Source organism: Mesoplodon mirus (assembly GCF_964341445.2).
Source record: "Mesoplodon mirus genome assembly, chromosome: 3".
NCBI classification, from domain to species: domain Eukaryota; kingdom Metazoa; phylum Chordata; class Mammalia; order Artiodactyla; family Ziphiidae; genus Mesoplodon; species Mesoplodon mirus.
In genome coordinates this window covers 138,801,351-138,945,529 of record NC_138978.1, presented here as the reverse complement: position 1 = coordinate 138,945,529, position 144,179 = coordinate 138,801,351, and the positions used below count along the sequence as shown (strand labels likewise).

The 144,179-nt window shown below is 40.6% G+C and overlaps 2 protein-coding genes and 1 long non-coding RNA gene across 5 annotated transcripts; 1 reads left to right on the top strand and 2 right to left on the bottom strand.

The window, feature by feature from the left end:
- Window positions 1–39,325: 39,325 nt before the first annotated feature.
- On the top strand, window positions 39,326–41,294 carry LOC309799554 (actin, cytoplasmic 2). The gene has a single exon (XM_082612865.1). It carries the CDS (start codon window positions 39,436–39,438, stop codon window positions 40,561–40,563), a length of 1,128 nt encoding a protein of 375 aa, XP_082468991.1. The 5' UTR covers window positions 39,326–39,435; the 3' UTR covers window positions 40,564–41,294.
- Window positions 40,818–55,452, bottom strand: LOC309799259 (spermatogenesis-associated protein 31A6-like; the record flags this gene model as incomplete). The annotated part of the gene is made up of 6 exons (XM_082612230.1): window positions 55,426–55,452; window positions 55,150–55,242; window positions 50,536–50,593; window positions 50,133–50,193; window positions 49,505–49,904; window positions 40,818–40,922 (listed from the first exon to the last, which is right to left on the bottom strand). Exons 2-6 carry the CDS (start codon window positions 55,174–55,176, stop codon window positions 40,818–40,820), a joined length of 651 nt encoding a protein of 216 aa, XP_082468356.1. The 5' UTR covers window positions 55,177–55,242; window positions 55,426–55,452.
- A 17,991-nt stretch (window positions 55,453–73,443) lies between these two features.
- On the bottom strand, window positions 73,444–122,936 carry LOC309799558. Of its 3 annotated transcripts, XR_014293303.1 has the most exons (4): window positions 122,636–122,936; window positions 89,950–90,077; window positions 87,396–87,522; window positions 73,444–73,529 (listed from the first exon to the last, which is right to left on the bottom strand). It is a non-coding gene; the product is annotated as an uncharacterized lncRNA (long non-coding RNA). The 3 variants fall into 3 exon arrangements; XR_014293304.1 differs by lacking the exon at window positions 89,950–90,077 and having other exon boundaries at window positions 122,625–122,782; XR_014293305.1 differs by lacking the exon at window positions 89,950–90,077 and having other exon boundaries at window positions 122,636–122,781.
- Between the last annotated feature and the right edge of the window lie 21,243 nt (window positions 122,937–144,179).

Here is a 144,179-nt window from a genome sequence, read left to right as displayed (position 1 = left end):
TATAGAGCATAATGGCTAAGAGAATTGGTGCTGATACCAGACCTGAGTCCAAATACTGCCTATGCCCCTAACTAGCTGTGTAACCTTGGAGAAGTAACTTAAGCCCCTTAAACGGATTAGATTTCTCACCCGGAAAATGGTATAATAAATGCATCTACCCCATATGGTTAGTGTGTAAATTAATGTAACTTGAGATAGTGCATGTTAAGCATTAGCACAGTGCCTGTCTCTTGTTAGTCATACCTGCTTTTATTATTAATTATTCTCTTTATATTCCCAGTTTCAGCTAGGTGCCTAACATATAATAGTTGTTCAGCGAATATTTACTGGATTGAACTAGCTCTGAAATTTAAGCATTGGGTCAACAGCAAAGTAGTCACCCCACCATCATTTCTCCCACAGAAAGGGAGAATAGATGGAAGCCAGCCATCATACTTTCTTTTCTTATTCTAAACTTCCCATCCAGGCCCAGCAATAAAATAATCTTCCTGAACCCCAACAATTTCGAGAATTTTTCAAATCACACTATTTGAAAATAGTTGGGTTTCCCTAATCTAATATGTCCCCAGACCCCAAGGTCACCAAGCTTATATTAATGAAGTCTAGTTAAGATAAATGATTACAGTTAGTAAACCAACTGCTTATGAGCTCATTGGGCTTTTTAAAATTTACTATCTGCACTTCATAGAGACACAAGTAGTTTGCTTTTGTAGGACACTCCACAGTCAAAGTAGTCTTTTAAAAAGCACAAATCAGATGCTATTATCGCACTGCTTCTAATCTCTAAAGGCTGTCTATTGTAAAGAGATGAAAATTTCAACTACTTAGCCAGGTTCACAGGGACCATGTGCTCTGGTCACTTACTACATGTTTCCCTGACCTTCATGGGGTTCGAGGCACAGTTGTCTTTTTCAGTCCCTCAGATGCAACAAGCTCTAGTTCTTGCTCTCCCAGCTTTAGATTGGCTAATCCTTCTACCCAGACCAATTTCCCTCTGATCACTAAGGTCTCGGTTCAAACGCCACCACTACTATCTTGACCAAAGAGACCTGCCTCCTCACTGCCTCTCCATCCCATTGTCCAGTCGTATTTCTGTCGCTGTACAAAATGTATTTACATGTTGACTCTGTCTTCCTCCACCACTGGACACTTGCTTAAGAGCAAGGACTTTGTAATTTTTTGCTCACCACTGAATCTTCCAAAGCTTGCAGGAGACACTGGCACATAGAAGGTGTGTAGGAAATATGTGTCTAATAAATGATTAAATATGTGAATAAAAAAATACTGTGAAACACTAACACAAGAATAATCTTCTTTCAAAAGAATAATGAAAAATAATTTCATTCAATAAGAGTCAATCTTAGTTACTGATACATGACTTAGTAGTTTCCATTCAATTTAAAATGTTCCATTTTTTTCTGATACTTCACAAGTCATTAATTAAATGTTGCTCACTTTTAAGGCTAATCTGTGAGACATTATTTAACTTGTCTACTCTAAATTTCCGGCATTAACTCAGGCGGGGCTTCACCAAGTACTGATCATGTGACCTTGGCCTCTCATTGCCTCAGTTTTCTCATTTGTAACATGGGTATAATAATAGGCTTATTTCATAGGCCTATGAGGAGGAAAACCTCATATATATATATGTATGTGTATATATATATGTATTTAAACAGTGTCTTAGAATAGTGTCTGGCACATGGTAAGCATTAAAGAGTATTGACTGCTGCTCTTAGTACTGTTATTATGAGAACTAACTGTTGAGAATAATCCTTCATATAGTGGTTTATTCCACTGAAGATAAAGGAAACTAACAGAATATTAGAAATCAGATTAAACACAGAAAGCCAGTAAAATATACCAAGACAGAAGATGATGAGAGTGTAAAAGCATAGAAGAAAAAAAACGGTTTTTGTTTTTCTTTTTCTTTTTCTTTTTTAAAGAAGGAAAGAGCCTAGAATTAGGACAAAAACTATTCATTGGCTATACTGACATGGAGATCGCTGGTGACCGTCATAAGTAAAATTTCAGGACAGTGGGCAAAGAGCTTACGGTGAGAGAAGTCAGATGGATGTAAATTATAGAGTAAATGCGACGTGAGGACATGGAAACAATACATGAAGATAACAATTTTGAAAAGTTCAGACATGAATTGGCTAAAGAAGATATGCAGGGATTAGGGGAGGAGGGAGGCTTTCATGTTACACGTATAGTTTTTAACATTTTAAGTTGGAGTTACTAGTCTAGAATGAGGTTGAATTTTGGCAAGAATCATTCCTAAGGAGTAGCTGGGTTGTAGAAAACGCAGTGCTGTGAAGTACTTGAGAAGATGAGAGAAAATGAAATGCTGTCTGTAGTGCACATGGCCTTTTGAGTCCTGTAGTAAAAGGGAATACAAAGAGCAACGCAAATGCTAATGAATTAATGGATTTGGCAGTGGACTATTTACTGACTTCTGTGTTCTTAATGAGTCATGAAGCACCTCACCGGCTCAGAGTGAAGGAAGTGGAGAGGATGGAGGAACATTTGAGGAGGGCAGGTGAAGCTTCTCAGAATATAGTCCTTAAGGAGAATTAGAAAGAACGTGCTGTAAGTCAGAGCAATATTTCCAGTCTTGAAAATCCATTTGAAGTTGGTGATTATTAATTTATTGGAATACCAATTTGCCCTGCCACATGATTTTTCTCCAGCTACCTGGATATAAGTTACACAGAGGCATTAAAGAGTGAGAGATAACAATCGAGGGAAAATACAATTAGTATTTTTTTTAGCTTTTTCCACTTTCCCGCTCCAACTCTGGGGAGCCTTCACGGACATGGCTGCCCTCCCAGCCTCCAGCCTCAAAGAATTCAAAGAAATGGAACATAGGTTTCCAACTTATTAATTTATTAGCAAAATCAAAAATTATATATAATGTCTTCTGTTGGCAAAGATTTTTGCAATATAATTTGGTTCCATCTTTTGACAAGTAATTTGGCAATGTCTAGCAAGATAAAAATGTTAATAGCTTTTTACACATTAATTCTAATTCTGGAAGCTTATGCCAATAAATAATTTATAATCCAGAAAATTATTATATAAAGATGCTCATTGTCATGTCATTTGTAATAACAAAAAATTGGAAACACCTTTAATTGTTAACAGTAGGAAAACAGTTAAGGAAATTATATCCACTTAGTAGAAAGCTACACAGTTACTATATTATAATTACAAGGTGATGGAGCAAAATAGAATAATGCTTAATAAAGAAAGAATGAAGAAAGCTGACCTAAAATTGTCTTCCTTATGACAGTAATTATGTAAACATATAAATATTTATTAACACTTAAAACCAAAATAAGGTTTTAAAAGCTCTGTACCAGTAATGGGGATTTTATGTTTGTTTCAAAATATTTTTTAACATAACTCTTATAATTTTGTTTTTTCTACTCCTTTGCTTAAGAATTTCTGATTATTACCTCATTTTTCATTTCATAGTTTCAAATAAAATCAGCAATTTTATCATCAGAGGAGATTAGACTTATTTGACAGTTCATAATTCCAAGTTTTTTGGTATAAAAAGACCATATACACTTGTAGGTGCTTTCAAAATAAAATTTCGAGAATTTTTTTTTTTTTTTTTTTTGCTTAGTCTTTCCTAGTATGGAGATTAAGCAAACTACCTAAAATTGCTAGCCATTCTTTTTTCATTTTTCTCATTTTATTCATTTATCTTGCCCTTCACAGGAATGATAACAAATGAGTCTGCAGTTGCATCTGCCAATTTCTTAAATCCTCTATTATCCACAATATGAAACCATACTAATATGAATGTTTCCAATATTTTCAGAGCTCTTTAGTTATTATACTTCAGCATTCTGTATGAAGTATCTTATGTAAGTGTAAACTTTAGACTCAACTTCTGGAAGCTTTTGATTTCTTAGTTCAAAAGTGAGAGATCCTTAGTTCAGCCATATGATTAACAATTACTTGTATAGTAGGAAGCTCCTAAATTATTGTTTTATGGATACCTGGTAGTTTTCTTGCCATTTCTCAGAAGTTCTCTATTAAACACATTCTCTCTCTCTCTCTCTCTCTCTCTCTCTCTCTCTCTCACACACACACACACACACACACACACATACTGTGATTAAAAGCACAGACTTTGGCATTATGAAGTCTAAGGTTCAATTTCCAGTTCTTTAGTTTCTGGGCCACCTCACTTTAGGCAAGTAACCTAATGTCTCTGAACCTTGTTATTTTCATCTGTAAAATGGAGATTACAATTATATCAGATAATCCTCAAAACATCCATAATGATTTTAGAGTTTCAGAGTCACGTACAAGCAGGCACTCAGTAAATGGCTAGTGCTTTTATTACTTTATTATTATTTAGGTTTTGGTTTTCCTTGAGTCTGTGAGTCCCCATAATGAAATGTAATTTCCAGTTGATTGAGTAACACCTGTTTTCACCAAAAATTTTAACTGAGTTCATTACTTTCTGTGAAACCCAGATTAGTTTTCTGCCTTCTTTTCTGTGCCATATGTAGGTGTTCAATAGGTTTATTTAATATATGTATGAATGCATGAGTGCGTAGATGAATTTTTAAATGCTTCTTTTTGAGAAGGTAGAACAGATGTGACACAGTAGAACAGATAAGAAAATAGTGCATGGAAAAAATGGCAAAGTCACGTATGTGCCCAGGGCCAGCCTAAGGAGAATTACTTTTTTTTTTTTTTAAGGGGAAATGTGTTGAATAGCTTATTTTAATTATTTTTAAAAGTTAAATACAGGGACTTCCCTGGCGGTCCAGTGGTTAAGACTTCGTCTTGAATGCAGGGGGTGTGGGTTCAATCTCTAATCGGGGAGCTATGGTCCCACATGCCTCACGGCCAAAAAACCAAAACATAAAACAGAAGCAGTATTGTAACAAATTCAACAAAGACTTTAAAAAGTGGTCCACATCAAAGAAAAAAAGTTAAGTACAAAAATTTGCTGACGATTTACATATTTAGCACCAATAATATAATGTGAGATTAGCTGTACTAAAACAGAATGTTGAGCTACATTCACATTAAGTGACATTATATAGTCTAAATTTGTGGAAAACTTCTGAGATGGCTGAGAAAAAGTAAGATGGTGAGTGACCTTTGAGCAGAAAAAGACAGAAAGAGAAATGGCCTTTTCTACATCCTATTGCGCCTCTAAGTAAAATGCTTGGTAATCTAGCTACAAAGCTATATGTCATTTGGCTTTAGGCACCTACTGTGATTTACCTTGTGAAGATCAGCTTTTGCCATGGAGAGGATTTGTAAAAGTGTCACACATTCCAGTACCATTGGCAACCACAGCTACCAAAAACTCCAATTTAAATTGATGAACCTAATATCAGATGATAGTATCATTTCCTTGTGGGTGTTTTGGGAAAAGGTGGGTAGGAAATGTATAAAAGTGAATACTTTATTAACTGAAAAAACAATTCATCATTTTGAAAACATAAAATACATTAAAGTTGTTATAGCATCAGGCATTAATATTTCACTGTACTTTAGTCATTGCCTACAATCAACATTTTCTGCCCTTGGAAACAGAATCATGCTTGTGGTATGCATTAATCCTATAAAAGATTAAGCACTGAAAAGAAATTCAGCTTTTAAAGATAATTTGCTTTGATTTATTCAGTGGGTTCTTCCAAAAAGTTAATACCAAGAATTATTGCTTGTTGAATTGGAGTTACAAATTCTTTCAGAGTTACTTAGTATTTTCTGTAATATCAGTATCAAGGAAGGTAAAGCAAATTTACATATTTATTAGGAAATACAGGCACATAATCATAAAACAAGAAAACACAGCGTTTTTATAGACTTTATTTTTTAGAAGTGTTTTAATTTTACAGAAAAATTGAAAAGATAGTATAAAGTGTTTCCATATACACTAGACCCATTTCCCTCTATGATGATCCACTTATATTAGTATGTTACATTGTTACAATCAATTAACAAATATTGATACATTTTCATTTACTATAGTTCATACATTAGTCCAGTTCCTTAGTTTTTACCTAATGTCCTTTTTCTATTCCAGGATTTCATCCAAAACATCACATTACGTTTAGTTGCCGTGTTTCCTTCGGCTCCTCTTGGGTTTGATAGCTTCTCAGATTTTCCGTGGATGACCTTGACAATTTTGAGTACTTAGGTTTTTGTAGGATGCCCACTACTAGAATTTGTTTGATGCATTTTTCATGATAATATTGGGATTATGTGTTTTGGGGAGGAAGACCACAGAGTAGAAGGGTTATTTTGTCAGATCACATCAAGTGTATAAAGTATCAATATGCATTATGAATGCTGAGGTGGACCTTGATCACCAGGCTGAGGTAGTGTTTTTCAGGATTCTCCATAGTAAGATTACTGTTTTCCCTTTTTCATACTGTACTTGTTTGGAAGGAAGTCAATATGCTGAGCCCACAACTAAGGAATAGGGAGTTATGCTTAAGATGGAGTACTACATAAACTATTTGGAATTCCCTTGCACTGGAGATTTATCTATTCTCCTGCATTTATGTATCCAATTATTTATTCATATCAGAAGAACTCATGGATTTTTATTTTATACTTTGGGTTATAATCTAATTCTACTTTAGTTACTTTGTTCCTCAAATTGCTCTAGTCCTGACCCTTGTGAACTCTTTTCAGTTGGCTCTTGTCCCACTCTGAGGTATCCCCATCCTATATATTTTTTTGGAACTTCCTTACTTTCTGACACTGTAGGATGGCCTTGTATATAAATCTTGTATATTTACTGCCCCAGTCCTAGAATCAGCTATTTCTTCAAGGATAACTAGGTCTTTTTAGTGGAGAACGGTATTAGACAGCAGGATCTGGGTGTGGGGTGTGCTAATTGCTGCTCAGATGTCATTGCTTCTAGATCTTCTCAGCTGACAGAGCAAAGAGATAATATGTGTGTACATTTCCCATGTATATGCACATATCTGTAAGTATCTCTCTACATGACCCTGTGTATTAAGGTAATATGAAGCAATATTAAGCTAAACATGAATGTATATTGATATTTCCAACTTTAATCTGTTACCACATAGATCATCTTAGCCTCATCTCTTGCTTATCTTTAAATTTCAACTCCAGCAAAACACATGGCTTCTAGAAGTATGAAAATCAAATTGTAGCAACTTTGGGAAGCCACATCATCTAGCAGAATAATTCTTAAAGGGCAAGGTGTGTATCATCAAATTTTAATTTACAGTCAGCAGTACTTTTTAACATCAAAAGACCTCCAGACCTCTGCTTCCAAGAAGATGAAGTAGCCCATTTCTCCCAGGTTCTCCCACTTAAAACTAAAACCCTGAACATAACAACAAACAAACATAGGAAGACGCTGAAAGGTGGAAATGAGAAGGCAGACTTAACTAAGGACTTTGGGACTTGAGGAATGACATGGTGATGAGTCCCCTGTGTTTCCTGTTGCTTCCCATACATCCTGGAGAGGGTATTACAGGAACCCCCAATCAATAACCACCAACAGAACAACAGACAAAAAAACTTCAAAAAAACCCCCATAAAACCCTGTTCCCCCTAGCCAAAGTATGAGGAAAGGGGTTGCTAAAGACAGAAGACCATTTGGGCAATAATATACACACTACTCGAGCCAAGTGCCAGTGGAATATTGCACCCATCCCCTATGTCCTGTCGTTTCACTTGGGCCAAGGTAGGATTTGATCTTCCACACCACCCCACTCCTGCCCTCCAGAAGAGCCAGCGCTCTGATTCCCCACCAGGGTTGTTTCAGTGAGGTCCAGTGGTGAGCTGAGGCTCCACCCCTTTCCATGAGCAAACAGACTTTAAAAGGTGGTGCCTGACAGGCTAGTTAACACTGGGCTGCCCTCACACAGTCGTGGGGTCCACTGGTGGGACTTAGCCTCCATCTCTCCCTGACATCAATAAGAATAGGATGTTACAGGTTGGAGGGAGTAGGCACCCCACTAACCCCCAACACATGATGTCAGTGAGACCCACTGGGGTGCTGAATCCCCATAACCATCCTGAGGCAGTAAGACGGAATGAGACGGCACAAGCAGGGCTAGTTGGCACTTCTCTTCCTCTTACCCTGGTGTCAGTGGGGCCAGCAGGTAGCTGACCCTCTACCCACACCCGGCATCAACAAGAAGGAATGAAGCGGGAGGAAGGACAGCAAACACTTCACTTCTCCCCTCCCCTGGTGTCAAGAAAACTACTGGGGAGATGAACTTCCACTCCTACTAAAAGGCAACACAATGATATTAATGTTCCCACTTTTGGGGGGAAGGTGTCAGAAGGGCCATAGGCTAGCTGAACTTCTCCTTGATCTGTCTGCAGTGAGACAATGTAAGTGCCCACTTTTGCTGGGGTATTGTCAGTAGGGCCCAATGGAAATCTGTACGTAACCCCCCAGTCCTCATACTATGCCTCAAATAGGATGACTTCCTTCTAAAAAGTAATAATAAAATTAAATGGGATACAGAGTCATATAATAACTCACAATGTTTAGAATACAATGGAAAAATACTCATGACACCAAGAACCAGGAAATCACAGAATAAATGAGAAAAGACAGTAAACACACACCAACACTGAGATAAACATCTATTGAAATGATCAGACAAGGATTTTAAATAAGCTGTCACATAAATGCTTCAATTAGCAATTATGTGTTCCTTGACAGAAATGGGAAAAATAGAAAATGTAAACAAAGAACTAGAAGTTATAACAATAAAAACAAATGAGAACAGTAGAACTGAAAAATACAACAATCAAAAAACTTAGCTCAAGAGTAGAGTGGAGATTACAAAGCATAGAATCATGAATTTAGAAGAGATCAATACAATCCACCAAATGTACAGAGAAAGTAGACTGAGGGGTAAAGATGGGAGAAAGAACAGGGACTCAAGAACGTGTAAACAGTAACAAAAGCACTAACATTCATATCATCAAAGTTCCAGAATGAAAAAAGAGAACAAGCAGGACTGACAAAGTATTCAAAGAAATCACGACTAAAAAGTTCCCAGTTTTTTAGAAGACATAAATACAAATTCAAGAATCTGAACAAACCCAAAGAGGAAAAACGCAAAGATATCCTTGGCAAGACGCGTCATAATTAAACTTCTGAAAAGTAGAGACAAAAAAATTCTCGCAAGTGGACAGGCCGAAACAATGCATCACTTATTGAGAAACACCAATTCCAATGACAGCATATTTCTTGTCTAAAACTCTGGAGTCAGAAGCATTGACATAACATTTTTCAAGTGCTAAGAGAAAAGAACGCTCAGCCACAAATTCACACTTTTTATCTCCACTTTCTTGTTTGACTTACATTAATGGACTACTAACTCATCTTTCTATATCCGGGACTGCCGTCACCCTTCTCCAAAAATCTAGTCACAGTATTTCCAGAGTGATCGTTCTGAAAATGAAACAAATTTTTCTTATAAAAATACCTGATTGTGTTATGAAACTTGTCTCTCTTCTAAGTTACCAGTTAAAATCCTTCAGTGGATTCCCATCTTTCTTGGAGTAAAATCTCACATCCAAACTCTCTTTGTCCTTTTGGGCTGCTGTAAGATTATATTGCAGGTTGGGTGGCTCATAAACAACAGGCATTTTTTTCTCACAGTTCTGGAGGCTGCAAGTGCAAGAATAGGGTGCCAGTATGGTCAGATGAGGGCCCTCTTTTGAGTTCCAGACTTCTCATTGTAACCTCACATGGCAGAAGAGCTTCAGGAGCTCTGTGGAGTCTCTTTTGTAAGAGCACTAATACCGTAATCATTTCCCAAAGGCCCAACCTACTAATACTATCACCTCCGGAAATTAAGATTTCAACGTATAAATTTGGAGGGGAACACAAAGACTAGACCATAGCACTTAGTATACATACATGGACCATTCATGGTCTGGCTTCTACCACCCTCTCCATTGTCTTCTTTTCTTACACTCCAGTGAGCATTTCTTTTTTTTTTTTTTTTTTGCGGTACGCAGGCCTCTCACTGTTGTGGCCTCTCCCGTTGCGGAGCACAGGCTCCGGACGCGCAGGCTCAGCAGCCATGGCTCACGGGCCCAGCCGCTCTGTGGCATGTGGGATCTTCCCAGACCGGGGCACAAACCCGTGTCCCCTGCATCGGCAGGCGGACTCTCAACCACTGCGCCACCAGGGAAGCCCCAGTGAGCATTTCTTATACTGATTATGAATGGAACTCCTTTCTGGACTGATCCTTAACCATTCATTTTCTGGCAAACATGAATTTATCTTCTTTTTCTCAAAAATTCACCCTTCCTTCATGTTACATATCCATTTCAATTGCCTTCTACAGGAAGCCCTACTGATATCCCCCATATACTACTCTCCACAGAATGCATTAAGGTCTTACCGTGTCTTCCTAGAGCATTCTGTAATAATTTTTATGGTAACTATGGATTTTCTTATTTGAGTGTCACAATATATTGACTTCTAGGTGGCACGATAATGATTTTAGTAACAGTAACACTGGTGCCTAGTTTAACCCATGGCTTACTTTAGGTGTTCAATAAATGTTTGTTGAAGGAGTGAATGAATGAATGAATGGTCAATTTGAAATCTTAATCATGTTACTTTACAAAAATCTGTTAAAAGATACCCACAGTTTTCCAGAAGATTAGGGACTTAGGATCATTTTTTTTTTTTTTTTTTTTTTTTTTGCGGTACGCGGGCCTCTCACTCTTGTGGCCTCTCCCGTTGTGGAGCACAGGCTCTGGACGCACAGGCTCAGCGGCCATGGCTCACGGGCCCAGCCGCTCCACGGCATGTGGGATCCTCCCGGACTGGGGCACGAACCCGTGTCCCCTGCATCGGCAGTTGGACTCCCAACCACCGCGCCACCAGGGAAGCCCTTCAGAAGATTTTATGAGCCCAGTTTCTTTTATCTTCTCATATCTAGAAAAGCACTAAAATCATTAATGGAGACATCTGCTCCTTGTGACTAGCAGGCACCATTTTGTGACTAGCAGCAAATTTCTGCCAAAATGTGTCCCTGATTACGTGTCCCCCTTCACCAAAATCATATACATACTGTGACCTTCCCCTTAACTCTTTCGAGCAGTTCCTCAGAGCTATCTGAGAGGCTGTTTCCTTGGCAATAGTCCTCATTTTGCCCCAAATAAAACTTAACTCACAACTCTCGGTTTGTGCTTTTTTTTTTTTCAGTTGACAGTTTAAAACTTTCCCAATTTGGCTGTTCAAGGAGACACTGTTTTGGGAAAATCCCTGGTGTTCTCCTTACTTGCTGCAAGTAATAAACCCTTCCTTCTCCTGCCCTTTGGCTTGGTTGTGTCTTTTGGCTCAACAAAAGAAGTGTTTCAGGTAACACTTTTAGCTGGTCTAAGAATTAAATTGACATGAGACTGATTAACAGGAGAAAATAAAACAAAAGTTTAGTAATATGTATATCTAGGAGTCATTTTTGGCCTAAGCCATTTTGCCATCTAAGCCTGGCCAGGATGCTTGCCGTTGAAAGGGTCTCAGTAATTAATGATCTTAAGGGAACAAAATAATGCCGAATCAAAGGACTGTTTTCAGGTAAAAGAAGTAACAATAACAAAGATAATTGTAAAGACTCCCAGTTCTCTTTCAATGGTAAAGATTAGCCTGATCAACTGGGAACATAAGGAATGATGATATTGACCTTTTCTGACCCTCATGACTTCAGTCCACTAAAGCTTGGACTCTGTGGACCACCCAAACCCCTTCATGAATATGCATATACCCTTAGCTTAAAAATTCCCCAATTTTGCTGTTCAGGAAGACACTGCTTTGGTAAAGGCCCCCGGTGTTCTCTTTACTTGCTGCAAGTAATAAATCCTTTCTTCTCCCAATCTTTGTTTTTGATGTGCCTTTCAGCTTGACACCCACCAAGAGGCAAACCCAGGTTTTTGGGTAACATTAGCTCTTTGGCTGGCAATGAAAATGACATAAGGCAGATTAACAAGAGAAAATTAAATTATTATGTGCACATGGGGAATTCACATAAGTATGAAGAATTCCAAAGACAGCAAGACAAGGTGACATATATATATTCTTGACTAAAGAGAAGTGAAACTGAGCAGGACATTGTGGGGCTCCTGGGCACTAAAGTCTTTCTGTGTCCCCCATTTCTTGTTTGCAGGGACTAGGCTTCAGCCTCCACAACCTTCCCTGAATTCCAAAGGGTAGGGTCAAGTAGTTGCTAATCAGGGAAGGGAGGGGCTGCAGAGACAAGGGAGGAACTGTCAAGAAACAATAGTGCAGCTTTGGGACAAGATCCTGGTTCTGCCTCAAGGGAAACATATAACAATAACTTTGAGCTCTTCTACAGAACTAAAACCCCCAACAAATGGAAGATGTTAACTACTTGATGAAGCATCCTTCATTCTAGAGAGAAGGTCACAGTTTGATAACCTTGAGAAGCATAGAAGCTCATCAGGAGACCACCTGAGGCCAGATTAAAGGATTGCAGGCCCTGAACACACCATAATCCTTATCAGCAACCCTGACCTTGAACCATTGCTATAAAACTCCTCACCAAATCCCCCCAGGTTGGGACACACAGTTTTGAGGGCATTAGCCTGCTGTGTCCCTCTTTGCCTGGCAATGCAATAAACCTATTCTTTTCTACTTCACCCAAACTCTGCCTCCGAATTCGATTCCATACCAGTGCACAGAGGCCAAATTTCCGCATCAGAAGGAGGTATGGGTCTGAAATTTCAAGGGGAAGTAAGGTAATTCACAGGAAGTTAAAAAGAGTTAATGTTTGGTAAACAAATGTTTGCTGAGCCATCCAAAGACAATGAGACACAGAGAGGATTTTTTATTTTTATTTTTTTATTTTTTTTTGCGGTACACGGGCCTCTCACTGTTGTGGCCTCTCCCATTGCGGAGCACAGGCTCCGGACGCGCAGGCCCAGCGGCCATGGCTCACGGGCCCAGCCGCTCCACGGCATGTGGGATCTTCCCAGACCGGGGCACGAACCCGTGTCCCCTGCATCGGCAGGCGGACTCTCAACCACTGCGCCACCAGGGAAGCCCCACAGAGAGGATTTTGATCAAATGGGCTTTTCAATGTTCCTCCTGTTCTACCACACCTAGTATTATACTACATTTATCTCTAGTGATAGCTTCTTCCTGGGACAGGCCTCCTGTCTTAAATTATTTTAGGGAATAGGGGGGAAGTTCAAAGGCTCTTCCTGAGTCTTTTGGGACTTGATTGTTTTCAGCTCAAAATAATCCACATGCCATAGTGGCACATCTTGTGGTGGCCTGCACTTAGACCCATTGGCTCCCACGTGCAAATGAGAACCATGCAATGACTCAGGGAGAGCCCTGAGCACATTATTCAGATAGACACCAACATGATGCAATTTTTCTTCGGTGTGTTCAGTGAGAGAAAGCAATACAAGAGGCACTGCCCTTTTACTTTGGGGGAGGTTGAAAGTCCCTTCTTGGAAAGGAAAAAGAAGTACTTTTAGAGCATTTAGAAAACCTAAAACCTGTGACTCAATTTTTTTAAGTGCAGAGTTAATTTTACCCAAATGTGTTTTCTTAAAAATTGCAACCAGTCAAGATCAGTCTCTTCACGGGGTGCACCAGCTGTGATATTTGCTGACTTTACACTGTTCTGAAGTTGAGGACACCTTCCCTCTACTCAGTTAATGTTTATTTTTATTAAGTTTTAAAACTGTTTTAAGTAGGAGATCTTTTACTGGAGCCTGAGGATTGATAATGTTAACCACTGTGACACTGCTCTGTTACCTCACATCAACCAATCAAAGAACGGTGCAGGAGCTGATCACATACCCTGTGATTCCCCTCTCTCACCTGGTATTTAAAAATGCTTTCATGAAACCCATCAGGAAAGGGAGTTCAGGGGTTTTGAGCACTAGCTGACCTGAACTCCCTGCCTGGCACCTGCAGTAAACGCCGCACTTTCCTTTGCCATAACCTGGTGTCAGTAGATTTGCTTTACTGCACATGGGAGAGCAGACCCACGTTTTTTTCATCAGCATATTTATATATATTATTATATATTGTAGGCAATGGAGATATTTTACTTCTTTCCTATTGTGCTGTTTTATTTTTTAATTGAGTTAACCATGAAAGTCAATTTTTGTTGATAGGAAAGAAAGGTACAAATTAATTCGCTATCGTTAAAAATTTAAAGCTTTCAAAATGCTTGTTATTTATAATGAGATTTATATAACAGAGAGTTAGGAAATAATTCTGTATTTAAATGGTTCGATTGTGATTGTGGAACATGAAATTGGTAGTCCACAGGACATATACTAAATTTTCACCCTTAGTGATACTATATTTGTACTGTCCATGTCAAGCTAAAATGTTGTTTTTCAACAATCTTTAACAAACATATCTTAGTTTTATTATTCAGAGGGAATATAGGAGCTCAATTTGTTATAGGGAACTTGAGCATTCCATCAACATGAATTTGAAGAATACACTAAGAATATCTTCTACATTACATTGGAGTAGTGAATTACTGATAATTATTTAGGGAATTCTTTTGAAAAATATAGTCATCAGGGGCCGATAATTGAATTCTATTGAAATATAGAGATAGATATTAATAAGAATGGAAAATCATATTTTCATTTTATATTGCCCATATCTTCATTTTATTTGTAGTTTTTGAAAGTTTGCAAGAGAAAGATATCAGAATTTATACTTCATTCAGCAGAATCCCTTGGACCAAATGATCACACACTCAGAATACATAAGTGGAGACATTACTGACTGTGGCCCAGGAGACAAGGACAAGACCTAGAAAAGACACAGTAAATAATGGGGGGAAAAAAGATTGGAATAGACAGGCATTTCTCTTAATGAAAAATGTTAACAGTAGAATCCTTGAGGGAGAATCTTTGAAAACATTGGATTTCTATAACAATAAAAAATTGAGTCCCAAAGTACAATGAGAAATAACAATAATGAATAAATAGGATAAAGAAATTATATGTTAACTGGCATATATTCCAGGAGATTATCAGACTCCTGCAGAAACCAGGGCTTTCTGGCCTTTAATTCCCCTTGGGCAGAACTGCAGCGCCCCTGTGCCCAGCCTTCAGCCATCAACTCCAGGACTACAGAGGCAGAGTCCTGGCCCTCAAGTCAGGCTGCCTCACTGACTTGAATGCCCATGGAAAAGGGAACTTTGATCCTGACCTGAGACACAGCCCTCAGATGTTTGTAAGCTGGAAAGTCTGCGTCAGACTTCCTCCTTGCATCTCTCTAGGGTGAACTAGGGAAAACAAGACATCACAAAACCCTTTCCCACAGAAGAAGTCTGGGAAAAAACACATGACGATCTTGGCCTTGGTGCCAGGTGAGGCTGATATAACTAGAGCACACCTTCTCCTGGGTTTGGTACCAGAATCCAGGGCCCTGGTGGGAGGACCTGGGCTCTGCCCTGGGTTCCATGGACACAGACAAGCAAGTATGATCTCAGCAACCTTCAAGGACCCAGATGTAAGAAAGAGGCAATGAAGACACAATGGCTTCTTCAGGGTGGCTTGGTGTCAGCCTAGAATAGCTGGACTTCATAAGGAGTAACACACTGTGGAGGGAAATAATAAAGAATTTATAATAGGAACAGAAAACAGTTTTATTTGAGCCAAGCTGAGGGCTATAATCTAGGAGGCAGCCCCTCAAAAGCCTCTAAGGAACTTCTCCGCTGAAGCATGGTAGTCTTATACTTTATCAGAACAAAGAACATATATCAAACATGACAGGGGTCTATTCCTTAAAGATTTCAAAAGAGACAGATTGAGGACATGTATAGTGAGACAGTAGGATCCTGGTACCTGGGAAAGGAAGCTCGTCTTCGAGAGGGTGTTAACATGGGCATCGTAAGAAGGGAGTCATTTCTCCTTATTTTTGAATCAGGCATTTCTTTTCCTTAATGGTTAAAGCAGATGTGCTGTGTGTGTTTGACAGGCTCTTTCAGTTCACACAAAGTTTAGACTGAACCATGTATAAGCCTAAATGACTTCCCCATACCTCACTACGTGAAAAATTTCTCCCTCAACACTATAATTTGGGGCTTGACTAATCTTGGCGATAAACCAGACACATAATACCCTCAGCTCTCTAGGCCTCTCCACCTGCAGATCCTGCTGTCTCCTCCCTCCAGGGCCCAGCACCACAAGAGGCTGTCAGGTGAGGGGTTTGAGACTCAGAGAATTGACTCCCGAAAGTGTTTCTGTTTTCCAAGATAAATAACAATACAGTTTGGATTCTAAAAATCATCCAAATAAGTGAAAAAAAAAAAATGCTAGACCAACAGTGAATCACAGCATTTTTCATAAGATAAATGAATGTTATATAATGAAAGAGTAAATAGAGCCCAGAGGCTTTAATACATAGAATTAAAATGGAGTTCAGTAGTGTTTAAAACACATCCAAAGGTCATATTTATGAGCTGCAAGTCCAACTGTATTCCACAAGAATTTAGGCAAATGCATGAAAGATGAGTTATGAGTAAAGCACTATCCCCAAACTGTGGGTGTGGGGAAACTCATCCTAGCACTTTGTGCAGAACTAATACATTGCAACCATATCTGGTTTCAAAATTGATATTTTCTGTAACTAAAAAGGCAGAAATAAGCTAAATAAGCTACCTATCCCCCCTCTGTCCTTCACTTATTAAGACTCCTATTTCTTCCTCTCATCTATTTTTTAAATTCCAATTTCAAATGCCAAAATATTCAACTATTATATATGTTATTGTTCTCTTAATTTAGTCTCTACACAGCCTGAAATTTCTTTTTAATTTCCCTATTATATAATTAGTGTTATATTCATCAATTATGTGATATTTCCAGCAGGTACTGAGCTTTTATACTCCAAATGTATGCCCTTCCATACTTTAATGCACATAAATATACTTTATACTTTTACATCAACTTAAAAAGTAATCTGTTGAGTGCAAATTCTGTCTTCAGCATTTTGTTGGGGTCAGCAGTGGGGAGAGAAAATGTAGAAGAAGGAAAAGACATGGCTTATTGTTCTCAAAAGAAGTTACAGAGAAACCTCTGGCTTCCTTATCAAAAGGAGGCCCATTTCTTTTTCAATGTCTTTTCTATTGACTTCAAATCTATCGGGCTTTAAAATTATTTGTGTGTGTGCTCATATTCTGACTGTCTCTCCCAGCAGATTGTGAGTTTTGTGAAAGTGAGGCAGGAGATAGATGGGCCCCAGGGTAAGCAGCAGGAGTTCATTCCCTCTGGACAGAAACTCCAAAATATCAATAACAGGACAATCGAGAAAGGAGGCTGTGCCCTGCCCAGATAAGAGATAAAAGACTAGATATTCCTCATTCTCAAGTCAAGGAGACCTTCCCAGCTACACATGTGCAGAAGGGTTCCTTGGAGGTCAAAAAGGGAGAGGGCACCACCCCATAGTAAGTGATGTCAACTACCCATAGGCCTCTTCACTAGAATCCATCTTGGCTAAGAGATGCACATGAACACGGGAGGACCCTGAGGTATACCAAATATGAACTCAGAACCAGGCAAAGCAAGATGATTGGTCAAAGGAAACCTGGAAGAAATTCCCCATAAAAATGATTCAAACTACCATGCGAGCGCAACTCTCTCTCTGAGCCCGCCCATGTGTCTATCCACATGTATTCTTTGTCCTCCTAATGAACACTTTACTTGTTTCACTACTTTCCATCTCTGTGGAAATTCATTTCTACACAGCAGACAGGCCAGGACCTTGTCACTGGCCACTAGTTCCTAGTGGTCTAGTGGCTAGGATTTAGTGCTTTCACTGCCCCGGCCTGACTTCAATCTCTGGTCAGGAACCAAAATCCTGCTTCAAGCAGCTGCAGGCTGAGGCCACCTGAGATGAAAACAGGGGCAATGTTTATCTTGTTTAAGGTCATGTCTTGTTAAAAAACAAAATTCAACTGAGTCAATTTGAAAATCTGATTGGACTTATTTGATGCTTTATGAATTGGGCAGCATCCCATCTAGTGAATAGAAGGGCACTTTGAGAAGTTATACAGAATGGAAGGTTTTTATAGAAAGGAGGGTGGGCAAGAAAGTCATTAGCAAAAGAAAAAAGGTTATTTGGGACCAGTACTATCTTCTCTTTGTAGGGAAGGGAAGCCTTGAGTTTTATCATGCAGATTGCCTCTTCTTCTTGGGTTGGGGGAGATGGAGAGGGCCCCTGTGACAGATTACCACATTGGTGCTGACCAGAAAATTCCAGATTTCAGAATTAAGATAACATTTCTGGTGAAGGTCGAAATTGCAAGTAGGTTAAGTATTAAATATATGCGTGGTATCATGGGCTTTAGCACAAATGAAACCATTTTGTGTCAGTGGTTTTCCTCCTTAATAGTCCCTAATGTAGAACTAGCAGAAGCACAACAAAGATTTGTGGAAAAGTAAATGAGTGCCTAACTCAATTGATCAACTGGTGTAAAGAATGTGGCATAAGAATAAAAAGATCTAGAGAGCAGATGAAAGAAGCTTTTGTGTATATTTTTAAAAGGAATGTCTTCTGTGTTTTCAAATTACTGCAAACCTAATCAGCAATGTTGATGTGACTATTAAAAATGATGCTTTTTGAAAGGTTAGAGAAAGGAAAAACAAGAAAAAAAATAAGGATGTTTGGCATTCTGGATGTTGGCTAAATGGCAATTTAATCACTAAGAACATATTTTATTCTATTGTCATGATATATATGTAATATATGTAAACATTTATTTATATGTCATACATAATATATATTTCTTTTTAATCACCCCTATTGGGGTACAATTTACATACAACTAATAGTACTCATGTTAAGTGTATAGCACAGTTAGATAAATTTTGACAAATATATACAGTTGTGTAATCACTACCACAGTCATGATACAGAAAATTTCCATTACCCAGAAAGTTTCCTTAGGCTCCTTTGTGGTCAATCCTCACCTTCCTACAAAAGTGATATGATGATTTGCTTTCAGTGACTGTAGTTTTCCCATTCTCAAATTTACATAAATAGAATCTAACAGTGTGTATTTGGTTCCTGTTTTCTTTCACTCAGCATGTTTTGAGATTCATCCATGTTATGTATATTAATATTTCATTGCCCTTTACTGCGGATGTGAATTACTCATTCACTTGATGATGAACATTTGAGCTGTTTACAGTTTGCAGCCTTAACCTTTATGAAACCACTGGGATTTCCATTAGAATTCTTTAATTTCTTACCCAATTCAACAGTATGATTTGAAAGTTATCAGAAACCTGCACTTGTCAGAAAGTCTTTAGTATGAATCTTCCTGAAGATGAAGCATTTTTGCAAAAGCATCTATGAATGATAAAAAGATTTAAAAAGACACAGTTAAAGATCTGGTTAAAATGCAATTGACAAAAAAAAATTTGTTTACTGCTGTAACATACAAATTTGACATATTCAAATTTTAGAAATTTTATTTAATTTCATATAACTTATAAGAATATCTATATTAATGATATTTAGTATAATCTAAGTGTATAACCTAAGAAGGTTGGAGATACATTTATCTCTAATCAATTGACAGTGCCTCCTATAACATACCAAATAATCCTAATTAGTTTAATATCTCTCTTTGAGATGACTTAGGGGTCCTCTGAAACATCCCAAAGCTATCTAGAGGTCAAACTAACTTTAATTAGGATTCTATCCTTGAGAAGTTTATCCAAAATGTTAAAAAGTTTCAAAACACTTGGTCAAATAGGATTACAGATCACTGTGAAACAATGCTTATCCATTTAACCAAAGTGACAATGAAAGATTTTAAAAGCAAATACAGAAAGTTATAACAGATTATTTAAAAGGTAAAGAAAATTTACAATCTGTAATCAAAAGCAAATCAGTATTCCAAGAAAACTTTTTCCTCTTAACAGAGAGAGAAAAAAATTTCAAGTTTTTGTACCACTTTACTTTTAATCTTAAAATTCATTTACTCAATTAAATTCATTCTAATCTTAGTGAGTCCTGACAACACATAGAATTTCTTTCTAAAGATTACTTTTTCTCCAGAAATCTACAACTTTCTATATTCATATTAACTTGCCCTTTATTTCCTATTTAGAAATAACCAGCATTAAGACAAAATTACTTCCTTTTTCTTTAACAAAATAAATTTCTATTCTTCATACCTTCTTTTAATGAAAACACACATCCTAATACCCTGTATACTAAAATGTTCTCATTATTTCTAGTAGCTTTAATTACATATTTAATTAGAATTCTCAAGTCTTAAAAACCTAAATTCCTAGTGAAAATTAAGAAGTAAGCAATTATGAGCTGTTCTTTACATTAGCATTCTGTAGATTGGCAAATTTATAAATAAATGCTATTTATAATTTCTAAAAATATGTGCTTTCTTACGGAAAATGTCTCAGTGTGACAGCAAACATATTTATTAATAGTCTTAAATATCTTTACTTTCTCTGTAAAAGGAAGCCAATGTTTAGTAATTAATATTTCAGTATATTATTTTATTTGGAAAAGACCTCGATATTCAATGAATTCTCATCATTTAGCTTAACTTAGTTAAACTCTAAAATTTCAAGTTACTAAAACTTCCAGAAAAGCTATTTTTAAGTAGACATTCCTAAAACATAATTATTCCCAGAGTTCACCTAAAAACTCTTGTCTCATTTACCTCTGTTTTATTCACTTGTTCTCAAAAATTATGTTTAGATTACCCAAGAAAACTTTATGAGACATTAGGCCAAGTCAGCCATTATCCCACATTTAATATTGAATATTTTTCAGATCACATGAATCTGAAATTCATTCAAGTTAGTTTCTTTTATATTTCTGAGAATTTCTATAAGTGCTTAATTTCCTTTAAGTCAATTAAATAGAGCTCATTTACAAACTAACTTTGATAATACCATCCAAAGGAAAAGAGACATATTTATAATGTACACATGGACATACATACATCCAGACAAACAGAGATTTCACAGTTTTCCTGCCTGAGTTTAAAAAGGACTCTTCTCCCCTTTTTTCCCCCCTCAGTCTCAGGAATTGGCGATGGTATAGACAAGAGTGAGTGGGAGTACATTAGAGCCCAGGGTAGAACATTTACATTTCAAAGGCACAGGGAGAAAAATGTAAGTTCCTCCTAGTAAGATTCGTTTCCTTCTGGTCAGAATAGTGAAGAGATACTTTTAACAAGCCAGCTTTTTCATATGCAAAAACAAGTTTTAGAATGTCAAAAAGTGCCCCATCTGGGTCATTATTCTCCAGAGCCTAAAGAATACTGTGACAAGCCAGCTTTTTCATATGCAAAAACAAGTTTTAGAATGTCAAAAAGTGCCCCATCTGGGTCATTATTCTCCAGAGCCTAAAGAATACTGTGACCACATGATTTTAGAAAAATATCACCTTCTCCTTTTCATGGGTATGAGCCCATGAAATGAAGAGCTAAGAATTTCCCAATTCTGCAAAATACACCGTAGGGAATATAAGATGAAACAGAGCTCTGATTACCCATTCTCAGTTGTTTATGGCTGGTAATCTTAAAATCTCAAACAAACAAACAAATGTAGTCTCTCAGTGTTGCAAACTCCTCAGCCCAAAAGGGAAAATCCCAAAAATGTTTAGCCACTGACAGACCCAAATGGCTAAGAGAATGAATACCCTGGTATTATCACACACAAGTTCCACTACTTACTAGAGAAATCTCAACCAGCAAAGCATGTGTCTTTTTCCCTTTACCACAGAAATGAAAAGTGCCATGGGCCAATGATGCCTGGTCAGTGGCAAGTGTTCAGGGCCATCTCTGAGACAAAGGTGCTCAAGCAGCTGCTGAGTAGTATCCATGAGCTGCCACTGGTCAGGGGCCAGTGTGCTATGGTTGAGATGCCCACTAGGGATGGTGGCCCCTTCATGGTTGCCAAAATTATTGCCAAACCAAACACAGATTCACTCACCCAATACAGAGCAAAGCCAATCTACTGATACCAGTTGTGGTGAAGGGTTTTATTTGCAGGATGCCAAGCAAGGATAACAAGCAGCTAATGCTCAAAAGACCCAAACTCCCTGAAGACTTTTGGGCAAGTGTTTCTAAAGGCAACATTAGGAGTGAGGGTCTCAGGGTGAATTATCAGTTCATGGACATTCTTTGGATTAGTTGGTGGAGAGGTGACAGGGTGATGTTTTGGGAACCTTAATCATCAGCCTTCTTGTTCCAACCAGTCTGGGACCTACATGCTTGTGATCAGCATGTAGTCAAATCCTCCATCAGGTGGAGAGCCTTAGTGTCTACAAAAAACGCTCAAGTGTCGTGGTCCAAACGTGGGTTGGAAAAGAATTTCCAGACACAAGGCAGAATGTAAAGAAGATAGAATTTATTGGGGGAAAGTGTCTCTGCCAGAACAGCAGGCTGACTTCCTAGTAGTCTGGGGGAGTCGACCCCAAACATGTGCTATTGATCAGTTTTTATAGCCAGAAAACAAAAGAATGGTCCAAGGGGAAAATTTCGTTTACTAATTGGTGGAGGCACATATACTTTCCTTCTGTAGGGTGGCAGTGGGACAGAGAAGATGCCTTTTCTTATTTGGGACAGGTCTCATGGCCCAGCTGGGCTCAGGAATTTCATAACCATCACAACATGGTGGGGAGGGCAATTAAGGGTCTGATAAGGGGTGTAACGCTGACACTTTTTCAGAGAGGGTTGTCCTTTGTCCTTGAAGCACCATTGTCCTTGGAGCACCACATCAAGGATATGTGTCAGACTGTTATCTATATCCCTTGAGGAGAAAGGGATATAGAAAACACTGTTTTTCAATCTATTGTTACTTTTCTTGCTTGACTGCTTTTCCTTTGTTTCTGAGTTTTGTCAGTTCTATAATCATTAACTGCTCTTTGGAAATCAAGGGAGGCCTAGGAGACTAAAGCTTTTTTCTACAAACAAGAAGCAGGGAACACTGGGAGTCTGTCACTGGGAAGGCCCCACAGGATTCTACTCAGTTTCACAATCATGAATAAAGTTGTTTCTATGAACGTTCATGTACAAATTTTGTGTGGACATATTTTTCTCATTTAAATTCCTAGGGGGTGAAATTAGGGGGTTGTATTAATGCTAAACTGTTTTCGAAAATAGTACATCATTTCACATTTTCTTCAGGAATGTATGGGACTTCTGGTTGTTCTCCATCCTTACTAACATTTGATGCTATCAATCTTTTTAATTTTAGTCATTCTAGTAGATGTGAAGTTATTTGCATCGTGGTTTTAATTTTTCTTTGATGACTAATAATGCTGAACATTTAAAAAAGTTGCTTATTTACCATTCATGTATCTTCTTTGGTTAAGTGTCTTATTAAATTTTTTGCCCAATTTAAATTAAATTGTTTGTCTACTAAGTAGTGTTTTAGTAAAAGCTGGAGAAGAAGTAAGTTTGGCTGGATTACAGAAAACAAGGGGGAGAGTGGTAGGAATGAGGCCAAGAGAGACATGGGAGAAGGGGAGAACAGATCAAAAAGGACTTTGAGGCCTTGGTGCAAACTTTGGATTTATTGTAATTAAATTGAATTCACTGGATGATTTTGAGTATAGAGTGGCACAATCAGGCTTAAATTTTAAGGGACCACTTTGGCAGCTCTGTGAACAGGCCAGAGGAATGGGAGTAAACACAGGATAGACTAGGAGGTTATTGCAGCAGTCAGAAAGAGAGAAACTGGTTAGTTGCAGTTCTGAATGATCTTTCCCCTCACTCTTGTTCCTGACATTCCAAACTGTATAATTTCAGATGTGGAAGACTGAGAAATTTCCTGGATTTTCTCAACAGAATATTGACTTACTCAAGGCCTTTAAGTGGAACACACTCTACTGAGGGTTGAGAGAAAGCTGACAATAGTGGCTTGCTTAGCTTAACTCAGTGGTTATGGTTGTTAGTTGTGGTTGCAATATTATGGTTGTGTGACTCTTTGGTTAGTATTCACTTTCTCCATCTTGGAATATAAGTTTGATGAGGATGGAAAAATTACCTCTTTTTTTAACTCACCACTGTAGCCTCAGTTTGAGCACAGTGCCTGCCAATTAGCATTTAGTCAATGAGTTTTTTTGTAGGGGAGTGAATGTGTGTATGTGTGAGGGAGAGAGAGAAGAGGGGCAGAAACAGAGAGGGGAAGAGACAGACATAGGGACAGGGGAACAAGTCCATATTGCAAAAGAACAGGACAATATTTTCTGTGAGTAGAATGCTCAGAGCCTGTGTACTGTGTTCTTTTCTACTTTCTCAGGTTAGATGTATCACTTCATAAATTTTCTTTATCTTATCCAAAATGAATCTACATATTTTTTTCTTATAAGTATAAAGAAAAAGATTTTGGGGGGGGGAAATTTTTAATGTCTCACTACAATTCAAGTACCATAGATGTCTCTTTCTATTATTTGTATATCTTGAAAATATACCAGTATTATTGTCTAACACAAAGGAAGCACTAAATAAAACTTTTTCTTTGAAACATTGGTACTATAAATTATAAGAGACAGGAGCTATGTTTTCACAGCTCTGTTTCTTGAGCACCCAGCCCAATGGTATTGTGGAGATGGAATAACAATCACCATGAGCACAGGTCACTGCTGACATAGGGACTTGCTTTCTCTCTAAACCATTTGACTTTGTTGGTGCCCAGGGCAGGATGCTCCAAAGTATGCCTCAGTGGAATATTACTTTGAATTAAAGTTACTGAAGAAATGACTGATGCAAGAGAAACACACTGACCTTCCTATCTGTCTCCATGAAAGCAGGAAATTAATATCTCATGTGAATGGTGCCCTCCCTGTACCAGGAGGTAGAAAGACATCATTAGCACCAGAGATAGGGAATGCAGGGTCAAGAAGACTGTATAAACCTTTTTACTTCTTTAACTCAAGAAGGTTGGCAGGGACATTTCTTCCTCCTCAACAGCTGACAAGACAACCAAGAGGCTGGCTAAACCCTGCTTCCCACCACAAGACTGCTGCAGCTGAGAGATCCTAGGACACATGACAAAGGCCAGCAGAAGGTAAAATTTCTTATCTCCTCAACTTCCCAGGCCTTTAAGGTCTGGTGGGAGGGAAAGTGCTTAAGAATCTCCTTTTCTCTATCTCTAAATTTAGATTAGCAGAAGAAAATACTTATGGAGCAAGATCCTTGTGACATAGAAAATCTGGTATTTGGAAATGAGTAATCTCGTCTCAGTTTTTCTTAATCCTTTCCTCCCAGAGACAGTCACTGTTTTTCTTTGTCTCTGTCTCCTGAGTCATGTTTCATAAGAAGAAAGAACCATAGGGCAGAATACAGGCGTAGGCCCTATAAGCCTGCTGTCTGAGACAGCCTCACAGACTGGTGAGTTAACAGTTCTCTCCAGTCCAGTGCCTATTAAGACAAACTTTGCTGTCAGTCCTCTGTATAAAAACTGGATGAGATTTTTCCTTCTGTATTTTTCTATGTCCTGAGAGTTTGGCTTTTTGTCCAGTGAGAATATTATCTCTGGTCTCCACCATCTGGATGGTGTATTTACTGGGGTGCATCTGGTAACCCGTTGAATTGACTGGGGTTCTGAGACACAAAGTCACAAACAGCACACTCTAGTCTTGTTGTGCCAGCTGTCAGAGGAGTTTGTCCTAAGGGGACCCAGTCCATAAGGGGCCTTTGTTGTTTCAACCTTCATTGCCTTGTTAGTGTTGGAAAAGTCCCATTCCAGTAGCATATGCCTGATGTCACAGATTAGTAGGTTTGGGATCAGAGGTGCCTCAAATTCCCAGGAGAGACCAGGGACACCGTTTGCATTATACCACCCTTACTGCCTGTGCAATGAAGGCCTTTGCTTTCTTAGATTATCCTTGGAAATGAATTTTCACATTATAGGGGCTATATCATCTGTGCCCTCTCCATCTGAAAGTCTGCTTATTTTATCCATGGTAAGGATTTATTCTAAGCCTGAAAAGTTACCTCTGGGTCGTTCCATTAAAAGGCTTACTGATTTGAGTCACTATTTGAAATTAATGTAAGGTCTTACTCCTCAATGGCCAGATGATGGATCCTTTAAATTTGCTGTATTTAAAAGATTGCCTTTTTGAGAGCTCTCATCATAAACAGCTGTCATATTGATATTTATGGAAGGATCAAATTGAAAGGAAAAATAATGTATAACAGCTAGCCTTAGGGAATCGTTATTAAGATGAAATAACAGAAATTAGACTTAAAGATCCAACATGAATTCCCCTTTTTAAGAAAAATTTTAAAAATTGCCCCATCTCCTCAGCAATTCCTTAGGTCCTCCTACAAATAATTAGGAAAAGATCAGTTGGAAGCCAATATTCAAGAGCTAATAGAAACAATTATCTTTGTCTTCCAAATCTCTACAAAACCAGAAATGCAACTTAGGAACGAGTCAAGGCCCATTTATCTTCACCAACCCTGAAAGCTATTCCTCTCAAATTCTTGTAGATATTATAAAAGTTAAGGATAATTGGAACAAAATTGTCCTGTACTTAAGAAGAAAAAGTTTTTTAAATAATAATTACCCTGAGACTTATGATAATAGAAAAATACACTCCAAAACTCATAGAAGAAAATTTACATTTTTTTTCCTCTGTCCCTTAAAGTTATAAATCTTACCATGTCTTTGAAATGTAAACACAGCCACATTGGCTGAGACTGAGCCCAGATTAGCTCAATTGTTAGAACCTGAAACTAAAATTTAAAGAAAAAAAAGAAAGAGGTTTTTTTTTAAACAAAAACCCTCTCTTGCTCAAACTCTAAATCACAGTCTCCTTAAAATTGTTTATCAAGGGCAAGTACACTTAAAGGGCAAGAAGACTTAAAAGTCTTCTCCATAAATAATAAAAGACTGTAGCTATCTGAGTGAGTAAACTTAATTTATTCCAACAAGCAATATAAAAATTCTCAAAAATATAACAAAAACAAATACAAATATTTTTCAAATTCACATGATCTAAGATAATTTTTGGTAAGTAAAATCTAGTTCAGGTTTAGGTTTAATTAATACAGACATATCTTAAGAGTTATCAGCATTAAGTATAATAGCTTTATTCTATGTAGTTTTACTAAAAGTCAAATAAGCTCATGTTATCTCTTTTACAAAATTTCTCAGAAAAAAGTAATAATAATAATAATTTAAGATGATGGCTAACACTACTTTAACATCTTATGAAATTGTCTTGAGTAATCTGAGTGATTGTTAAGAACAAATTAATTAAATAGACATAAGATAAGAATTCTTTTAGGTAAACTTTTTTTAGCAATAATTGTTTTTGCCATGTCAACTTAAATAGTTTTCTAAATGTCTTTGATAAATTGTACCCTTAGAGTTTTGCTAAGTTAAATTAAATGAATTGAATGTCTAGATCATTTCCAACTAAGACAAAATACTGAAATATTAATTGCTGAACGAGTCTAAGTTTACCTACTTTTGACCTCTTATTACACACTAAATATGTTTGGTTCTATTAGTAAACATGTCTTGTGCTTCATTAAAAGCTTGTACTATGAAGTAGAATATGTTTCTAGAAATTATGAAATGTATTTATAAGTTTGCCAAGCCACAAAATACTTACACAGTTAATAATTTTAACTTTATCTTTACAAAAAAATTAAAGCTTCAAAGGATTAAGAATTGTAAATAATATATGTGGTTAAAACTACTAGGAATTATAAGGAAATTAGAATGTGTTTTGGGGTAAGAAAAAGTGTAAGGTATGGAGATGTTTTTGTTAATGTAAAAACTTTGTTAAGTGATTTTTGTCCTAAAGCCAGTTACTTCTAAATGGGAAAGAGAACAAGGGACAAACCAAAATGGACATAGAAAGTTGTAAGAGGTTTGTTAAAAAGGAATCTTTAGAAAGGAATTTTATGTGTAGTCAGGTCTAAGATTGGAATGAATTTAATAAAGTGATTGAGTTTTAATATCCAATGTAAGCTGGTAGAAAATTAAAATTTGTTTTTTCTCTCTTTTTGCAAAATTTTCTTAATTATTAGTCTGCTCTTAATGAGAAATTGTAAACAAAGACTTTTTTTTACATTTAATGTAATCTGTCTAGCAAAACAAATATTGTTCATTTTGTCTTTATGAGTCTTTGATAATTTTGAAGAAAAACTGAGTGCTTTCAATATTAAAAGAGCTAAGTCTTTGTACAACTATTTAACTATCTGTATTTACATGTGAATCTTTGTCACTTTGATTAAATTGATAACTAAATATTAATTCACAGTGACATATGATCATATTTGACAAAGTGTTTTAAAACATTTTTATTTTTGAAAAAGTAGATTTTCCCCCAAATCAAATTCTAAATGAAGTCTTATTGACCTGGAAATAACGTTCAGGTTTTCCAGAGGCCCCCTGGAACACCTTAAAAGATTTGTTTTATCTTATTAGAAAAGAGAGCTATGAAACTCATTAGGCTTATTTGGTATGTTACTTACATGGGAAGCATTGCTAAATAAATGATCATAAACTCTAGGTTATATCATAAGGGTGAATGTTATTAATATAAATGTTCTAGAAAGTATATGAAATTCCTAAAATTGGATATGTCCTAGTATAATGTTATCAGTCATAATTCTAGTTATTATCTTAAATGTTTTGTGTCACAGATAAATTTTCTTGTCAATTCCATTAGAATGAATCAAATTTTTAGTAATGGATATTTGTCTTTTATTACTTAGACAATGGTTTCACTCAGATGCTTTTACAAAAGCTTCCTGAAAATGTGTTTCATGTTCAGAGAAATTCTTGGAAAAGGATCTAACAAGTATTCTAGAGCACAAGTTTCTGATGAATTTCAAATCATTACACTGAACTGAGTAAGAATTTACAAAACCCTAATGGAGAAATTGATGGTTTCATAAAACTTCTAACAAAAGATCAAACAAAACAAGAATTAATTACATGGGACTAAGTAAACTGAAGAAGATGGTTATAATGTTTTATGATTTTAAAAATAAATTTATTTATTTTATTTATCTTTGGTTGCGTTGGGTCTTTGTTGCTGTGTGTGGGCTTTCTCTAGTTGCGGCGAACGGCAGCTACTCTTCATTGTGGTGCGTGGCCTTCTCATGTTGTGGAGCGTGGGCTCTACGTGCATGGGCTTCAGTAGTTGTGGCTTGTGGACTTCAGTAGTTGTGGCTCATGGGCTCTAGAACACAGGCTCAGTAGTTGTGGCGTGTGGGCTTAGTTGCTCTGGGGCTTGTGGGATCTTCCTGGACCATGGCTCGAACCCATGTCCCCTGCACTGGCAGGCAGATTCTTAACCACTGTGCCACCAGGAAAGCCCCATTTTATGATTTCTTTTTCGTGGTACACGGGCCTCTCACTGTTGTGGCCTCTCCTGTTGTGGAGCATAGGCTCCGGACGAGCAGGCTCAGCGGCCATGGCTCACGGGCCCAGCCACTCCGCGGCATGTGGGATCTTCCCGGACCAGGGCACGAACCCATGTCCCCTGCATCAGCAGGCAGACTCTCAACCACTGCACCACCAGGGAAGCCCTATGATTTTTAAATTTGAAACATTGCTGGTTCTTTTTTTTAAGTTTTGTTTCTCCAAATTTAGGAAAATTTGTTTTTCTCTCTCTTTTTTTTTTTTTTTTTGCGGTATGTGGGCCTCTCACTGTTGTGGCCTCTCCTGTTGCAGAGCACAGGCTCCGGAAACGCAGGCTCAGCGGCCATGGCTCACGGGCCTAGCCGCTCTGCGGCATGTGGGATCTTCCTGGACCGGGGCACGAACCCGTGTCCCCTTCATCGGCAGGCGGACTCTCCACCAGTGTGCCACAAGGGAAGCCCTGTTTTTCTCTCGTAAGCTTAGAGCAATTTGGTAAATTATACCCTTGTAAGCAAAATTGAATCATTTGTCTTTTTCTCCCTACCCGATTCCTCCAGAATTCAGAGGCTTTCAGTGAACATTCTTATTTTCTTGGCAATATAGTTATTTGCATAATTTCAATAAGAATCTGTTCTCCTTATAATAGCACATAATTGCAAACATTGATTATATTACTAAAGTTTTGCCTAGAATGTCATATTTGAGAGAGATATACATAAACTTAGATTTGACCAAACAGCTTTAAGAAACTAAGGTTGACTTCATGGAGCCAATAAAGCCCCTTGGGAAAATAGTGTGGTACCTTGCTTACAGAGTTCCCAGCAGCCTTACTAGCTGAGTAAGGAAGGTCACTTCCTGGCAAATGCAAGAACCTCAGAATATTTGGGGGACATTGAGGAGAAAAATTCCCCCAAATCTATGGATGTCAAATGATTGGCTTGGCTTCTTAGCCTCAAGGGACTATTAAAAGTTTAATCTGGAGATTCCTTATAAAAAGTTCCAGCAAAGCAGATTTAAAAGAGCCTATATGGGAGATTTCCCTCTAACCCTGGAGATATTCTGCATAGATAGTGGTTGACCAGAGGTAAAGCCTGAAGTCCTTCATGAATTTCAATCAAAATTGGACTTTAAGAAGCCAGAACTCCTCACAGTGACATTCAGGAGAGAGGGTAGAGACAAAGATGGCAGAGTAGAAGGACGTGAGCTCACCTCCTCTCATGAAACCACCCAAATCACAACTAACTGCTGAACAACCATCAACAAAAAAGACTTGAACATACAAAAAAGACATTCTACATCCAAAGACAAAGAAGAAGCTACAAGTAGATGGTAGGAGGAGTGCTTTCGTGATATAATCAAATCTCATACCTACTGGGTGGGCGACCCAGAAAGTGGAAAATAATCATCATATCACAGAGGTTCTCCCACAGGAGTGAGAGTTCTGAGACCCACGTGAGGCTCCTCAGCCTGGGGACATGGCAATGAGAGGAGGAGATCCCAGAGCATTTGATCTTGAAGGCCAGTGGGACTTGAGGGCAGGAGCTCCACAGGATTGGGGGAAACAGAGACTCCACTTTCGGAGGGTGCACACAAGGTTTCATGTGTACTGGGACCCAGGGCAAAGCAGTAACTCTGTAAAAGCCTGGGTCAGACCTACCTGAGGGTCTTGGAGGGTCTCCTGGGGAGGAAGAAGTTGGCTGTGGCTCACTGTGGGGGCAAGGACACTGGTGGCAGAGGACCCAGGGAATATTTTTTGTTGTGAGCTCTCCTGGAGGTCACCATTTGGGCACTGAGACCTGGCCCCACCCAATAGCCTGCAGTCTCCAGTTCTGGGATGCCTCAGGGCAAACAACCAACAGGGTGGGAACACAGACCCTCCCATGAGCAGACAGGCTGCCTAAAGTTATTCTGATCCCACAGCCGCCTCTAAACACCACGTGACACAGCCCTGCCCACAAGAGGGAGAAGACCCAGCTCCACCCACCAGTGGGCAGGCACCAGTCCCTACCACCAGGAAGACTGCACAAGCTCCTGAACCAACCTCACCCATCAGGGGGCAGGCACCAGAAGTGAGAGGAGCCATGATCCTGCAGCCTGAGGAAAGGAGGCTACAAACACGGAAGGCAGAGAAATGTGTTCCAGATGAAGGAACATCATCAAACTCCAGAAGAACAACTAAGTGGAGTGGAGATAGGCAATCTTCCAGAAAAAGAATTCAGAGTAATGATAGTAAAGATGATACAAGTAACTGGAAAAAGAATGGAGGCACAGACCAAGAACATAGATGAAATTTTTAACAAAGAGCTAGAAGTTTTAAAAAACAGAGATAAACAATAACTGAAATGAAAAATACCCTACAAGTAATCAATAGCAGAATAAATGAGGCAGAAGAATAAATAAGTGAGCTGGTAGACAGATTGGTGAAAATCACTGCTTTGGAACCGAATAAAGAAAAAAAATGAAAACAAATGAGGACAGTCTAAGAGACCTCTGGGACAACATTAAATGTGCCAACATTCACATTATAGGGGTCCCAGAAGGAGAAGAGAGAGACAGAGGGGCTGAAAAAATATTTGAAGAGATAATAGCCATAAACTTCCCTAACATGGAAAAGGAACAGTCACTCAAGTCCAGGAAGCACAGAGAGTCAAATACAGGACAAACCCAAAGAGGAACATGCCAACACACATGAATCAAATTGACAAAAATTAAAGACAAAGAAAACATTAAAAGCAACAAGAGAAAAACAACAAATAACATACAAGGAAACCCCAGTAAGGTTATCAGCTGATTTTTTCAGCAGAAACTTTGCAGGCCAGAAGGGAGTGGCCCACTATATTTACAGTGATGAAAGGCAAAAACCTACGACCAAAAATACTCTACCCAGCAAGGCTCTTATTCAGACCTGACAGAGAAATCAAAAGCTTTATAGACAAACAAAAGCTAAGAGAATTCAGCACCATCAAACCAGCTTTACAACAAATGCTAAAGGAACTTCTCTAGATGAAAAAGAAAATGCCACAACTAGAAAAAAAAGAAAATTATGAATGGGAAAGCTCACCATTAAAGGCAAACATACAGTAAAGGTAGGAAATCATCTACTCACAAATATGATATCAAAACAAGCAATCATGAGAAGAGGAGAGTACAAATGCAGGATATTGGAAATGCATTTGAAATTAAGAGACCAGCAACTTAAAACAACTTTTCGTGTATATATATATATATATATATATATATATATATATATATATATATATATATATATACACTCTGCTATATCAAAACCTCATGGGAAATGCAAACCAGATATCTACAATAGATACACAAAGAAAAAGCAACCCAAATGCAACACTAAAGATGGTCATCAAACCACAAGGGAAGAGAACAAAAGAGGAAGGGAAGAAAAAAGAGCTACAAAAACAAACCCAAAACAATGAACAAAATGACAATAAGAACATACATATTGATAATTACATTAAAAGTAAATAGACTAAATGCTCCAACCAAAAGACATAGACTGGCTGAATAGATACAAAAGCAAGAACCATATATATGCTGCCTACTAGAAACTCACTTTAGATCTAGACACCCACACAGACTGAAAGTGGGAGGGTAAAAGAAAGGTATTCCATACAAATGGAAATCAAAGGAAAGCCAGAGTAGCAATAGTCATATCAGACAAAATAGACTCTAAAATAAAGACTGTAACAAGGACCAAGAAGGACACTGCATAATGATCAAGGAATCAATCCAAGAAGAAGATACAACAATTGTAAATATATATTCACCCAACACAGGAACGCCTCAATATATAAGGCTAATGCTAATAGCCATAAAAGGAGAAATTGACAGTAACACAATAGTATTGGGGGATGTTAACACCCCACTTTCATCAATGGACGGATCATCCAGACAGAAAATCAATATGAAAACACAGGCCTTGAATGACACATTAGACCAGAAGAAATCAATTGACATTTATAGAGCATTCTATCTGAAAGCAGCAGAATACACATTCTTCTCAAGTGCACACGAAACATTCTCCAGGATAGATCACACACTGGGCCACAAAGTGAGCCTTGGTAAATTTAAGAAAATTGAAATCATATGAAGCACCTGTTCCAAACACAATGCTATGAGATTAGAAATCAACTACGAGAAAAAAACTGTAAAAAACACAAATACATGGAGGCTAAACAATATGCTATAAGCAACCAATGTATCACTGAAGAAATCAAAGCAAAAATTAAAAATATACCTACAAATGAAAACAAAAACACGAAGTTCCAAAACCTATGGGATGCAGCAGAAGCATTTCTAAAAGGGAAGTTTATAGTGATAAAATCTTACCTCAGGAAACAAGAAAAATCTCAAATAAACAACCTAACCTTATAAGTAAAGCAACTAGAGAAAGGAGAACAAACAAAACCCAAATTTAGTAGAAGGAAAGAAATCATATAGATCAGAGCAGAAATAAATGAGAGACAAAGAAAACAGTAGGAAAGATCAATGAAACTAGTAGCTGGTTCTTTGAAAAGATAAAATTGATAAACCATTAGCCAGCATCATCAAGAAAAAAATGGGGAGAGCTCAAATCAATAAAATTAGAAATAAAAAAGAAGTTACAATGGACACCACAGAAATACAAAAGCTCATAAGAGACTACTACAAGAAACTATATGCCTGTAAAATGCACAACCTAGAAGAAATGGACAAATTCTTAGAAAGGTACAACCTTCGAAGACTGAACCAGGAAGAAATAGAAAATATGAGCAGACAAATCACAAGTACTGAAATTGAAATTGTGATTAAGAAACTCCAACAGGGCATCCCTGGTGGCGCAGTTGTTAAGAAACCACCTGCCAAGGCAGGGGACATGGATTTGAACCCTGGTCCAGGAAGATCCCACATGTCACAGAGCAACTAAGCCCATGGGTCACAACTACTAAGCCTGCTCTCTAGAGCCCACGAACCACAGCTGCTGAGCCTGCATGCCACAACTACTGAAGCTCACGTGCCTAGATCCCATGCTCTGCAACGAGAGAAGCCACCGCAATGAGAAGCCCATGCACCGCAATGAAGAGTAGCCCCCGCTTGCCACAACTAAAAAAAGAAAGCCTACATACAACAACAAACACCCAATGCAGCCAAAAATAAAATTAATTAATTAATTAATTAAAAAAATTTATTTAAAAAAAAGAAACTCCCAACAAACAGAAGTCCAAGATCAGATGGCTTCACAGGTGAATTCTCTCAAGCATTTAGAGAACACTAAACACCTGTTCTTCTGAAACTATTCCATAAAATTTCAGAAGAAGAAACATTCCCAAACTCATCCTATGAGGCCATAATCACCCTGATACCAAAACCAAACAAAGGTACTACAAAAAAAGAAAAAGAAGTCAATATCACTGATGAACATAGACTCAAAAATCATTTACAAAATACTAGCAAAGTGAATCCAACAACACATTAAAAGGATCAGACACCATGATCAAGTGGGATTTATCCCAAGGATGCAAGGATTTTTCAATATCCACATATCAATCAGTGTGATACACCACATCAATGAATTCAGTAAAGTCACAGAATACAAAATTAATACACAGAAATCTCTTTCATTCCTATACACTAAAAACAAAAGATCAGAAAGAGAAATTATGGAAGGAATCCCATTTACCATCACATCAAAAAGAAAAAAATACCTATGAATAAATCTACCTAAGGAGACAAAAGACCTGTACTCTGAAAACTCTAAGATGCTGATGAAAGAAATCGAAAGTGACACAAACAGATGGAGAGATATACCATGTGCTTGGATTGGAAGAATCAATACTGTCAAAATGACTATACTACTTAAGGCAATCTACAGATTCAATGCAATCCCTGTTAAATTACCAGTGGAATTTTTTTTTTTTAGACTTTTTTCATGTGGACCATTTTTAAAGTCTTTATTGAATTTGTTACAATATTGCTTCTGTTTTATGCTTTGATTTTTGGTTTTTGTTTGTTTGTTTGTATGTTTGTTTTGGTTGCATGGCATGTGGGATCCCAGCTCCCTGACCAGGGATCGAAGCTGCATCCTCCTCATTGGAAGGTGAAGTCCCAACCACCGGACCGCCAGGGAAGCCCCCACCAATGGCATTTTTCACAGAACTAGAACAGAAAAATTTAAAATGTGTATAGAAACACAAACCCCCAAATAGCCAAAGCATACTATGAAAGCAAAATGGAGCTGGAGGAATCAGGCTCACTGTCTTCAGACTATATTAAAAGCTACAGTAATCAGTATGGTACTTGCACAAAAACAGAAATATAGATCAATGGAACAGAATAGAAAGCCCAGAAGTAAACCCACACAACTATGGTCAATTAACTACATGTAAAAAAAAATGAAATTAGAACAATTTTCTAACACCACAGACAAAAATAAACTCAAAATGCATTAAAGACCTAAATGTAAGATGGGATATTATAAAACTCTTAGAGGAAAATCCAGGCAGAACACTCTTTCACAGCAGCAATATCTTTTTGGATCCACCTCCTAGAGGAAAGAAAACAAAAACTAAAATAAACAAATGGGACCTAATAAAACTTAAAAGCTTTTGCCCAGCAAAGGAAACCATAAACAAAACAAAAAGACAACCTACAGAATGGGAGAAAATATTTGCAAATGATGGGACTGACAATGGAATAATCTCCAAAGTATACAAATAGCTTATGCAGCTCAATATCAAAAAAGCAAACAACCCAATCAAAAAATGGACAGAAGATCTAAACAGACATTTCTCCAAAGAAGACATACTGATGGGCAAAAAGCACATGAAAATCTGCTCAACATCACTAATTATTAGAGAAATGCAAATCAAAACTACAATGAGGTATCACCTCACACCAGTCAGAGTAACCATCATCAAAAAGTCTACAAACTGTAGACTACAAAAATGTTGGAGAGGGTGTGGAGAAAAGGAGTCCTCCTACACTGTTGGTGGGAATGTAAATTGATTCAACCACTATGGAGAATATTATGGGATTCCTTAAAAAACTAAAAATAGAACTACCATATGATCCAGCAATCCTACTCTTAGGCATGTATCTGGAGAAAATTATACTTCCAAAAGATACATGCACCCCAGTGTTCAGTGCAGCACTATTCACAATAACCAGGATATGAAAGCAATTTAAATGTCCATTGACAGATGAATGGATAAAGAAGATGTGGAACATATATACAATGGAATATTACTCAGCCATAAAAATGAATGAAATAATGCCATTTGCAGTAACATGAATTGATGTAGAGATTATCATACTAAGTGAAGTAATTCAGAGAAAGACAAATATCATATGATATCACTTATCTGTGGAATCTAAACAAATGATACAAATGAACTTAATTACAAAAGAGAAACAGACTCACAGACTTAAAAAACAAACTTATGGTTACTAAAGGGAAAAGGTATGGGGAGGGATAAATTAGGAGTTTGGATTCACATATACACACTACTATATATAAAATAGATAATCCACAAGACCCTACTGTATAGCAAAGGGAACTCTACTCAATATTCTGTAATAACCTATATGGCAAAAGAATCTGAAAAAGAATGGATATATGTATATGTATAACTGAATCATTTTGCTGTACACCTGAAACTAATTCAACATTGTAAATCAACTATACTTCAATATAAAATAAAAATTAAATTTAAAAAAGAGATTAAAAAAAGAAGTGTCTTCCAATGCAAGGATCAGATCAAAGAACATGAATGGAATATTCCTACTGGGACGATTAGGAGGATAACATATCCTTGGTAGGTGCAGAGCCTGTTCACTTATCCTCTGACTTTCCTTGTTCCCTTTCTCCACTACATCCAATTAAGCAGATAAAAACTTTGAGAAAGCTGCCTCTTCCTTCACCAATGCCAAGAAGGACAAACTCAAAGAGCCATTTGTCTGTCTGTCTTCCTCTGATGTTGCTTCTTCACGTTTGAGCTATTGGGAGGAGAGAGAGGCAATAAATTCTCTTAATAAAAGCAAAAAATAAAAATAAAAAACAAGCCTATATGGTCAGTCACAATCCTTGCTATACTTATATAAATAAGACCAAGTTTATTGAATCTAGACTTATTTTGCAAACAAATTTGTCTTAATTTGGCTATCTTTGATAGAAATGAGGGTGATTTTAGAGGGAAAAATTATCTTTCAATAGAAACCAAAATACGTATTGTGGATATTAGATTCTAGTGCTATTAATTTTCCTTGAAGTTTTGTTAATTACCTGAAAACTGTACTGTATCCTGAATTTTTCTAGTTTCCTCCACTACCTGACTACAACTCTCCAACTAGTGTTTCCAAATTTTCTCCCACCCTTTTGACTTGGAATCATTGCAACTAAAACTGCTTTTTTTTTCTGAAGTCCTGCATACTGAAGGTAGATACCTTAATATAAACTTCAGAGAAATCTCCACAGCAGCTCATGTTTAGACAATCTTCTTCGTTCCTGTTGCTATATGGACCACTCAGAAAGTTTACCTGAACATCTGATGGACATTCAAACTACAAAAGATGCTTTAACCCTGACATTTAGAGATCTTCTCAACTGTCTACCCTCAGAACTCAAAAACTGATCCGAAATTTGCCTCAATTATTAACCATTGTTTTTTTGTCTCCATAGCAATGCCTCTTATTAAATACCTGATTGCTTGTACAGTAAGCTTAACTTCTACTTGGAAATACTGCTTTGGAAGAGAAAATTAAGGTAAAATGATCATATGGATGGACTCTAATCCAATATGACTTGTATCTTTATAAGGGGGGAATTTTAGAACACAGACATGCACAGACTGAGGGGCAACCATGTGAGGACACAGCGAGAAGGTAGCCATCAAAGGAGAGAGACCTCAAGGAAACTAAACTTGATATTTTGATCTTGGACTTCTAGCCTCTAGAACTATGAGAAAATATATTTTTGTTGTTTAAGCCACCTAGTAGCCAGTGTGGTATTTTGTTATGGCAGCCCTAGCAAACAAATACAATCACTATTAGGGAAAAAAAATCATGTGCTTTGTTATTCCAGTAGAATGATTTTAACACTGATTACTTCTTACCTTGAGATTATAAAAGACAGGGATAAACATTACTGTAGAGTATATATGAGTTGTGTCCTATGAAACAAAGCTAGTTAACAAACACCTCTCAGCTGTAGATGATGCCATGTGTTCATCTGATCAGCAAGAGGACATGAGTGGAAGGGAGAACCTTTTCTGCTTCAGACAAGCAACTTCCTGGGTTACCCTGAGTATGACAAAGAGGGCCATTGCTTGGGGACCAGGTCTCCAAGCAGTCGCAGCAGGCCTCAGGGACCCACAAGAAAATTGTGAAGGAAGAATATTACTAGCCAGGCCCATATGTATCTTTTCCTCCCATCACTGCTCTTTTGTGAAAAATTCTTCCAAATGCATATTTTTGTCCCAAAATATCATGTTGGACGCTCGCTACTAGGAGCAAAATTTTCTAGCATCTCTGTTGGATGAATTTTCACACTTGCAAAATCACTCAGAAAAGAGTTCATCCTCCCAACACCTGCCCTGCACCAGTGTCCCCCTAAACAGCATCTGACCACAATATGAAGGAACTTACCTCCCAGGTAAACAGGTGCTTGAATGTGATTTAATTATCTCTGCATCCTCTCCCTGGTTTCCCTGTGAAATCTAGTCACCTCTTTGCATTAAAGCATTTCTGTGAGAAGCCCTGTAAGGTGCTGGATATTCTCAATTCTGTCCTGCTGGTTTCTCTGAAGTGCCTAGAAGCTGTCCTCTCCACACACAAACTGTTCTGACAAACTTCATTTGAATGATTTGGATTTTAATTCTCAATTTGCTTCTGTTCCTAAGCTCTTAAGGCTTTTTTTTTTTTTTTTTTTTTTTAACAATTCAGAAAAAACATTAAAAGCTCACTCGCTGCAGCCGGCTCTCGCTCGTCGTCCTCTCGTCGCTTGTCTGCTCGTTCCTCCGCGTCCTACGGCCGCCTCCTCCGCCGATCGCAATGGAAGAAGAAATCGCCGCGCTCGTCATCGACAATGGCTCTGGCATGTGCAAAGCGGGCTTTGCTGGGGATGACGCTCCCCGGGCCGTGTTCCCGTCCATCGTTGGGCGTCCGCGACACCAGGGCGTCATGGTGGGCATGGGGCAGAAGGACAGCTACGTGGGCGACGAGGCCCAGAGCAAGCGTGGCATCCTGACTCTCAAGTACCCCATTGAGCACGGCATTGTCACCAATTGGGACGACATGGAGAAGATCTGGCACCACACCTTCTACAACGAGTTGCGTGTGGCCCCCGAGGAGCACCCCGTGCTGCTGACGGAGGCCCCCCTGAACCCCAAGGCCAACCGTGAGAAGATGACCCAGATCATGTTTGAGACTTTCAACACTCCGGCCATGTACGTGGCCATCCAGGCTGTGCTGTCCCTGTACGCTTCTGGCCGCACCACTGGTATAGTCATGGACTCTGGGGATGGGGTCACCCACACGGTGCCCATCTACGAGGGGTACGCCCTCCCCCACGCCATCCTGCGTCTGGACCTGGCTGGCCGGGACCTGACAGACTACCTCATGAAGATCCTCACGGAGCGTGGCTACAGCTTCACCACCACAGCCGAGCGGGAAATCGTGCGTGACATCAAAGAGAAGCTCTGCTACGTTGCCCTGGACTTCGAGCAGGAGATGGCCACCGCCGCGTCCTCCTCCTCCTTGGAGAAGAGCTACGAGTTGCCTGATGGTCAGGTGATCACCATCGGCAACGAGCGGTTCCGGTGTCCAGAGGCGCTCTTCCAGCCCTCCTTCCTGGGTATGGAGTCCTGTGGCATCCACGAGACTACCTTCAACTCTATCATGAAGTGTGATGTCGACATCCGGAAGGACCTGTATGCCAACACAGTGCTGTCTGGTGGGACCACCATGTATCCCGGCATCGCCGACAGGATGCAGAAGGAGATCACGGCTCTGGCCCCCAGCACAATGAAGATCAAGATCATCGCTCCTCCCGAGCGCAAGTACTCGGTGTGGATCGGGGGCTCCATTCTGGCCTCACTGTCCACCTTCCAGCAGATGTGGATCAGCAAGCAGGAGTACGACGAGTCGGGCCCCTCCATTGTCCACCGCAAATGCTTCTAAACGGACTGCGAGCAGATGCGTAGCATTTGCTGCATGAGTTAATTCCGAAGTATAAATTTGCCTTGGCAAATGTATACACCTCATGCTAGCCTCATGAAACTGGAATAAGCCTTTGAAAAGAAATTTGTCCTAGAAGCTTGTATCTGATATCAGCACTGGATTGTAGAACTTGTTGCTGATTTTGACCTTGTATTCAAGTTAACTCTTCCCTTGGTATATGTTTAATATCCTGTGCATATCTTTGATTTAAACCCCTAGTTACACGCGGCTCCGTCACTTTGTGGCTGAGGTGAGAACACATTTATGGAAGAGAAATCCAATGGCTTGATGAGAATCTGGGAGACCAGGAGTCTCTCGATCTGTGCAGGGTATTAATGTGTCAGAGCTGCCTATTCCAGGATTTCTCTAGAGGCTGGCAGGAGTCCTGAACCAGTTGTCATTTCTGTTTTGCCGGTCTTACGGGGTTGGGAAGGTCTGAGCCTTAGGACTTGCTTTCCTTTCTTACTGAAGTTTTCCCGCCAGAACACCGTGGGTTGTTAACTTACCTTGAGTTGGAAAACAGTTTGCATTCACACCTGTAAATTTATTCATTCTTTTAATTTATGTAAGGTTTTTGTACGCAATTCTCAATTCTCTAAGAGATGACAACAGATTTTGGTTTTCTACTGTCATGTGAGAACATTAGGCCCCAGCAATGCGTCATTGTGAGGAAATAAAAGTGCTGCAGTAAACTGAAAAAAAAAAAAAAAAAAAAAAAAAAGAAAAAACATTAAAAAAAAGACAAGGTTGGGCTTCCCTGGTGGGACAGTGGTTGAGAGTCCGCCTGCCGATGCAGGGGACACGGGTTTGTGCCCCGGTCTGGGAAGATCCCACATGCCGCGGAGCGGCTGGGCCAATGAGCCATGGCCGCTGAGCCTGCGCGTCCGGAGCCTGTGCTCTGCAACGGGAGAGGCCACAACAGTGAGAGGCCCACGTACCGCAAAAAAAAAAAAAAGGCAAGGCTACTCGCAGATCTAACATGCTAAGCTTTAACTTAGTACGTTCTTAAGACTGATGTTTTCCAAGGAACAAACTTTCATGTTTCCTGTGCAATAATAAAGGTTTGTTATAAAAGTTAAGTACGAAAAGTGAAAAAAAATAAAAATTGTGGTATCTTCACAGTTGAGTTCTTAACATATTTTCTGATATATGTAAAAAGAGAAAAATTGTCAAAATGAATACCAACATTTTTAAAAATAATAATTAAGCCTAAATCCCTAGATTTACCAATTTTATAAAATAAGAAAATAACATTTTATAAAATACAATTTTATGAAATATGATTTTATAAAATTTGTTTAGCTAAGTAACAAATGATTTGCCCAAAAAACAGATTGAGCAGGTGGAGTCCAGGGGGCACATTCTACAAAATAAGTTTATTGACACTGTAAAGGGTCACTAGCATAAAATTGTGGCGGGAATAAAAAGGGCAGTGACCTTCCTCCTGAAGTTTAGGAGTGATCCCTGAATTGAGAGATATCTGAGTTGAAGTGGTCATTGGAAACAAATGGTAGAGAGAAATCACAGAGAGCAGACTATCAATTCCAGCTTCAGGACTCAGAGAAGGAAGGAAGAGCTTCAGATTTCACTGCAGAGAATGAGGCTGAGAAACTTTAAAATCAGATGCTGTTTCCCAGATCCAGGAGGCCAGCTAATGCACAAAAATGCTTAAAGCCACATAGGTATGTCACCTTTATTTCCTAGAGAAGATGTTAGCATTTTCTAAATCCTCATCTACCGTGCCTGGCATGCATTATTTTATAGCTTTCTGGAAGTTTCATCAGCACCACTTGTATATTTGTAGTACGATGTGTCTGTGGAGAGTACAGAATGCAGGTCCGGGGTGGGGGCAACGGACTCTTCTAGCTACCACAGTGAGTGGTTCCCCTGCAAACCTGAGTAAGGAAGACAACTTGCCTTTGGGTGGGTAGTGTTACAATCTGCATGTCTAGGGGCACAAATGTAAAGACCGACCGTGTTCTGGGAATGATTCTGATTCTGACTGACCTCAAAGGGGTAATTATGAAACCCCTGGATCATCAGGATCTGGATGTTCCCTACTTTTTCCATGGTGTGATCATGACAGAAAGTGTGGCTGTAGATATCTGGGAACATTTCCAGAAATGTCCTCCTGTAGGAGTTAATTATAAAGTAAATGTGTATAAAACAGAAAATAATATTGAAACCTATCAAGGGGAGTAGATATTAAGGGTTAATATTGTAGATGGACTACTTTGGAAAAACTCTTTTTCCCTTGGAGTATTAAGAAGTCATCGCATAATTGCCATCTCTCCACATTTTGTTCTAGAGTGCCTGGTTTATTGATATCAGTGTGAGACCTGTTTTAAATAAAAATCTATTTGTAAAAATCCAGATCTGTAATATGTTCTAAATATCATTATAGTGTCTTTTAACTATAGATTAAAAATCACTTCATTTTCAACAAAATATTTTGATGTAAACATCAAATGTTTTGAAAACAAAGGGGATCTGTTTTTGTTGTTTTCTCTTTTATCTAATTTTTGTATCCATTTTGTCTGGGCATATTAAATGGTAAAAATATTTATAAGATTTGCAGTAGGTGAATCTTCTTAAAAAGAAAATACTGAAGGCCACAGAGTCTGGGAATATTAATATCTTTTTAATAGATTGATCCCCCTTGATTTCTTATTCTGGAGTAAAAGTACAAGTTTTTCCATGAAAATTAGACACACAAATCATCTGACACAATGTATGACAGATGGAAAATGATTGATGGGAATTTTGCTTTAATGCACATTGCTCATTGTAATTTTGCCCAGCTTAATGAACTGTGAATTAATAATGAGGAGCAACACATTCAACGTATTATAGTAATAAAGTGCTTTTATGGACATTTTTCATGTTTCCAGACTTTCTTGGCCACCCTGAACAATTTTAACTCAAAGGATTAAAAAATAATCGCTTATTTAACTGTGTTAAAATAGTCAACTTTGAAAAGGATATTTTCCTGTATGAACTTTTTCCTAATTGATTCCATTTTGTTCTGATCAGTAAAGTTACCTGAGTAAGCTGCACTATTAAAAAAAAGTGATCTGATAGAGTATTAGATGACATACATGACCATAGTCCATTGTTTTCTGATTCAACGACATAAGGGAGTAAAGTGAAAAATTAATACTTATACATTTTTTAATTAGGAGAATAGAAAAACTAAATTTCTTGTAGAAATAAGCCCAAAGAGTCCTCGTGTCAGCCCTGCTCCTCTTAAAAGACCGTGATGCTGTAATACCAATGGATAATCTGGGAGACAACCAGCTGTCATTAAAATAGATTTTACCAAGGCAAGGACAATAGGTTGCTTATTAGCAGTGAGAAATCAGTAGTCTTTTAGAAGTGTACCCTTTGGAAAGTGTGAGATATATAATAAATGAAAGCCTTTCATTATTCATTGTTATGAGCCAAATGTAGATTAAATGTAGACTACCTTCAATTCAGATATTAAGATATCCTTCCCTCAGTAATTTTATGAGGTAACATGTATAATGTCAAGCATAGGCTAAGTCATATATTTTATAATCTTTCAAAAATTTTTAAAGCAATGTGTTAACCCTATAATGAATATAAAATGGATCCTAACTGCATGTCTTAGAAAATGTGCATTTCATAGAACTATTTAAGAATGAAGCCTTAATAGCCCATCTTTTTAAGTATGTTAGCTGAACGTTATGATTGTGTAATATCATTTTAGGGCATTGCCACATTTTAAGAAATAAAATAATATTCAGAAGCATAATTTTGCCAGAATGTAAAATTTAAAACCAGAAATTTGACTTGTGAAAAATCCTCACATGATTATTGGCCTGTTAAAAAATAAAGCAAACCCCACAAACCTGATGCAAGCTATTATGTGCAAAATAATGTGCTAGTTACACAGCCCTCTGGGAAGTGAATGTGAGTCCGGATGCTTCTTTCTTGGTTTATTTCATTCCTAGAGTACCTTTGTTGCAGGTTTTTCTTATGTTTCCAAAGGAAACAAGTAAGCCATCTCAAGTTTAAGTTTTGTCCTCAATAAAGTAAAAAACGTGCCAGATACCATTTGACTGGATGATAACTAAAACTGGACAAATATTTTCCCTCACTGGAGACTGACAGTGTTTTAGTTGTGCTTAAAATTTGTGATTCTCCTAAAAAAAAAGGGTACAAATGAAAACTTATGGTTACCAGGAGATAAGGGGGGAAGGATAAATTGGGAGATTGGGATTGACATATACACACTACTATATATAAAATAGATAATAATAACCTACTGTATAGCACGGGGAACTCTACTCAATACTCTGTAATGGCCTATATGGGAAAAGAATCTTTAAAAAAAGTGGACATATGTATATGTATAACTGGCTCACTTTGCTGTACACCTGAAACGAACACAAATTTGTAAATCAACTATACTCCAATAAAAATTTTTAAAAATAAAAAATAGAGTACTACATGCATTTCTAAGAAATAAACATTATTTTCTTCATTCTTCTAAAATAAATAAAAATAAAAAAATGTAATTTGTGATTTTCAAGCTAATGAACACCTAACAATGAAATTTGCAAATCTGCATTTGGAATGTATAATTCTTTTGTTCAGAGGCAGTGACATTACAAAAGAACAAAACTTCTCAAACATTTCCCCATTTAGAGTAATGCTGACAGTGAGTGTCTGGTGGATCTCAGAGGGGCACAACTGATGATATATTTATCATGCTGCCAGTTTGCTAAGTGGTTTCATATTCACTAAGAAAGACTTGTCAATGGATACTGAAGAATAGATGTGAGGTCTCTGTGAGGTCTTTTTGCCAAGTCTCTGTGTGTTGTCTCTGGGTGAGATCTCTGTGTGAAGTCTCTGTATGAGGTCCCTTTGGAAGGTATCTCTGGGAAATCTGTTAAATCTGTGCTAGGTTTCTGTCTGAGGGTCTGTGAAGCAACATGAGGTCCCTGTGTGAGGTCTCAGTATGTGATCTCTGAGAAAGGTGTTTGCGTGAGAAGTCTCTCTTGAGAGGTGTGTCTGTGAAGTCTTTGTGTATTGTCTCTGGGTCTCTCCATTTCTTTTTTTCTTTTGGTCTCTCAATTTCTTGTCTTACTGTACCTTATGGAAGATGGAGCAGCAAGAGAAGGGCAAAGGGACTTGCTTCTTTCTGTTTTCTTGCTGTTCCATCAGCATCACCTGTCTGTGGCACTCTCCCAGCAGGAGCCGAGGGGTCCAAGTCCAGCTTCCCCATATTCCCAGAACTCACTTCTGGGTGCCCCTGAGAGGACCCAGCAGCAGCCAGGCTCAGGTCCCAGCCCTGTCAACTCTTTCCTCTGGGTACCGACCCCTCCCACAAGTCCTGGCTCCACTCTCACTGCTGTGCCCATTCTGGAGGTTGCCTTGGGAATTGGGGCCCAGAGGTAGGGCCTGGCTCCAGGGAGAAACCAGGGGTGTGAGCAGTCCTGTGCTCACTCTGCCCCCTCCACCCCAGGTCACAGCATTTCCACGTGTTGAGGGGCCTGACAGGGATGGGGGATGGGGTCCATTTCTGTTGTCATCTGGATCAGGGGCATCAGCTGGAACAGAAATCTCCACACTGAGAAAGACACCACCTGGAGCTGTGTCCACCATGCGCCCTGCACATGGCAGAAAGCACCAAATCACTCTAGAGAAATTCTTCCTCATCTCCCTGCTTTTCCATATGGATGGGGGTCAGGAGACAAGAAAAGCTGTGCCAGAAGCAGATCAGTGGAACACTCCTGGATTGCACCCTGCCTCATCCACTTTGCACAGGTCACCTCCACACCACCACAAATCCTGTCTGATTGCTTCTTCACCTGCCAGGCTCTGGGGTGATCAAGGACTGGGAGACAGGCAAGGCTTACTACACAATCACAAGCCAGTCCCCACCTCTCCCCTGGAGCAGTCCTTGGGCCATGTGTTTATGTGAAGGTCACCAGACTAGGAGTCACATCCCAAGTTCCCTAGTCCTGGCTTTTACACCTATTGTTAAGTTATCCTTTCTATAAGTCAAGAGGTGATGATGTGTAAGCTTATTAAATATAGTATTAAGAGATTAACCTTCCCTGATTTGCTTTACTTCTATAAGTTTGACTTTCTGTTTTGACCTAAAGGTGGTTTCTCTAGGTCTGTGATCTTAGAGTTGGAATAGGGTAGAGACCCTGGGGTGGGGCCATGATGAGCTACTGGACCCTTAACGTTTCCTCCCCTTTAGGCCTTTAGATGGTGGTTGTAGTCAGGGGGCTGCTCTTTCAGAACTGCACATTTATGGGAATCTGGTACCACTTTGCCTCCTTCCTTGGATCCAGTGATTTTTCTACACCTACATCCCACCCTAAATTCACAGTGTTTGACCATCAGATAGTTACTACCCACAGTCACACCCCTATTCCATTCATCCAAAACTCCTTCTCTGGGGTTAACATAGAGTGGAAGGTAGGTGACCCATGAACATAGCCATTCATTTATATGGGACTGGACTCAACACAGCCCTCAGCAGCCTCCCTGATACTCCCCCCACCTACACACACAGAGCTGGAAATGCCATCCTTGCTGCTGCTCTAAAGTATAGGAAAAACAGAGGTGGGGGAGGGTGATGCTGTACATTTTATTATGGCTAAGCTAAAAGGGGTTCATAGGGCGTATCTCAATCCCAGCCTTCATCAGAGAGAGAAGGAACTCTTAAGAGCAGATGTTGTATATTCCCTACCAAGAGATCCAGGGGCAAGCTTTCTCCTGTTTCTGAACTCAGAGCCCATACTCTATTCCCCCCAAACTTCCATCCACTTGGCTCTGACACTTCCTGGAGACTGAATTGGAATCTCCGGCCCTATCGTGTAAACCTATCCACTACAGTTGCATAAAGTTCAAAGTAGCATAGAAGAAGGAGAAAGACTGGTTGAACCAGATCCTTGGGTGTGGGTTTCATAGGTTTTTCCCGTCTCATTGTTAGAGTAATTTTGGTTTGTGTAATGACAGTATTATAAGGTGCAATGAAGGGACACGAGACAAGGAGCAAGCTTGTGATGCTACCGTCAACCTCCCTCCATGCCCCTCCCTTCTAGAAGACAAAGTGCACAGCACAGACAGCAGCCATTACACTATGCTTTTATTAGAAAAAAAAAAATATATATATATATACATGTATTGGGGAACATTAAATACCTTGGACGTGCTAATGAGAAAATCATTTTCTCTACATGGACTGAATTTTTACTTGGAGACATGTTTTCCTACTAAAGGGAAGACTAAAGAAGGATTTTACTGTCGACCAGGCAAGACACCTCCCCAAAGATGACAATGCCTTGGACAGTGTTGATGGCGGGCTGGGGCACCTGGAATCCTTGGCCCATACTGGCAGGTACTAACTGGAAACAAACTCTTCTTGGGGGGCAAGGATGGGAGGCACCTTAGGCCCAGCTGCTCATCTTCGAACCTTACACTTTTCAAGCTATGTTGGTGTCTGACTTTCCTTTCCCTCATAGAACAACTCTGGCCCTTGGAGGTGGCTTTATGACTGCAGGCTGTATAACCCATCATTCTCCCTTGCTCTGGGTAGGAGGTAAGCCTATGGTAGCAGAAACACCCACATACTGGGACTTGGAATTCCAGTTTGTGTTCATTTAACTTTGTGGCATGAAGTCCATGGTGAATTGCTCTTTTTTCTTCTAGGATCTGTCCAACAGCTGCCATGCGTGCCTGACCCTCAGCAGTCTCACTCTTCAAGATTGATCTGCTTTTGACTGATCCGTGACTCTGGGCAGTGGCTGATATGGGCTTTTTTTTTTTGCAGAGCATCTCGACCATTGACTTTTTTCTTGGGGAAAATCCACTTTAAAAATAACCTCATCCTTTTTCTGAAGAGGCTTTCTGGAGGGCTATGTTTCTTCTCTGGCATGCGCTGGAGACATCTGCTCCCAATAGAGTCTGTTATTCCCCTGACCTGGGCAGGGCGGCTCATACTTCCAGCTTGAGAGGTCCCTAATTCTTTAAACCTTTCTTCATGCTCTCCTGGTTTATGCCTCCTACAGTCCTCTCTTTTGTAAGTAGGGGCAATCATCTTGCTCTGGCTCTTCCATGAGTCTTGGAGTTTTGAAGTTTTGGGCTCCTGCTGCCCTAGGTTGCTCCTTTGGGCTTCCATAAGGCCACTTGGCTCCTGGGAAGCTAACCTGTCTCTGGTGAGGACTCTCTGGGGATGGCACTGAGGCACCTGAGAAGCCAAGTTGTCTGCAGCAAGGAACCTGTGTTTGGGAAAGTCCTGAAGCTGGTTGTCTGACTGTACCTTTACTTTGGAGTTAAACTCACTAGCAACCTCCATGTTAAGGCATGGCTCACCTGGATGTTGGAAAACAGACATTCTAGGTAGTAGGAAACTTTTACTGGCCCCTGGCACCTCTAAACTCCTCATATGTACATTTGTGGTTTGGGATTTTGTCAACACTTTGGTTTCCAAGATAACACGAGACTGTGGTTGAAGAGCAGGAGACTCCTTGGCCTCCACAGCCTCCCTGGCCTCTTCACCTCTCAAAGACTGGGATCCTAAGTTCACCTCCATCACTGTTACCCTATGGCAGGGGTCTCCTGAGGCCTGACCACCACTCTCCTCTCTTGGCTCATTCCTGACCATTGCTGAACTTGGACCTGGCTCTAGGCTGTCCCTCTTGACCCATTCCACAGTCTCACTCTTCCAGGTTCTGCCCACAAGGCTGAGTGTGAGGGACTGAGAAGGTGGCCTGCCCTCCTGTCCAGTCAGAGAAGCCTTTGAGGGCCCATGGTAGTCACCAGATGGAATCGCTCCCAGGGCACTCTGGATTTCCTTACACACAGTTGAGGGGACAAGGAGAGGCCTCTTCAGGGTAGGAACTGACTCTTCTGTTATCACCTTCTCTCCTGAATGAGGCTGAGGAGGTTTCTCCAGGAACTCAGCAAACTGGACTGTTGAGTGGGACCCAGACACACAGGTAGCTGCAGGGGAAGAGGCAAACTGCAGAACGGTGGAGGGTTGGAACTTTTTCAACTTAAAGACATTTATGGCCTTGAGGACCTTGAGGGGTAGGGTCCACCTGTGCTTTACCCCAAACCGTATAATATGTGCTTCCAGCACCTCTCGAGTGTCTGGATCAAGGAAGGAAACCCTACAGGAGGTGTTCATGCAGGGTTCCCAACCCTTCAAGCAGTGTCTTCCACAGGCTCCAGCAGGCACTGCTTTGCACGCCTCACCAGGAGGGTCTTGACATGAGAGCTGATGAAAGTTGTCCTTGCCAGGAAGCCTCCCCAGGCAGCTATAGGAGAGCAGATGGGGCCAGGATGGCTGGACAGGACAGGCAGGGCTGGGGACCTGCAGCCCAAGAACCCTCCTCTACCCCCACACTGACTTCATAAAGCTCCTGCTCTCCCTCACTCTAGGGCCTTAGCCACGCCCTCCCATGGCTCCCCCTCCCAGGGCTGGGGTCACATTATAGGCTCTGGGAGGAAGGACGACCCAGGAGAGAAGGGGAAAGATTCTTTACCTTTGCCGAAGTGAAACCAGGTTGTGAGTCCCCTCCAGTTCTTCCAGGCAATCTCTGCAAGCTGGAAATCAGGAGACTGGGTCATGGTGGTGAAGGCAGAGGCCTAAGAGTCTTTCAGGAGGCTGAGTGCAATGGCCCTTTAAGGGAAATCTTTGGAGGATTAGACTCTGGAGCCCAAGTATCAGTGTCCAAGGCCACATGTCCCTGACAGTGATGGTAAATCTCACTTGAAAAGGGTTTGTCCTTTGCAAAGTGCTTCCACGTTAATTAGGCTCAGGCTCTGTTTCCTGAGGAATAAGCTCTGCCACTGGCATCCTCAGAGACCATGAAGCTGGGCCCTCAGGACTAGGAGAGATGGAAGCTAACTCTCGGGGGCGCACAGGGCTGAATGGCAAAGGCTTACCTTTCAAAGATCCACTTTTCTTCCTACTCCTGCTCCTCCCCTTCAGCTCTACTTGATGCTGAGAGATAAGAAAAAATGAGGGGCGAACACCCAACTCTCACTGTCCTCTATCTAGGCAAGCTGTGTTCATGAACAACATGACTTTCTACATTTAACTAAAACTCTGTGGGTTTTTTTCCCCTTTTACTTATTTTTAAAGTGGATAACAATATTTTCAGTTTTTCTTCTTTGAAGAGTGCAAAGAAGGTTTTTTTTTTTGTTTTGGGGTTTTTTTTTTTTGCGGTACGCGGGCCTCTCACTGCTGTGGCCTCTCCCGTTGTGGAGCACAGGTTCCGGACGCACAGGTCCAGCGGCCATGGCTCACAGGCCCAGCCGCTCCGTGGCACGTGGGATCTTCCCGGACCGGGGCACGAACCCGTGTCCCCTGCATTGGCAGGGGGACTCTCAACCACTGCACCACCAGGGAAGCCCAAGAAGGATTTTTAAAGTTTTAATCACCATAGATTTCTTCTGTCACTGTTCCTCTGATCAAGAAACACACACATTCTCAGACCTAAATGCTCACGTGAGCTTTGTCAGATAGGATTCTGCTTCCCAAGGCCAGACCTCCACTCCAGCCTCTTCTCTCAGGCTCTCAGGGGCTCAGCCCCAACACAGAGGAAGGTCTCACTTGTGACACCCGCTGTGGGTAGGTGGCTGGTGAACCAGGGCTCAGGGGTCAGCCTTCCTGCAGAGATTGAACTCTTAGTAATCCAGTCCTTGACCATTATTAGTCACGGCATTTGGGACTTGCCCTGGAGCCCTCTACCATACCTGAACTCCTGGTCTAAGATCTCAGGCTAGAAATCCTCATGCCCACTCTAACCCCTCTCTGGCCTGGCTTTTCCCTAGAAGGATGATGTTCTATACTTTTCTGAGAGTTCCCATCTCAGGAGTCTCTCTAGGTGGTTTAGAAAAGTGGAAATAAGAATAAGAAAAAAAGAGATAATCTCTGCTGGGATTAAGCCAAAGCTTTCTTACCTTCCTGATGTTTCTATGTTTCCTAGGTGGTGCTAAGAATGGATTACTCTGGAAGCAGGGGAGTAACATTAGGAAGAGCACCAGTCCACACAGGAACCCAAGGATGATATTAATCACCCAGGAAGTTGGGCTGCATCTCAGCCACATAGCAACAATGCTTTTCGAAGAAAAGAGATTCTCCATCTTCTGAATTGCATTGCTGCCCTCAGGCAACAGAGCACTGGGAGTTCACTTGATGGCAGAACCCCAGGCCTGCATCACAGAGCTGTGGCCTTGTCACAAAGGGCTCCTGAGTGTGGGGGAGGGGCAATAAGAGAAATAGGCTGAATCACTGCCCCGCCTTCCCATCCAGACCCACAGACACCTGCACCCTCCTGGGGCTTCCAGATCCCTCCTTCCAACTACTCTCATCCTGTCAGAGAGACCTTAGCCAATTTTCTGTTCATTGCATCTGGAACCTGGTTCCTTCATCCATTAGAGACCTTTACTTGAGGCCCACCAATTTGATAACTCTTGAACATCTTAAGCTGACCCTGGAAGACTAGCTGTTTCACAGACATTTTTACTCAGGATTTCCTTTGTCCTCAGCTCCAACTTTCCCACATCATGTTTGTGTCTTGTGTAAACCCAGGGATAGAACTTGAATTTCGTTTACACTTATTTAGTTTTGTGAATTTTGAATAGTGTATGTTTTGCCTCATTTTCTATCAGAGGGAACTACACACAAAAATTAAAATAATTTATTTTTCAAAATTCATAAGTATGAAAGAATGATAAATAGTTATGTAATAGGGAAGAACAAATCTGACTCCACATTAGATCTTTTTTACTTTAATCTTTATGCTTTGTTGCCGGAGCTAACTCTGTCCATCCCTGTGACCCAGGCTGGCTCTGCACTTTTTGGAAAACAATGTTGCCTATAGCCTGAAATATACAGGATAGCCTATTGCTAAGGCTCTGACTTTTAAGAGCCCATTCATGGAGATAAAAAGTTGCAGAACAGAGAATAATAATTGTTTTGTTGGAGGTTTACAGGAACACGTGACCTGACCAGGATCTGACCCATCTGGCCAGCTGCTAGAACAAAGGATCCAACACCAAGATATTTGCGACAATTAGCCATGCCCCTCCCTCACCTTGCCTTTAAAAAGGCTTTGCTGAAAGCCTTCAGGGAGTTTGGGGTTTTTCCTGGGCATGAGCCACGTGTCTTCTTGCATGGCACTGTATAAACCCTTCTCTGCTCCAAACTCTGATGTTTCAGTATTTAGCCTCACTGTGCATCAGGCACACAGACTTGCATCTGGTAACAGTTACACCTTCAAATGATGTTTTTGTAAGTTTGTAGTGTTTATAATTCTGGAGTTAGTAAATCTTTAAACTGCACAAAAACTTGGGACACACTGCAAACACGCACACACACACGTACTCATTTTCCTTAACCAATCTACTACTTTCAAATCCAATAATCCATAACTTTCTACTTAAAGAAAATCTTTCATATGTTGTCTCAACCCAACTTCTTAGTTTGCAACGATAAGACAGTCCCCACTCTCCAGATAAATTTTGAAATATGTGGTCTTAATCCATTAGGGCTGCTATAACAATATACCATAGACTGGGTAGATTAAAAACAACAGACATTTATTATCACAGTTCTGGAGGCTGGGAAGCCCAAGATCAAGTCACCAGTATGGCCACCTCGTAGTGAGAGCTCTCTTCCTGGTTCACAGCTGGAGCCTTCTCTCTGTATCCTCATATGATGGGAGGAGGCTAGAGCTATCTCTGGAGTCTCTTTTATAAGGCACTAATCCCATTCATGAAAGCTCATAAGCACTTTTGCATGGCCCCGCCTCCTATCTGTAAGAGGTAGGATTTCAACATGTAAATTTTGAGAGAACATTAACATTCAGACATGTGCACTCATGCTATACCCGGAAGCTAGGAATGGGTTAGGGTGAGCCAAGGTCCTGACCCTAAAGGGCTGTAGGGTGAAGAGTAGGACTAGGGGTCAAACCCTTGGGGCTGAGCCAGGTCTTGAGCAGCCTCTTCAGATATTCCTAGTGTGTTATGTATGTATTCTCTTTTCTGAGTGTGCCTTGCCTTTCCAGCCCCATCCTCTCAGGCCCCTGAAGCTTCAAGTCCAGCCTGAACCATATAGAAAGGGAGCTTTGAGTCTTACACAAAATTCCCTTATGACACCACTTTCTATCCCTTAGCAGTAACACAAGATTCACTGAAGGATTCACATGGTAAATATGTCTTAATGCCCCATGAGGGCTTTAAAATAATGTGTATTCTCTGCTTGTTGGTCAAAATTTTATACAGTTTTAGTGGGAATGTGGGCATGTGAGTTTATTTGGCTATATTGCTATGAATGTGCACTTTCACAAACATATCTCCTACATCTACTATTTTTCCTACAGTCTTTTCCTCCCATATGATATTCTCACCTTAATTCAACCTTTTATCAAAATTTAGACTTAGGTCTCTCACCACGTGGACATGTTTGTAACAAAATAGCTTCAACCGAGGAGGTCAGTGGAAGGCCTGGACCAGCTACCTTGGTTCCATGATAGTAAGCAAAGGATCGCAAACTACCATGTTAAGCTTAAGCACAAAGCAAAGTTTATTTAAGCATAGGTACACTCTCAGAGAGGGAGAGAGAGAAGGAGAGAGAAAGAGCAGGCTGTTTCTGAGAACAGGCTATTTCAGCGAAGTGAAGCAAGCCCAAAGCAAAGCAAAGTATATCGAAGCAAAGGTACACTCTCGGGGTGGGGGGGGATGGGTGTACTGTTTCTGCAAATTGAAAGCAGCATTCCTATAAAGGCTTACGAGCGCTTTTAAGGAGCATTTTGCAGAGAGGTGGGGGTGAGTGACAAGGATCATTATTTGATTGACAGTCCTGAGCTATGTAACAAGTTTTCTGCTGTGCATGCTCTCATCCTTGAATCCCCAAGAAATGCCTACTGGGTGGGGGGAGGGGCAAAACCACATGTAATTTATTGTAATTATGGTATAATGAGTTTGGATTTACTATAGGTTATACGCCTGTCTGGTCTGGGCATGCACAGCCTGGAGAAGTCCCCTTGTGTTACTGTGCCTCTCTTTATCAGGATAAGCTGCCCACCACCTGACCATAGTTTCTCCCATTCTGGGTGGATTCAAGGGAGAGTTCCCAGATGGCTGGGTGTGACTCAATTTCTTCTTCTTGTCTTTCTCACCACTGTCACCTCCTTGCTGCTAATGTCTGACTAACTACCTAACAGGTCTTCTTTGCGTTCATATTTGCTCTCTAAATTTTCTCTGTTACTTTATTTTCAGTATGTTTTGTTTGATGGGTTTTTTTTGAAATTTAAAAATCTTATGATAACATTTACCTTGATTTATTTAATTATTGTTCTACTGTTATTGATTTCTGTCATCTTATTTTATGCTTTATTTTCTACATTTTCTTTATTGTTTCTTTTTTTCCCTTCTTTGGCATCTTCCATTTTACAGGTCAAGGGTACTTATGTTTGTTTGACATTTGGGAATTTTTAATATTGTAATGGTTTTATATCTTGAATTATGTTAATTTTCTCCTCAATTTCTTACCTGTGGATGAAAAATGTTCCCTGCCATATCAGTAGACAAAGGATGTTGCAGTCGTCAAGTCAGACGTCAAAGCAGGAACCCTCAACTGTGCACCTTGAGGGGATTCGGGATGGAGAAAAACAGGGCACTGATTCTAGAGTTAAGGTGCATATCAAAGGAATGATTTCACGGAGCCCAGATTCTTTCATCTTCTCATACATAGAAAAATGCTAAAGTCCTTAACTTGAGATGTCTAGTTTTCTTTAATTAATAGTAATCTTTTGATGTTCTGACTACCTGGTTTTTGTTGACTCCTCCCTTAGGTCTTCTGAGCAGTTCCTCAGAGTGATCTGACAGGCTGTGTTCTGGGCTTAAGTCCTCAGGAAATCTGCCAAATAAAACATAATTCTCCTTCTGGGTTGTGCATATTTTTCAGTCAGCAGTCTTGGCAACCAATGAAGGGGCCCAGAGCAGACTTTTCTTCTTTGCCTGAACTCTATGAGGATCCAGAGTCCTGGCACCAGCAGAGGCTTCTTGGGCCTGTCCGCTTTCTCAGAGTGTCCAGACGAATTTGGGTGAGTATCTCCTGGTTCTTGGATCTCCAGTTTTGGTTGATGATCCTAAGTTTTATTCAGTGGTGTTAAACTCTTCTCTTGAGTAGTAGGTTATCCTTGAAACTTGGTTTCAAGAAGAAGTACCTGGGTCATCCTCAGTGAAAGACACTGGGAAGATTTTTACTCAGTTTAAACACTGAGAGCTTATCCTCAGTAGAAAAACACTGGGAAGACTTTTGCTCAAGTGGGTTAGCCTCACTTAAAAGACACTGGGAAGATCTTGCTCAGTTTAGACACTGTGTGGTTTATCCTCAGTTGAAAGACTGGGGAGACTTTGCTCAGGTGAAAGACACTGAGTAAAAGTTGGACTGGGTAATTAGGTGGAAGACTAAGCTGTCTTCCTTGAATTGGCTACTTTAATAGAGTTTGTCAAAATAAAAGTGATCTTCACAAATTGAGCTCAGAATGGGGAACTTAGCTTTCAATACAAAAGAAAAAGGAACAACAGATTTCCAGCCTCCAACGGATATCCTGGCCAGGTTTATGTACATACAAAATTTACATTTACAAGTGCTTACTTACTTGGGACTTAAAGAAAATCTTGCCCTAAAAATGACTAAGATAGGACTCTTTTATTGCATATGCAGTTAAGTTAGAAAAAGCTGGCTTAATAAAAACATCTTTTCAGAATTCTGACTTCAAAAAAACAAAAGGCTTTCTAGGGGAAACTTGCATTTCTCTTCCTGTGTCTTTGAAATGTAAGTGTTCTGATATTCTTCAGTGTGTGTGTGTGTGTGTGTGTGTTTTGAGAACTTGGTCACTACCATCCAAAAGTACTTATATGGTGTACATTTGGCAGCCAGTCAAATAGACTGGGATTCTGAGCAGGCTTTTGTCTGACTGTACAACTCTCGGGGGCTTTTTGCCATCCTAACCTTCATTGTGTCAGCCTGTACAACAAAGACCATTACTTTCTTAAACTACTTTTGGGAGTAAACTTTCTGGATCTTATTTAGACAGCATCCTTTACACTCTTTTGTGGGGAAGCCTCTTGCGTCTTATTGGTTTGAGTCACTATTAAGGTATACCTCATTTATGGGCAGATCATGGATCCTTCAAATTGGAGAAACTTCTAAATTGGTAAATTTTTAGAGAGCTCTCATTATAAACAGCTGTTTCATTGGCTCCTATGGGGGGGAAATGTGGGAAATTAGACATATAATGGTTAACCTAAAAACTCCTTTAGTTTCAAACAAACCCCAAAAATTGGTTTGGGAAACCTTATTTGTGGTCTCTGCTTCCCCTAAATGGGTCTTACAGATGCTAATAAAAACATTAGAATAATTATTGTTAATTAGGTTAAGTAACAGGGAAAAAAACTGAAGGAAAAGTCTAAAAACTTTTTCCCAACAAGGTGAAAATTTTAAAGGGACTTCTCCTAAATGAATAAGAAATCTTTAGATGGTTAGTTTAAAGTGGGATAAATAAAACAGACATTAATGAGATAAATCAAAGATTGGATACAATACTACCTAAGATTGGATGGGCCAAAGGGATCTCCTACTTTTCATCAACATTAAAGGGCCAGACCCAAACAAGTCTGCCCTATTTACCCCAGTTTAAAATACGTATATTTTATTACATGTAAATTTTATACACGTAAAATTACACTGAGATACCTGACCAACAATTACTTGGGGCAAAAGTTAGACCAATTAATCAAGTTAAAAGATTGACAAAAGTGCCTGAGTCCCTTGGCTCAACCACTCTCTGGGGACCCCAGAGTCTTTATAAAAATTGGTATGTTTAAATGGGCATTGTATAAGATAATTACCTCTCTTTTGCCTAATTATATTGTGTGGGATAGACATGTTTCACTGGGGAATTCTTCCCCTGCTTGATATTATAAGACGGCATATGAAGGAAATATTAATTAAACATACTAAAGGAAACCAGTGGGATTACCTGAGCCTATAAAATATAAAGTAAAAACTAACAGCTAATATTTAAGGGATAATAAAAATAAATAATGGAGACTTTACTCTGGGTCTAATCTGTGCACTCAGAAAGAGGGTCTTTGTTGAATGCCTTATGCACGTTTTGAAGGTATGATAAATTAAACCATAAAGTTCTAGACTATAGAATTCTGAAATTTCAGTCTAGTTGGAAATCTTCTCACTGTTACAGAAAAGCAAATTAAAGAAAACGTAGTTGGGCAAATCAATCTTTCAATATTATTTAGGTGACAGGCCAGTTCTTTGGGGAATTAAAAGCAACTGTCTTTGTCTTGCAAACCGGTACAAATCAGAAATGTAAATACAGACCACAATGACCTGAGACTGAGCCTAATTAGCTAAATTAGGTAGAACCTGAAACCAAGGTTAAAAAAGGGGAAAAAGTGGCCTTTTAAAACTCAAACTGCTGATTAGTCAGTCAAGAAGACGGAGGAGTAGGAAGATGTGGAGTTCATATCTCCCCACAAATGCATCAAGAATACACCTACAAATGGAACGATTCTCCCAGAGCGCCTGATAAACACTAGCAGAGGACCTCAGGCACCTGAAAGGACAAGAAAGATCCCCACGTAACCAGGTAGGACGAAAGAAAGAAGAAGGGAAAAGGAAGAGCAGATGAAGTGGGACGTGACCTGTGACCCTGGGCGGGGGAGCGGAGCTGAAGGTGAGAAGAGGTTCCCGCATCTGGGGAAGCAGCGGGGAGAGAAGCTGGGGCAGAAGGAGAAATTTGGTGGCTCAGAGAACAGTGCAGCAGCCAGTCTGTGGCAGGCAGGAGAGAGTGAGGCCTACACAGATGGTCTGGCCACAGCTCTGCATGCCCCAGCCACTGGGGACCACTGGTGCACACGGGGGCTGAGTGTTGGAATGTGGGGTTTGAAGAGCAGACCCAGGAAGGGGAATGATGTTGGCTGTGAGGAGACAGCTCAAGGGGATAGGAGTGAGGAGCTCCACAACAAGGAATGCTCCTGGAGGAAGCCCAGACCAGCATAGAAGCAAAGTGCCACTGCTGAGTGATGCACAAAGGGCGGGGCCCCCATTGCAGCCTCTCTCCTCACACACCGGCCCCTGCCTCCACAGGCACTAGGAAGGGCTCCTGCCAGAGTGGCTCACATGCCCCCAGCCATCATCACCTCAGCACTCTCCTGCTTGGGTGGCCCATTTGCCCAGCTTGCCACCTTGACTCCCTCCTGCCTGACAGGCTTGTACATCCCATAGCCACCCAGCACCCTCTCACCTGGGCAGCCTGCCTGCCCTGATTGCCGCTTCTACATCCTCCTGCCTGACAAGCTCGTGTGCTCCAGCAGCCTTGGGAGCAGACGCCAGTGGGTGGCCCACATGCAGAGATGGGGCTGAAACCACAGCTGAGTTCCAGGGAACATGCAACTAAGGAAGAAGAGCTGAAATCTCTCCTCATGGCTGTGCAAATCATGGCATTACACTTCCTCTGATGGTTTCCTAAATTCAGCACCTGGGAACATCCCAATGGACAAGTGCTCCTGCAGCTGAGACAGGTCTGGCTTTAGCAGCTGTGGGTTTTGTGGGCACATACATGCTGGGGTTTGGCCAGGCCAGAGTCTGAGCTGCCTCCATATCTCACATAGTGGGTCCAGGTACATAATTACTGCAGTCCTGGGACCTGACCTCAGTGGATCTGGGCCAGTGGCCTAGTAAAAATGAGGCCTGAGTCACCAGGGCCAGTTGCCGGCATAACCATGGTTAAGGTGGGACTGAGAGCAGTACCAACAGCCGTGTACTTTGTAAGCCCACACAATGGGCGAAAGGAGACAAAACAGAGCATACCCACAGGTGAACACCTCCAGAGGAGGAATACTCAAAGGCTTCTATCCCAGTGGGAGTGCTCCAGTCCTCCCGACCTCACACCGCAGATCAGAAACACAGCTAAGAAACAGATCTGACAGCCTCTACTCCAACGACTAGGGGTCAGAACCCAACCCTGACAAGGCAGTGACAACCACAGAGGAAAGGGAAATTTCTGCTGAATAAAAATCAAAATTAAGAAAATCAACAGGAAAGATCAAACTTGGAAAATGTTTGCAATATCAATATCTGGCAAAGAACTTATATACAGATTAAAGAATTTTTACACTTCAAAAATAAAAAGACAATCCAATGGGAGAAAATGGCAAAAATATATTTATGGATATGTTATATATATAAATGTAAAGTATATGTATCTATGAATATATGCCTATTGGCTATTTGCATGTCTTCCTTTTATTTTTAAGTGCCTAATTATATTTTTTATATGTATACACACTATTACATATAAAATAGATAACTAATAAGAACCTACTGTATAGCACAGGGAACTCTATTCAGTACTCTGTAATGACCTATATGGGAACAGAAACTAAAAGAGTGGATATATGTATATGTATAACAGACTCACTTTGCTGTACAGCAGAAACTAACACAACATTGTAAATCAACTATACTCCAATAAAAATTAATTAAAATATTTACATATATTGTATACAACATATATATTAAGTATATATAATTTATATATATTTAGAGATTGCTCCATCAAAGACGTATAAATTATAATGAGATACCACTACATACCACTATAATGTCTAAAATTTAAAAAACTGTTAATATCAAGTTTTGGTGTGGACCTAGAGAAACATGAATACATTGTTAATGGACTTGTAGCATGAAAGTTTTAAAGTTAAATATACATTTACATATGACCAAGCAATTACCTAATAGTTCATACTTATCCAAGAGATATGAAGTCTTATGTCGCACAAATTTGTTCACAAAAATGTGTAACACCATTATTCATAATAGGTAAAACTGGATATGACCAAAATATCCAAGATTTTTTTTTAAACATCTTTATTGGAGTATAATTGCTTTACAGTGGTGTGTTAGTTTCTGCTTTATAACAAAGTGAATCAGTTATACATATACATATGTTCCCATATCTCTTCCCTCTTGCATCTCCCTCCCTCCCACCCTCCCTATCCCACCCCTCTAGGTGGTCACAAAGCACCGAGCTGATTTCCCTGTGCTATGCAGCTGCTTCCCACTAGCTATCTATTTTACGTTTGGTAGTGTATATATGTCCATGCCACTCTCTCAGTTTGTCACAGCTTCCTCTTCCCCCTCCCCATATCCTCAAGTCCATTCTCTAGTAGGTCTGTGTCTTTATTCCTGTCTTACCCCTAGGTTCTTCATGACCTTTTTTTTTTCTTCTTAGATTCCATATATATGTTAGCATACGGTATTTGTTTTTCTCTTTCTGACTTACTTCACTCTGTATGACAGACTCTAGGTCCATCCACCTCACTACAAATACATCAATTTCGTTTCTTTTTATGGCTAAGTAATATTCCATTGTATATATGTGCCACATCTTCTTTATCCATTCATCCGATGATGGACACTTATGTTGCTTCCATGTCCTGGCTATTGTAAATAGAGCTGCAGTGAACATTTTGGTACATGACTCTTTTTGAATTATGGTTTTCTCAGGGTATAGGCCCAGTACTGGGATTGCGGGGTCGTATGGTAGTTCTATTTTTAGTTTTTCAAGGAACCTCCATACAGTTCTCCATGGTGGCTGTATCAATTTACATTCCCACCAACAGTGCAGTAGGGTTCCCTTTTCTCCACACCCTCTCCAGCACTTATATGGTACTGGCACAAAAACAGAAATATAGATCAATGGAACAGGATAGAAAGCCCAGAGATAACCCCACACACATATGGTCACCTTATCTTTGATAAAGGAGGCAAGAATATACAGTGGAGAAAAGACAGCCTCTTCCATAAGTGGTGCTGGGAAAACTGGACAGCTACATGTAAAAGTATGAAATTAGAACACTCCCTGACACCATACACAAAAATAAACTCAAAATGGATTAAAGCCCTAAATGTAAAGCCAGACACTATCAAACTCCTAGAGGAAAACATAGGCAGAACACTCTATGACATAAATCACAGCAAGATCCTTTTTGACCCACCTCCTAGAGAAATGGAAATAAAAACAAAAATAAACAAATGGGACCTAATGAAACTTAAAAGCTTTTTTTGCACAGCAAAGGAAACCATAAACAAGACGAAAAGACAACCCTCAGAATGGGAGAAAATATTTGCAAATGAAGCAACTGACAAAGGATTTATCTCCCAAATTTAGAAGCAGCTCATGCAGCTCAATATCAAAGAAACAAACAACCCAATCTAAAAATGGGCAAAAGACCTAAATAGACATTTCTCCAAAGAAGATATACAGACTGCCAACAAACACATGAAAGGATGCTCAACATCACTAATCATTAGAGAAATGCAAATCAAAACTACATTGAGGTATCACCTCACACCGGTCAGAATGGCCATCATCAGAAAATCTCCAACAAGATTTATATGGGTGAACCAGTTGTGGTATATCCATACAATGTCATACAGCAGTAGAAGGATAGAATTATGAGGAATGCAACAAGGATGAATCTCAGAAACACTATGCTGAGAAAAAAGCTAGACACACAAGAGTATGTACTTTATGTTTCTGTTTATATGACTTTCTAGAAAAGAAAAAATGAATCTATGGCGACAGAAAACATATCAGCAGTTGCCTGTATCAAAGATGGAGTAGAGAGTGACTGCAAAGAGGAAAGGGAAAACTGCAAAGGGGGGTAATAGGAAAATTGTCTACCTTGATGGAAACAGAGTTACAAAATATTTACATTTGTCAAAATTCATTAAAGTGTACATTCAAGTTAGTATATTTTTTATATTATACCACAATATATTTCTTTTAATAAAAATAATTATGAAGAGTAGGTAAGTGGGCAAAGGACCTGAATGCCAGCTTTAGCTATGTTAGAGCTGTAAAATCAAAAAAGATTAAGTTGCCCCTAATTTAAAAACCAGGAAAATGCATAGAAGTTGAGGAATAGAGATTTTAACTTATTTTAAGAGTGAGTTTTCTAACAATTAGAGCTTCCTAAAAATGAAATAAACTTATTTTGAGTTGCAATTTCTTTCTCAGTGAGGACATTCAAGTACAAGATGACGATCATTTTTCAGGTATGTTGTAGAAGTGCCTTAGAGATTGAAATTTGCATTAACCAATACTTAAGATGATTCAATAACATCAGAAAATATGCTATATTTATATATGCTCTTTTATGATAGAGTTCTGTCTATAATGTTTTCTAAAATATACTTTGAATTAATATTTCAATAGTAGTCTCCAGTGCTGCAAATGTAGGCCAGAAAGTTAGATCTGTGCACAGTCTATTTTTTAAGAAGCTTGTAATCTGGAAGAGAAGATAGACAAAAATGTTGTAGCAAAATGCAGTAAGTTTCATAATAGAGATATCCTCATGCTCTTATATGACATGGAAGCAGCATCACATTCTTAATATGTCATCTTTTTCTGAAATACTTCAGTATTAATTTCTAACAATGATAATAATTAATTAAGGCATGAATTATTTACGGAGAGATACTAGTTATTCCTAAAATATTTGGAGATTGTTTTAACATGAAGGTATTTCTTAGAATACCTCCAGTAAAGTTCCAAAACGTGTCTTTCAAAGCCTAAATGTATTTGTACAATCCTGAAAACCTCAAGGAAAAATGTGAATGTTGCTGATTATCCACCATTTAAAGTTTTCTAGGCTTTGGCATTTTTCTGCAAGTATAAATAATTGACTATGAACTATGCAGAGAGTTGTTTTACCTGAATTTCTTTGAGATCCATCAGATGTGGCCATTAAAATGAGCCAATCTCCTCCATTACAACTACTCACTGTGCAGGCTTCTAGTCAAGCATTGGTGGAGATAGCGCAGCTCAATTTAAATTTAAAATTCAAGGTAATGTAACTAAACAAGTTAGTCCTATCCTTTTCCCCTTACTTTCCCTTAGAGAGTTTTTGAAGTTAGGGATTTGTAAAATGAAAATATTAAACCAAATTTAATAGCAAAATGTCATTGATATCATTAGTGAAACCAAACCCAGTTTCCATTTACCCCAAAGTATAAATCGCCTATCTGAGAAGCAGTTCAAATTTAAGTCATGTCAGATTGGTGGTCTTTCTGAGTTTCAGTTTGGAACTCTTATTTGAAGTCATTGTTTCATTCAAGAGCACCTCAATATCAATAGCAGATTTTCTACTTCAGCAAAAGCCTTGATGTACATCAGTGCCATTGGGTCCAGAGGATAGCCTCTTTGTACGTTTTTTTCTCCCAGTCTCACTGCAATGTTAAAGTCACTGATATCACAGAGCACACTTCTAATCCTAACTATATGCCCTAATTTTGGCAGAAATCCACTCCTCCACTTTTATGCAATGTATTAACAACCAGAAATTTAATTGTATTTGTTGAGACTGTAATATCAACGTGAAGCATTCCTTTTTTGAAGCTCAAATTCTTAATACTTGCTTTCCCCTTTGCAAGAAATACTTACTCCTTTACTCCCTTGTCCCCTTAGGCTACCTACCTCATACATCAGTTAAGAAGACATTTCACAAGGGATGCCTTTCCTCATCCTTCCAGGAGAGAAAGGCTCCCTGTTCCATGGCTCATAGTACCCTGTCTATATTTACTACAATTAGTAATTATTCTTTAGACTGCAGGCTCTAAGAAATATGGACAATGCTTGCTTTTTCACACCTTGTATTACCAGCACCTAATGCAGTGCCTGGGACATAGTAGAAGTTCTATAAATATGTAATGATTGATGAATGAATGAATGAACGAATGTGTTAGTAACAAGATAAATGCATAAATCGTATTTGTAAAGCACAATACAAAGTAATTTCATTAATATTCACCCACTTATTTGTACCTTTATACCCTTCTCTTCATTTATATATCTTAGAATTACTTTTAATTTTATCAGCAGGGATACAGGATTTAATGATGAAATTTTGATGAAATGTATTAGAAATATTTGTGAGTGAGTAAGCACTATGCCATGGTGAGAGAGAGAAAAAAAATAAAAGCTATTGCTATATTCTTGACTCAAGTCATACTCAATATTATTTGTTACATATTATACTACACACACAAATGCATTCTCACTGGCATGGTATCACCTACATTATTATAATTTCCATTTCCTTCCCAATCCCTTTAAAGCCCACATCTGACCCTTAGACTTATTAAATTGCATTGTTTTAAACCACTTCTCCAATTTGTCAAGGTCATATTATGGTCATGTTGAATTTTGATCTTGACAAAGTATTAATCAGTCTTATCAACTAAAGAGAACTGTAAATTACTAAATCCACATGCTTTTCTATCATCCTAGACTTGATGAAAATACTAAGTAGCCTCTGGCCCAGGATTGACCTCTACATATAAAACTTCTGTCCACTTTGGTTGAGAAGGAACTATAAATGAGTTTAATTGTTCTACCTACTTTGTTTCCAATAAATAGGTCTCTGGTGCTGATCTATTTTTATAAATTTGTGAATGAATTCAATTAGTAACATTTTTTATAATATTAATATTTAATGTCTGATTTCAAGTCATGGATGAAAAAATGCTAACATCAATGAAAACTACTACTTGCCCAAATAGATTAATAATAGTAAGAACAGTTAAAGTAGATTTTAAATCTACTGTCATGTTTTATTTACTTTCCTGAATTGTTCCCACTGTGCCACTTCCTTACTTTCTGAATATGACAGGTTCATGCATGACGTCTTCCTCTAGATGCTGTGCCATTAAGAAATCTCACTGATTATAATAGGTGATCATCTATGATGGATAGTAAGATAAATATGCTTGTGCATTTTCAATCACAAATCCATGTCTTGCACAATGAAATGATTTTACTTGTTGCTTGATCACGGGGACTTCTTCCTCTGAATAAATAAGACTTGACTTTGCCTCTTTATGCAGTCATCTGTTCACAGTTCTGCCTCTCTCCAGTAGACTGTGTCTCCTTAAAGACAAATGAATATTCATTCATCTTTGATCCCCATTGCTTAGCATGCATAGTAATTGTTCAACAAATATTTGTTTAATAAGTTAAACACCAATATGCCGTGAAGTAGGAAAATCTGGAGATGTGAGTGGTCAAGATGGGGGGTGTGATTAAAGGACCCCTCTGAATTCTAAGAACAACATACTTAGGAGGGAATGCATAAGTAATCAATGGGGCTGACTACTTGACAACTAGTATGTATTCAACTTTCAAATTCTATATTATAAGCATCCCTGAGTGTAATTTGAAATGGATAGACAGGAATCTTTATTTTATTTTTTCTAATGAGGAAGCAGTGTAGGTCTCTATTCTCATGGCCTCTGTTGCTTCCTATGAATACTTCTCCAATATCTTGACATAATCATTTTCAGGAAGCCAAGAGAGTCCAAAAGAAAATGACAAACAACAGAAATTGCTTTCATTTTCTAGTGTTTGGAAAAACATAAAAATAGGTTTAAGTTTTTCAAACATACTTAGATTTCATGAGATTTTACTTGGTTTATAATCAATATGATAAGATGCATATATATGTATATATAGAATCATCATTCATTTTAAATTGGAAATAATGTGTATCCCCATGGCTGATTTGCAAACTGTCAATAATAAGAACCAAGCTTATGTCCTCCTAAGTCTTTTGTAGCCCCATTTTAACACATTTTCTGAAAGTTATTTCACTTCAGCCACTCTAGATACTTTCTAAAAAAACAATAGATGACTTTTTAAAATTTTCATTTCAAAATGAAAATATTAAAATATGCTACAAATTGGTGCAATAATGGAAGCTACAACTTACCATGTAAGTTTGTTTGTAATTGAGCAAAATATGTTCCAATAATTTTTGCATTGTATTTGCCTTTCTCTCTGTAATTATTAACCCTTTTTCTTTCACTATGGAATGTGAATTTTGATTTCTCATCTTCAAATTTGCCTTTAAATACATTTCTACCCCTATTTTTCTTCCATCTGGAAGCTAAGTTTTCAAGAGAAAATTTGTTTCCACAAATATTGAATGTCTTCATATTAGGAATAATTCTAATGCAAATACTTTGTATTTGGAAATGTGCCACTGTGTTTAGGAAGGCTAAACACATACTTTTGGGTAAGTTCAAAAAAGATTACTCCAATGATTCAACCAAATATATTTCCAGCATATTGATAAGAAATTTCAAACTAATTGTGTGTGATAGCCATCGATTAAAGACGTAAAATGAATGCCTGCTATTTTAAAACATAATTAAGCCAAGGAAAAGCTATGCATAACTAGCATGTTCCGTAAAGATAATTGGCTCACTAACTAAATTCTAACAGCCCATTCACATTTCTAGATTTTAATTGAAGAATGGATGGAAATAGTAAGGTGAGCTCATTGCCCAATACACATAAGCATGTGAAAATTTTAATTTCTGCAGAGATGCCCATATCGTATGAAATCTTATTAATATTGTGATGGAATACAGTGAATCATGCTGTGAAAGAAGCACATATTTGACTGTTGTACATGTGTTCACACACACACACACACACACACACACAAACACACAGATACACACACATTTCTTTTCTCTCCTCTCTATTCTCATTTCAGTCCCATTTTTCCTTTTCTTAGGTAACTGGTATCATGAATTTAATATAAATATTTTGAATCCATGCTTGAAGTTTTTACTATATGCAAATGAATCCATGAAAAATACATGATTGCTTTGAGTTTTAAAAATTTGTATACATGTCATCATGCCAAATATGTAATCTTGAAAATCATTTATCATGTATATAATTAATTATTTCGAGTGAAGTATTGCATTGCATCTTAAAAATAGTTTATATATGTCTTTTGTAAGCAGCAAAAACTGGAATTTTTAAATTTATTTTTATTGTCTCTGTGATCAAATGTATTGTGATTATTGATCTATTTCTCCTTTATTTTTCTATGTTTTATCCCTCCCAGTACTAACTTCGTTTAAACACATTTTTCATTCTCTTTTTATGGTCTACCTTTTTTATGAATCATATATGAAGTATTCATTTTTAGTGTTTTCTGAAAAATTTGACATATATTTCTAACTTTAAAAAGTCTAAAACTAATTATCTCATCTTCCTCCTAAGCGGTTCATGGACCCCTCAAATTTTAAATCTGATCTTCAGTATTTCAGTATATTATCTAGTGTTTTAGTTTTACTTTGTACATACCCCCATTGGCTATTATTTTTTACACTCAACCGTTATTCAGATTCATTCCAACATTACAAATTTCTTTGCTGGTCACTGTTCAGTGCACCTTCCTACTTCTTTTTATGCTTATTTTCTTTCTTACTGAAGAACATTCTTTTGTACAATGGTCTCCAATCTTGCCTAAAACACATGAGAATTATGTGAGAACTTTTTAAAGCTCCCATTATTGAAACACCGCCTAGATCACTTTGGTTAAAAAAAAAAGACTCAAAGTATTGGCTTTAGGCATCAGAATATTTTTTAATGCCTTCAGACAATTCCAATAGCTGCTGCTACTGCTTTAGTCATTTTTTGTTGTTGTTGTTACAGTTTGTGGGTGGCAATTCCTCTTTGTCTATGAATGAAAATTTCTTTACTTCTTGTTCTTGAGTAGTTTTTTAAAATGAGGTGTAGAATTTTAATTTGGACAGCTATATGTCCTCAGTACTTTGAAGATATTATTCTATTGTTTTCCAGCATCTACCTGTTTTCTGATAAGACAACGAATATTTAAAGCCAGCCCTCAAAAACAAGGCTTATTATTTCCAGGGCCCCCTTGAATTTCTTGGTTTCAACTCCTCCTCACTATTCTAATGTTGAATTTGTTTTTTCCCCTTAAATCCTGAGACTGGGGATCCCCCCCCCTTTTTTGTAAGCTTGTTCATTTGCTTTTTATATGTTGCTACATGTAAAAGCAACATATAAAAGAAAACACAAGTATAGCAAACTGTGTGTTCAGATTGGAAGAAAGGATTCTCAATATCTGTTCAGCCTATCATATTGACTGAAAGCATTTACCTTGTTTCTTTTACAACTAACTTGAATATTATGAGTCTTACATCTATACAGTACTCTTCACCCTTCTTGGAATGTCTATGCTCAATAAGGACATTAGTTGATTTGTCACTAATATTGCTTTCCCTACATGTGACCTCATTCAGAGTTCTATCCTGTCCCATATACATAGCATAATCTTATATTTTGTATCTAACTGGCATCAGTTTTCCAGTTTTTTTTTCGATTTACTTTTAAGCTTTACTTTTAGCAGGACTGTACTGAAACACTCTTACACTTTAATAGATCTAATTGTCTGGACTTAAAATAATAGATTTCTCTATCACAGGGGAATTTGTCTTTACAGATACTGATTTCTGTTCTCTGCACATGTTTTCATGTTATATGCCCAGTGTAATATGAAGCGAGTTAATTTATTGTGTTACATATAGTAAAGAATCCAGCAGAATAATGTTATTTAGGTTTTTTTCATTATTTCTATGAATAACAACAACATCAACAATAATAGTAATAGAAAAGATAATTTTTACCTATAGCAAGTCTCAGTTTTTTCTTAAATGCAGTAGAAGGCCCTTCACACTCTATTTGTCAGCTTGGCTTCAGGTTTTCATTTTGTTGGCTAGAAGACAGATAAAGGGGATTATGGACAGAACTGAGCCTGGTTTCTGCTAATCTCCGACTTGAATTCTTTCAAGGGTTGCAAAATACGATTCAAGTATTTCACAGGCCTTTATAACCTTTGTCATCTGCCTGATATATGTGCCATCATGGGTGGATTTGGAACTGACATTTTATATCTCTGATCTCAACTGTATAAATATTTGTTTAGACTGACTATCAACATAGAACACAGACATTCTCTTCTGATGTATGGATGATACAGTAGTCCTTAACTGGGCCCCTAAGGATGGGGCAGGCACAAACTAACAGAGGGCAATGAGGCAAATTTACAATGAACTCAGATTTTATACTTTCCTTTAGGTAAAAGAGTGGTTGCTTCTATACCAAAAAACTATTTCTTATAATTTGGGTTACATTAAAAATATCTCATATATACAGCCATTTATCTGAATCTATAATAGTGACTTGGTTTTCTCAAATACATTATATATGGAGTCCTTTAGACTGGAATTAAATTAATCATGGTTGTATTTTTTTTTCTATTGACTTCCCAGCTATTTACCCCTAGGAAAACTCTCTTAAATAATCAAGAGAAATATTTTAGGCAACATTATGTAAATCATCACCCTTATTAGATGAATTAATATTCTTGAAGTTACAGCTCATTTCATGGAAATCAGATTAACCTGGTGTTATGGGCATTGTCATTTATCAGTAAGTTATTTGTTAATATGCTCAGTATGTGCCATAAAATATGTAACTTTAATAAGAGAATGGATCACCTCAAATAATTTAGCAAATCTTGAAAATGATAAGGATTAAAATTGTGGATGTATAAAGGACACAGAAGCTTGGAGAACTTTAAAACCATCTATTTCTATCCTGTTTCCCTCAGACAAGGAAATGAAGGCTGACACTTTAGCATGGTTTGGAAATCCTTCTAAAAATTATCTGACTTTCTCTTAGAATTAACAAGTAATTTAAAGTTTTAAGAACTGCAGAACTGATCATATGAATTACCATAATTTAGTCAAGATTTTTTTTGAATATCCACCTTTTGACAAACACTGTACATATATGTACCAGGCTGTAGAGATGAATAAAATCATCCTTAGTCTCAAATAACTGAAAGAAAAATCCCCCAATATTAGTGAATACTGAGGAATTAAGGATGATGCTATGAGAAAATTTTTATAATGTGAAATTTATTAAGTTAAATAAAATATTTTGCTTTTGAGATTAGAATGCCTTGTTTTTGTTCTAATGATACTGATGATAGATAGTGGTTGTATTTTGCAGAAGTTTTATGGGAGCAAAATAAAAACTTGGTAATGTGATATAAATTTGGTCCCCCAAGGTGATTTTTATTGTGATTTCTATTGGTGTTGTTAATGAGAGAAATTTCTGTGAGCTATTAGAAAAGAACATGTGGATATCAATATCTAATCAAAAAGAAGGACAAAATAATGGATAATTAGAGAATATATATAACCAGTAAATTAAAAATATACTCACATGCCAAGGAAGCACAGTGGTGGAAGTTTTGCTCATCATAAAGCTTTAACAGTGAGTAAAAGTTATCTTGGTGTCTTGGGTGTGGGAAGATATGCTAACAACCAGTGATAGATCCGTTGTAAAATTTGGAACTGTTTCTTTGGTATTCAATTTCACTTAAGACCTGTGCTTCTGGACAGGATGGAGTAATAGGAACTGGATTTACTCTCCTGGCTTAAACTGCTAAAAGTAAATATATATATATATATATATATATAAAACAATAATTTTAGACATTGAACAACAAACAGCACAAGACAACGGTTGTATAAAGCTGTTAATTATAATGAAAACCCATAAAAACCAGTGGCATAATGTTTTATGTAATACAGTTAAATGTTGGTGTTTGAACAAGTCCCTGGTCACCTGTAAAAAATAAAGGTGGATTCTCTTTTCATATTTATTAACAAAATGAATTTCATAGGGATACAGTATTTAAATATGTTAAAATACTACAGTTACTAGAAGAAAACATTTTTGTTTTATTTAATAAAAGTTAATTTTAAATTTTTTTTTATATTTTTATGTGTTGCATTTATTGTTTTAAGATTATACAAATATGTTTTGATATAATTTAATACATGCAGCATCAACTAGAGTATTCAATACACAGAGTATTCAATGGGTATAGCCTTGGTAGTGGGACCAAATTAGCCCTAGACTAAATTGTTTCAGTTGCAGCCTAATAAGGCTTACAAGGAAGCCTCAAAGTGATCAAACTATTTCTTAACTACCTCTTTGAGCAAAGTTACAAATATTTAAAAAAATACAAAAACGCCCTGCAATCAGTAAAGTAAAATTCACAATATCTGACATGCAATCTAGAATTACCAGGGATGCAAAGACAAAGGAAAATATAACCCATAACAAGGAGAAAGATTAATTAATGAAAAGACACTGAAAAATGGTACAATCAGTAAACAAAGACATTCAAACAGTTATTATAACTAATTTTCATAGGTTCAAAAAGGTTAAAGGAAAGCATCAACATCTTAAATAGACATATAGAGGATATAAAAATAACCCAAATTGAGTTCCTAGAGATGAAAAATATAGTTTCTGAGATGAAAAATAAACTGGATGGGATTAAAAGAGATGAGGCAATGCAGAAGCAAAGATTGACCTCCCTGCAAAAGCAAAATTTTGTTATTATAATCTGTCCCACTGAGTAGTCCAAATATAAAGTCTGAAATGAAAAATGCCAGCTTGGTCACCTTTTTTCATTTCGAATTTGCTTTACCCTTGCTTTACCCTTTCAAAAATAATTAAAGTATAAAATTATGAAAATTGTATTCAATGGTATTAATATTAAGCATCTATCCATCTTATGGATTGCCCTGCATAATGCAAATATCTAAAATCTAAATATTATGTGTATATATACATATATGTATATATATCTCACTAGCAGAATGAAAAGAAGATGTGAAAGTACAACACAAGTTGTGGAGGAATATAGTAAAGGAAAGTAAAATAGTATTTTTTTTAGATGTAGTTGCTCTACGCAGTGGAAAAATGATATATGGATTAGCATATTTTATTTTCTGAGAAGCATGAATCAATTTAAAAGGCGAATGGGCAGATGAATTTAAAGAATGAGTAATTTGAATACATTATCATTCTTCAATTTTTCTGTTACTGACAACATCCCCTTTAAGATTTTCAAAATGCTGAAAGGTGAGATTCCAAGATTTTTAGTTGCTATAGAAGCAATTATTAGCAAATCCTTTCTTCTAATCTCATTACAGAAAATACTGCTCTTTGTGCCCAGAGAACTCCCATTAGAACAGATAGCTAGTGGGAAGCAGCCACATAGCACAGGGAGATCAGCTGGGTGCTTTGTGACCACCTAGAGGGGTGGGATAGGGAGGGTGGGATGGAGGGAGACGCAAGAGGGAAGTGATATGGGAACATGTGTATATGTATAACTGATTCACTTTGTTATAAAGCAGAAACTAACACACTATTGTAAAGCAATTATACTCCAATAAAGATGTTAAGAAAATAAAAAAGGAACTGCATTTCGGAGCAGCTCAGAACATAGGGTGTAGCAGTCTGGAGCTATCCCACATTTCCTGTGTCTTATTAAATATTGTGTATATATGCTATGTATTTATATCTCCATCTAAATATACATCTATATCTCCTAAAATACTGTCTCACATATAATGAAGGCACAGTTTCCAGATAGTTGTTCTGGTAGTCATTAGACAAAATATAGTCTCATTTATTTAAAAAATGTGAAATGAGAGAAATGTACGAAAAACTTGATCCATCTTCTGACTGAATTTGTAGTATTAGTACCTTCAGAAGAGGAAATAATTAATTTATTGTAAATTATTTTATTCCTCATTTATTAGAGAGGAAATTTATAAACTGAATCTGTTAGGGCTTAAAGGGTTTTTTTCCAGAAGATAATATCTGTGGTTCTCACCTTACACTGAGCAGTATATCACTAGTGAACAATCTGACAAATATGTACATTATTAAGTTATTTTATTTTAACCTGGCTTTTTAATACTATCATCTGATATACATCATATTAATTGACACTGCAATTTCTTCCTTGATTTGTGTATTTTTTTCTACAAACACTTTGCATTCCATCTTCCACGTATCTGATTTACTCATCCATGTGATGGTCTTCATCTTCAGACATCTTGCTGTCTGAGCTGTTCAACCCTGTGACAGTAAAAGCACACTCACTAGGGACTAGGAGTTTGAGAAGGACTTAGAAAATTGTTTGACACCTGAAAAAAATGGCTCCAGGGTATGAAAAAAAAATCTGCAAAATTGAGATCAAAACTTGTGTAATTAATTTTTTCAACTAATATTACTACAACAGCAATGTTACTCAGCTTTCATATAGTTATCTATAAATTATATTGGATATGTGACTTGGGCACATATTAATGCATTTGATAACATTTAGGGTAAAGCTTCTAAAAGGGCAATTGCCTAGGACTGAGGAAGGTTTAAAAATGGCCCTGCACAGAATGAACTAGAAGTGACTTGAATGGGAGGCTGAGGCAGAGATGCTGGACCCAGAGAGTTACAGAGCAGGCGTACATTGGAGAGAGCTTTCCTATATAGGAGAGCCAAGAATTTGTTACTTATTGAGCGGGGAGCATGAAGGTAGGGGACCCTATAATGAGAATCCTAGGATTGCTTCTAGATTTCTAACTTGGATAAGTGACAGGACGGTACTCTTTGGTGAATACTAAAGGAACAGCAACAGCAGCAAAAGTCTAAGAATGGAACTTTAACATATCACAATGCCACCTTTAAAGTAAATTTGGCATTCTTCTCCTTTTTGAATGAATGAAAATGCATTAATTAAAGACATACACGTTCACACACCTGCTAATATCTGCTCTTCTGCAATCATGTGTTTTCTGTATAGTGTCTAAATATCTATTCCAGTTAAAGTAGTGCTTAAACACTGCAATATGCCTCTTTTCAGCCAAAAAGAAAAACTGTCTATGACTGTTTCAACATATTTTAAATATATGTATAATCATTGCCAACTTATCTGCTTTGCAGATACTAGTTTCCTATACAATATTTAATATCTCCCTTTATTGAAAATGTCATTGCTCAGTATTATGATTGTTTTTCATTTTTATTATATGTCTGACTGTTAGAATTATTGATTAATCTCTTTATTAATGGAATGATCTCAACACAATGTTAAATACTCTTCTTCTCTACCATTATTGTATGTTATTTTAAAGATTTTCCATACAGTTACTTTAAATGGGATTTTCAGATTTTTCAGGCTTTTTGAAGTCAGTAGGATAGGCTCCAGTGAGTAAAAGAAATGCTGAAGAACAACAATATGAATTAAACAAATTTAAGTAGTTAAGAAAGCACTAATCTAGTCATTGAGAAATATATACTAATATTTACATAGTATGTATATATAAATCAATAGTTTCAAAATGAGATAATTTACTGAACAAAATATCTTAAAATGTGAATGAAAAGATGTTGTCAAATCGCTATATGATTAAAGTACAAAAATTTGTATAAGCTTGGAATATAAATAATAAGTATATTTTTGTCTGGGAGACAAGTTGTTATCTGGGAAACCTCAAGACATTTTGTAGATTATCGAAATCACTTTACTATCAATCTTGAGCATTTCTCCTATCAACTCTATAATTAGTATTGGAAATTAGCATGCTGACTCTATTTCACTATCAGGAACATTGAAGAAACTATTTCAAGTGCTAAACATTGGTTTTAACAAATAAAAAACAATTCATCTGAAGAAAATGTTACAATGAGCTGAGGAATTAAAAGATCTCAAAGTAGAGAAATTTCACTGACTGCAGTATACACAACTTGAAGGTAGAGTTTCTGTTTTTCCTGTTTGCCCTCCAAATTTTGGAACAGTGTTATATGCACAGTGCAGGGTAATAAGCAAATATTTAACAAATGAAAAGTACTGAATTCATTACCTTGTGGTACAAATTAGGATTTCTTTTGTACTGTAACTAGAAGATTTTAATTTCAGCATTATGAATTATTAATGTCTTTATCTGATTCCCAGTTCTGTGTCAACCAAACTTATTTGAGTGATAATTAGAGGACTTCATGTTTATCCTATCTTCTAGGATTTCACTTTTGCATATCTGTTAATTCATAATTTTGACATTTTTATAGCACAACCAAAGACTATAAAAACACATGGAGCAAGCACTTGCCGAATAACTAAATAAAACAGGTTTCAGATATGAAACTAGAGCCATGCTTGGTTATACTTCTAAATGCTTCATCTAAAGAGAGACCTGCAACACTGCTGCACGAATTAATCACCTAGGGTGACTTTTAAACCTACCAACAGCTGGCCCCTCTATCATATCTGATTTTATTCAATAGTCTAAATGATAATAATTTTTTGATCAAGAACTTTATTTTACTGGTTGTAAAGGTGTGCGCATGAACGCGCACACAATCCCCAGGGCTTTTAAAAATGGTGGGACAGAATTAATCATAACTATTGAGTTTAAATGTCATTTATCAACTTACTAAAGTGCAAGCATGCAGGGAAAATAAGCTAAAGACAAGACTTTTGTTTTTCAATTTATTTTTAAAAAGTCTTGTAGAAATCTTTATGAAATTAACACAAAACGGTAGTACCAAAAATCTTTTTGCTTTGTTTATCCCCTAGTCTGTGGCAATGTAAACAGTGGAAGTTAACCCGGAATTTAAGTTAAGGAAAGCTATATTGTATTAAGTTTAGCCAAACATTGTCTAACTTGCCATCATATTTTTTCAAATCAATAAAATTTCTATTCTCTTCCCTCTCTCCTCATCTCCCTTAAGGTATGTCAACTCTAACCCCGCCCCCCCCATACACACACCTTGTTGCCTCTGACATTATCTCCTCTACTAGACGTGCTTTTGTACTTATTGCTACATAACAGTTCAACAATAAAATGTGATAAATGCAGGCAAAGTTGTTTCAAGAAGGAAGGTAAATGTCCTTACACATTTTCAACATAGAAACAGAATTTTTCAAAAGTGAGTTACAAAACAGCAAAATTAAAAAAAAATAGTTATAAAGTTTGCAGATAATGTTGTCATCCCTCTTAAAAGAAGAGGGATAAGGCACAGAAGAAATGTAGTGTTGAGGACAATGAAAATCAGCAGTTATTGCAATCTATTTATGCTGCATTCAATGGATTTAGAAGACAGAGGCTTGAGTGCTGTCGTTATTACTTGTTTGCCATTTGATGGTGGGCAAAATATTTAATTTCATTGCGTTTCTGTTTCTATGCCTCTAAAATTTGGATTCCCAGGCTAAGAAAATATTTCAAATCTTTTCTAGGTCTAAAAGTCACACACCTTAGTGTACCCTTTATAAAGGCCACATTTTCACAAAAGATAGCATTCTTGTAAAACACCTTTATAGAAAGAAAAAGCTATATTTAGAAGGTCCACTCAGTGTCCAGGGTTTTCTGAAGTCGTACTGCTGTTTATAACCAGGTGTAGGCCAGTAGGACAACACATTTGCTTTAATAACTGTCCAGATTTCTTGGAGTTAAAGATAAGTTTTCCATTATTCTAAGTGTTGACCTAAGAAATTATTGAAAGAATTGTTCTAATTTACTTATTGAATTGCCCAGTTCTTACATGGCCTGACATGAAAGGTGATTTAAAAGATTGCATTTAAGTTTGGACATATAGCCTTCACCCTGCTGTTTCATCACAGATCTCTTACAGGATAAACACGTGCAACCATTTTGAGTTTCTGAATGGGAGTGCTCCTTATAGTATTTTCCCCTTATAAATTTCTTGCCAACTTACTCCAATTTGAATGCAGGTAGAAATTTATAAATTTCTCCAAGAACTTATTTTTATTTTTATGAATCTCACTGATTTTGTTTTAATACCGAGGACTTTATCAAGTTCATAGACATTTGATAGAATAAAAAGCAAAAGCATAATTAGGAAAAATCCAAAAACCTCAAATAGAAAATAAGATGCTAGGTTGTTAGTAACAGAAATTAGCACAAATAGACTGAAAAACTGACCACCGTTGTAAACTGAGCTTTTAACTATGGGAGTCGCCAGGAAAAGGAGGGTTACCTGACTCAGGGCTCTTCTCCTCTTTCTTTGCCTTCTTTTAACAATCTCGAAAATTAAAGAAAGATTGAAATGACAATAAAAATAATTTATTTCCCAAACCATTTGAGAGTAGTTGCCAACACAATGCAATGTCTCCCCCAAATCCTCTAGTATTTCCTACAAACATATATCCAAATATAATCATGAAAATCAGGAAATTAACACTGACACATGACCACAGAGCTACTAATCCTCAGACCCCTTTCAAGTTTTGTCAATTATCCCCATCATGTCCTTCATAATAAAAGGATCAGCCCAGTGTCACATGTTGCATTTAGCTGTCCTGTCTCTTTAGTTTTTTAATCTGGAAAATTTTCTCAGGCTTCCCTTGAATTTCATGAACTAGAAAATTTTAAAGAATATGGATCAGTTATTTTGTAGGATTTAGCTGTTTGTATTTGTCTCATGATTATTCAGGATATGTGTCATTGGCAGGAATAACACAGTGGTGAAGCTCTGTTCTTCTCACTGCTTCCTATCAAACAATTTCGGCAAACTTTTAACTTGTAACCTTACTGGAATATTATTTTACTCATTTGATTAAGGTGTATCACCCAGTCTTCTCCATTGTAAAGTTATTTTTTTTCTCCTTCATTATTAATAATTTTTGTGGTAAGGCACTTTGTAATTATGTAAATATCCTGTTCCTCATCAAACATAATTTATTCAATTTAATTATTTAAATCAGTATGAACTCATAGACTCCTATTTTATTCAATTGACTATAATGTTTCTACCATTATTAGTTTTGAGGCTTAGATTGTTCAAGATTTGTCCAGTGGAAACCCCTTCAGTTTGGCTTCTATATCCTTTGATGTTTCCCAATTATTCTGTGATATCTCCCTTCTTTTTTTTTAAACATCTTTATTGGAGTATAATTGCTTTACAATGGGGTGTTAGTTTCTGCTTTATAACAAAGTGAATCAGCTATACATATACATACATCCTCATATCTCTTCCCTCTTGCATCTCCTTCCCTCCCACCCTCCTTACCCCACCCCTCTAGGTGGTCACAAAGCACCAAGCTGATCTCCCTGTGCTATGCAGCTGCTTCCCACTAGCTATCTATTTTACGTTTGGTAGGGTATATAGGTCCATGCCTCTCTCTCGCTTTGTCACAGCTTACCCTTCCCCCTCCCCATATCCTCAAGGCCATTCTCTAGTAGGTCTGTGTCTTTATTCCTGTTTTACCCCTCGGTTCTTCATGACATTTTTTTTTTTTTTAGATTCCATATATATGTGTTAGCATACGCTATTTGTCTTTCTCTTTCTGATGTCACTCTGTATGACAGACTCTAGGTCCATCCACCTCACTACAAATAACTCAATTTCATTTCTTTTTATGGCTGATCCCTTACTTCTTGAAACAATAATATGTTCTAGAGTCATCTTCTATTTTCCCTATAGTGGTTCTAGAATCAGCCATTTCTCCAAAGAGCTTTAATTCCTTCAGTTGGAGAGCTGTATTTAGAAACCAAGATCTGGACACTAGGTGTATTCATTGCTCTTGGGAAGTAGTGGTCCCAGGTATTCTCAATAGGCAGGGCTAGGGGATTTATGTACATATATACATACACACATATGAAAACATATATTCATAACTATTTACATATATTCACAAACACATTCATAAACATATGCATACATACTGTCTATGTTTATTCTTATAATGTCTCTATATTGAAAATACATCCTCCATTCCCTTTCAACACCCTTTCATTCTAGTTTTTGCCCTTTTCATATTTTAACTCCCTCCACAGATATTAAAATAACACTGATTACCATATTGTTAATATCCTTACTTATTTGATCAATCTTCCTGTATTTAAGTAAATTCTTGTAGCTGCCACTTTCCCATCCACACATTTTCTCCACCTGGCACGGGTTATGACTATCTGTACAGAGTGGTTGCCAAGGCCACTTCCTCATGTGGATGCCCTTTCACACGAATCAGACTTCAGCAGTCAACTCCAGGCTCCCTTATGCAGACATCCTCTCCCCTTTCTCAGACTCTGAGACCCAATGCCAAGTCATGTGGCTCCTTGAATGCCCACCTCCCCCATGCTGACAAAGGGTTATTTTACCTCACTTAATGGACTAATTTGTTCAAGAAGGGAAGGGATCACAACACTAAAAAGCAGTTATACTCCAATAAAGATATAAAAAAAAGGAGGGAAGGGACAAGGAAGGGGATGAAGGGAGGTGGACAGGGATGAACAGGTATCTTTTTTTTCTAAACAATATTTGAAGAGGTCCTTCATTTAGAAGTTACAAAGACATTATGAAGTATCAGCTGAAGAACTGAAACAACGACATATATTTACACATCTATATCCCTACATCTATGACACACAATGTACACCTAATTTTATAGCAACCAAAATATAATTTAACAAAACTTATGATGCTTAGCCATACACTTTAATACTCAGCAACTTAAAAAAATATGCAGTGCCATTTGGCTGTTAACTATCAGTCCATTCATATGAATGGATTTGTAAAACTTCTAGCCAAGAGTGTTTGGGATAGCGTCTCTACTGGTCCTACTGGATCCTCTTCTTCTTTTGTCACTCTTTTCAGTCATTTGTTGATTCTCCATTGTATCTCATTGGTGACTTGCATGACCTTTGCTAATCATATCTGGGCAAATACCCCAGCTTGGTGTCTCTCAAAGGGCTGACTGAAAACCATCTGCAACAGAATCAACTGTGGTACTAGATAAAATTCAGGTCCACAGGCCCTGTTCTGATTTCCTGCTCAGAAGCTCTTTAGAGAGTAATGAGTATTTGGAAAATACCTTAGCTAATTCTCACACATTAACACTGAAACCATGGTGTAGTTTGCATGTCTACAATTCCTCAAAGTTCACGGTTTAAAACACATAGGTCTCACCAACTACAGTTCTTTTATCTTAGCTTCATCAATTCACATTTGTTATTTAACCAACTTGGAAATTGCCAGATGTGTGAATAGCCGCCAAAGTAAAATGTATCTGTCTTCTGCAAAAATGTCTTCTACCAAATGTCTCTACAAAATGAAATGTAAATACCTTCTAAGATCTTGCTTGGAGGAATCTTACAGATTTTTAAAATCTTCCAGGTTTTAGGGAATACCAAGTGCAAAGGCCCTGATGTTGGGAAAGCCACTGCAGAAAGAAAATCTGGATGTGTGTGTGAGAGAATAGTAGTAGTAAACGAGCTTGGAGAGTAGGGCAGAAGAAATACTGAATAAAGCATGTAGGACAGGTAAAAAGTTTAATTTTTATTCTAAAGTTATGGGAACAGGTTTTGGGAAATAATGTGATATGATTCATGTTTTTTTTGTGATTATTCTGGCTATTGTATTGGTTATAGACTATAAGGATTGGGGCAAGAGGGGAAGAAGCAAGGAGGTTGTGGAAGAGGCTGCCTATTGCATTAGATGAGGCAAGCAATGATGGCTTGGAGTAAGTAAAGATGGCAAGAGTAAGGTGAGAGGTAGGTGGATTCAGGATGTATTTTCAAGTTAGACTGGCAAGAATTTCTGATGGACTGGACATAGGAATTGTGGGAAAGTGAGAGTTTAAGGATGAATCTAACATTTTTGGCCTGAGCAACTGGATGAGTTATGGAGCCAGGAAAAACTGGAGTGCGATGGATGGATCAAAGCAAAATATTTAGTTTTATTTGCTAAGTTTGAAATGTCTATTATGCATAGATTGGAGATATTTAGTGGGAAATTGGAATTAGGAGTCTGGAGGTTAGGTGAGTGGTTAGGGCTAGAAGTATGAATTGGGGAGTCATAAGTTATCTTCCCATTAAAGTAATGGGACTAGATTAAAACTCATGAGTAGTTAAGGTAGATGGAGAGTGAAGGGGGCCAGGAATGAGCCTTAGGGCATTCTAACAGACTTTGAGGGATGGGAGGCATCACCAAGGGAGACTTCCAAGGAATGCTGAGTGAGGAGGGGAGAAATCTAGGAGAGGATGGTGTCCTGGTAGCCAGTGAAACAAAATATTCATTCTGGAAATTATGAAGTTCATTTTCCAAAGTTTCTTGAATTGATGATCATTTGAAACTTGGTATTTTAAAAAGAGCTTTAGCAAACAGAAAAGAGAATAATTTTCTATCATGAGTGATTGATTGCAGTAGCATGGGGAATGGAAAAGTTGTGAAAAGGGAATCAAGAATTTATGTAAGGGCCTCCCTGGTGGCGCAGTGGTTGAGAGTCCGCCTGCCGATGCAGGGGATACGGGTTCGTGCCCCGGTCTGGGAGGATCCCATATGCCGCGGAGCGGCTGGGCCCGTGAGCCATGGCGGCTGGGCCTGCGCATCCGGAGCCTGTGCTCCGCAACGGGGGAGGCCACAACAGTGAGAGGCCCGCATACCGCAAAAAAAAAAAAAAAAAAAAAAGAATTTATGTAAAAGACAATTTTAAACAAAAGTCTTCATTTAAAAAACAAGTACACAATATTTAGACATTATATTTTGTCTTTGTGTCAACAGCAGCTACAGCATGCTGTAAGTGAAAGATGAAGGATTACAGTTGAATATCAAATCAGGGAAAAAGGTGAAATAGTTGAGTTCTTTGTAGATTTTTAATAGATTTCAAACCTCTATTGGTTTTGAATAATGTCATATTTCAAACATAATTTTCTAAATAATCATAACAATTTTAGAATCAGAATAAAACTTATACAAGCCTTATTTAAATGCACATATAGTTCATTTTTATGGGTAAAACTAGGACTCTAGTCTTCTGATTACCAGTACTATTTCTTATTGCAACACACTGTTTAAATGTATAGATGATTGAAAAAAAGAGCATACCAGTGATCTCTTAAATGGTTTACAAAATATTAAGTAATTAAAATTAGGGGAAATAAAGCTCATGAGGATTAAATTACAGGAAGAGTTTAAAGGGGGCAAAGAAGTAGGAGATGTATTTCCACATGGATAAATATGATATTTTAGGAGAAAATGACCAAAACTGCATTTATAAGGTCATGATACTAGCTAAATGAAATAAAGACAACCATCATGTGAATAACATATAATTTTGATGGTGAATTTTGAATATGGAGACTGATACAGATTAACATCTGATTATAATAAAAACCAGATAGGCAGGGTAACAAGGTCTTCTTCATCCAATCACAGCTTATCAGGAATAAGGGAACCTCTTGTGCCATTTTAGGACAATGAACTTGCTACAAAGTGAACACTTGACACAAGAAATAGATTAGAAACATAAATATGATTCAAGAAATTCATGGATGGTGAAAGCTATGTTGGATTATTTCAAAAAGTTAGGGATGACTAGGTTAAGTAACTTCTCTTTTTAATAACAGAATAACTGTCACATGAAAGATCTCACTATGCCATTGACAAAGATAAAATCCCGGGACGCCATGGCTTCACAGTCTAATAGTCTAGAGATACAATGTCCAGTATAGTGTCCATTAGTCACAAGTGGCTATTAAATACTTGAAATGTGGGCAAGTTTGACTTAGGAACTTAAATTTTAATTTTATTGAACTTACATTTAAAAATTTAAAAACATATGTGACTAATGGCTATAGTTTTTGACAGCACTAAGAACATTTCCATTATCATGGAAAGTTCTATTGACCAGAGCTGACCCATAACATTTTTATTTAATTTTACATTTATTCCTCTTTGCTAAGAAAATCCTCTCTCTTACTAAAAAACAATATTAGCAAGATGGCTAGATATAAGCTCAAGATGCAAAAGTCTATTGGATTTCTATAATCCAGGAACAAAGAGAGAGCTTAAAAATTATTTAAAATGGAAAAAAAAAACTACCTAGGAATAAATCTAAATAAAAATGTGCAAGACATTTATGTAGAAAATAAAACCTTATTGAAAGATATTAAAGAAGTCTTAAATAAATGGAGAGGTACATCTTGTTTATGGAGAGAAAAGACTCATCATAATGATGTAAATTTTCCCCAACTTAATTTATATAGTCAATACAATTACAATAAAAATACTTAATAGAGGTTTTACAGGATTACCAATTCTGAAATTTATGTGAATGGTCAAGAACAGCTCAGACACACCTAAAAAATCCATTCATTCCAAAATGGTCCTGGAAAACTTAATTATTCATAAGAAAACAAAGAAATTGGATAATACAGACAAGTCGATTGTAAGTGCATTAATGGCTTGAATATAAAACAAAGATACACTAGAACTTTCAGAAGAAAATATACTATATCTGGGTAGCATTAAACTAGGGAAGGACATTTTAAGTAGAACAAAAAGACACTAAACTAAAAGATAAATTTGATTTCATTAAAATTGAGAGCTGCTATTTATCACAAGACAACATTGAAAAAGTGAGAAGGCATGAAGTAACTTATTTGTGTCATATATAGCTGACCAAGGATTATTTGCTTGTATTTAAAAAACAATAGAAATAAGTAAGAAAAAGATAAACAGTAGAAAAATGGACAAAAGATATTCTCTGGACTTTCATAGAATAGGAAACATAGGCAACTATTAAACAAATGAAAGGATTCTCAACCTATCGGTAATTAGGGAAATACAAATTAAAATTGTTATGGACTGAATTGTGTTCCCTAAAATTCGTATGTTGATGCCCCATCTCCCAATGTGGCTGTTTGGAGACAGGGACTTTAAAAACATAATTATGGTTAAATGAGGTCATAATGGTGGGGCCCTAACTGATATGACTGGTGTCCTTGTAAGAAGAGGAAGAGATACGAGGGATGTATACACACAGAGAAAAGGCCATGTGAGGACATAGCAAGAAAGCAGTGGTCACCTGCAAGTCAAGGAAAGAGGCCTCAGGAGGACCCAAAACTGCCAACATCTTGATCCTGGACTTCCAGCCTCCAGAACTGTGAGAAGATAAATCTCGTTTTTTAACCCACTGAATCTGAGGTATTTTGCTAGGACAACCTGAGCAGACTAATACAAGGAACAAAAGACTAGAATGGCCATTCTAACTGGTGAAGCTATAGAGCAAAAGGGCTGAAAATTGATTCCATATCTTTGGAAAACATTTTGACGTTATTTTTTAAAGTTGAATATTTGAATTCCCTACAACTCAGCAATTCTACTCTTAGTATGTCTACTCTTTTACTTATGTTAAATCTTGCACATGTCTACCAGGAAACATTAAAATAAATGTTCATGGAAGTACTGTCCGTAATAGGCCCAAAACAACCCAAATATCATTAATAGAATAATAAAGACATTTTCTTGTATTTATACAATAAAATATTATACAGTAGTACAAATGAATGAACACTAGTTAAAGTAAAGTGGGTGAACCTTAGAAATATAATGTTGAGTAAAAAAAGCAAGCACAGAAGACTAAAGTATGATATCAATTTTATAAATCTCAATAATAAGCAAAATCAGATAAAAATTATGTGGATGTTGAACATAGAGCCAAGATCAGAGTGATTTCTTGGGTGAAAGCAGGAAGGTGGGATCAGGGTAGAGAACAGAGAGAAGACTCAGCAGTTTTGATTCTAGTTCTTAGTTTCGGTGGTGTGTTTGCAGGAGTTTTTATTATTTATCATAACTTACATACAATTAAATATATTCTTTTGTATATTATCTAATAATATTTAAAAAATCAAAATACATTGTATACCAAAGATAACCCTTAGACATTAATTATAGAGAGTCCACTTTGAAACAACATACATAGTTACTCATAAATCTTCTGTAGTTGAAAGCTTTTAGCTATGAAATTCTTCCCCCTTCATATGAGGACTTTATGTTCCATAATGAAGGAAAATTGTTCCTACTTTGGGACAATTTGCATTCTTTATTTAAGTGATACTAGTCCTTTGGCTGCCTAGAAATTTTAAAAACAACCGATAACTACATCTACTGCCTGCAAGAGAATAAAGGAAAAGGAGCATAGGAGGCAATCTCATACATTATTGATAAACACATACAAAGACAATATTGGTACAGAGCTATTTCTCCATATAGCAACTCTGAATTTTATTAATAAATACATATATGTATATATATCAAACATTAATAAAAGAATAAAATTATCCAATATGAGTACATTTGCTCTTTTTTTGCAATTAGTTCCAGGATTCTATTTTAGATTATTACTTCATATCTGCGAGAGTTGGGTGTGTGTTTGTGTGTTTGGTTTTGTGGAAGTTGCATTGTGCTAAATTTTACATTTCTTTCTTGAATTAAATGGCTTTTGTTATCCCTTGGGAATACTGAAGATAGCAACAGCAGATTACTACCTACAGGTGGAAAAGTATAAACAGCAATTTTAGCTGCTAGTGATTCTGAAATTGCCCTTAACTTTGCCCTTCTAAAAATGCTCCAAGAATTACGTTTTGCAAATCCACAGATTTACTATCCATATTCAAGTCATTTACGTGGACAAAGAATGTAGCCTGCGGTATCAGTAACAAAGAATGTTACAGCCATCAAGCCATCAGCACCCTGAGGGGATTCAGGATGGAGAAAACAGGATACTGGCCCTAGATAATTAAAGTGCATATCAAGGGAAAGATTTCCATGAGACCAGATTCCTGCATCTCACCATATATAGGAAAGTGCTAAATTTATTAACTTAACTTAGTTTCTTTAATTAACAGTAATCTTTTGATGTTCCAACTACCTGGGGTTTTTTTTGCAACAACCCCTAAATATCCTGTGCCCTCCCTTACCTTTTCAGAAGGGTCCCTCAGAGCTATCTGAGAGGCTGTCTCCTGATTTAAGTCCTAAGTATGTCCTCCAAATAAAACATAATTCTCAACTTTCAGGTTGTGCATTTTTTTTCAGTCAATATTTAATTGTATGGCTCACGTAGGTACTATGCCTAGATGTAATGGGATGAGATGTAAATTATTAAAACTAGATAAATTCTGTCAGCTCTACCACTAGCTGAGATCCAGGCTTTCATCTCTGGATACTTCTGTCATAGACCTTGGCAGATATGGGGTCTGTGTTGGTCTTAAAATTATTCTTAGAATTGTGGGGACTCATTCATTCTTTCAACAAAATTTTATTGATTATATTCTATGTGTCACTTACAGTTCTGGGTCTTGGAATATAGAAGTCAACACACGAAAATACAAGGATAAAACACATTTTCTACCATATTAACTTTCTTCATTCATTAATTCATCCCTAAGTCATTCAACACGCATCTTCTTATTGAATACTGATGAGGGGTCAAATGCCATGCTAAACACTGAGTAGATAACTGCAAATGAGATGGATAGGCCCTGATTTTGATGTCACTACTATCTTTTGTCCTGCCATATAATGGGACAGCTTCATTATTCCCTTTACCCTAAGTTTTTATCACAAATTGCTAATGAAAATAAAACTGTTAGTGGAGTTTCAACATGCATAGGTAAATGAGAACAGAGAACTCCCCTTTCGCATGCCCCATTCTCCTCCTTCTAACTCCCTATGTGAACTCACTTTGTGCCAAGACCAAGAAGATGTGCCCCAATAAGAACTAAGCTGATTTCCTCACACTGACTGGGGCTTTGCTCACTTAGAAGACTTGATGCTTAATTTTGATAAGCAACTAGAAGACCATGGAGACAACCTATAAAAATGATTTGTCTTGGGAGAAAATACTAAAAAGGGTTAATGTGCTATTCCACATGTCTAACCTCCTGGGATTAAACCACAGGCACCAAGATCACCAAGTGTACGTGGCAACAATGAGCTAAAAATGAAAAAAAAAAGCATCATACTGTTATTGTATTCGTCTTCCCCCAAGGCACTCTCTGATAAACACCACAACCTCTAAGGGAATTGAGACCAACTTCCTTGTGAGGTAGGTTATATATGCATCTTTTTCCAAGCAGTTAAATCATATCCAGCTATCAGCACACCTTACTTAAGGTGATTGTAATGTATGAGATTAAATGTTCCTACCTGATTGGAAACCTTCTTGTCCTCAATTCATTGGCTATACTGGATTATTTTTCTTGGGTCAGACCTTCAGACTTCTACCAGAAATCGTTCCTTTGGGGAAACAAGGCCTTCCCAGAAACTCAGGAAACTGAAATGGAGACAGCAAGAGAGAAGGAAATTATTTGGACATATAGACCTCAATTGTTTGGTTTTAAGTAAACGTCCAAGCAAATATCTTCTAAATGGTATAATAACTTTAGGGAAATTCACGGTTTATAAGTTTGTGTACTCATGAACTGTACATATTATGATAAGAGTACAGGTTGCATTTTGTGTCTTCAACTCAAGCAAAGACTTCAAAAAAGGCCCAGTTATCCTTTGTTCATTAAGATACAAAGAGAGGGCAAAAAGGGCAAGTTTCTAAGTCTTTTTCTTTAAAATTTACTTCCTTTCTTCAGTCTTTATCAAGATCTTCAGGAAATTAACTTTACTAAAGTTAATTATTCATAAAATAAACATAGGAACCTGCAGAAGACTATTTCACAGAGACCTGTAATGTACAATATCCATTGCATACATGCACCATGAGCTTGTCTTTTCGAGCACTGGCATACACAAAACTCTGTGTGTGTGTGTGTGTGTGTGTGTGTGCACATGTGTGTCTTTTTTGTGATGGAGCCATAGGGAGAAAATAAAGCTATTGGCTGCAATTCAGTGATGTAGAAAGATTTAAGGGTAAAGGAAAAGGCTACATCAAGCGAAGCAATAAAGTCATGAGGTTGTGCCTCCATAATAATAACAATAGCAGTCTTCTGTAACCAAGGGAGCAGGCTCCTCAAATTATACTCACACCTGTTAGACCATCTGCCCATAAATTTCACACTATCATTAATGGAAAACAAATGGCACTGTCTCTCCTTCCCTTTATCCATTGGCTATTCTCATATAAATTATTTTTCTCTTCAAGGTCACGCTCTTTTCTATCTGTTTAAAAATATTAGGATTTAGGAGGAGTGATACAAATGTGCCATGCCTTGGTACTTGTACCAGTGATGGCTCTGTAAGGAGCACCGGATTGGTAGGAGGCTATAAATTGAATTCCCCTAGAAGCAGAACCTGAGGCAATAATTTGAATGCAAACTGTTCATCTGGGAGGTGCTTCCAGAAAACTCAGAAGTGGAGCAGAAATTGAGAATGGAGGCATGGAAGGAAGACAACAGAGGTGCATTACTGAATAAATTACTCCTGCAGGGAACTGCTGCCAGTACTTCAGGGGAGTTCTGTGAAACTCTACAGAACATGTCTCAGAGTTATCCTAAGAATTGGTGAGAAACTTGAAGTACTTATCTTCCAGCCCCCTCTGTCCTTGGTTGAAAGCTACACCCAGATACATTAACTCCTGTACATTTCTGGCCTGCCTTAAGGTGGATAATTGCAGGTGGTAGCATGAGTCTATCAGCATATAGTGGAATGATGAGTGCTGGGGAGATATGAGTGGAGCAGTGAAACCATCTAATACAGTCGGGGCAGGAGATATTAATTACTGGCTTGCAAGTCCAACTGGATAACCTTAAATTCCTGGGTTAATGGTTTTACTTTGAGGTATTTAATCATGATGTATGAGTAAAAATTTCCTCTATTAAATCAAGTTGAAGATCCTAAGTCCCTAATCGTCTGGAAAAATGTGGGTATCTTTTTAACAGATTTTTGAAAAGTAACATGATTAAGATTTCAAACTGACCATTCATTCATTCATTCATTCACTAATTCAACCAACATTTATTGAACACCTAAAGTATGCCATGGGTTAAACTAGGCACCAGTGTTACTGTTACTAAAATCATTATCGTGCCACCTAGAAGTCAATGTATTGTGACACTCAAATAAGAAAATCCATAGTTACCGTAAAAATTATTATAGAGTGCTATAGGAAGACACGGTAAGACCTTAATGCATGCTGTGGAGAGTAGTATATGGGGGATATCAGTAGGGCTTCCTGTAGAAGGCAATTGAAGTGGATATGTAACATGAAGGAAGGGTGAATTTTTGAGGAAAAGAGAAGATAAATTCATGTTTGCCAGAAAATGAATGGTTAAGGATCAGTCCAGAAAGGAGTTCCATTCATAATCAGTATAAGAAATGTCACTGGGGCTTCCCTGGTGGCACAGTGGTTGACAGTCCACCTGCCGATGCAGGGGACACGGGTTCGTGCCCCGGTCCGGGAAGATCCCACATGCTGCAGAGTGGCTGGGCCCATGAGCCATGGCCGCTGAGCCTGCATGTCCGGAGCATGTGCTCCGCAACGGGAGAGGCCACAACAGGGAGAGACCTGCGTACCGCAAAAAAAAAAAAAAAAAAAAAAAAAAAAATGAAATGCTCACTGGAGTGTTAGAAAAGAAGACAATGGAGAGGGTGGTAGAAGCCAGACCATGAATGGTCCATGTATGTATACTAAGTGCTATGGTCTAGTCTTTGTGTTCCCCTCCAAATTTATACGTTGAAATCTTAATTTCCGGAGGTGATAGTATTAGTAGGAGGGGCCTTTGGGAAATGATTACGGTATTAGTGCTCTTACAAAAGAGACTCCACAGAGCTCCTGAAGCTCTTCTGCCATGTGAGGTTACAATGAGAAGTCTGGAACTCAAAAGAGGGCCCTCATCTGACCATACTGGCACCCTATTCTTGCACTTGCAGCCTCCAGAACTGTGAGAAAAAAATGCCTGTTGTTTATGAGCCACCCAACCTGCAATATAATCTTACAGCAGCCCAAAAGGACAAAGAGAGTTTGGATGTGAGATTTTACTCCAAGAAAGATGGGAATCCACTGAAGGATTTTAACTGGTAACTTAGAAGAGAGACAAGTTTCATAACACAATCAGGTATTTTTATAAGAAAAATTTGTTTCATTTTCAGAACGATCACTCTGGAAATACTGTGACTAGATTTTTGGAGAAGGGTGACGGCAGTCCCGGATATACAAAGATGAGTTAGTAGTCCATTAATGTAAGTCAAACAAGAAAGTGGAGATAAAAGTGTGAATTTGTGGCTGAGCGATCTTTTCTGTTAGCAGTTGAAAAATGTTATGTCAATGCTTCTGACTCCAGAGTTTTAGACAAGAAATATGCTGTCATTGGAATTGGTGTTTCTCAATAAGTGATGCATTGTTTTTGCCTGTCCACTTGCGAGATTTTTTTTGTCTCTACTTTTCAGAAGTTTAATTATGATGCGTCTTGGCAAGGATATCTTTGCGTTTTTCCTCTTTGGGTTTGTTCAGATTCTTGAATTTGTGTTTATGTCTTCTAAAAAACTGGGAACTTTTTAGTCATGATTTCTTTGAATACTTTGTCAGTCCTACTTGCTCTCTTTTTTCATTCTGGAACTTTGATGATATTAATGTTAGTGCTTTTGTTACTGTTTACACGTTCTTGAGATCCTGTTCTTTCTCCCATCTCTACCCCTCAGTCTATTTTTCTCTGTACATATGGTACACTGTACTGATCTCTTCTAAGTTCATGATTCTATGCTTTGTAATCTCCACTCTACTCTTGAGCAAAGATTTTTCATTGTTGTATTTTTCAGTTCTACTGTTCTCATTTGTTTTTATTGTTATAACTTCTAGTTTTTTGTTTACATTTTCTATTTTTCCCATTTCTGTCAAGGAACGCATAATTGCTAACTGAAGCATTTAAGTGACAGCTTATTTAAAATCTTTGTCTGATCATATCAATAGATGTTTTATCTCAGTGTTGGTGTATGTTTATTGTCTTTTCTCATTTATTCTGTGATTTCCTGGTTCTTGGTGTCATGAGTATTTTTCAATTGTATTCTAAACATTGTGAGTTATTATATGACTCTGTATCCCATTTAATTTTATTATTACTTTTTAGAAGGAAGTCATCCTATTTGAGGCGTAGTATGAGGACTGGGGAGTGATGTACAGATTTCCATTGGGCCCTACTGACAATACCCCAGCAAAAGTGGGCACTTACATTGTCTCACTGCAGACAGATCAAGGAGAAGTTCAGCTAGCCTATTGGCCCTTCTGACACCTTCCCCCCAAAGTGGAACATTAATATCATTGTGTTGCCTTTTAGTAGGAGTGGAAGTTCATCTCCCCAGTAGTTTTCTTGACACCAGGGGAGGGGAGAAGTGAAGTGTTTGCTGTCCTTCCTCCCGCTTCATTCCTTCTTGTTGATGCCGGGTGTGGGTAGAGGGTCAGCTACCTGCTGGCCCCACTGACACCAGGGTAAGAGGAAGAGAAGTGCCAACTAGCCCTGCTTGTGCCGTCTCATTCCGTCTTACTGCCTCAGGATGGTTATGGGGATTCAGCACCCCAGTGGGTCTCACTGACATCATGTGTTGGGGGTTAGTGGGGTGCCTACTCCCTCCAACCTGTAACATCCTATTCTTATTGATGTCAGGGAGAGATGGAGGCTAAGTCCCACCAGTGGACCCCACGACTGTGTGAGGGCAGCCCAGTGTTAACTAGCCTGTCAGGCACCACCTTTTAAAGTCTGTTTGCTCATGGAAAGGGTTGGAGGCTCAGCTCACCACTGGACCACACTGAAACAACCCTGGTGGGGAATCAGAGCGCTGGCTCTTCTGGAGGGCAGGAGTGGGGTGGTGTAGAAGATCGAATCCTACCTTGGCCCAACTGAAACAACAGGACATAGGGGATGAGTGCAATATTCCACTGGCACTTGGCTCGAGTAGTGTGTATATTCCACTGGCACTTGGCTCGAGTGGTGTGTATATTATTGCCCAAATGGTCTTCTGTCTTTAGCAACCCCTTTCCTCATACTTTGGCTAGGGGGAACAGGGTTTTGTAGGGGTCTTTTTGAAGCTTTTTTGTCTGTTGTTCTGTTGGTGGTTATTGATTGGGGGTCCTGTAATACCCTCTCCAGGATGTATGGGAAGCAACAGGAAACACAGGGGACTCATCACCATGTCATTCCTCAAGTCCCAAAGTCCTTAGTTAAGTCTGCCTTCTCATTTCCACCTTTCAGTGTCTTCCTATGTTTGTTTGTTGTTATGTTCAGGGTTTTAGTTTTAAGTGGGAGAACCTGGGAGAAATGGGCTACTTCATCTTCTTGGAAGCAGAGGTCTGGAGGCCTTTTGATGTTAAAAAGTACTGCTGACTGTAAATTAAAATTTGATGATATACACCTTGCACTTTAAGAATTATTTTGCTAGATGATGTGGCTTCCCAAAGTTGCTACAATTTGATTTTCATACTTCTAAAAGCCAAGTGTTTTGCTGGAGTTGAAATTTAAAGATAAGCAAGAGATGAGGCTAAGATGATCTATGTGGTAACAGATTAAAGTTGGAAACATCAATATACATTCATGTTTAGCTTAATATTGCTTCATATTACCTTAATACACATGGTCATGTAGAGAGATACTTACAGATATGTGCATATACATGGGTAATGTACACACATATTATCTCTTTGCTCTGTCAGCTGAGAAGATCTAGAAGCAATGACATCTGAGCAGCAATTAGCGCACCCCACACCCAGATCCTGCTGTCTAATACCGTTCTCCACTAAAAAGACCTAGTTATCCTTGAAGAATTAGCTGATTCTAGGACTGGGGCAGTAAATATACAAGATTTATATGCAAGACCATCTTATAGTGTCAGAAAGTAAGGAAGTTCCAAAAAAATATATAGGATGGGGATACCTCAGAGTGGCACAAGAGCCAACTGAAAAGAGTTCACAAGGGTCAGGACTAGAGCAATTTGAGGAACAAAGTAACTAAAGTAGAATTCGATTATAACCCAAAGTATAAAATAAAAATCCATGAGTTCTTCTGATATAAATAAATAATTGGATACATAAACGCAGGAGAATAGATAAATCTCCAGTGCAAAGGAATTCCAAATAGTTTATGTAGTACTCCATCTTAAGCATAACTCCCTATTCCTTAGTTGTGGGCTGAGCATATTGACTTCCTTCCAAAAAAGTACAGTATGAAAAAGGGAAAACAGTAATCTTACGATGGAGAAACCTGAAAAACACTACCTCAGCCTGGTGATCAAGGTCCACCTCAGCATTCATAATGCATATTGATACTTTGTACACTTGATGTGATCTGACAAAATAACCCTTCTACTCTGTGGTCTTCCTCCCCAAAACACATAATCCTAATATTATCATGAAAAATGCATCAAACAAATTCTAGTAGTAGGCATCCTACAAAAACCTAAGTACTCAAAATTGTCAAGGTCATCCAAGGAAAATCTGAGAAGCTATCAAACCCAAGAGGAGCCTAAGGAAACACGGCAACTAAATGTAATGTGATGTTTTGGATGAAATCCTGGAATAGAAAAAGGACATTAGGTAAAAACTAAGGAACTGGACTAATGTATGGGCTATAGTAAATGATAATGTATCAATATTTGTTAATTGATTGTAACAACGTAACATACTAATGTAAGTGGATCATCATAGAGGGAAATGGGTCTGGTGTATATGGAAACACTTTACACTATCTTCTCAATTTTTCTGTAAAATTAAAACACTTCTAAAAAGTAAAGTCTATAAAAATGGCTGTGTTTTCTTGTTTTATGATTATGTGCCTGTATTTCCTAATAAATATGTAAATTTGCTTTACCTTCCTTGATACTGATATTACAGAAAATACTAAGTAACTCTGAAAGAATTTGTAACTCCAATTCAACAAGCAATAATTCTTGGTATTAACTTTTTGGAAGAACCCACTGAATAAATCAAAGCAAATTGTCTTTAAAGGCTGAATTTCTTTTCAGTGTTTAATCTTTTATATGATTAATGCATACCACAAGCATGATTCTCTTTCAAAGGGCAGAAAATGTTGATTGTAGGCAATGACTAAAGTACAGTGAAATATTAATGCCTGATGCTATAACAACTTTAATGTATTTTATGTTTTCAAAATGATGAATTGTTTTTTCAGTTAATAAAGTATTCACTCTTATACATTTCCTACCCACCTTTTCCCAAAACACCCACAAGGAAATGATACTATCATCTGATATTAGGTTCATCAATTTAAATTGGAGTTTTTGGTAGCTGTGGTTGCCAATGGTACTGGAATGTGTGATACTTTTACAGATCCTCTCCATGGCAAAATCTGATCTTCACAAGGTAAATCACAGTAGGTGCCTAAAGCCAAAGGACATATAGCTTTGTAGCTAGATTACCAAGCATTTTACTTAGAGGCACAATAGGATGTAGAAAAGGCCATTTCTCTTTCTGTCTTTTTCTGCTCAAAGATCACTCACCATCTTCCTTTTTATCAGCCATTTCAGAAGTTTTCCACAAATTTAGAATATATAATGTCACTTAATGTGAATGTAGCTCAACATTCTGTTTTAGTACAGCTAATCTCACATTATTTTATTGGTGCTAAATATGTTAATCATCAGCAAATTTTTGTACTTAACTTTTTTTTTTGATGTGGACCACTTTTTAAAGTCTTTATTGAATTTGTTACAATACTGCTTCTGTTTTATGTTTTGGTTTTTTGGCTGTGAGGCATGTGGGACCATAGCTCCCCGACTAGAGATTGAACCCACACCCACTGCATTGGAAGGCGAAGTCTTAACCACTGGACCGCCAGGGAAGTCCCTGTACTTAACTTTTAAAAATAAGTAAAATAAGCTATTCAACACATTTCCCCTTAAAAAAAAAAAAGTAGCTCTCCTTAGGCTGGCCCTGGGCACATACGTGACTTTGCTATTTTTTCCATGGACTATTTTCTTACCTGTTCAACTGTGTCACATCTGTTCTACCTTCTCAAAAAGAAACATTTAAAAATTCATCTACGCACGCATGCATTCACTCATTTATTAAATAAATCTATTGAACACCTACATACAGCACAGAAAAAAAGGCAGAAAACTAATCTGGGTTGCACAGAAAGTAATGAACTCAGTTACAATTTTTGGTGAACACAGGTGTTACTCAATCTACTGGAAATTACATTTCATTATGGGGACTCACAGACTCAAGGAAAATCAAGACCTAAATAATAATAAAGTAATAAAAGCACTAGCCATTTACTGAGTGCCTGCTTGTACGTGACTCTGAAACTCTAAAATCATTACGGATGTTTTGAGGATTGTCTGATATAATTGTAATCTCCATTTTACAGATGAAAATAACAAGGTTAAGAGATATTAGGTTACTTGCCTAAAGTGAGGTGGCCCAGAAACTACAGAACTGGAAATTGAACCTTAGACTTCATAATGCCAAAGTCTGTGCTTTTAATCACAATGTGTGTGTGTGTGTGTGTGTGTATGAGAGAGAGAGAGAGAGAGAGAGAGTGCGAGAGAGAGAGAGAGAGAGAGAGAGAGAGAGAATGTGTTTAATAGAGAACTTCTGAGAAATGGCAAGAAAACTGCCAGGTATCCATAAAACAATAATTTAGGAGATTCCTACTATACAAGTAATTGTTAATCATATGGCTGAACTAAGGATCTCTCACTTTTGAACCAAGAAATCAAAAGCTTCCAGAAGTTGAGTCTAAATTTTACACTTACATAAGATACTTCATACAGAATGCTAAAGTATAATAACTAAAGAGCTCTGAAAATACTGGAAGCATTCATATTAGTATGATTTTATAATGTGGATAATAGAGGATTTAAGAAATTGGCAGAGGCAACTGCAGACTCATTTGTTATCATTTCTGTGAATAAAATGAGAAAAACGAAAAAAGAATGGCTGGCAATTTTAGGTAGTTTGCTTAATCTCCATACTAGGAAAGACTAAGCAAAAAAAAAAAAAAAATTCTCAAAATCTTATTTTTTGAAAGTACCTACAAGTGTATATGGTCTTTTTATACAAAATAACTTGGAATTATGAACTGTCAAATGAGTCTAATCTCCCCTGATGATAAAATTGCTGACTTTATTTGAAACTATGAAATGAAAAATGAGGTAATAATAAGAAATTCTTAAGAAAAGGAGTAGAAAAAACAAAATTATAAGAGTTATGTTAAAAAATATTTTGAAACAAACATAAAATCCCCATTACTGGTACAGAGCTTTTAAAACCTTATTTTGGTTTTAAGTGTTAATAAATATTTATATGTTTACATAATTACTGTCATAAGGAAGACACAATTTTAGGTCAGCTTTCTTCATTCTTTCTTTATTAAGCATTATTCTATTTTGCTCCATCATCCTGTAATTATAATATAGTAACTGTGTAGCTTTCTACTAAGTGGATATAATTTCCTTAACTATTTTCCTATTGTTAACAATTAAAGGTGTTTCCAATTTTTTGTTATTACAAATGACATGACAATGAGCATCTTTATATAATAATTTTGGGGATTATAAATTATTTGTTGCCATAAGCTTCCAGAATTAGAATTAATGTGTAAAAAGCTATTAACATTTTTATCTTGCTAGACATTGCCAAATTACTTGTCTAAAGATGGAACCAAATTATATTGCAAAAATCTTTGCCAACAGAAGACATTATATATAATTTTTGATTTTGCTAAATTAGTAAGTTGGAAACCTATGTTCCATTTCTTTGAATTCTTTGATAACAGAGTGCTGCTGGAGGCTGGGAGGGCAGTCATGTCCGTGAAGGCTCCCCAGAGTTGGAGCGGGGAAGTGGAAAAAGGTAAAAAAAATACTAATTGTATTTTCCCTCGATTGTTATCTCTCACTCTTTTCTGACTCTGTGTAACTTATATCCAGGTAGCTGGAGAAAAATCATGTGGCAGGGCAAATTGGTATTCCAATAAATTAATAATCACCAACTTCAAATGGATTTTCAAGACTGGAAATATTGCTGTGACTTACAGTACGTTTTTTCTAATTCTCCTTACAGACTATTTTCTGAGAAGCTTTACCTGCCCTCCTCAAATGTCCCTCCATCCTCTCTACTTCCTTCACTCTGAGCTGGTGAGGTGCTTCATAGCTCATTAAGAACTCAGAAGTCAGTAAATAGTCCACTGCCAAATCCATTAATTCATTAGCATTTGCGTTGCTCTTTGTATTCCCTTTTACTACAGGAGTGAAAGTTAAAAGGCCATGTGCACTACAGACAGCATTTCGTTTTCCCTCATCTTCTCAAGTACTTCACAGCACTGCGTTTTCTACAACCCAGCTACTCCTTAGGAATGATTCTTGCCAAAATTCAACCTCATTCTAGACTAGTAACTCCAACTTAAAATGTTAAAAACTATACGTGTAACATGAAAGCCTCCCTCCTCCCCTAATCCCTGCATATCTTCTTTAGTCAATTCATGTCTGAACTTTTCAAAATTGTTATCTTCATATACTGTTTCCATGTCCTCACGTCCCATTTACTCTATAATTTACATCCATCTGACTTCTCTCACCGTAAGCTCTTTGCCCACTGTCCTGAAATTTTACTTATGACGGTCACCAGCGATCTCCATGTCAGTATAGCCAATGAATAGTTTTTGTCCTAATTCTAGGCTCTTTCCTTCTTTAAAAAAGAAAAAGAAAAACAAAAACAAAAACCGTTTCTTTTCTTCTATGCTTTTACACTCTAATCATCTTCTGTCTTGGTATATTTTACTGGCTTTCTGTGTTTAATCTCATTTCTAATATTCTATTAGTTTCCTTTATCTTCAGTGGAATAAACCAGTATATGAAGGATTATTCTCAACAGTTAGTTCTCAAAATAACAGTACTAGGAGCAGCAGTCAATACTCTATAAAGCTTACCATGTGCCAGACACTATTCTAAGACACTGTTTAAATACATATATATATACACACACATATATATATATGAGGTTTTCCTCCTCATAAGCCTATGAAATAAGCCTATTATTATACCCACGTTACAAATGAGAAAACTGAGGCAATGAGAGGCCAAGGTCACATGATCAGTACTTGGTGAAGCCCCGCCTGAGTTAATGCCGGAACTTTAGAGTAGACAAGTTAAATAATGTCTCACAGATTGGCCTTAAAAGCGAGCAACATTTAATTAATGACTTGTGAAGTATCAGGAAAAAAATGGAACATTTTTAATTGAATGGGAACTACTAAGTCATGTATCAGTAACTAAGATTGACTCTTATTGAATGAAATTATTTTTCATTATTCTTTTGAAAGAAGAATATTCTTGTGTTAGTGTTTTACAGTTTTCTTCCATTCACATATTTATTCATTTATTAGACGCACGTTTCCTACACACCTTCTATGTGCCAGTGTCTGCTGCAAGCCTTGGAAGATTCAGTGGTGAGCAAAAAATTACAAAGTCCTTGCTCTTAAGCAAGTGTCCAGTGGTGGAGGAAGACAGAGTCAACATGTAAATACATTTTGTACAGCGACAGAAATACGACTGGACAGTGGGATGGAGAGGCAGTGAGGAGGCAGGTCTCTTTGGTCAAGATAGTAGTGGTGGCGTTTGAACCGAGACCTTAGTGATCAGAGGGAAATTGGTCTGGGTAGAAGGATTAGCCAATCTAAAGCTGGGAGAGCAAGAACTAGAGCTTGTTGCATCTGAGGGACTGAAAAAGACAACTGTGCCTCGAACCCCATGAAGGTCAGGGAAACATGTAGTAAGTGACCAGAGCACATGGTCCCTGTGAACCTGGCTAAGTAGTTGAAATTTTCATCTCTTTACAATAGACAGCCTTTAGAGATTAGAAGCAGTGCGATAATAGCATCTGATTTGTGCTTTTTAAAAGACTACTTTGACTGTGGAGTGTCCTACAAAAGCAAACTACTTGTGTCTCTATGAAGTGCAGATAGTAAATTTTAAAAAGCCCAATGAGCTCATAAGCAGTTGGTTTACTAACTGTAATCATTTATCTTAACTAGACTTCATTAATATAAGCTTGGTGACCTTGGGGTCTGGGGACATATTAGATTAGGGAAACCCAACTATTTTCAAATAGTGTGATTTGAAAAATTCTCGAAATTGTTGGGGTTCAGGAAGATTATTTTATTGCTGGGCCTGGATGGGAAGTTTAGAATAAGAAAAGAAAGTATGATGGCTGGCTTCCATCTATTCTCCCTTTCTGTGGGAGAAATGATGGTGGGGTGACTACTTTGCTGTTGACCCAATGCTTAAATTTCAGAGCTAGTTCAATCCAGTAAATATTTGCTGAACAACTATTATATGTTAGGCACCTAGCTGAAACTGGGAATATAAAGAGAATAATTAATAATAAAAGCAGGTATGACTAACAAGAGACAGGCACTGTGCTAATGCTTAACATGCACTATCTCAAGTTACATTAATTTACACACTAACCATATGGGGTAGATGTATTTATTATACCATTTTCCGGGTGAGAAATCTAATCCGTTTAAGGGGCTTAAGTTATTTCTCCAAGGTTACACAGCTAGTTAGGGGCATAGGCAGTATTTGGACTCAGGTCTGGTATCAGCACCAATTCTCTTAACCATTATGCTCTATAAGGACCTTACTTGAGAAGTTCAGGATTATACATATATGGGTCCAACCAACCCTAAGACCATCTGGCAAAACTGGCTGCTTGAGAAGTCCTGGATTTATGTAAGATGCTCTTGGAATGGAGAAGATCGTGAAGGAGGGTCCCCAAAACACACTCTCTATACTAAGGGGTAACAAGAGAGAATTAGCCTACAGCAGTATGATATTGAGGACCAAGAAACAGTGTTTCTCTCTTTTGTGAATAGTTATTAAATTATTTCTACTTCAAAGTATCAGAAAGAAATCACAGTACTATGGACAGTTTGCGGAGCCACCCTATCTTAGCGTGAATCCTGGCAGGTATAGAGTCCATAGTATGACCGTGGCACCTAAGTGTAGTTAAGTAAGCTTTCATTTTTCTTTAGCCTTAAAGCAAAGTAGCTTTCTGATAGGTATAATTTAGGAAAGTCTTCAAAGAAAATATTTGAAGTCCACTATCTCAGAGAAAAGCAATTTTGCAAAAGATCTATCAGCAAAAGCAAGGCCAAACACACTAATTATTTAGTGAGACTTGTATTGTTATATCATTGCTCATGTTGTTTCTTTATGCATTTACCTGGAAGAAGGCTTTTAATGTTCAACAATTCTCAAAGAGATAAAGACCCACACTGACCTGTCAGAAAGAGCTGTGCCCTGGAATTAGATCAGTTTAGGTTTGGCTACCTACTAAAACTAGGTAACATTCTTAATCTTTCTGAGCCTGTTTCCTATCTGCAAATAGGGATAACACTATCTATTACAGAGGGATGGGGTTAAATTAAATGACACATGTAAATGAAATATATCCTTCCAGACTGAGAACATACCTAGTAAATGTTAAGTGATCTGCAAATATTCTGCTTTCTTGAAATGGATGAAACCTGTTATGTTCTTAACCAATGGTCTAAATATCAAGACAATATTTAGTTAAAAGTTATATTTGTTCTTTCACTGTCCATCTGCATTTTAACATATTCTAACATATTCTCCTTGATCAATTGTGTCAATATTAGTAACATTTGTCATTTAAGCTATTACTGTTCATATGTTTAAAATATTTCAACATGATATAAGTCATTACTCAAAGGGATGCCTAGCTGGCTTTGTCAAAGATTTATTTTAAGTAAAAATAAAAGACACATTTTTCATTTTCACCAAGTTTTATTGAACAGTGTATTCATTAACTGTATGAACTTTCTGGCCAACCTAATACAGTAGCCAAGACATGGAAACAACCTCATTGTTTTTTTGTGGATGAATGGATGAAGAAAATGGGGTGCATACAACCTACTATTATTCAGCCATGATAAAGAAAGAAACCTGGCTATTTGTGACCACATGGGTAGATTTGGGGGTCATTAAGCTAAATGAAATGTCAGACAGAGAAAGATAAATACTTTAGGATCTCACATGTGAAATCTAAAATACTGAACTCATGATAGAAAGGATGGAATGATGGTTGCCAGAGCTGGGGGTTGGAGGTGAGGAAAATGAGTGAAGATGATCAAAAGATAAAAACTTCTAGTTATAAGATAAGTGAGTAATGGTGATGTCATGTACAGCTTGGTCACTGAAGTTAACAATACCGTATTTTATGTTTGAAAGTTGCTAAGAGAGTAGATCTTGAAAGTTCTCATCACAAAAATAAAATTTGTAATTATGTCAATTAAGGTTAACTAAACTTATTGTGGTAATCATTTCACACTATATCTATATATATCAATCATCACATTGTACACCTTGGACAGATACAATATTATATATCAATTAAATCTCAATAAAACTGGAAAAATCTCATTTATATTTTAGCATAAATATATCAAATTGGGTTTCCTGACAAGATTAATAATAACTATAGATAAAAGGAAATAAGATATTGTTGTTGCTGTTGTTTGCTTTTCCAGAGTGCAAAACACTAAAAAGGGGGGAGGTGAGTATGGGCTTGCAAATGCTGCTCCATGGGCCCTAATGCTGTGATATAGACATTTAGTCCAGATCTGAAAGAGAACTTGAGTCATTTCAACAAATCTGCAAAACAGTCGTGTTCAAACGTGAAGAGATGAAGAGATATCAGTAAATTCTTTTTCACACTGCAAGAAATCTGCCTTCAGCTTTCAGCAAAACCTCAGTTTTCGGGTTATGAGGGTAACAGTTCTTAAGCAAGCAGCACAATGCTTCCACCAGTGCTTTCTCCCTACGATGAATAAGTTTTCAGTCTCCCCACCAGTGCTCATCCCTTCTCCCCTTAATGTCTTGGCCAAAATTCAACCATCAGCCCAGAAAACTCTTTCCCAGTTTCATTGCCTGTACATGACCACGTTATTTCAATCACCTTGGCACATTTATATTACCTACTTCCTAAGGTAGGTATTATATATATGAGATTTTAAATAAAAGAATGCCTGTAAAGTACTTAATGCTCAACTCCTAGAACAATATGAATATTCCGTAACTGCTGACTAGCATTCTTGTTATATCATTTACATTAAAACTAATCTGTACTTTCACACACCCATGTTCTTTGTCCCCAACTGGGGTAAAGGAAATAAATGAACATTTATTGATTATCTACAGTTAAGAGTATAGAATGCAGTGTAGGCTATAGAATTAGTGGTGTTCAAGACTGAAACTGACCTGGATTTGAATTCCAGACCTCTCACTTACTTAAGACTTTACGACGCCTCAGTTCCCTTACTGATAATTAGAGATAATAGACATTTCAGGGACCACGGTAAGGATTAAAAATATTATAATGTTTGGATCCAGAAAGGGCATTCATTACCTCATTTAATGTAAACTCTTAGATAATCTGATTGAGTTTTGAGAATCTGATAACGGCTCTGCATCCTTTTGCTAAAAATAATTAGATAGGTAGATAACTATTCATAGCATTTTGCATAGAATTCCAGGGCTTTGCTAATACGAAAATCAATCAAAGGCTTTAGTTGGCACAAAGAACTCAGAGAAATTGTTATGGGGCAAGAATTAGAATTCTTCTTGAAATACAGACTATCATCCTGGAGAAGAAAGGACAACATTTTAATGTGGTTAAATTTGGGTCAAAACTATGCACTTCCTTAATGGTGTTTCTACCAGCTCTTGATTTGACTGGGATTGAAATTTCTGACATTACTGTCCCCATCACAGACTTGAAAACCTGGCAGACAATCAAGTGCAACCTACAGTTAAAGGTCGCTCATCTAAAAACATGGGTATGTTACTACCATTCTGACAAGAGCGTTATGAAGAGTAAGAAAAAGCACAAATAAACTCTCCTAACACCTGACAGCCAAGTAATACATCTTTCAGCTCTTTCAATTCTTTTTCCTGCTTACCTGACTTATTTCCTTCCCTGCTCTGAGTTCTCACTGTGTTTCATGTCCCACAATGCTGAAGTCATTGTAATGCTTTTACTCAGGAATCTCATTTAACATTTAGCATAGTAAATAAGAAAGCCTAAGAAGTGACTGAGGTAAACTGTCATTATTGCATCATTCTGATAACCTGATTTGTCCGGAAATGTAACTCTGTGATTCTCCTTTACTTCCAGTTGCTCACCATTCATGGGCACAAATTGAGTGTATATCAGATATATTAAATTCCTGGAAAATTATCTGTGGTGTGATTTGGGGTTCTATTTGTGTACTACAGCCTTCCTAAAACTAAACTATTATCATTTCTACCCCTCTTCTGTCTGAAAATCCTCAAAACATAAGTTCTAATTAATAGTTATACTAGTTGGCATTATAGTCGTTCTTTTTTGCTTTTTCTCTGATTGTAAGTCTCTTCTGACTCTTAAGTCAATCAAATGGGTTCTCTACATATGAGGAAGCTCAGAGAGGAAAATAGGATGAGTAGGGTAAGAAGACATTCACACATAGAATTAGTGGAAGCCTTACCAGTAACAAAACTAGTGAAATTAGAGCTAATTAATTAGCAGCCAGGAAAATTTCATTTTGTGTTGTCATTAACTGGTCAACTAGGGTAACTAGGCTTACAAACAATAGAAAGAAAGAGTAGAAAATCTATTGGTTCTGCCAGCTTCTCCTGCTTGTTATCAGCGCAATTTTCTCCTAGTTTATGAAACAATAACAGTTTGGTATTAGAATTTAAATGCCATCAATATAAGATATGGAGATATGTGAAGCCTACTACACTTTCTTCGTAAACTAGTTCTATAGCATCATAAATCCCACAGTAGAATGATTCATTTCAAAGACAAAATTCATGCAGAGTACACTATTTGTTTAAACTTCAAAAAAAATCAAAAAAGATTGCTATATCTTGTTAGATATGTTATGAGCCCAAAGATATGTTATGAATCCCAAAGCCAGCCAGGCTATCCCTCTGCATTTCTTTGTCCTAACACAGGCTTTTGTCCACCAGCATCCCCCGTCGGCCCCTATACAGAAGAGAACACCGTCTGTTCATCAAGAGCCCCACGCCGCAGACACACGGCGCGGAGTTAGAGCTCAACGATGAAGCTGGAGGAGAGGCAGGGATCTCCCAGTTGTGTCCGGCCTGGTGGGATTCTAGAGAAGCTATTTCTTTAGGAAGCGTCCCTTTCTTCAGACAGACTGGGGCATTTCCAGTGGCTGGCCACAGTGCCCCGAAAAGGTGGACTCAGATGGACTTGGGCATCAAGGAAGGTCCTGTGGGGGGCTCACGGGCTGTTCTTCCGTGTTTCGAACATACAAATCAAGGTGGGGGCAGGCCACCACTAGTGCAGGGCCGACCAGAAGGCACGTCAACAAAGTGTCCCCTCCCTAACCCCTGCAGCCCCTTCTAACAAAAGGAAGACCAAAAGGAAGATGTCCAGGGAAGCCTCATCTAAAAGGTGGAGGAGCAACATTCCTCGGTGCAAGTGTCCTGGCCGCGGCTGCAGCGGGAGGACCACACCATGCCACCCCCTGGCTGGGTGTCATGATGAAATTTGGACATTATACCAGAAGCCAAAGGGTCACTCCACCAAACCCTCAAGAAAAGGATGAGGGACGAAGCATGTGTGCCCTCGAAGCCCCAATCTTCTGGTGCTCCAGTCTTCAAAACTTACACAAGCTGCCTCTTACATGTCTCCTTTAGTTGTCACCTTGGGACAAGGACCTCTGAGCACCTGACTGAGGAAACAGAAAGGCCGCTGCCACAATCATCCTACTGAGCCCTCTCCCCTCCCCTCAAAAAGGGCCAGCAGCCCCCTTCCCTTGAAAGGGCTTTTCTTTAGAAAGGGCGGCCTGGACTTAGCATGACAGGGGAATGCAGTTTAGAGACACCTGGGACCACGGGGTGCTTTCAAAGCCTCTCCCCGCCCTTCCAGGTCTTGTCTGGTGGGGTTTTCAATATTAACGCCGCACAGAGAAATAACACCCAGTGTCAGGATGAAGTGTTCTTACGTGCACAGGGTCAGATGGAGGGTTGAGGCCCCGAGCGTGGTCCAGTGTCACGGGAGTGGGGGCGGGGCGGGGGGCTGGCCGTGAAGAAACAAGAGGAGGAGGGGCAAGGCTCAGTACTGGATCCTGCTGACTACACACACACACCCACACCCACCCACACACACACACACCCACACACACACTTATAATCTTTAGCTGCCCCATGAACTTTTTGTGAACTGTTTAAAACTGGAGGTCTGTTGAACAAACAGCGGCGCCACTGCCAGCCATAATTTCATTGCAACGAGCTAAAGACTGTTAACTCTTCAGGTTCCAGGCCAAAGATGGACCTGAGCGGAAAGGGCCAAGGAGCCGGGGGCCCTGCCTGGCGTGAGGCCCTTCTCCAGAGCGACAGCCCAAATCCTGGGCAGGAACACCCTCATCCTGGGCAAAGGCCGTACTGCGTACACCCCACCATCACTGAGAAACGGGCCCACCCCCCATCTCTCTGGGATGTAGAACTAACTAAGGGGATCTTGGGCACAAGGGACACAGAGATAGGGTCAGAGACACCGCCACACTCACCCCATTCCTCTTCTAAAAGCGGCTATTGAAATAGTTGGGGGTCTTTCTTACTTTCTTCTTTTTTTTTTTAACCTCCAAGGAAAAGTTCTTCAAAAGTGACTTCCCTCACCCTTGGCTGTGGGTCATGCTGCAGGGGGCAAATGACGTGATTTAGATGACAGACAGAGCAGGCGCTTTGCTGCTGTATATAAGAGGCTCATCTGCCCTTATTTCTCAACGACCCCCCCCTTTTCTTCCACAGGTGGGTGATGCTTCTGGAAGTGCCAAGATGTGTGAAGTCAGTCATGAAAAGCACTTTACAAGCACCAACCTGTTTCCAGTGGGAGCTGCTAAGCTACACCTTGGCTCTGGGTTTTAACCCTTTTTTCCAGCAGTGGAGAGAAGGGGGCAAGGATGTGGGATAGGGATGAAGAGGGAAGGTGGCCAAGAGAAGGGGTCAGCCGGGGAGACGGAGGAGGGTCTGGTTTCTGAAGAACAGACCAGGAATTGTGGTGGCTGCCCGCTGAACACCCAGTTCTGGGAGAGACCCGGCTTGCAAAACGCAGACTCGCCGCGTGGTCTCCGGCTTTCGGTCTGGCCCTAGGGCCAAGCACAGGAGAGCTTGAGTCTCCCTCGACAGACTTGGGCAGTCATCTGGTCCGGGAACCAAGAGTTATGATTAGCATCCGAGCTTGGCCTGGACGCTGGGGAGAAGAGCCTGATTGGCAGAAAGAGGTCAGAGGGACCAAGATTAGGAGCTGTCCCCCCAACCTCGGCATCCCTGAGTGAGGGCACCTTGGCCCTCTGTGAAAAGACACGAGGGGGCACACGGGTCCCCAGCTGTACCCACCACCGTTCTGCCGATTCCTGCTATGAAGACACCATTATGGAATGAGGAGAAGGAGAGAACGTTTGTTTTGTTTTTTTTCTTTAAAGGCGACTCCCCTTGGCAGGCAACAAACAGATTGCAAAGGAAGGAGCAGTGGCAGTGAGAGGCTGGCGTGAGCGCAGGGAGGAAGGCAGCACCAGGCCACTCCTGCCACCTCTCCTTTCTCTCCACCCCAGCTCCTCCTGGCACCGGGCCACTTTCCACTGCCTCCGCCCTTGAGGCGCTGATGGATTGGTTCAAGTCTGCACAGCACGCTTGTCAAGTGACAGCGACGGAATGGGAAGCAGCGCCACCAAACCATCCCAACTCCACTCCAATACTAACGGTGCCCCTTCCTAGGGCCTCACTCTCTAGGCACCCCATGCCGCATCAGGCACTTATCCAGTTAGTGACCAAGAAGACCTGGACGGGTTTTGGGGAGCTTCCGGCTCAGAAGGCCGGGCAGACGGCAGGGCTCCCAGCCAGCATGCCATGTGCCACGGTCCTCCGTAGGCTGGGGACCTCTTCGGGGAAGGGGTGTCTCTCACTGCACGGGCATGGCTGGTTCTCTGTGGAGGACACGCGCGCGCGCGCAGTCACCACAGCCTCCCAGCTCCCACTCTCATCCATGGCGTGTCTCTGGGCAGGTGGCCGGACCTCTTCAACTTTGACCCCCTCATCTGTAAATCTTTGGCACCGTGTTTTCCAGAGGATTAAACTGCACTATGGACTTGAGTTCTGCCTGGCAATAGCTGGTGCAGGCCACATCTAACCCATTAAACAGCATCTGACTCCACTAAACATTCTACGTAACAAACAAACCCCAGAATGGCTACATAGTTTCCTTGCGGCAGAGGGAAGGCTGAGGCAGGGACACAGAGGGGGCCAGGGAGGGGTGACCTTCTGCAGAGTGTGTGGCTTTCATGGAAGCCCAAAGCTCATGGCGCGGGAGCCCTTCCTGGGACTGCTCCAAGCGCAGACTGAGTCACACACAGGCACTTCTCTACTGGCGTCAAGGAAGGGAGGGATGAAGAAGTTCCTATTTTAGCACTGGGGGCCGCGAGGAGGTGGGAGATGAGAAAAAGCGGTCCAGGGTGTGCAGCGTTGGGGCAAGTCCTCCTGGGATGTTTTCCCCAGTATGCGTAGCAGTGGGGAGAAGGGAACCCCAAGGATGCACCCAGGTCGGGGGGAGGGTCGCAGGCTTCCTGGGGTGTGGCTGAAGGAGGTCGCCTGACTGGGTCCTGCAGCCGGGCATGGGTGCTGGGGGGGAGTGGAGGGTGGGAGGAGTGATCCAGCCTGCCCAGGCTCTGTCTCTTGGCACACTCCAAGTCATGGCTGTCGCCGCCTCCAGAGGCGTCCCCACTCACGACCCAAGTTTTGCATTAGTAACAGAGCTGCGGAGCAGGAGTGCGGGTGTGACGGGGTGGGGGACGGGAAACTCACGTGGCTGGCCCTGACCTTTTGAGCAACCAGAACCTTCCCTGCCTCCTCCCAGGGCGCCAGGATAGCGCCGCGAGCCACTCGGGTCAGTCGGGAGTGAACTTGGCCTGCAGCGGCGGCGGCGAGTGGGGGAAGGGCGCCCCCTCCCCCGCCTCAGCCCTGAGCACGGATCGGTCGGCATCAAAGGGATTTTCTCTCCCACCACACACACCCGCGCTGCCGCAGGCTCCTCGCCCCTCCTCCGCCAGGTCCCCGCGCGGGGCCGGTCCCGCACACGCACCCCCCGCCCGACCTTCCAGGACCACCGGCTCTCTCGGCCAGCCCCCGACCCCAGCTCACCCCGCCCGCGCGCTCCTCTGGGCTCCCCCTTCCCAGGCGCCTGCCGCTGAATCTCTGACAAAAAGCAACTTTGGGTGGGCGCACGGAGAACCCAGGATGTGCGGCGGCGCGCCCCAGGGGAGTGGGCACTGACTGGAGACCGCTCCGGCCCATCGTCCTGCGCTCCCTTCGGCCAGTCTGGAGTGTTCTCTCCGTGGACGCCTCCCCCACCTTCCCCGATTCAAAGATGCAAGCCAGGTGTAGCCAACTGTAAAAGGGGGCTCGGGGGCTTGGGGAGGGGGGCACCAGCAAGGATCGACCGGGAGAGCCGCTGCCAAACCGGGGCTGCCCGCCACACACCCCCTTTCCCAAAAGCAGAGCCGTGGCCCCCCGTCAGCTCTTGGACCAACCTCAGACACTTCCCCTTCCCCCCGCCAACCCGCCCCCCCCCACGCCAGGCCTCGGCTTTTTGTTCCTTTCACTTTCTTTCACGGTTGTGCCACACACAACCACGCGTGTATGCAAGAGGGGGCCCCATTTGGAAGCTGGTGTCCCTCAACAGGAGGCAGCAGCCCAGGACAGGAAACCGAGGTTGAATGCAATTAATCGACCTGACTCCACTCCTCCCCGCCCACCCACCCTCCACACCCCCCCGGGTCTGGTCCCTACAGGCTGGGATCCCACTTGGAGTCTACACAACCTGGAAACAAATCCAGAATAAACGATCCATAGACCACGACTCTAGAGGGGGTGTCACTGCACTGCAGCCTCCATCAGGGCTTTGTAGAAATAAAGTGAACTCACTGCAAACTCCTCCCCCCACAAGGAACAAGCTATACCAGAAAGCTATTAACGACAGCTATCATTAGTACACACAGGAAGCACAAAGGAACTTTTTACGAATAAAAGATGCATAAAACACAGGGTCCTGTGATCTGCACCCGGCTTCCCTGCTGATTGTGTGCAGCCTGGGAGTCCTGGGAAGGCTGGGGATGAGGGTCAGAGGAGGACAGGGGCTCCCACTTTCTTTACGAGGAACAATAGGAACCCCACGTCTGTTCATCTTGGAACCCGGAACACCCCAAACAAAGCTGTGGGAAAACTGCGGTAGACGTGGGGGCCCGTGAATTCTTCTAGCTGTTCAGAGCTTAATTACTCCTCCTTGATCCGTGGGACCAGACACGACACCACCAAGGTTAAAATGCCCCAAACAGCGCCGAGCAGATGTGAGCGAGCTGGCAGACGCGCAAATGAGGCCTGCCTCGGAGCACGATAACAAGTGACTAATACGTTGCATATCGTTGAAAGAAAATTATTTTTCTCTGATTTGCATTTGCTTCGGGGGAAAAAAAAGCCAACCAGAGTCCCTCTTCACAAGCACGAGTCTAATCCTGGAAATGCAGCCCGGCTGCTTTAAGAGAGCTGGAAGGAGGGAAAGACTGCCAGCGCTTTGGCGTTGCAGGCTTGTCTATCTTTCCGCCTTTCCTCCAAGGCGAAACTCGTTTTGCAAGCAACATTCCTACAGAAAATGGCACACGTCATAAAAAGAGACCAGTTTATAGAACTGGCACCGAAGTTCATGTATCATTCCAGAAGCATCTCCCAGCTCCCCTCTAGGGAACCCAACTAGATGTAGAAGTCCACATTATAACTCAGAGAGTAGATCTGGGGGCAGGGTGGGGCGGAGGTGGACCCATAATTTGCAGATATCCTGCAAGCTGTACACTCAGGGGCCGAAGTCACACAGAAGGGCACGATATAGAGTTAAGTCAGCTCTAAATGATCCTCCAAAGCCCGGGGGCCAGGGCTGCGGAAGCCTTCAACCTTGAGGTTGGGGGGAGTGGTGTTTACACCCAGCTTGCCCCAGGACAGCCCAGGGGCAGGCCCATCTTCTGGACCAACCTGAGGACCATCCTGAGCCCGCCAGCTTGGACCGGCCCAGCGGGGTATTGCTGCCACCCACCAACTGTTCTCCCTCCCACCCTGGCGCCTCCCCGCAGTGCCTGGCAGAGGACCAGGAACTCAGAGAAGGCCGGGCTCTGGGCATTTAGTTGATTAAGTCACAGAGTGGGTGGCGCTGTGGGCAGACCTCAAGACAGCACCGTTGGTCCTGCAGCTGAAAGGCAAGCGCGCTCTTAAAAACCGGGAAGGCAAAGGGAGGCGGGTGATCAAAAGCCGACTTGCACCCCTCCCCACCCCCATTCACCCCCCCTTCGGGTCCTGAACCTACCCACTTGTGTTTCCAATCCAGGAAACAGGGCCGAGGGCATAGAACACAGCGGCCGCCCGTCTCTTGAACTTGTCTGAATAACAGGGCCATTTCAGAGGAAGAACAACGGCCTTCAGAGCCTCTGCAATTTCCAGAAAGCCTTCAGTTAATAATACATTCTTTCCAACAGGCTTGCTTTAGGGCGGAAAGTTATTTTCCCAAATCTTAACAACCCGGTCACAAGCCACTGAGGCCCCAGGTCAACAGATCCCGGCCAAACCCCTCCAGACAGTTGACACTCATGACCCCGCAGGCCTTCTCCTGCCACCTCTGCCTAACAAGTTCCCTAAACCACAACACACCAGCCAGCGCGCACGTCCACCACGATCCCAGGAGCCAGAAAGATGCGTGTCGCGGGGGGCGGGTGCCGCCGCCGAGGGCTCTCTCGCAGCGCATCCGAGGGCTCCCGGGCCAGCAAGGGGCGGCCACCTCTGCAGCTCTCCGCGGGCCTGCACGGTGCGCGCTCTGTGTGAGCGCCGAGGAGGCACAGCGCTGCTCGTGCGCCAACAGCTGTCACATTATTTGCACTCGCTGTAAACAGCCTTCACACTCCCCCCTTACCACACAGTTAAGGCCAGACTAACAATCCAGTTAGAGATCAAACCAACAACAGCAGCATTGTGTCTGCCTTCGCACCAAGCCCAGCAGCTGGCAGGTTTCTCCGGAACAAGAGACCGCCCTCCCCCCACCCCTCCAGGCTCCAGCCAAGGCTAGCCGAGGCAGCAATGCGTGTGTCGCTGCTGATTGTTAAAGCAAGAGAACACAGCCATTTCGCGCAGAGTTCTGTGCGGTTCATCAGCTCTCCCAGAGTTTCCTCCTCCCAGGCCCCCTCCCCCATTTCCTCAGCTGGGAATAAAGGTTGTTCAGACTCCCAGGGTCGGTTTCTCTGCTCAGCAAAGTGTGGGTCGGCCCGCCCCGGCCAGGCCTGGGGTCCTGCAGCCCTCTCTACCGTGGTCCCAGAGGCTAGGCAGCCCGGCACTTTCTGCAGCCCAAAGCCTCGTGTGTTTCGGAAAACCGTCCAACTCCCTGAATCCTTCCTGGTCGCCCCACTGACCAAAATGTCTCCTTTTATGATTTTTGGTTAAGTCGAACATTTCCATAATCGTCATTATTAGCGCAAATTACATGCCTAATCGGTCCTTAAATAGATTTTAATTAAATAATCATACAAGGCTCATTTTATGACTTAAGAAAGGCATTAGTTTTCGTTATAAACTTTCCACCAGGATATAGAATACTGATAGCAGACATACACTTATTCTTTGAAAAGCACCAATAACTGATGGGCAGAGTGTTGGGAAAGCAGACCCTGCTTCACACCTTCTGGAATCCAAGTGGAGACTAGACAGACCACATCTGCACAACTTTCCTCCGGAGAAGGGAGAGGGGATTTCTTCCTCCAAAGCATTACTTTTGTCTTCTCTTTGGGGCCAGGAGAAAGGAACCCCAAATGTTCCTTTTCCTTGCCCATCTGAAGAGATCTCTCCAGCTTAGAAGTCTCTTCTAGAGACCACTCCTCGCCACCCCCATCTGTTTTCCACCCCTCAGTCTGCTGAGAGCCGTGGTGGAAAGCAGGCAGGCTGTGCTTGTTAAATGCTGTGTAAAATGCTGTTAATAAAATAATAAATACAAAGGATGGAGGCTGCTGGTTCCATGGGTGTTTTGACTGGAAATGCCTTGGCACTTGTCATGTGTTTATGGGAGGGCAGACAACTCTAGGATTTACATAGTTTGGACATCTCTGTACTTCATTTATTCTTTCCTAATTGACGTAGGCCTAGAGCTATTTCAAGTTTGCATTTGTACAGAACTGTTAAATGCCTAAGAGTTTCTCCAATTAAACCAAGTTTTAAATCAGACCCAAGGCTGGAACGTACTCTCGGCCTCGCCCCACTCCACCCTTCTGCCTCTGTGGCTGGAGAAAACAAACAGACACTCAACAACGATCCCCTGTCCTTGCTCTCCCCACCTTCACCACCCCCACCCCCGGGGGGGGCACCTAGGGCAAAGGTTAAGGTGTCTTCAGATTACAGGCAAGGCCCTGGCTACACACACTGGAAAGCACTGCAGTTGGGCGCATCCTGGGCATACTCGAACTTCTAAAATAGTGAGCTAAGATGGGGGAAAACTGCTGGCCTGGTAAAACCCACTGTTCACAAAACAATGTCAGCAAAGGCTGAAAGGCATTCTTTAGAGAGGTACCAGGGACTCATGCCTACTGAAGCTCTTTCAGCACAAAGTCTTTTAGGGGAAGAAGGGAAAAGGAGGGTGGGGGCGGGGAGGAGAGAAAGGCAGCGCTCCTGTTTCAGAGCAGGCATCCCCAGAGAGTCAAGAACCAAGTGTAGCTTCAATCAAACGCTGACTTCCCCTCTGGGAGTCTAGTAGGAAACCTGATCACAGTAGCTTACTACCGGCCTGGATCCATACAGGTCTGGTTTTCTTCTCATGCTAGTAATTTTTTTAAATACATATCGATAGAAAAGAAGCAATCCCTGACAGACTTTTATTGAAAACCACACTGAGACCTCATAACATCCAGACTTAATCCCTATCAGACAAACCACAGCACCTCTGGCCCCTGCAGTGGGCCAGACCCTTTCACCTCTTCCCACCAGGTCTCTCCCCTCCAGCCGTTGCTGTTCCCTCTCCCCAAAAGAATGACGGGAGAACTTGCCAAAGAGCACCTAGATACCGGTACTGGAATCAATTCCTAACCATATAAATGATCCCACTTAGGGGGAGAAAAAAAAAATCCCAGCCTTTTCATATGGATTCCTTTAAAGCCCAGAATGCAAAGAACTGTAACAAAGGGAAAGAGGAACCCACGGAGGCAGACCTGGAGGAATAGCCTCAGGAATACCCTTGGAGGGGAGCTTAACCTGAAGTTTGGTCCCCAGACACTGGCCTACGCAGGTCTTGGTTGGGGGGGGGGGGCTGGCATCTCAGGGGCAGCAGGGAACGGAGAAGCAACCTATAGGAATCTGACCAGTCATTCAAAGCAATTACTAATCCTCCGGGCCTACTATGTGCCAAGTATTCTTTGATCCTAAAGGTGGAAAATTATTCCCAGTCTTACAAATGAAGAAACTTACTGAGGCTCAGAGGCCATAAATAACCTGCCCCCAAGGTCACACAGCTAGTAAAAATGGGCCACGGTCAAACTCAGTCCTGGAGTTGAGGAGAGGAGCCAATTATTGGTCAAATTGTGCCATCCAGAATCCCCAAGAAGTTCGGAAGCCTTCCTTAGCCCTTGTACTCCAATACAGGGTAAAAGGATAGCACTTAACACGTATGAAATTCGGTCCACAAGGAGCCCGCACCCTAGTTTCTCCTACACCCAGAAATCTCTTGGTCCATGTGAAGTCTTTCGAAATTTCTGCCAACATCCTACCCATCTCCCTACACTGGAACACCCTGGTGTGAGGCCAGGGGTTCCCAACAAGGCTCCACTTTCCCCTCCTCCAGGAGCCCAGAACAGGCAGTGGGAGGTGGGTGCTACTCTTAGGTCTCTATAAAAAGTGCTGACACCTGGAACTAGAAGAAGGCTTGCCACATAAAGCAATAAATCAAATTATCTAGACAGAGCAAAAGCCCTTTGGAAAGACTGCCTACATCTACCTTTCCTAGGACTTTAATGAAAAACTCAGGGACCAAAGTGGGCTGGGGAGGCAACTGAGGGGGAAGCGGCTTGCAAGATGCTGGACCCTCCTGGACTCCTGGGGGTCCCCACAAAAAGCCAAGTCCCGAGACAAGCCGGAGGTTGGGGTTATCTCTCCTCTCCCCAACTTCTCATCCCAGCAGCGCAGGGTCAGCGCTCAACATCCCCTCCCCACCCCATCTTCAATTTCCTGCTCTGCCCCGGGCTTTCAGAAGCTCCGGGAACCATCCACACCCGATGCCACAGACGCCACAGGCTCCACGACCGAGGGCCGTCTCCAGCTCAGCTCGGTGGGAAGGGGAACGGGCAGGAGCGCCGGACACTCAGCCGCCCCTGCGGCTTCCCGGCCCCGGGCGGGTGGCTCCTCCAGTGGCCGAGGCTCCGGATGTGTGAAATGGCTCCAGGAGCGCCTGGGGCAGGCCAGGGCCTCCGCAGCGGGAGGGACCGAGGCGATGGCGGAGCCGGGTCCTCACCCCTCTAGTCAGCCAAACACGCCCCGGCGGCCCGGCAGCCCCTGGCTCGCAGCCAGTGGCTTTCTCTCTTTTTTAAACTTTCCGGCCTTGGCCATCACCGCCGATTGGGACAGGATTTCCAGCCCCCGCCTTCCCGCCTCCACACCCTCCGTGCAGGCCCTTCCAACCTCCAAGGAGGTGACCCCCGCCCCCGGGCACCGTGAGTCCCCTGGGCCACCTGGAGCGAGCCGCTTCCCAAAGCGATCGTCGTGCGGCCGAGTCCGGGGCTGCTGCTGCGTCCGGGGAGGAACTCCCGCAGCCTCCAAAGGTCCAGGCCTGCCCGCAGCGGCATGCAGAACCGCCCCCTACTCTCGCTCTCTTCGAAAGACCAGACGCGGGGGCAGGGGGGTGCGGAGGAAGTTTAAGGCCTGTCTTTAAAAAAAAATTTAACTCTTCAGATGCAAGAATGTGGGTGCCCTTGGCACGGTTATGAGCGCTCGGGTAGAACAATAGAAATGGGGGGTGCCGGAAATGGTGCAGGAAGACCCCTATAACCCTATAAACCTCTCCTCCCCCCTCGCAGTTACTACTAGCATTAAAAGATCCCAGTGCCTTCAATGCAATAGTGCCTGTTTATAACTTTTCCCTGCTGGGTCCCCATACCCTATACAAGCCCCCTCCTCACGTTTTGAAATCACCAGGGCAAAGATCGCTCCCAAATCTGTGACCTCCCGGAGCTCTTGGGCCTCTCACCTGCTCTTGCCCCTGGCACCCTGACCTGACTCACCCTCTTCCCCCCAGTAGTTCCTCTGGTTTGCACCTAGACAAGAAATTTAGTTTCATTTAGCTTCCGGTCTTTAATTTTAGCAGGTCTCCTTTTTGCATGCACATCAATATGGCAATTACCATCTAAAAGCTCGCCCAGCCCCGGGTCAATGTAAATTGATCATTGTCCGCCTTCCACAAAATAACACCGGGAGTCTGTGATGCATAATGAGATTATACTGGAAACTGTCTTTTAGATCAAATTCTATTTTAGGCTGTCAGGATCTTCTCCTGGCGAACTTCCCCGCTAGTCTAATCACGGGGCGCCGGAGCCCATGGGTGCTGAGGGGCGATGGCTGGCCGGGGAGACATGGTTCTAAGAAATAACAAAGTGCGGGGACGCCCCCCCCCCCCCCACATTTCCAACACCCTCAACTAGGGGCCGGCGGAAATGAGCCTGCGCTGGGAAAGGGGACCTTCTTACAGAAACGTTGCGGGGGGGAAGAGCTCGTTGGTTAATTCCCATCCAACAGAAAGTCAGCTATCCCTTCCGGAGGAACACATGGGGGGCAACCAGCGAAAGCCGTCGGGCCGGGCTGGAGGTTGGGAGACGTCCACGGCCAAGTGCTCGGGGCACAGGCGGCTTGGCTGCCACGGGGGTGGCCTGAGAAGACCTTCCACTCCTGCCCCGGCTGCTTCTCAAGCCAGCGCCACCATCTAGGCCCCAGCAGCGCAGCCAGCCTTGCAAACAGACGGAATCCTGCCGGCCGTACACTCCGGCGAGGCAGCCCGGTCGGGCCGGGCCTCCTGACTGCGCGAGGCCCCTCCAGGCCCGAACCATGTGAGCCGAGGGCTGGAGGCCTCCAGCCAGGAGAAGGTCCTCCCGCCCCTGCGCGGCCCCCGGGGCACGGATGTGACCCTGGAGCTTAACAAAGGGCCTTCAGAGCTCCTTTGGGCCTCGGGCTGGCGGGGGGAGCGGTGGGGCCAGGGGGAGAGGGGCGGTACGGCGGCCCAAGGGGACCCGTGAGGCCCCACGCCCCGCCGGGCTGGGTCTGCCGGGCCCGCCGCCCTCGAGGAAACCACCGAGGTGGCATTGCCGGGGCCGCTGGGCACCCCGAGGACCGTCCTGGGGTTCGGGCGGCTCGGAGGCCGGCGAGCCTCCTGCCCAGCCCCGTGGGCCCGGCTGTCGTGCCCGACCCAGCGCGGGCTCCACCCGAGTGCGGTCTTCCCAATAAAAGCTGGAATTCCCGGCTGGGCTCAGACAAAGAGGGGCCGCGGCAAATCGACGCCGCGGGCAAACCAAACCCAAGCCGAGTTTACGCGCGCGTCTGGGGTCACAGAGGCGCCTGCTAATCCTCCCTACGCTGGCCGTCCCCGCACGGTCTCCTCAAGGGGGAAAAAAAAAGGGAAAGAAAGCATACCTCCCCTTGATTCCGCCCAGAGGCCGAGCTTCGCACTTCTTTCGGTTCAGTCTCTCTCAGTTCACTAGGCCCTGCGCCACCTTAGCAAACAGGGCTTAGAGGAGCGCAACATCCCTTGCTTCCGACCCAGAATGCAAAGCTACTCCTCTTTTTCCTCCACCATCCATCCTCTCAGGGTCCAGAACTCAAAAATCTTTCAGAAATCCTCCTACCTGCTCAAGACATACTCTCTTCCCCACTCTAGGTGGGAAGAAACTATAACCAGAAGCAATCTTAGTAACCAAGGGCCATCCACCCTTAGCTAGGCACCGTCGCCCTCAGTTTCCCTCTAGCCGAAGACACAGTATTTCCCAGTGAATGAGTGTGCGAATGTGGTTGTGTGGCCCACACTTCCGTGCCCTGCTCTGTCTCACCGGGCAGGAAAATCTTCATCAGGCATGGAGGGGTTTTTGTCATTCAGCCTGTGTATCTAAGCATGGACGTATGCATGTGAATGCTTTTTGTGTTTCCAAGTGACCCTCTTCACACCTTTAAATGGGCTTTTGTCTCTCGAACGAACTTACAGAAATTCTGCTCCAGTTTCCAGCTCAACAAAGTCTGGGATTTTCTCCTAGAATCTCGCTCTAGGTCTCAGTATTTGCATACCCATGTTTACATTCCTCGCGGCCAGTTCTTTCTCTCTTCTGTATCTCTTGTTCCATGTGGGCACCAGAGTCCAAGTGTCTTGATTTGTCTCAGCACATGTCATTCAGGCGCACATCTTAATCTGTGCATTCCTGTCTAACACGTACACCTCCCCACGAATTACATTCTTGCTTTGTCTATAATGGGGCTCGTTCCCAGACCAATATGGGTTTGCAGTTTAATGTAACTAGAGGATCCCCTAAGACTCCAAACCCTAAAAGGAAGAGGAGGGGGAAGGAGAGAGGAGTGTGACTAATGATTCATTTCTCTATAGGGTAACCCACCCACCAATTTCTACCTCAGGGAAAGAACGAGACCAATGCCTGCAGAGTTGTATTCAATTTTTAGACCCATTCAATGTTGACCCCATGGATGTGTATACAAATGATCGGTCTTGTACACATCACTGTCCAACTCCTGTTTGGAGGCTGCCTCCCTGCACATATTTTATTTGAACTCGCCACAAGTTCATGGTTAAAAGTGTTTTTATTTACATAGACAACTCAAGGACCCCTTTGCTCTCTCCGACGCATACCTGTACGCACTGGCCAGGCATTTCAGGCTTGGGTCTTTGGTAGGCAACACTCTCGGTCAGAGGCCCCACTGACTAAAGCTCTGAGCAGACCTTCACATACTGGGCCTCTGGGAACGGTAAGGTCTAACCTCTGCATCTCCCCAACTCAGTTCCTTAAGTGAGGGTGCCCACCGTGTGTGTTCACACCTTCCCCATTGAGAAGTATCGGGTCAAATTAGATCACCTAGCAGCTGCGTTTGGTTCGTCGAAGAATCGAGCCCAATGTACCAGGATGTGAGACTGCATACACAGAAGAGAAAGGAAAACCCTAAGCCCAGACTCCCGCCTCCTCTCCCCAGGGGGCTACTTTGCCTCCAGGATTTCTACTACACTCCCCACCCCCACTCTCCCTATCGTCTTTAAAGGGTTAAGAGAAACCCTCGCAGCCTTCCCTCCACCCTGGTCGCTGGGCCCGAAGGCTCGCTCGCTCACGGGAGTCTGCCGCCGCCTCCGCGGCCCGCCCCCCCCCTTCCCGTCCTTCAGCCGGGAGGGAGCCTGCATGCCTGTCTAGACCCATCTATCACAGGCACACCAACAACACCCGCGAGAGCGCGGAGACCCTACCCAGGTCCCCCTGCCTGCACGGTTCCCGGTGGACAGAACGCTGGAGCGTGACCGCGCCTGCAGGGTCGGGGTGGGACTCTACGGGCTCGGGCTGCCCCGAGCGCACAGCGGGTCCGCCCTGGCCCCGGCCCACAGCGCTCCCGCCAACACGGCTGCCGGGGCACAGTCACAGCTCTGTGCGCTGGGCAGTCCTATTTTTATCTTGTCTAATCCCAAACTGGGCGGGGAGCACAGACGTCGTGCTTAGAGAACAAGAGATAGGCGAGGGAGGCGGGGAGGAGCAGCCAGGCAGCGACGCGAGCGGGAGCGAGTTAAAGACACGGTCGAGGCGACCGAGAGCAGGAAGAAAGAGCGGGCTGCGCGGGCCTCCAGGCGCCGCACGCAACGCGCCGCCCGGCCAAGTTACACTCGCCTCCCGGTCGCCCCTCGCCGCCCATCCCTCCCCACTTCCCAGAGGCGCTCTCCGCAGCCCGGGCCGCGGGGCCCCGGCCTCTGTGGGAGGCACAGGCCCGGCCGGCCCTGCAAAGGGCTGGAGAGAATCGCTAATGAGCTGTGCGGCCCATTGATCCGGAGAACACTTCCCAATTAACTCTCAGTCACCTACTGGTGACAGCGCCTCAAAGGACAGCGCTGGGGCCGTCCGAGCCCTAACCCCGACCTGCCCGTGGAGCGCCTGGCGCCCGAACCCCGCGCGCGCCCCCCCACTACCCCAGGCAATCCCGGTGAGTGGCGGCGTAAACCCGCACACTAAAGGCCAGCCTCGGGTTAAACCTGGACGGCATTTTAATCACCGCCATCTCCCCGCTTCCTCCTCGCGGTGAAATCATGCCCAAAATAAACACGGGAACCAACACTGCAAAGCCCAGACCAGATAACAGGTCGGGGGTGGAGTGGGAAGGGTCGAGAAGCAAATGTATTTTCCAAGTGTCCACGTACAGGAGTCTCGGAGGCCGACAATTAAAATGACTTCCACACAAGCAATTCTGTTGGCCAAACCGAATCCAGCACCTCGTAAGGATTGATTTCGGCCCGCGGTGTCCGTTTCCAGTGCCACAGGAAGTGTCAGATGGCTACAAATAACCAAGTCTGTCTGCGTTCACCACCCACCACCTTCTGGGGTGGGCCATTTCCTCCTCGTTTTTATTCCCAAGTCATTTTAAGGATTTTTCTTCAGAGACTACCCCTAGAATCAAATACCACTACCCCTCCTCTGGCCTTCTCTCAAAAAAGAAACAAACAAACAAAAAAACCCAGCTAAAACCCTGAGCTGTCTACTCTAGACACAAGAGGCTGTACGAATACCTATTTGAAGCGCGCTGGTTTCTTTTTTTAAGGTTTGTTTTTAAATACACATAACCCTCCCCCCTCCTTCGCTCTTCCATCCCCGCAACCCCCCAACCCTTTAGACGCCGGCGGCGCGCGCCCTCGCGCGCGGGCACTCACAGCCTCTAGCTGGAGATCGCGGACTTTCTGGAAAAGATTCATTAACTGCAAATTAAGCCTCGCCCCGGCTTCGGCCTACACGCGGCCAGGCTCAGCCATCTCAGGGACCCGGAGACGTGCCCACTCGAGAGTGCAGGCGGCGGGAAGCCCGCCGGGACCACGCGTGCCTCGAGCCGCCCTACTCCGCACACGGCGCCCCGGGGCTTGCTTGGTCAACAGCAGGAGCACGTCGCCGCCGCCCCGAGCCCCCTAGTTGGCGGAGGCTCTGCAGCGCAGCCGCCCGCCTGCTCCGAGCGCGGGCCCCGCGGTGCAGCGGCGCCTCGCCCTCCCCGCCTCGGCCGAGGATCGCGCCCGGGTGCGCAAGTTCCTCTTCGCCCTCGGCCTCTGCGCCGCACGCCCTCCGAGTGGGACCAACTTCCTCCGGCCGCAGACTCGCACACGCCCTACAGGGCTTTCCACCAGACTCCACACTACCCAGAGGAGGACCCAGGTCTCGCCCCCCGGCCCGCCGCCGCCCCCGCCTCCGCACGATCTACCCCCACCCCTGGGGGTAGATCTTAAACTTAAAACCAACTTAAAACCAACCCCACGACGTCGCGGGGAAGGTGCGGGTGGACCAGAGTGGCAGATTAAAATTTTTAAAGAACATTTACAAAACAAAGCGTCTGACCTAACTGGCTGGCTGGCGGGCGGGCCGAGTCGGAACTGGCTGTCGCCTGTTTCGATTTCCTAGTAGTTTTTTTTTAATCCATGTGATTCACGCTTTGGAGCAATCCAAAAATAGCGAAAAAAACCAAAAAACCGGGACTCCCCTCCCGAGTCGCGCGGCAGCGGCGGCAGCTCGAGCTCGGCTCGGCCCGGGGCGCCCGCCACACACACCCTCGCGCACGCACACGCCGTCGTTCCACGAGCAAGAACGAGCTGCCCCCGGAGAGGTGAGACGAGGCAGCGGCGGCTGGAGGTTTTTACAGTTCTTTCCCGAGTCGAAAACGAAAGCAGACGGGAACCCGCCGCCCTCCCCTTCCTGCTAGCAAGCTAACGCCGAGCCGAGCTTCCCAGCTTCCAGCCCAGCTCACCCCCACGCCCCCCGCCGCCGGACTCGCGGCACTCAGCGACGACCGCGCTCCCGCGCACACAGACACACACTGCCTGCAAACTTCTAATCCGCGAACTCCCTGCTCTCCTCCCAGCCCCCAGGGGGGCGGCAGCCACCCCCGCCGCGCCCCTCCCTCCCCGAAGCCCACGCCGGGCCGCTTAGGTTGGCTGCATTTTTAATAACTTACAGCTAGGAAATAAAAACGAACGCGAGCAAAGCAGCCAAAGTGAAGCGCGAGGCACAAGCTTCGAGGGGTACGCCAGAGAGTCAGAGGAGCCACCCGCCGCTAGTCTGGGCCCCGAGGGAGGGGGCCGACTGCAGCCCGCCGCACGCACGCCCGCCAGCCCGCGCGGCCTCCGCGGGGAAAGGTGTTCCGGGCACTGACCTGAAATCCCCAGCCGGGGAGTAAGCAGGGAGCCTGCGATCCGGCGCTTTGAAGTTTTCCCCGGAGCAGAGTCGAGGCGGCGAGGAGGAGCGACGGGAGGTGGGGTGGGTGGGGAGAGGTGTGCGGGGTTGGAGGAAAGTGGGGTGGCGACCTTGGCGATGGGAGAAGGGGCCGGGCCGGGGAAGCGCGGCGAACAGCAAAGTTTGCCGTCCCCCGCTGCCCGCAACCCGCTCGCGGGGCCGCGCTCGCTCGCCTCCCTCGCCGTCTGCTGCCAGCCGGCTGCCCTCGGGGTCGGCCACGCCGAGGGGTGGGCTCTGGGCCGGGTGGGGGCGGGGGTGGGCTCAAAGCCTCCGGGCAGGTGGCGACAGCCCCACGCGATCCTCCGGGCTCCGGCGGCTGGGCCGGGCTCAGCAGCTCTCGCGTCGCCGCTGCTGCCGCCCGCGCTCGGGCAGGAGCCCCAGAGCCATGCTGACGATTAGCCGCGAGCGCCCGCTCGGGCTGGGTGTTTATGTGTGTGTGAGTGTGTTGGCCAAGTCTTCCCTGCGCGGCGACAGCGCGGCTTGGGCTCCCCGCCCGGCAGCTCGCGGGCTCCCCCTCCGCCGCCGCTGCCGCCTCGCTCCCGCTCTCGGTCGCGGTCTGGGCTCCGGCGCGTCTTCCCCGCTGCCGCCGAGCTCGGTCCGCGTTCAGCAAGGAGCGTAGCTCTGCCTCCCCTCGCCGCTGGGAGCCCAGGCTCCGTCTGCCGCCGCACGCCGCGATCCCAACGCGTCCCCCCTCCCTGGTTCCCTCCTCTTCCTCCTCCCCCTCCCTCCGCCCTCTCGCCCGCCCGCCCGCCCGGCCTCCCTCCCTCCCTCCCAGCAGCCGCCTCCCCTCCCCCTGCAGGCGCAGCGCTCAGGCGACAGCCAGCCGCCCGCCCGCCGCCGCCTCCAGCTCTCACAAGTTTGAGCTCCCCCAGCCTCCGCTCACCCTCCGCTCACCCTCCGTTGCAGCGCCTGGGCGGTGGGGTGTCGGAGCGGTGATTCCTCAAAAAGGTTTGCCCGAGTTTCCCCAGCCGTCATCGATTCCCGGCGCGTTTCGCCTATCTGGGTTCGAACCCCAGACCACTTGGGTGGCGTCCCCCTCGCCCCTTGTCCTCCCCTCCCCCGCTTGGACCGAGTTGGCTGCGCACACCCCGCCCGGGCGCGCGTCCTGGGCGAGCGAGAGACCGACTCGGGCGGCGGCGGCGGCGGCGCGGGCGGCCCGTTGATCCTGAGCCGAGGGGATGGGGGGCGGCGGGGACGGCTCTCCCAGCCGCGCGCCGAGACTCCCCTCGCTACCCAGAAGGCCGGTGGAGGACCGCAATTACTGTAAAGCGCCTAGCACTCGGCTCAGCCAAAGCTGTCAAACCCCAGCGGCAGCTGCCGCTGCCTCCTCTCGCCACCAGCGCTGCGCTCTCCCGGTCGTGCGTCCCCTCCGAGACCAAGCAGAGCCTGGGCGAGTGCGCGTCGGTGCCCATCCCCACACTGGGTCCCCCCTTCCTCCCGGAGAAGCCCTTTACCATTTCGGTGTCCAGAGCTACCTGAAAACACTACCGTGGGCAACGGTGGCCGTTCCGCCCGAACTCCGCGCCCGAGTTCCCCGGATGTTTCGATTGTGTGGGAATTGTTTGGAGAGGCGGGGGATGGAGGAGGCAGCCCGTGGAGCACAAGGAGGCGGGAGTGGGGGCGGTAGGGGAGTGGAGATCCACCAGAATTTCTCCCCGTTCTCAGGCATTTCACAGTCTGCACCTCAGATGATTAGAGGGTCTGTCCTGGCCCCTCACCCCTGCCTTGGGAGATTATCACCCGCGTTTTATTTTCCTTGGCAGGGAGCAACTTTTGGCTTACACCGTTCACTCCATAAATTTCCACTCGGTAACGTCGTGCTGATCGGAGCTCGGCGGCGGCGTACAGCCTGCGCCCGCAGCAGTTCAATTCAATTGACACGTGTTGAGCTTCTCCAGCGCACCCGGCGCGGCGCTGGGAGCGGGGGGTGGGCAGGGGGCAGGCAGGTGAGAGGGGGAAGCGGAGAGTCGAGGTTTCGGCCTCCCCAGAGCGCAGAGCCTCTAGGGAGAGCCGAGAAGCCCCAGTTCGTGAAGCGGGCGGGAAGGGGTGGGAGCGGGGGAGGGGTGTTCCGGCCTAACCGGGCCCGGACACCGCCGCAAAAGGTGACCCCACTCCGTTGCTGGATAGGCTCTTTTTATGCTGAACGTGTGCCGGAGTCCAGCTCCAGCGAGTCCAGGGATACCCGAGGGATGGATAGCGTCGGTGAAGGAAATAATTCTATTACACTTCTTAAAGTATCAGCATTGCATGTTTCTCTTATGTCTTTATTCTTCACAATCACAGGTTTATATATTGTAGTTGATTACATTACCAGGTACGTGGCCAAACAATCTTAGCACAATCGAACCGCAAAATGTTCTACAAAGATTTTTTTTAAAAAATATCCCCTAGTTTCTAGATGTCCTATTAAAATATTTCCCCAAGTTCCCATTAATCACAGGTTATTTCTTAGTAACCAAGCCAAGCAGTTATATGATTATTTCAATTGTAAAAGTTGGAGCTACTTGTTCCTATTTCTCTTCTTGCATGCGCAACCTATTACAATGGTTCCATGAAAATATTTACAATATACCTGCATGCTCTTTCTCCTTGTTTCCTTCAACTGAGACAGCGTTTTCTCCCTACCCTGGCAACCAATTCTGCTCTAGTCATTTGCTTTTCTATAATTAATCTTCCTTTATAATAGAACCATAAATTTCCTATGTCATCAGAAACTCCGGCCCATGGCCATAGCTCCATACTAGAGGGCGTTTTTCATAAAAACATCCCCTTAGCTCCAGGCTCTTAATTCTTTTTTTTTTTTTTTTTTTTTTTTTTTTTTTTTTTTTGCGGTATGCGGGCCTCTCACTGTTGTGGCCTCCCCCGTTGCGGAGCACAGGCTCCGGATGCGCAGGCCCAGCGGCCATGGCTCACGGGCCCAGCCGCTCCGCGGCATATGGGATCCTCCCAGACCGGGGCACGAACCCGTATCCCCTGCATCGGCAGGCGGACTCTCAACCACTGCGCCACCAGGGAGGCCCCAGGCTCTTAATTCTTGACCTATTTCCCCGGGGCTTTAGTGGGTACTTCCCATTCTGTGGTAGTTTCAGGAGGGGGAGTCCTAGAGGAATTTTTCTTTCACGTGGAGCAACATCCCCCCAAAATTGCCCCTGTATGTAAATTTATTATCATAAAACATAACAACGGAGCTGTAGTCCACCTTCCTGGCACGGCGCTGCCTTGCAGTTTCGCCTTCCGTTGCTCATGACTTTGTCATGGTGCAATGGCTCCAGGATGGCTTCCGACATCTCCCCCTTCTTTATTTTTTAAAAGTGCAGTATGTAGCTCCACGGAAAGTTGTTTGATGCTTTTAATAATTATTCTGACGATGACTGGAAGTAAAAATATCAGAATTAGTACAACTACTGCAATGATTCCTCCATTAATGAGCATTGAGAATAAGGTTTTATGTGACACAAATGACTTAATACTTTCAAAAAAGTTCTGAGCAGACTGTGCCGGAGATAAATCTAAGTTTGTATTTCCTATGTCATGAATCTCTTGATGTAATTTAGTAAGGTCTAAACTAACATCTCTTTTGTTCCAAACTCCCATAATATGAGTCTGAATTTGTTCCCAAGAATATAATGATTCATTCACTTTTAGAGGAGTAACACAAAACCATCTATATTTTTTATGACACCTCAAAGCTAATCTTACTTTGAGCGCTGTTAATTCCTGCCCTATGTGTAAAATTGCTTCTTCTAAGGCATCCACCTTTGCTTCTAACTTTCTGTCTATAACTTCCTGAGTAGCCAGAGCTAAAGATACATTTTTTGAAAGCTCGTTTACATGTTGAGCTGTAGGTACTTGTTGAGCTAAGGAACTTATTGAAAGAGAAAATGTGCTATTACAGCTATAAATGTAGATATTCCTAGAATCAAAGCTGCAACAACTCTCTTTGAATGTAATAAAACTTCAGTTTCATGCAAAACTTGTAAGCCATAATCATCATACCAGGCAGAGGATAGTTTTACAGGCAACATAATGTATGGTGGTCGTTTAAGAATCATTAAAACTCATACATTCATAGAGGGATTTATACAACTTGTCAAAATACAATCATAGCAATGTGTCCAAAATGTAGAACCAGAAGTATTATGATAAATATTTAAATCCACATATTTTGGGGCTACCAAGAATACATAAGGCGCTGACATACAACCCTGCACAAAATAAATGCCCATATTTTTAGGTCTATGAAGAATAACTGGCGATGGTGCAGCAATAGCTTTCCAAAGCTGGGTCTGTGCATAATACATATTATCTTGAGCCATAGTTAGGATAGGAGGCACCCATCCTCCAGTGTGCCATCTATTAACACGCATAGAAGCAGGAATGAATGAATTATTCCAATCATAATGTGCATGATGTTGTAAATAAGATCTATAATCCTTAGATGGATCAGGATTACTCCAATCATGCACATTTTTTGTGGTATCCTGTATGGGAATATCGATTCTTGAAGAATATATACAATAATTCCATGTAGGAAATCCTGTATTGGTATCTACAGCATCCCAGTTACTATCCAATTGGTCTTCCGGAGATTGTAATATAGATGATTGTACTCCTGTACGAATACCATAAGGAGGATTACAAGGAGGAAATTTTAAAGGATGAGAGGAAGGTTGATTATAAGTTGGATCTTCTCCGGGTGCTAGATAAATCAAAGACCAAAGAAGTCTCTTATTAGATTGACTCGAAGGAGAAGCAGTAAGCTGTCCTTTAAGAAAAACCGGTATACATCCATCCTTACGAGAGGCTACAGAATTATTAATTGATGGAAATATAAAACATATAGGATGGAACCTTGATTTTCCATGAAAAGTAAAATTATTATTTGTTTTAAATTTATTATATGGATAGGAGCTTAGGGCTCCTCCCATTAACCTGGGCATAGTAGTAGATACTGGTATATCCTCATTATCCCAGGCTACAGTTTGTAAAATCGGTGGATCAGGGAGATAAGTCCAATAAGAATTACCCAAAACATTTCCCCTAGTTACCTGGAAGGCCAATATAGCAAGCATAGCAACAAAAAGATTTCCAGGTGTTAAGGTAGCTCCCTGGTCTGTTACCACTTTCTCGGCGTCGTCAGCAAGTCGTTTAATCTGACCCCAAGTTGGTGGATTCGAAGTTCTCATAGAGATGGCTTGTCTCTTGCGAGGTCTTGGGCGCGGACGCGGCAGACAAAGAATTGGTCTCTCTCCGATGGTGAGGTTTTGTATCTGCTGCAGCAGCGGTTTCTATATGAGGAAATAGCTTAACCACATACTGTGAGTCTGAATATAAATTAAAAGTCTGGTTCTGCAGCTCAGCGAAAGCATGTATTATTGCAATTAATTCTGCTTTTTGAGCAGAAGTTTCCTGAGTTTGAATTACCTTTGGAACATTATTAATAAGTAAAGCAGCTTTTCCATTAGATGATCCATCTGTAAAAACTAAAGCTGCATCTTCTATTGGCTGATCAACGTAGAATTTAGGAAATATAACTGGAGTGTAGCAAAAAATTGTAATAGCGGATGTTTTGGCAAATGAAACAGAATTTGTCCAGTATAAGAACTAAGAGCTATTTGCCAGACTTCATCATTCTGTAATAAAATTTTTAGTTGATCTTTATTATAAGGGATAATTATATTAGTTACATCCTTTCCAAACAATTCCTTACTTCTTTTTCTTCCTTTAGCTATTAAAGTTGCTGTTAACATAGGATAGGAACAAACTATTTTCTTTGAAGTAGCTGGTAAATGGATCCATTCCAAAGGTCCTTCCTGCCAAAGTATACCTGTAGGTGTAACTGGAGTGGGCAAGATTAGCAAACACCATTCTTTTGTGGAATCTATTCTTTGTAAGAAGCAGTTGTTTAAAGCAGATTCAATAGACTGAAAAGCCTTTTCTGCTTCAGGAGTCATATTTCTAGATGAGGTTGGATCTGAATTTCCCTGTAATATGTTAAATAAAGGCTTCAATTCTGCTGTAGTTATTTTTAAATAAGGCCTAATCCAATTAATATCTCCCAATAGTTTTTGATAGTCATTTAATGTTCGTAAATTATCTTTCCAAAGTTGTAATGGTTGATGTGTCACAGTTTATGTATGTATTATTCTCCCTAAATAAGTCATAGGTGGTTCAGTTTGAATCTTTTCCGGAGCTATTTGGAGTCCATTTTTTTTTGCAATGCCTCTGTTAAATGCTGTAAGACTTCTTGTAAATATCCTCTATGTGAATGGGACAACAATATATCATCCATATAGTGTATCATATATACTTCCGGATTATTAATTCTTATTTCTGTTATAGCCTTATCCACAAATTTTTGACATAAGTTTGGACTATTTTTCATTCCCTGAGGTAATATTTTCCATTGATATCTTTGATAAGGTTGTTTAAAATTAGTAGAGGGTACACTAAAAGCAAATCTTTTTCTATCTTGAGGGTCCAAAGGAATAGTAAAAAAGCAATCTTGTAAGTCTATAATAATTATATTATAATTTATTGAAACAGCAACAGAAGAGGGCAATCCAGGCTGTAAAGCTCCCATATCTTCCATAGTATTATTAATTGCCGTTAGATCTTGTAAGAGTCTCCATTTTCCTGATTTCTTCTTTATTACAAAAATTGGTGTATTCCATGGACTGTTAGAACTTTCAATATGTCCTGCTTCTAATTGCTGTTGTACCAATTGTCTTGCTGCTGACAATTTTTACCATAGTTAACGGCCATTGTTCTACCCATACAGGAAGATCTGATTTCCAAGAAATGGGGTCAGCAGCTCAAGCAATGGCCATATTTATAAATTTGGATAACCCAAACCTTGCCTAAATTTATGTTGTTTAGTTAGTATGGGCAACATATCACCTTGTTGTTCCTTACCTAATCCCTTATTGGGATCATATCTCATATTTAACATTTGAGAAGTAACCTTTTCATCTGGGCTATATAATAGCATTCCCATTTGTGCCAATATATCTCTTCCCCAAAGGGTAAATGGCAAAGAAGGTATTACATAGGGACAAAATTACCTGATTGACCTTCCGCATTGGTCCAATGCAATATTTGTGAAATTTTTGCTACAGATGGAGCTTTCCCCAAACCTGTAAGCTCATTATGAGTACTTTTAGTTGCCAGGCTGGAGGCCAATCCTTACCAGCCACACAGGTCACATCTGCTCCAGTATCCAATAATCCTATAATCTCTTTTCCATTAACCCTTAGTGCTTTTGTAGGTCTAGACTGGGTAATTTCCTCTACCCAAAAAGCCATATCACTAGATCCAAAACCTCCTTCATTTCTAGGTTTATCAATTACAGATTGTCCCGTCTGATAATATGGGAGCAAAAACAATTGAGCTATTCTTTGACCTTTAAATATTTGTTGCGTTTTTGTAGGGGGAGCCACCATAATTTGTAGTTCTCCTGTATAGTCAGAATCTATAACACCTGGCAAAACTGTTAACCCTGCAAGAGATGATGAACTTCTTCCCAATATGAGACCCAATACACCTTCTGGCAATGGCCCTTTGATTCCAGTAGGAATTTTTATTGGAGGAGCATCAGGAGTTAATATTGTTGAGGTGGTGGAACACAGGTCCAATCCTGCACTGTCTGGGGTTGCTCTGAAGAGTTCTGAGATGGAACAAAAGGAAGGAAGGGGTTCAGATGTTGGGATGTATTTATTTGTGTTGCCCCTATCATTTTGGGGGCCTGGGGCAGGGCCCCCTGGAAGTTTCCCAAATTGCCTGTGTCAGAATTAGGTGGTAAAAGTTGTCCATTCTTATGAAATTTAGATCTACATTCTTTTGCCCAATGATAACCCTTCTGACACCGTGGACATAAAGTATTTGCAAGATTGACTTTTGAATTTATAGGTGAAGGAACCGATAGTGGAGGCATGTTAGGTGCTTCTTGTTGGTTATCTGCATTCTTATAAGGACATGCTCTAGTAAAATGACCTGGCTTACCACAGGCATAACAATAATTTCCGGGAGTACCCCCAGCCATAATGACAGGAGCTCCTTTTTTCTTTATTTTGTACATATTGTGGATACATTTCCCCTTTTAATGCAGCTGCTATAGCAACGCCCTGTATAAAGGCAGGTCCTACATCTGCACATTGTTTAATAAAATCAGTTATATTTCCAGTTTTCCTAATAGGTCTCAATAATGCTTGACAGGTACTGTTTGCATTTTCAAATGCCAATTGCTTAACAAGCATATCAGCTGCCTCTTGATTGGTAATTACTCTCTGTACTGCCTGTGTTAATCTTGACACAAAGTCTTCATATGCTTCATCAGCCCTTTGCTTAATTTCCCCCAAGGTCGTTGCTTTCCCAGCCACCAAAGGAAGAGATTTCCAGGCATTAACAGCACAGCTAGTGACCTGCGTCAAGACTTCCTTATCTAGGTACATTTGACTTTGTGCAGTATCATGATCTCCCTCACCTATTAACATATCCAACAAGATATCAGCTTTCCTTTGTCTTTTATTAATTGCAGTTTGTTTTCTAGCTAAGTCTTCATATTCTCTTCTCCACAACAGATACTGCCCACCTGAGAGACAGACTCGAGCCGACCCAATCATATGGTGTCATCCATCTGTTAGCAAGAGCATCTAGCAAAGTGAGGGTATAGGGAGCTAGTGGTCCATAATCAGCACATGCAGCCTTTAATTCTTTGAGAATCTTATAAGGCAGAGGTTCCCATGTCACCCCATCATCAAAGGCTCCTTCAAAACCTACAGGGAAACAAGCAGCAAATTCTGGATCATCAGAGACCTGCATTCTTCTGGAATGCGTCTTTGGCTTAATATTAAATGTATTTTTAATCATTTTGTTAGTTGGAGGAGGCGGCGGTGGTCTCAAAGGCATCTCTTGTTTATAATCTGGTAATGCAGGATAACTAATTTTTGGCAAAGGTGTTTTTGTCTCAGAATTAATAACAGGAAAATCCCAAGGATTTGGCTCTCTATGATAAGCAGCAGCAGCCTCCTCCAGGTCTTTTTGGTCCTGAGGCGACAACTCATCATCATCATCATCATCTATTTTACATTTTTCAAATGTAGCTGCCAATACTTTCTTAGGAGGTGGTTTTGGAGGTATTAAGGGAGTACTTTCATCTGGAGTTCCCATATAAGGTATTCTCTGTCTTTCTTGTACTGGATCTAAGGTATCTCTAATGAGATTCCATAGAGCAAAAGTATCTACAGAAACTTTTTCAGGCCCATGAAGTGAATAATATGTTTTTAATTGATCCCCTACCTTAGCCCATGTATCCAAATTAACTGTACCTTCCTCTGGGAACCATGGACATTGTTCTTGAATAAAGTTTAAAAAGTTAGCTAATTGACTAGTAGTTACCTTAATACCTCTTCCAGATAACATATGTTTAATAATATCAATAAATAATTTTCTCTCTTTAGATTCCTTATGACCCATAGTTAACTTACCTTTTATATTACTTATTAGATTATCCACCCTTCACTTACCTTACCTATACTCTGCAAGGGGGTCTGCAGCACCCTAGGTGGAAGCCTAGCTATCCCGAACTCACTCTATTTACACTTACCCTTCAGGTCCCTGTTCGGGCGCCACTTGCTGGAGTCCAGCTCCAGCGAGTCCAGGGATACCCGAGGGATGGATAGCGTCGGCAAAGGAAATAATTCTATTACACTTCTTAAAGTATCAGCATTGCATGTTTCTCTTTCTCATGTCTTTATTCTTCATTCTTCTTCTATTGTTTACAATCACAGGTTTATATATTGTAGTTGATTACATTACCAGGTACGTGGCCAAACAATCTTAGCACAATCAAACCGCAAAATGTTCTATAAAGATTTTTTTTTAAAAAATATCGCCTAGTTTATAGATGTCCTATTATTTCCCCAAGTTCCCATTAACCACAGGTTATTTCTTAGTAACCAAGCCAAGCAGTTATATGATTATTTTAATTGTAAAAGTTGGAGCTACTTGTTCCTATTTCTCTTCTTGCATGCACAACCTATTACAATGGTTCCATGAAAATATTTACAATGTACCTGCATGCTCTTTCTCGTTGTTTCCTTCAACTGAGACAGTGTTTTCTCCCTATCCTGGCAACCAATTCTGCTCTAGTCATTTGCTTTTCTATAATTAATCTTCCTTTATAATAGAACCATAAATTTCCTATGTCATCAGAAACTCCGGCCCATGGCCATAACTCCATACTAGAGGGTGTTTTTCATAAAAACATCCCCTTAGTTCCAGGCTCTTAATTCTTTACCCATTTCCCCCGGGCTTTAGTGGGTACTTCCCATTCTGTGGTAGTTTCAGGAGGGGGAGTCCTAGAGGAATTTTTCTTTCACGTGGAGCAACATCCCCCCAAAATTGCCCCTGTATGTAAATTTATTATCATAAAACATAACAACAGAGCTGTAGTCCACCTTCCTGGCACGGCGCTGCCTTGCAGTTTCGCCTTCCGTTGCTCATGACTTTGTCATGGTGCAATGGCTCCAGGATGGCTTCTGACAGGGAAGTAGGACCGGCTAGCAAAAGCACTCGAGGAAAGAGAGAGGGGTCGCCCCAAGATTTTGTTGCTGTTTAGTGGTGTCCTTAGTGGACAGATGTTCCCCCTCTAACCCCCTGGCCTTGCCCCAAGTGGAATGCCTGGTCTGGTGACAGCTGTAACATTTGGAAACAAACAAGCTGAAGCCACATTAACAGATGACTGCATCTCTTTCTTTCCCGAAGGATTTATCAGAATTGGCTTTAAGAATAATATTAGCATATACGTATATAATAAACCCTTTCCTTCTCTCTTTAAATTGGCACTAGCTATTAACAGGTTTCTCTCTCTGTCTCATCTTCCTCCCTCCCTCCTTCCCTCCCTCCCTCTCCTAAGCTGACCAGATCATCAGTTTCTGGACTTAAGGGGGAAAAAAGGCCAAGGATGTGCTCTCTTTACAGCTGAAACAGGGTTTATTTTCCCAGCGTTGAACCATTCCCAAGTAGAGAGGCTCTTTGACACTAGGGTTCTCTGTGAGTGAACTTCTCACATTCAGCTTGCTTTTGGAATTGCCCATCACTAGGTCCAGGCCAGTTTTATCCTTGGATTTGTCCAGCAACCTAAACAGTATAATTGCACAAGGCCAAGGCAGTACTTTTAATCTAGGAAGAGTTCCCAACTCTCTGTTTAGCAGTTCCAAAATTAGGAGGTAGTGTAGCAAACAGTTTCAACAAGGCTCAGTAAGAATTCTTGACCCTAGAATGCGGGCTTTTTAAAAGCTGGAACAACCTAATTCATCTCTCTGAGTTTCACTTTCATAAAATTAGACCTTACCAAAGAGCAGGGGATTCTTAATATGTATCAAAGTGTATGTGGAATCTGGATGGGAATATTACATCTTTAATTTCACTAACCTCTAGCTGCAATTTAGTATTTAGCATGTCCTTTAAATCTAAATGCAGACAACAAACCACGATAACATTAGGAGTACCTGTGACTATACCCCAGCAGATTCCACAGACAATTTCCTAAGGCAGTTTTTATAGATATCTCAAAGTATCACTAGTCTGATGTTACAATCAAATCATCATTACCTTTTTTGTTTTATCTAATAGACTATATCTATTTTAGAATGGTTTTAGATAAACAGAAAAATTAAGGGGATAATACAGAGTTCTTATATATCTCATTCCCAATTTCCTCTATTATTGACACCGTACACTAGTGTGGTACCTTTTTTACAATTAATGAGCCAATATTAATACAATTATATTAACCAGAGTCTGTACTTTATTCAGATTTCCTTGGCTTTTGCCTAGTGCCCTTAATTCCATTTCAGGCTTCCATCCAGGACACCACATTACATTTAGTTATCAAGCCCCCTTAGGCTCCTCTGGGCTATGGTAGTTTCTCAGGCTTTTCTTGTTTTTGATAACCTTGACAGTTTCTTTTTAAATTTTATTTATTTAATTTATTTATTTTTGGCTGTGTTGGGTGTTCGTTGCTACGTGTGGGCTTTCTCTAGTTGCGGAGAGCGGGGGTTACTCTTCGTTGCAGTGCGCCGGCCTCTCATTGCAGTGGCCTCTCTCGTTGTGGAGCACGGGCTGTAGGCGCATGGGCCTCCGTAGTTGCATCATATGGACTCAGTATTTGTGGCGCACGGGCTTAGTTGCTCCCTGGCATGTGGGATCTTCCCAGGCCAGGGCTCGAACCCGTGTCCCCTGCATTGGCAGGTGGACTCTCAACCACTGCGCCACCAGGGAAGCCCCCACTTTGATGGTTTTGAGGAGCAGTGATCAAGTGTTTTGTAGCATACTTCACTAATGTAAACTGTCCAATGCTTTTCTCATGGTAAGACTGGGATTATGGTTTATTGGGAGGACAACCAGATAAAGTGCCTTTTTTATAACATCTTATCAAGGGTACATGCTATCAATGTGATTTGCCTGTTGATGTTGACCTTGATAACCTGGCTGAGGTAGTGTCTCAGATTTCTCCACTGTAAAGTTACTCCTCCACCCCTTCCACACTACACTTGTTGGAAGGAAGTCACTATGTGAAGCACAAACCCAAAGAGTGGAGAGTTATGATCCACCTCCTTGAGGACAGAGTATGTACATAAAGTATTTGGAATTCTTCCACACAGATTTGTCTATTTCCCCCTAAACATTAATTTATTCAATTATTGACATTTATTTATATCAGTATAGACTCATGGATATCTATTTTATCCTTTGGGTTATAATCCAATACTACTTTATTTTGTTGTTTGAATTGTTCCAGCTTTGGCCATTGGGAGCTTTTGCTTTTGGCGACTGCGCTCCTTTGACATACTCCCTTTGGGGTGTGTGAGTTTGTGTGTGTCTGTGTATCTGTGTGTATCTGTGTTTAGCATGCATGTTTGTGTGTGTGTGTTTAACACTTCCTGACTTTCTGGTACCACAAGATGCTCCAGGCTCATTTTGTGTATTTCCTGCCCCAGTCCTAGAATCAGTCATTTCTCTGAGGAGCCCTGATTCCTTTAATTGGAGAGTAGTAATAGAAACCAAGATCTGGGCTCTAGATGTGCTGTTGCTAATGGGCTATTATTTGATTAGGCTCTCTTAACTGAGAGAACAAAGAAATATATATGTATACTAACCCATGTATATACACATATCAGTAAATATTTCTATATATAACTATCTATATCTATATTGAGCTGAGTGTATACTGATGTCTGCAACTATAATCCATTAACTCTGAGATTAGTTTAGCCTTCTCCTCTTGTTTATCTGTAAATTCATACTTCAATATTGAGAAATGTGGCTACCACCATCCACCATCTATTTATTTAATTGTTCAATTTCAGTACACATGTATCAGAGTTGTGAACCCATCTCCCCAACATCACTATTTTTAAGTATAGTAGTTAATAGAGTCTCTGTTATATCTTCTTATTTAATGAGTTTAAATACCCATTTGTTTCTATATCACAAATTTGGTTCTTAAAATAGTCTAATGACTGCATTTAAAACATAGTAACTAGTTTCTTTTGAGATTCTATGTATTATATTTTATGAATTTAAAAGTGTTATTTTAAGACTCTTTAAATGGGCTACTCCATATTGTCAAAGGGATCCACAGTAAAAAGAAGGTTAGGACCCCAACCTCACAAAGATTATTGTCAGTTTATAATGAGATGATGTGAAATTGTCTGGTGCAAATGTTGGGAGCTCATGCTTGATAAGTGTTAGCTTTGTCCACTTGGGCAGGCTTCTTTCTCCTCTAAAGTTCTAAATACCTTGGAAGAGAGAACATGCTAAACCTTATGGTTAATAATTTATAATGTAGTGGAAGGATTTGCTAGGTATCAGTGTTGGAGGTAAAGGTCCATATAAGTTTGACGGAGGATGAGTGATTCCACTGCAGAAGTTTGTACTTGATATAAATTAATATAAGTGCAAGCAATGTATTTTAAGTTCATTCTAGAGGAGTAGTTCAGAATAGCTTCATAGAGGAGAAGACCTGAGCTATCTTGGGAGATGTTTAAACAGATGAGGAGTGGAGCCGGAGTTGGGAAGGCAAAGGCAGTGTAGCCTTAGAATGCAAATGTTCACAGACATGATCTTGTGGCTTATTCACCATCCTTACCAACCTAATAAGGACACCTGCTGGTAGCTGCATCATCATCATCATCACCATCAACATCATCACCATCATGTTAATAAAGAATGGATATATTTGCCAGGTAGTCAAACAAGCTCTTTGCACGTAGCACCTAGATGTTTTCTACGATCCACCTTATGAGTTCAATCATTGTAATTATTCTCATTTTTCACATACAAAAATGAAGACTTAGAGAGATTAAGTAATTTGTTCAAATCTTGGTGTGTGCCCTCTCAACTCCATGCTCTTTACCTCTGTGCTTAACGGGCTAGGATGATTTGCCCATATTAAGGGCTCAAATATTGGTTGATAAGTATAATAATCTCATAAAAGGAAAAGTGAAGTAATCTACTTTGATGTTTATGATGCAGTTTGGTGAATGCACTTAAGTGCCAATAGATGAATAATAAAAGTTAGAAACACACAAACATAGAGAAGAAAAATTCATATGTGTATGTCTGCTGGGAACAAAAAATCCTCCTGAATGTCTAACTTCTTAGTAAATATCAGGATATCACATACACATCATTAGGCAGCATCAATGGAGGATCCTCTGTACCCTGCAAGAGGGCACTGTTATAGATGCACAGAAAGAAAATTCATGTTTCCTGTACATTATAAATAAGGACATACTATGATCACTCTTTAAGAATGAAGTAATTTGAATTTTTAAATTTTCCTTATCAATTGGTGTATATGAATCATGTTAGGTGAAGAATTATTGGTTGATTGGACATTTTATGTTTTAATTCTTTACAGAAAACAAATCCTTTTAGGCTTAAAATATCACATTCAGCAAATGAGTTATTATACTGAAGAAAGTGATGAATTCAGTAAAGTGTCTGGAATCTAAAATAAGAAGTAATTGAAGGAACTGGGAATAGATGACATGAAGCAAGACCAGGAGAGAAGTAGGTGGTCGCTCTAAACGATTTTAGGAGTTGTCCTATGAAAAAGGGTTTAGACTGTCCCACACTGAAGATTTTAGACCAAGTAGACAGGTTTAGGTTGATAAAAGTATGAATATTTTGACAAGTAGAACCTTTCAACTATAAAATGGAGCGACTGCATTTTAAACTCAAGAACTCCCTGTTACTGAAGTGCTTTAACAGAGGTTGAAGTTAAGCAGTTGGAAAAGTAAGAGCCTTTACAGTGAGAAAATTCTATGATTCTATGGTTTTCAACTCATAAATTTGTGTAGTTCATCCATTTTACTCATTGTATACACTTAAGTATACTGTTCCTTGAAATGGCCATTCAAAGTTGTTTCCTGTGCCACACACTATGAATGTTAGGGTTGGTCCTGTGTAAATCTTACCCCCATTGAATTAGTATTAACCCTAAACAAGCAGCTTTCTTACATAAGGAAACAAAAAAAGAGGTTCAGAAATGTCCAAACTAAGTTTTTATAAAACTGTGTTATCAAATCTAATTTATCAAAAAACTTCAAACAGGGGCTTCCCTGGTGGCGCAGTGGTTGAGAGTCCACCTGCCGATGCAGGGGACATGGGTTCGTGCCCCAGTCCGGGAAGATCCCACATGCCGTGGAACGGCTGGGCCCGTGAGCCACGGCCGCTGAGCCTGCGCCTCCGGAGCCTGTGCTCCACAACGGGAGAGGCCACAACGGTGAGAGGCCCGCGTACCGCAAAAAAATAAAAATAAAAGGAAGATGCAGACCTGTATGCTTCAGGATTTTCTCACCAAAACCCCCACACAATTTCTTTACTATTCCAGCCAAGTATGGCCTAGCCCTACCCTCATCCCTGTTTTTCTTGGTTTAGTAATAAAGAAAGAGATGGAAATAAAGAAGAGATATCGGGTAGAAAGATATAAAATAGTGGGGAAAATAACATAAGTGAAGTCAAGTACCACCATCATTTACTAGAAGTGAACTTTCAGTACCAGCGTTAATATTTTTTCCTGTTATATCTGTAAATGATAATAACTAATATGTACATAACAATTTTCAATTTAAACAAATCTCATTTTTATAACTAACTACTTCGCAACAAGTAACATGCTAAGGTAACATCAATAGATGAAAAACGGTAGTCCCTGGCCCCAAGGAACGTTGCCCAGGAGAACACAGATATATGTAAACAACACAATCACAATACAGTGTAGCGAGTGCAACAATCAGGCATGCAGAAGTGCAAGGGTAGCAAAAAGGAGCATGTGATCACAACACTAAAAAGAAGACTGCACAAAAGACATAATATGTAAACTGAGGTTTGAAAACTGAAGTGGGTTTCCCAGGTGCCCCATAGGGAGAAAGGAATTCTTGGAGGAGGGAAAAGCATAAATGAAGACAGTGAATTGTTCATATAATCCAGAAGTGAAGTAGGCAATGGCAGGAGAAATGATTGGACACAGGCGTCATGAATACTTGCATGTCTGCATTTTAGCAAGTCCATTCAAAGGAAACTTTGAGGATCAACTCGGGGGTGGGGGGCCGCGGGGGGGACAGAACTAGTCATTGCTGCCAGAAACACTGGAACCACTTTCTACCAACCCACCAAAATAACGACTTCAAAGGCAACATGTTATCACAGAAAAGGTTTTTTTTTTTGTTTGCTTGTTTTTAGTTCATTAGGTCTCACTTAAAATTCTGATTCCACAATGCACTTGCTTTGGGATCTTGAACAACACTCATAACCTCTGCAAGTTTCAGTGTAGTAAGTTTATGTGATTACCTTCATCTGTAATATCCCTGAGTTGCAATCTTAATGGAAACTCAAGTTCAGGTCAAAGACAAGTTTCTCTGTGACCTCTCCTCTGAATTGATTCAAAAGCCGTCTCGCCCGTCCTCATTTGGCTTCTCTTATGGAATCTCATAAAAACTTCTATGACCTCTTTCGGTTTTTTTTTGTTGTTGTTGTTGTCTGTTTGTTTGTTTTTTAATTTAAGTATAGTTGATTTACAATGTTGTGTTACTTTCAGGTGTACAGCACAGTGATTCCTTTTTCACATTCTTTTCCCTTATAAGTTATTACAAAATATTGAGTAGAGTTCCCTGTGCCAATAAGGAGATCCTTGTTGTATCTATTCTATGCCTTATTTGAATGACCGTAGCACTCGTTGTCTGTATCATTTTTATGTCTCTGGTTGCTTTGTGACTGAAAATGAAAAATTTCTATTTGTTCGTTTCCTGGCCCTTCCTTAAAAATGTGTTCATTTATGTATTTCATATTTATTGACTACATCTTAGACACCGTGTTAACTGCTGGTTCTAGATGTTAGTAAAATATAGACCTTCCTGCTCAAAAGGTCACAGTATTTGTGGGAAAACAAAAAAATGAACAACCTATATCTCAAAGAGCTTTGTACTTCCCAAAGAGAACACACCTAGTAGGTACAATAAATACATGTATCATACATAAATGTATAAATAGTTAATGGGATTAAAAACTAGAGATAACTGCTTTTCGATTCTGAGGAAACGATGATTATATTTCACCAGGAGCTCAATACCACTCTGAGAATGAGGGCTTAACCCCCGTCCTGACTCACTGCATTGCTTTTCTCTATAAAAATACACAAGTCTGTATATACGCTCTAGAAAAAGGCTTATCTGGCACGAATTTCAGAGAGCAAGAAGAAAACTTCAAGAAGTTCAGAGAAGCATCCAGCAGCTCAGATGATTGGCACTAATACAACTTGCTTGACAGGATAATTGAGCTGTAAATCTCACAAAATTAGATGATCTTTGAAGAATTTCAAAACCTCCTGCTATTAATTGGAAATCCTAGAAGAACCGCTTCTTTTAAAGCATACTGATAATATGCTTTACAGCTTAATATTCAGAAGGCTATGTTTTGGCTATGTGAGCTTCAGGAAAGAAGGAAACTTGTGGTTCAGTTCCATCTACTCTGCAACCTCTGGTCAAGACATCTACTTCTGTGCTCAGCCATCTTATCATCTGTAAAATGGAGGCAACTCTAAGAAAACATAGTTACAGAGATGTGGCACAGTTTCATGTGTCATTGTCTTCATTTGTTTCAGAAAACCAGTAACATCTAAGCTACTACTGCAAAGAGTGCAATGTTACTTGGGGTCATCTAGTGCAGCTCTGTCAAAGTAAAGAAAAGGAAAGGGGCCTAGAATAACTATAATTTTCCCAAGAGGACACTATTATTTTATGGTAAATCTGGGACAAGAACCCTGATCTCTTTGATGCCATTCCATTGTTCTTTCGTTGGGTTCTGAACAACCCAGAGAAAGAAAGAGAAATGAAACTCCTATGTGCTGTGTCACTGGTACAGGACGTGGCAAGATTGGAATTGGAGCACTACATATTAACAGGTATTTGGGGAATTCTTCAAACTAATTAAGATATATACCAGGTCCATAAAAAACAGTATGTTTTCTGAAGATGATTCTGTGGCATGAACAGAACTGGTAACTGAAGGTGTCTGTGTGCTGCAGTTCCAAACAGGATGGATGAATGCTTGTTTTCTGGCACCTTGAAGACTCCATCCCAACATACACATTAAAATAAAGTTAACATTTCAACTGGGTCATATTTAATTATGCATGCCCTTGTAAGTCAGCAAAATATTCCATATATCATTTAAGTTGTCACTCACTTTTTTTTTTTTTTTTGCAGTACGCGGGCCTCTCACTGTTGTGGCCTCTCCCGTTGCGGAGCAGAGGCTCTGGACGCGCAGGCTCAGCGGCCATGGCTCACGGGCCTAGCCACTCCGTGGCATCTGGGATCTTCCCGGTCCGGGGCACGAACCTGTGTCCCCTGCATCGGCAGGCGGACTCTCAACCACTGCGCCACCAGGGAAGCCCCATATCTGATTTTCATATTAGGACTCTTCTAATTTTTTATATACATTGGAAAATAACTGATGTCTTTCTAAGGTGTATATCTTTGATTATGTTTTCTATTTTCATAAAGCTTCTTGTATTCTCTACTCAAAACAGGAGTAAATAATGGCTGCATATAACTAATCATAATCAGCCACTTTGTCCAGATTTTTAGATGTGTTGGTATAAAGCTACCATAGTATTCTTTTGTAATTAAAAAAAAATTCTCTCTGTTTTATAGCTAGTCCCATCTCTATCATATTTGCCAAATATTGCTTATTTTATTGGTGTTTGTAAAGAGCAAGCTTTTGGTTTTCTTTGTCACGTTTACTGATTTTCTTCTCTATTTTTGACTTTTCTCTTGATTAATTTTGTCCTTCCACTCTTTGGGATTTACCTTGTTCTTTTTCTATGTCTACTGTCCATTTCCTGTAGCTTCAAGAGCCATTTTCCACAACTCAACGAGCTCTGCCGGCTGTGTCGTGGCCACTTCATCATATGCCATTAAAACTTAATCTCATACACTGGGTGAAGACTCGGCAGTCTTATTTTGCTTTCAAAATTGTTCTATAGCCTTGGATCCTTCTTCTTCTCCTAAATTAGCACTATCATCAGGGAAAATTCTAGTGGGCCTAGAATTCTAGGCTTGCCTTTCCTGCAGTTTCATAATCAAAGAAAAAAACATTTCCACCCTTTTTTTGATGTTGATCGAAAATTTAACAACACTTCTTTGCACTGTATTCAAATCCCAAAATATAAGCAAGCCTTCATGCACACAGGCTCAATGAAATGTCATAACTTTAAACTATGTATGACCTTGAACAATGACCTTTCCAAATACTCCACACTCTTTCTAGGTGTTCAGACTTTTTCATTCCTACAACATCTTTTACATATGGTCGATTTGTGTCATAAGTTCTTCCTCACTCCCACTTCTGAGTATATATCCAAAGGAAATATCATCATAATTTGAAGAGATATCTGTACTCCCATGTTTATTGTAGCATTATGCACAAGAGCCAAGGTATGGAAACCACCTAAGTGTCCATAGTAGATTAATGGAGAAAGGAAATATGGTATATATATAGAATAGAATATTATTCAACCTTAAAAAAGAATAAAATCCTATCATTTAAGTCAACATGGATAAAACTGGAGGCCACGATGCTAAGTGAAATAAGACAAAGACAAATAGTGCATGATGTCACTTATATGTGGACTCTAAAAAAATAGTGAAATAAATCAACTCTTCCCTCCCTGGACATTTTCCTCAGCAGAATCTAGCAGCCTCTACTATGAGTCTTATCTTTTTTCTCTTTATTGTTTGTACCAGATCACAACCCCAGGGAACCTATGTATTTACCGATGTATATCTACATTATAGTTTACCATTGTTCTTTTCCTTTGTAATTCATTCCTTCCACTTCTGGCCTCAGAACCTCATTTTTACTTTGGAGAAGTCCTTGTGATTCAGGTAGGCTGTGTGTCTCCTTCCTAGGCTGTGTGACTTGGGGCTGGCTAGACACAGTGTTTTACATATACTCTATATGTCTTAAGTACTTATTTCTCTGTTTTCCATCATTTTCCCTCCAAATTTTTGTGTAGTTATTTTTTAATTGACATTTGTATTCCTTTCTTTTGTTTGACTAAGGTACTGTTCAACCAATCTTCTGAGTGCTTAATTTCAACTTTTTTAATTCTAGAAGTTTCTTTTGGTTGCATTTCACAGATAATTTTTGCTTAAATTGTACATGTTGCCCTTCTTTTAATACATTAATCATAATTTTAAATAATGGTTTCATTGAGATATAATTTACTTTCCATATTATTTAAAGTGTACAATTTAATGTGTTATGCATCTACCACCACAATCAATTTTAGAACTTTCATCCACCCCCCAAAAGAAAAAGAATCTATTATAGGTCACTCACTCCCCCATTTCTCCAAACCCTAGGCAGCCACTAATATAGTTTGTCTCTACAGATTTGTCTAGACTGGACATTGCATACAAATGGAATCATACAATTACTTAGCATGTTTTCAAGGTTCATCCATGTTGTAGCATGCATCAGTACTTGATGTCTTTTTATGGCTGAATAATATTCCATGGTGTGGATATTACTATGTTTCATTTATCCATTCACAGTAAATGGCCATTTGGTTATTTCCACTTTGGGGCTCTTATGAATAATGCTGCTGTGGTTGGAGTTACGTGCAAGTTATGCATGCAGGTCTAGATTTGTTTTTTTAATTAACAGACTATTTCGGAGCAGTTTCTGGTTTACAGAAAAATTAAGCAGAAAGGACAGAGTTCTCATACCTCCTTAGCTCTCTACCCAGTTTCCCCTATTATTAACATCTTACATTAGCGTAAGATGTTTGTTATAGTTAATGAACCCATATTGATACATTATTACTAACTAATGTCCATGGTTTACATTAGACTTCACTCTTTGTTTTGTACATTATATGATTTTTGACAAATGTGCAATAACCTGTATCCACCATTACAGAACCATACACAGGAGTCTCTTTGCCCTTAAAATTCCGCGCTTCACCCATCCTTTTCTCCCTCCCCGCAACCTCTGGCAACCATTGATCTTTTGACTGTCTCCACACTTTGGCCTTTTCCTAAATTTCATATAGCTGCAATCATATAATATGCATGTAGCCTTTGCAGATTGGCTTTTTTTCACTTAGCAATATGCATTTAAGCTTCTTCCATGTCTTTTCATGGCTTCATAGCATTTTCTCTTTATTGCTCAATGCTATTCCTTTGTACCGATATACCATAGTTTGTTTATCCATTCACCTATTGAAAAACATCTTGGTTGATGTCAAGTTTTGGCAATTATGAAAGAAACTGTTATAAACATCCATGTGCAGGTTTTTATGCGGACATAACTTTTCAGTTCCTATGGGTAAATACCAAAGAGCATGATTACTAGATCACTGTATGGTAAAAGTATGTTTACTTTTGTAAGAAACTGCCAAGTACCCTGCTAGCAGCAAATGAGAATTTCAGTTGTTCTGCATCATCAACAACTTTGGTATTTCATTATTTGGATTTTAGCTATTTGAATAGGTGTGTAGTGGTATCTCGTTATTCTAATTTAAAATTCCCTGATGACATGGAATGTGTAGCATCTTTTCATATGCTTATTTGCCATGTGTCTATTTTCTTTGTTTAATCATAGTTGTTGTGTTTTGTTTTTTAACCAATGCCTACTAACTCTTGTCCTCCTGTGTCTATTTATATTGTCTTTTTTCTATCTATCTTTCTTTCCTTTTTGAGCTTTTGATCATTTAGTCTTTTTCCTGGTATGTCCAATTATTTTTTATATTAAAATTGGGCTTAACTTATTTTAGGAAACTATAAAGATACCTCCATATTCTGGATGTTGTTATCGTTCTCTTGAAAAGATTTCCTTTTGCCCATGGCAGACAGTTACCATAGGG

Excerpts from the sequence above, each read along its gene's own strand:
- LOC309799554 (XM_082612865.1), top strand. The coding sequence starts at position 39,436 with ATGGAAGAAGAAATCGCCGCGCTCGTCATCGACAATGGCTCTGGCATG.